The sequence below is a fragment of the Pararge aegeria genome, chromosome 7, assembly GCF_905163445.1.
Source record: "Pararge aegeria chromosome 7, ilParAegt1.1, whole genome shotgun sequence".
Taxonomy (NCBI): domain Eukaryota; kingdom Metazoa; phylum Arthropoda; class Insecta; order Lepidoptera; family Nymphalidae; genus Pararge; species Pararge aegeria.
The window spans coordinates 13,305,397-13,449,575 of record NC_053186.1 but is presented as its reverse complement, the minus strand read 5'-3'; the positions used below and the strand labels follow the sequence as shown (position 1 = coordinate 13,449,575).

General features: G+C 36.5%; 10 protein-coding genes across 12 annotated transcripts in view; 5 read left to right on the top strand and 5 right to left on the bottom strand.

Annotated features, from left to right (window-relative positions):
• Positions 1-21,061, top strand: part of LOC120625036 (nascent polypeptide-associated complex subunit alpha, muscle-specific form) — a 21,285-nt gene extending 224 nt beyond the window's left edge. Inside the window, exons 2-10 of the mRNA XM_039891946.1 lie at positions 622-674; positions 4,824-5,101; positions 5,846-6,005; positions 8,043-8,216; positions 9,862-10,040; positions 10,459-10,594; positions 11,568-13,008; positions 13,069-19,329; positions 20,835-21,061. Of these exons, the coding sequence (XP_039747880.1) occupies positions 622-674; positions 4,824-5,101; positions 5,846-6,005; positions 8,043-8,216; positions 9,862-10,040; positions 10,459-10,594; positions 11,568-13,008; positions 13,069-19,329; positions 20,835-21,061 (8,909 nt within the window). The remainder of the gene's footprint in view (positions 1-621; positions 675-4,823; positions 5,102-5,845; positions 6,006-8,042; positions 8,217-9,861; positions 10,041-10,458; positions 10,595-11,567; positions 13,009-13,068; positions 19,330-20,834) is intronic.
• A 2,504-nt stretch (positions 21,062-23,565) lies between these two features.
• On the bottom strand, positions 23,566-42,636 carry LOC120625443 (probable cytochrome P450 49a1). Of its 2 annotated transcripts, none has more exons than XM_039892512.1 (12): positions 42,512-42,636; positions 39,053-39,223; positions 30,643-30,808; positions 29,769-29,858; positions 29,228-29,344; positions 28,645-28,721; positions 28,267-28,462; positions 26,904-27,048; positions 25,881-26,044; positions 25,189-25,267; positions 24,339-24,539; positions 23,566-23,764 (listed from the first exon to the last, which is right to left on the bottom strand). In XM_039892512.1, the coding sequence occupies exons 1-12, from the start codon at positions 42,615-42,617 to the stop codon at positions 23,657-23,659; spliced, it is 1,620 nt and encodes a 539-aa protein (XP_039748446.1). In that variant the 5' UTR covers positions 42,618-42,636; the 3' UTR covers positions 23,566-23,656. The 2 variants fall into 2 exon arrangements, with proteins under 2 accessions (XP_039748446.1, XP_039748447.1); XM_039892513.1 differs by lacking the exon at positions 42,512-42,636 and adding an exon at positions 39,404-39,467.
• Positions 42,637-60,679: 18,043 nt separating this feature from the next.
• On the bottom strand, positions 60,680-81,535 carry LOC120625445 (probable cytochrome P450 301a1, mitochondrial). The gene is made up of 8 exons (XM_039892514.1): positions 81,050-81,535; positions 71,390-71,583; positions 70,323-70,524; positions 69,415-69,577; positions 67,713-67,882; positions 66,251-66,329; positions 63,785-63,982; positions 60,680-60,996 (listed from the first exon to the last, which is right to left on the bottom strand). Exons 1-8 carry the CDS (start codon positions 81,523-81,525, stop codon positions 60,883-60,885), a joined length of 1,596 nt encoding a protein of 531 aa, XP_039748448.1. The 5' UTR covers positions 81,526-81,535; the 3' UTR covers positions 60,680-60,882.
• Positions 81,536-85,183: 3,648 nt separating this feature from the next.
• Positions 85,184-102,769, top strand: LOC120625035. Its single transcript, XM_039891945.1, has 10 exons — positions 85,184-85,679; positions 85,992-86,081; positions 87,083-87,381; positions 88,044-88,090; positions 95,500-95,732; positions 97,372-97,510; positions 99,163-99,310; positions 100,300-100,402; positions 101,244-101,550; positions 102,587-102,769. The coding sequence occupies exons 1-10, from the start codon at positions 85,410-85,412 to the stop codon at positions 102,694-102,696; spliced, it is 1,746 nt and encodes a 581-aa protein (XP_039747879.1). The 5' UTR covers positions 85,184-85,409; the 3' UTR covers positions 102,697-102,769.
• On the bottom strand, positions 88,342-90,201 carry LOC120625446. Its single transcript, XM_039892515.1, has 5 exons — positions 90,008-90,201; positions 89,751-89,931; positions 89,256-89,426; positions 88,541-88,942; positions 88,342-88,449 (listed from the first exon to the last, which is right to left on the bottom strand). The coding sequence occupies exons 1-5, from the start codon at positions 90,025-90,027 to the stop codon at positions 88,357-88,359; spliced, it is 867 nt and encodes a 288-aa protein (XP_039748449.1). The 5' UTR covers positions 90,028-90,201; the 3' UTR covers positions 88,342-88,356.
• Positions 91,638-95,429, bottom strand: LOC120625447. Its single transcript, XM_039892516.1, has 6 exons — positions 95,240-95,429; positions 94,812-94,986; positions 94,077-94,253; positions 92,461-92,757; positions 92,296-92,369; positions 91,638-91,966 (listed from the first exon to the last, which is right to left on the bottom strand). The coding sequence occupies exons 1-6, from the start codon at positions 95,269-95,271 to the stop codon at positions 91,942-91,944; spliced, it is 780 nt and encodes a 259-aa protein (XP_039748450.1). The 5' UTR covers positions 95,272-95,429; the 3' UTR covers positions 91,638-91,941.
• Positions 102,770-105,126: 2,357 nt separating the features above from the next.
• On the top strand, positions 105,127-106,816 carry LOC120625337 (lipase 3-like). Its single transcript, XM_039892372.1, is given in 1 exon segment — positions 105,127-106,816. A coding segment is annotated over 1 exon segment (1,632 nt). The 3' UTR covers positions 106,759-106,816.
• A 3,336-nt stretch (positions 106,817-110,152) lies between these two features.
• Positions 110,153-112,023, top strand: LOC120624904 (small integral membrane protein 20). The gene is made up of 3 exons (XM_039891689.1): positions 110,153-110,411; positions 111,284-111,340; positions 111,859-112,023. Exons 1-3 carry the CDS (start codon positions 110,297-110,299, stop codon positions 111,909-111,911), a joined length of 225 nt encoding a protein of 74 aa, XP_039747623.1. The 5' UTR covers positions 110,153-110,296; the 3' UTR covers positions 111,912-112,023.
• A 69-nt stretch (positions 112,024-112,092) lies between these two features.
• On the bottom strand, positions 112,093-128,682 carry LOC120624903 (WD repeat domain phosphoinositide-interacting protein 4-like). 2 transcript variants are annotated; one of them, XM_039891688.1, is made up of 8 exons: positions 128,488-128,682; positions 126,303-126,377; positions 125,915-126,092; positions 123,011-123,185; positions 122,046-122,257; positions 120,985-121,145; positions 119,980-120,065; positions 112,093-112,274 (listed from the first exon to the last, which is right to left on the bottom strand). In XM_039891688.1, the coding sequence occupies exons 1-8, from the start codon at positions 128,540-128,542 to the stop codon at positions 112,245-112,247; spliced, it is 972 nt and encodes a 323-aa protein (XP_039747622.1). In that variant the 5' UTR covers positions 128,543-128,682; the 3' UTR covers positions 112,093-112,244. The 2 variants fall into 2 exon arrangements, with proteins under 2 accessions (XP_039747622.1, XP_039747621.1); XM_039891687.1 differs by lacking the exon at positions 112,093-112,274 and adding an exon at positions 117,807-119,541.
• Positions 128,683-129,573: 891 nt separating this feature from the next.
• On the top strand, positions 129,574-135,069 carry LOC120625262. The gene is made up of 5 exons (XM_039892274.1): positions 129,574-129,933; positions 130,257-130,425; positions 130,782-130,875; positions 132,449-132,650; positions 134,862-135,069. Exons 1-5 carry the CDS (start codon positions 129,869-129,871, stop codon positions 134,995-134,997), a joined length of 666 nt encoding a protein of 221 aa, XP_039748208.1. The 5' UTR covers positions 129,574-129,868; the 3' UTR covers positions 134,998-135,069.
• Positions 135,070-144,179: the final 9,110 nt, after the last annotated feature.

Sequence of the window (144,179 nt, the reverse complement as noted above, 5' to 3'; positions counted from 1 at the left end):
ACGAAACAACTTTTGACCTGAGCCAAGAATCAAACCTATTGACCGATATTCAAACACATGGACCCCTAGACACACATAGAAATTAGCTTATCTAATTTATATAAGAAATATATAATCGTTAAACGCATAATGATGATGCAACACTTAAGAGCGCTTGACATTACCAAGCCAAACTTACGGCCGATAAAAATCACCTGAGTGCACGATTTATTCGCAGATGCGATGGCCCTTCCAACTTTGTTACATTGACCTGTCAACCGGTGGAAATAAAACGGCATTTACTTATTTGCCGAGTCGTGACAAATCGCTGGTTGAACAATGTTAAGAAATAACTCCTTTAGCTTCTATTGGAGATGTCACTTGACACTAATATGACGGATGTTTCGGAGCCTTATAAAATGCTACATGACGCTTACACCGTTTTATATTAAGGTGATAGATAGTTCACCGTAAAGTTAAACAGTTGTTTTGTTTTTTTTTTGAGATAGTACTTTATTTTATTTATAAACAAAAACCATTGCCGAGTTGGCCTAGATGTGTGAAGCTGTGTGTGGCTTGATATGTTTTAAAATTTTATGGTATGTATGAAGATAATTGAACTTCAATTTCTTTTCGTTCCAGGGCCCCATGAAGCGACTGTCATGCGCATAGCGGCACTGATTGCACTCGTGCAGGTAACGTATAACCCTATTGATAATACACTGGGAATTTAAAACCTTAGAGGGTTTTGCAGATACCGTTCGTCTAAATCAGTTCAAATGTGGGAATACTGCAAGTAACGAAATCCACAAACTGATAATGGCATTTTTTTTTTGTTGCGAGCGTTGTTCGGGTGCATTGACCATTCATATTCGAGCAATGCAATGAGAAGCAGATGGAAAGTTTTTTGGGCCCCTATACTTACATATTTTTGAAAATAGTTAAAGAGTGGTTTGATATACCTAGTATTCCTAAATATTTGTGATCGAACGAAACCTACATGGCGAAACTACTTTGTCCTTAATAAATAACGGTTTTCTTAAACCGCTTTTAAGCTCCTGTTCAACTAAGTTAAAAGAGTACCGCAAGACTATTCAAAGCGCCTTGCGTACCTACCCCACTTTGTCCTCGGATGGTATTCAACTGCGATCCTAATCGCTATGACATCCTAAAAATTGTGACTTGGAACTGATAAATTTCATTAATATTATGTCTTCAACATAGTTAAAGACATAATATTAATTTAAAATCCAAAGTTGTTTCAACAAGTCCAAGTTGAATATTCGAACTTGCAATATTTCAACTTTAAGGAGGGGTATGGAATAAGTAGCCGTGAATTTTGAGCCTGAGCAGGTCTAGTATATGTAGGAGACATCAATTTTCTCCCCCGATTAAATCCACTGACATGAGGTAAACTTTACTTTATGCACCTGCCAAAGCCGAGAAACAAGAGAGTTTGACATTACACGTATTTTATTTGGCTATTATATCCACACGTGCGCCCATTCTTGAAGAGTGGATAAAACAGTAAAAGGGAATAAACATTTGTCCCTTCCCCGTGGAGGAAATGTCAAAAAAAAATATATTTTTCGTGCTAGCAGTAGACAAGTGTCAGAAGCATCAACGTCACACTACCCCCTCTATATCATCACATCAACCCATTTACGGCTCAGTACAGGGCATGGGTCTCCTCCCACAGTGAACAGGGTTTAGGTCATAGTCCACCACGCTGACCCAGTGCGGACTGGTGGACTCACACACCTTTGAGAACGTTTCGAAGAACTCTAAGGCATGCAGGTTTCCTCACGATATTTTCCTTCACCGTTAAACGCACATAACTAAGAAAACTTAAAGGTGCGTGCTGGGATTCGAACTTGGCTCCCGAAAGTGAAGCCGAAGTCCTAGCTACTGGGCTATCACCACCTCTATATACATTTTACGAATTAACGTTATACCACCGTTGTTGTTGTTTAGTTCACTAGCTAACTTGAATATACATATAAGTACACTAAGTCGGTACTCTGTATACTTTATAGATGTAAAACGGATCAGGTATAGTAAACACTGTCCACCTGTAAGTTGTAACACAGGTGCACACTAATACAAATGTCATCTATCACGTGTTTCGGCACTGTTACATAACGTATCTATTCAGTTTTGAGCGCAAAGTCAAAGTTCAATACATTATTATTCAATCGCATCGTATTGTAGATATATCCCGCGGATGTAACACCATAAAATTGCTTAACACTTTTAGCCTAAGAGATAAGCCTTATGTAATTTTATATGGGAACCCATTGACCAACAAAGAATTACCTACTTACCATTTTCTTGAAGCATCATAATAAACTTTACATAGACAATAGAGATAAGAATTTATTTAAATTAAAATAAAATCGGTCTCTGCCAGTAGATTAATTAGGGACGTTTCGTCAGTAGAACTGTTCTGTAATAAGAACACAAAAAAGTTAGAAAGCCTTAATAGTGGCGGGAAAGGCCTACTTCTTAACCTAGACTTTTATAAACCTCACTGGCTGTCTCTAATAGGAGGGATCAAACAGACATTTTTGTTAACATTGGTGAACGTTGTGGTGTTATAATTGTGAGATCCCGGGTTTGATTCCCGGCAGGGGCGATTCGGGAATTTAAAATTTATGAATTTCTCTGGTCGTGTGTGATGGGGCTTCCAACTAGCAAGCCCCATCAGGAAGACAGTCGACAGTCGCCAGGACGACAGTCCAGGCAACTGGGTCGAAATATCGACAAATCCCAAAATGTTATCGTGGTATGTACCCGTTGAACTATGAAATATTTAAGAAATGTTGATTAACCACGGAAATCTTAGTTTTAAATTAAAAAAAAATGGTATGGCCAAAAATAACCAAACAACTAAAAAGCAAGAAATAAATAATTTCTACAACATTTTTAGGTCTGTGCCAAATAATATGTAATGCTTTCTATACACGTGTAAACGAATTACGAATTAATGTTATGGGATGCATAAGTAAATTTCATAAGGAATCACCCTGAAATAATATTTAGACCACATTTATTTTTCCATACAAACGAATTCAAAACATTCTAATTGTTTAATTATGACAACCCTGTGGGCCAAAACCCGCATAGTACGAGTACCTACGCTACACGACGCGTACCTAATAAAGTGACCGGAGTCACATGATTTTGATTTCGCATGTGATGTTAGGGCTGTATCGGATTTCTTTAATTAAAAACTATGGCAGTGGTTTACTCAAAAACGATTTGGTTTTTCGGTTCCACAGGTAAGTCTCAGAGACAGTACATAATGTACCTCTAAAGCCCGTGAAGTATTATTTCGGTTTTCATTTACACGTTGTATAGTAAAAAGTATCTAGTAATGTTGTACAAAGTGTTCCCGGGTCCAGGATCCCTCCAATAGTAAATATATTTACCAAATTAAAATGGGACCACCTCTGAGGTATGGCCATACCAAACAAAAAAAGAATCATCATAATCGGTGTATAATTAGCGGAGTAATAGCGTAACAAATAAAAAAAAAAACATACAGTCTAATTTAGAACCTCCTCCTTTTTTTAAGTCGGTTGAAAAATAGTATGCATTGATAAAAACGTGGGTTATTCAAAAAATCATATCGCAAAACAATATAGCCCATATATTTCCCAACGCCGAATGGCTTGTAATAAGGCGAAATAATGCGTGAGAGTGAAAAAAAACTCATTGTTCTGCTCTAACAATAATCTTATAGATAAGTTGATAACACCATCGCCGGCATTACAATAATAAATCTCAGAACTGTGGCAGTTTACCAGATACACATGTAACTTAAGAATAATGAAGATCTATTGTTAATGAGTATTTTTTTTTTCATTATCGTAATAACCGCTGTTTGAGGGTTACTAAGTCATGTGAACGAGGTGATCGGTGTTTCTGGGAGTCAAAATAAATCAAGAGTTAGAAGTATATATATAAATTAAAAATTTAAATTCCCCGACTTTCAATAGAGTGTTTCAATAGAGTTTGACGGCCGATTGGCGCAGTTTGCAGCGACCCTGCTTTCTGAGCCCAAGGCCGTGGGTTCGATTCCCACTACTGGAAAATGTTTGTGTGATGAGCATGAATGTTTTTCAGTGTCTGGGTGTTTATACGTATATTCTAAGTATTTATGTATATTATTCATAAAACTATTCATCAGTCATCTTAGTACCCATAACACAAGCTACGCTTACTTTGGGGCTAGAAGGCGATGTGTGTATTGTCGTAGTATATTTATTTATTTATTTATTTAGTGTACATTAGTCTAATAGTCAAGCTTTTTCATTTGACACGCATATTGAAGGACTTATGAAAAAAAAATCGCCATTTTGTGGTGGCAGCCATCTTGGATTCGAAATTTGTCGTGCGTGTGTGTATTGTATTGAAACCCCGTGCGCTGTAGTGGGCCGGTAATGGGTGATGATGATGATGATGATATTTGGTTCAAAGGAAAAAAGATGTAATTACGATTGACAACATAATAATAATCAGGTGAGATCGCAGTGAAATCTTGTTATTGTGTAACATAAAAATATGTATAGGAAATAAGACATCCTTGTAGGCCAGCGTGGTTAACTGCGGCCTTCTATTGTGGTAGGACTTAGGAGACCTGCAGTGAACCGGTAACAGGTTGATACGATGATGAGGACTCATTTTTATAATAATTTGTCCTACGTGTTCCATTATTTCCGAGCTCAAATCTAATAACTAACCGACCCGGTTTTCGCTGACCTCTTGATCCTTATTTGACTACAGATAATACAAACAAGACGGATATAACGAGGTTTATATAATAGCTGTGTTTGCTGTAGCTGTCGCTCGCTACAGCTGTTCCAGATGTTCAAACGTTGACAGCGGCTGAGCTGAACCTACAATTAGGCGGTGAGAATGCCCTGTCACCGTTCTTCGAGGAGACAAGCGAGGAGACTGGGGTGCACTTCGTGAGAGGGTCCAGAGCTGCTGGATCCCCACTCTCCCCTGACATCGACGTACAATGCTCGGCAGAGTTCATCGAGGTCACAGTTGAATTCTCCGATATATTCGATGGAATCATCTACAGCAAGGGTTACTTGAACGACCCTAAGTGCAAGTAAGATTTTAATTATTAAATTCGTTTTTGAAATGAAAACTTCTTTAGGCGCATTAAACTCAAAAATCATCGAGCTTGGGTCGTCTTCACCGAACGTTTTCCATGATACTGTATATACAGTATATTTCGGTACTTTTGGGTGAACAAAAAGCGTGAAACTCGCGCCATCGTCACCGCATGCTTCCTATGAGTCCCCAAAGACTGCCTGATGTTCTTTTTTTTCTGTGGACTGGTAAGTAATTATAAAACTGCTTAAGTGCGAGTTGTTCTTGCAAAAGGGCGAATATGAATGTATTTTAAAGGTATTCTTATAATTGAATATTGCTTACTAAAATACCAAGTGGGCGAATGTACGGCCACTAATGTAATATTGAACGGCCACTATTACCTGATAAAGAATAAATATGTATGTCCTAAACTAAGCAAACTTTAATTAAAAGGGGAAAACATCTTTTGTGCTACTTTTTACTACTTTGGATTTTATAGTCGCCCAATTAGTATAAAATGCGTCCACTCAGTATTCACCCACTTTTAATATTAATTGGCTCAGTATGTATTTAATATAATTAGTCTTGATAAATTATTTCCAACTTTTATTTTTACTTAATTATTTCCACATAATTAAATGCTTGTATGTTAAGTATCACAGCATCTCATTAGCCGGAGACATGTAGTTTATTATTCGATGCTAACTTATACCTTCAGAGACCGGAGAGCTAAGGGTATATTTTGCTTGTTTTCCAGATACGTTTCACTGGGAGGCAGCCAGTCCCGCTACTCTTTCCGAGTACCGCTGAATGGCTGTGGTTCCCGACCGCTCTGCAATGCTTGTGGCACCATCGACAATGTCCTTGTGTTCCAAGCTGACGATTTGGTGCAAGGCTCCTACGATTTTGCTCGGAAGGTAACAATATTTACTTCTTTTTCAATTCTATTCATTTGTTTATTGCTTTCATGTGAGGATATCACACAATACTGTACACATACACACGGTCGATATTTCATCGGACGATATTTATAAACGGTGATTAAACGCTATCTGGCGTAAGAAGACTGCCTCGTTTCTGAGCAGGGTCCGGGGGAGCAGCAGCGGAATCCTGCGCATGATTGGCGGCAAAATGGATAGTCCTCCGATTAATATACTTAATCAGAGGACTCAATCAATGTTAATTATAAAGTACCGACATAATTTTCATTGTTACTAACCCAAATGGGCTTTTGTTGTTTTTTAATAAATAAATTTGAATTGAATTGAATTGCGATGTGTTTGAAATTATATTTAACACTTTTTTTTTCATTGTGTGGTAGAGAAAAAAAAGTCTGTTTAATTTGTATAAATTGTGTTAAAAAAGAGCGTAAAATAATTTCAATTTACAATTTTTAATTTGCCTAAGATTATTACAATACTAGCTGTTGCCCGCGACTTCGTTACTTCTTATTACTTCTAACACTTTCAAAAATATGTGTACAAAGTTTCATGAGGATCGGTTAAGTAGTTTTTGCGTGAAAGCGTAACAAACAAACTAACATTGACATTTATGATATTAGTAGGGATAGGGATTTATAATATTAGTAGGGATAGGGATAAAACATAACTGTCAGCGTGTTGTTGTTATTTGAGATTAACTTTCATAATAAAGTTTGAAAAACACAAAATAGAATTTTTCACAAAAAAACCGACTCTTGTCTTGTACATGCTTATTTAAATAAAACTTGAAAACATTCCTAACTAGCTTCGTGTCGCGAAAAAATTTGCAAATACTTAAGTTACTACTATATGAATTTTAAAGGAACCCATTTTGGAATAAACCCGTTTTCGAACAAAAGAAGAATAATTATCCTCCTCCTTCATAAATTTGCAGGAGTTATGGCATATGACTTTTTGGAGTCGGTTAAAAAATTATGAAGCAATATAGTTTTTTAGAAATGAAGAAATAACAGCTATCAGTAACAGAAATAACAGTATCAAACATGTTAGTTGTAACCATTTCTTTTTTCATTTGTCAACAGCTTAACATTAAGAATTAAAACTATTTAGGCTGACTTATATTATTAAGACCACATTTTCAGCTATAGGAATAACTGCAAATTCTGATGATATATAAAAAATGCCAAAAGATAGGACTAAATAAGCCTCTCACTACAAAAACAAGAAAAAAAGTGAATCCATTGACTACACTTTTTAAAATTTCAGTATTCAAGCGTTCAAAATAATTTAAATGATTTAGTAGTGCTATTTGATTTTGTATTTAAAAGTTATGTATGTATAGTTATGACGAAGGGGCAATGCTGCCAGCATCTTAAAGTCAAAGTCAAAGTCAAAAATATCTTTATTCAAGTAGGCCCACAGGTGGCACTTTTGATGCGTACATAAGAACCACACGGTAGTGAGATGATGGCGATAACCAACGCGTCCTGGTCTAAGAAGAAGCCCACAACAAACTTAGCCGGGTGTTTTTTTTTTTTTTTGTTATCACCATCTCACAATGTCATTTTAAATTATTAGAAGAGCAACCTGGTTAGAGCAATAATTTACACCCAAGCTTTTTTATCGTTTACGTAGTCCTTTATACTATAATAGGACTTTTCTATAAGCTTACGTTTAATACAAACTTTGAACTTTTTAAGAGACATCTCCAAGATGACAATTGGTAGTTTATTGTAGAATTGTATGCAATTTCCTTTAAACGAATTATGAATTTTATGTAACCTAGTATATTGCACTGTAAGTTTATTCTTACTTCTAATGTTTAAATTATTGCAGTCACATTTTTTCTTAAATTTAGAAATGTTTTTATGAACGTACATTAAATTTTCAAATATGTACTGACTATACACTGTCTTAGGAAGTGTGCCTCGCTGCGTAGGTTTCGAGGACGTTTTAGATTTTATTTAGTTTTAAATAGTTTATGTTATGACGATAAGCACTTATATTTTCCAGGTTTCCTGTACAAACACAGCTTTGGAAGTGTCCGTGGGTGGTAAAAAACAAGAACAATCGCATATACTGAAACTGAAGCCTTTCATGGTAGATATGCTTGATGTGGTAGCCGTGCAAGGACCAGCCGGCGGTGTTGAGTGTTGGATGGACATCCAGAAGGGAGTTTTCCCCAATGTAAGCTTGCTATAATTTTAATCAACGTCTGTGGACCCGAGTTCGTACATGACTTTTAAGAGTTATATGTGTTTGTTGTAATTTAAAGGCTATAAAAATATCACGTATCACGGTGAAGGTCTTATAGGAATGTATTTTTCGGAAACCTGCATGCCTGGGATATCTCTATAATTTTATCAAAGGCGTGTGAAGTCGACCAATCCGCACACTGCGAGCGTAGTGAACTACGGCTTAAGTCCCTTCTAATTCTGAGAGGAAACCCGTGCTCTTAAGTGGGCCGGTAATGTTTTGATGATGACGACGCACATTTAACTGCGATAAAGTTTAAAGACTAAGCGTGAGGGGGCAATAAAATGATTAAGTATAAAATTATCACCTCAGTACAATTAAATAATGTATGATATTAATAATAGGACCTTATTTAAGTATACATATTTGTTTGACTAAAATTTTGACTTTTTTCTATTGATTTTTTGTTATCTGGAATACCTACTAACAGTAAAGTGGAAACCATTAAATATAAGTATATATATATTTATTTAAATTCAATTGATCATCCTAAATAAAAATTAAAATATCTTGTTAGCTATCAACATATCGGAGTTGCTTTAAAAAAACATCACGTTCAAAAAAAATTTTGTATTTCAATTCAAGCTACTTCAATTCCCTTTTTTATTTTATAGTTAACCATGCCCAACAAAATAATAAACAAATAGATACTGGTAAATGGAGTTACCAGTATCTATTTGTTTATAAAATAAAAATATTTTGCTGTCAAAAACTTTATTGAATTATTTGAACCGTTTGAATTATTCCTAAGCAAGAACCTATATGTTTAGCCAGGTTGACAATGAATGAAACAATGTTTCATAAGGCTATCGTTAAGTTCATGGATTTAAAAATTTTGTGTTGCTAAAGATAAGCTTCTCGGAACAGCTATAATGAAATCAAAATTTAATTAAAATTACCGTACAATTGTGTTAGTTAGTCATTTAAAATATTGCTCTGTGTTTTACCGGTTTGTGACAGAGCAATTATTCAGGAATTGTAATTTTTAAAGTACTGCCGTGACTTACAAGAAGAAGTCACGAAACGCCCACCGGTTATTCAGTAATAATTGATTACTTAAAAAATAATTCTAAATCCATGGTAAATAACCGAAACCAGTTCGACATTTTTACCGGTTTCCATGTTCTGCTTAGGTATAATTAATTAGCTGTAACATAACTAAAATTACTTAGCGTTCACGCATTTATTGTTTAAGTTTAAGTTTGAAACGTCCACAAAAATCTCAGCCTGGTTTTTAGAACTCTCATGCTTTTGCCTCGCCGTGCCTCGGAGAGCACGCTAAACTTTCAATCCTGCGCCTGATCCAATTGGAGTTTGAGAGCGAGAGAATAGGGAGTGCACCTGTTTACTCTGACCCTTGTGCACAGTGGCGTGAATTTCATACATGCCAAAAGCACTGCATACCCAAATTGTTTTATATAAGTCGTATTGGAGGGGAATTCTTCAATATTATGCCATGTACCGGCTTTATGCATACCCTGGTCAAAAACCCTGTGCACGCCACTGCTTGTGCACTATAAATTGTGGCCGAAATCGGTCAGGGAAACAGTTAAATTTTCTTTTTATTGTTTTGCAGACTACTCCACTGGAAAGTTCTATTAAGATCGGCGAGTACCTCACCATCTTGATATATTTGAAAGACATAAGAAACCAGTTCAATTTGAGAATCCACGATTGTTGGGCATACGACAATGAAGAATATGACAGCCCTAATACGAATAAGATCCAACTAACGGACAAAGAAGGATGCCCCAAGTAGGTCCCTTTAAAAAAAACAAAATGTCTCGCGCTTATATTAATGTAGTTACACAGCGAACCTTAAGCTTCATTTGCATTTCACAAAAACCAGAAGAATATGTACGGAGTAATTCATAATTGCTCAAATGTTTATCAGTCACCCAAACAGATCGTACAATGCAATGCAAATTCTTCGCACGTTTCACTCTGACACCAGAGCATATTTAGGAGAAGTTGACTTTACAATTAAGAATTGCTAAAATTCTTAGAAGATCAGTTAGGAGTGGAGTAAAAAGATTGAAGAAATTATCAATTACACCGTACAGATTCTTTTCTTCTTCTCCACTTTTCGCGCATTATAGCAGATTAATGTTCATTGTTCATCATGGAAATACGCAAATTAACGCTTGCAATAAATTCATAATTTTTTTTCCAGAAAAAAGAAATTCATTGACGAATGGCAGAAGTCCACAAATACAGGAAAAAGTGGTGCTACATTGATAGCTTTCAGCAAAATAAGTGCTTTCCGATTCCCAGAGACAGATCAAGTTTATTTGACATGTAATGTGGAGGTAAGCGTTCACAATTAAGTAAGCCACTAAATACTGTTCAATAATCTTTAAAGTGAACTTGAGTTTTACAAAAAGCTCCTAAACGGGAAAAATCGCTAAAGTTGGCTTGCTTAATGTTGGTATACATACATATATCTATATATACGTGAAGGAAAACTTTGTACCCCTCTTTACGAAAATTGTGCAGAGTACGGAATTTAAAGACACTTAAAGTTTATATCGAGAAGAAGTGCAGAATGCTGATTCTATTTTTATATTATCATAAAACATACAGCAAATCGATAAAACACACTCCCACGTATTTAACACATACACGCTTATGTACTCTTTTTTGGATTATAATTTGTTAGAAAAAAAACGGAAAATTAACAGTTTAGCCTGGGCGAAATCTGTGACTACAGAAATTATGTCTATAAAGTGACCGTGAATCAGTGTTAGACAAATCTTCTAAACTGATTGGTCTAAAAAAAAGTGCTATCCTGTTCTACAAATATACAACAATAAAAACCTACGAGTCTTAGACTTGGCAGTTTGATTTATAAGGAGTTTATACGACAGAATTAGCTAAGAAATATTGTTATTAACACATACAAATTATTGACATCGGGCTTAGATCACACAATTATCTTAAGAATTCGCCCCGTACTGATTTTAGTTTTGCGAAGAAGTGAATACATTTTCTTTTTCTTATGAATACAAAGATGTTGCTCGAAAAAATAATACTGAAAAAGTTTAATATTTCACGATAATTTTATTAAAGTTAAAACCACATTTTCTTATATATTATTCATTTCTTTTATTCTCTATTTGATGAAAAGTTTGGTAACCCAAAACACAAATATGGATCTTTCCGATCCGCTAAACTTAAAGAGTACACACTACACTACACTACATTACACTGTACCTATTATTTTACCTATCCTATTAATAACTAAAATGACTAATACATGTATAATATATCTCTTACTTTTAGCTATGCACAAGCAACTGTGACTCAAGCTGTACTGGTATCACAAAAGAAATCACAACAACCATACGACCACAACAATGCTTTCCAGGCTCAAAGGATCCAAGATGTCAAATACCTACTGAGCCTTCGGTTAAGTGTTATCCAGGATCGACGGATACTCTCTGTCCCGAACCAACTTCTCCATCTCCTAATTGTTTCCCTGGAAGTACGGACCCTCGTTGCCCAACACCTACATCACCCCAACCCCCAAGATGCTTTCCTGGCAGTACGGACCTTCGTTGCCCTAAACCTACCACCCAGGAACCGCCGAGATGCTTCCCAGGCAGCACAGACCCCCGTTGTCCTAAACTAACAACTCCGGAACCAGCAAGGTGTTTCCCTGGGAGTAACGACCCTCGATGCCCACGACCTATCACTCCGGAACCTCCAAGATGTTTCCCAGGTAGCTTAGAACCACGGTGTCCTAAACCAACAACACCTGAACCTCCAAGATGTTTCCCAGGTAGCTCTGATCCTCGGTGTCCCAAGCCAACAACACCTGAAGCTCCACGTTGCTATCCAGGCAGCTCTGATCCACGGTGTCCCAAACCAACAACACCAGAACCTCCAAGATGTTTCCCAGGTAGCTCTGATCCCCGGTGTCCTAAACCAACAACACCTGAACCTCCGAGATGTTTCCCAGGTAGCTCTGATCCCCGGTGTCCCAAGCCAACAACACCTGAAGCTCCACGTTGCTATCCAGGCAGCTCTGATCCACGGTGTCCCAAACCAACCACACCTGAACTACCAAGATGTTTCCCTGGTAGCTCTGATCCACAGTGTCCCAAACCAACAACACCCGAACCACCAAGATGTTTCCCTGGTAGCTCTGATCCACGGTGTCCCAAACCAACAACACCTGAACCTCCAAGATGTTTCCCTGGTAGCAATGATCCACGGTGTCCCGAACCAACAACACCTGAAGCTCCAAGATGTTTCCCAGGCAGTACCGATCCTCGTTGTCCTAAACCAACCACACCTGAACCACCAAGATGTTTCCCTGGTAGCTCTGATCGACGGTGTCCCAAACCAACCACACCTGAACCACCAAGATGTTTCCCTGGTAGCTCTGATCCACGGTGTCCCAAACCAACAACACCTGAACCTCCAAGATGTTACCCAGGTAGCCCTGATACGCGGTGTCCCAAACTAACAACACCTGAACCTCCAAGATGTTACCCTGGTAGCTCTGATCCTCTCTGTCCTAAGCCAACAACAGAACCACCAAGATGTTTCCCTGATAGTACTGACCCTCGCTGTCCTAAGCCAACCACTCCAAAACCAACAAAACCAGTATGTTATCCGGGATCACCAAATCCTGCTTGTCCTCAACCACCAAGACCAACGACCTTAAACCCACCTACTTATTTACCACCCTCAACACCGGAACCAAAATGTTTCCCAGGCTCAAATGACTTAAGGTGCCCTCAACCTACCACACCTGAACCACCAAAATGTTTCCCAGGCAGTACTGACCCACGTTGCCCCAAACCAACAACGCCAGAAGCTCCTAGGTGCTACCCTGGAAGTACGGACCCAAGGTGTCCGAAACCAACAACACCTGAACCTCCTAAATGCTTCCCAGGCAGTAACGATCCTCGTTGTCCTAAACCAACCACCCCAGCTCCTCCGCAATGCTATCCAGGAAGTACTGACCAACGTTGTCCGAAACCAACAACACCTGCCCCACCTAGGTGCTTCCCTGGTAGCACGGATCCTCGTTGTCCTAAACCAACAACACCCGCACCACCAAAATGTTTCCCAGGCAGCACTGACTCACGTTGCCCTAAACCAACAACGCCAGAAGGTCCTCAATGCTACCCTGGAAGTTCAGACTCACGGTGTCCGAAACCAACAACACCTGCCCCGCCGAGATGCTATCCCGGAAGCACGGACCCAAGATGCCCACCACCAACCACACCTGAATCTCCAAGATGCTTCCCAGGCAGTACCGATCCTCGTTGTCCTAAACCAACCACCCCAGCTCCTCCGCGATGCTATCCAGGAAGTACCGATCAACGTTGTCCAAAACCAACAACATCTGCTCCCCCTAGATGCTATCCCGGAAGTTCAGACCCTCGCTGTCCTAAACCAACTACGCCAGCACCTCCAAGGTGCTTCCCTGGTAGTAATGACCCACGGTGCCCTAAGCCAACCACTGCGACACCAACAGAACCAACATGTTATCCAGGATCGCCAAATCCTGCTTGTCCTCAACCACCAAGACCAACGACCTTAAACCCACCAACTTATTTACCACCCTCAACACCGGAACCTCAATGCTTCCCAGGCTCAAATGACTTAAGGTGCCCTCAACCTACAACACCTAAACCACCAAAATGTTTCCCAGGCAGCACTGACCCACGTTGCCCCAAACCAACAACGCCAGAAGCGCCTAGGTGCTACCCTGGAAATACAGACCCACGGTGTCCGAAACCAACTACACCTGAACCTCCAAAATGCTTCCCAGGCAGTTCCGATCCCCGTTGTCCTAAACCAACTACGCCTGAACCTCCAAGATGCTTCCCAGGCAGTAACGATCCTCGTTGTCCTAAACCAACCACCCCAGCTCCTCCGCAATGCTATCCAGGAAGTACTGACCAACGTTGTCCGAAACCAACAACACCTGCCCCACCTAGGTGCTTCCCTGGCAGCACAGATCCTCGTTGTCCTAAACCAACAACACCCGCACCACCAAAATGTTTCCCAGGCAGCACTGACCCACGTTGCCCTAAACCAACAACGCCAGAAGGTCCTAAATGCTACCCTGGAAGTTCAGACTCACGGTGTCCGAAACCAACAACACCTGCCCCCCCGAGATGCTATCCCGGAAGCTCGGATCCAAGATGCCCACCACCAACCACACCTGAATCTCCAAGATGCTTCCCAGGCAGTACCGATCCTCGTTGTCCTAAACCAACCACCCCAGCTCCTCCGCGATGCTATCCAGGAAGTACCGACCAACGTTGTCCAAAACCAACAACACCTGCTCCCCCTAGATGCTATCCCGGAAGTACAGACCCTCGCTGTCCTAAACCAACTACGCCAGCACCACCAAGGTGCTTCCCGGGTAGTAATGACCCACGGTGCCCTAAGCCAACCACTCCGACACCAACGAAACCAACATGTTATCCGGGATCGCCAAATCCTGCTTGTCCTCAACCACCAAAACCAACGACCTTAAACCCACCAACTTATTTACCACCCTCAACACCGGAACCTAAATGCTTCCAAGGCTCAAATGACTTAAGGTGCCCTCAACCTACAACACCTGAACCACCAAAATGTTTTCCAGGCAGCACTGACCCACGTTGTCCCAAACCTACAACCCCAGAAGCCCCTAGGTGCTACCCTGGAAATACAGACCCACGGTGTCCGAAACCAACAACACCTGAACCTCCTAAATGCTTCCCAGGCAGTTCCGATCCCCGTTGTCCTAAACCAACTACGCCTGAACCTCCAAGATGCTTCCCAGGTAGTAACGATCCTCGTTGTCCTAAACCAACCACCCCAGCTCCTCCGCAATGCTATCCAGGAAGTACTGACCAACGTTGTCCGAAACCAACAACACCTGCCCCACCTAGGTGCTTCCCTGGCAGCACGGATCCTCGTTGTCCTAAACCAACAACACCCGAACCACCAAAATGTTTCCCAGGCAGCACTGACCCACGTTGCCCTAAACCAACAACGCCAGAAGGTCCTCAATGCTACCCTGGAAGTTCAGACTCACGGTGTCCGAAACCAACAACACCTGCCCCCCCAAGATGCTATCCCGGAAGCTCGGATCCAAGATGCCCACCACCAACCACACCTGAATCTCCAAGATGCTTCCCAGGCAGTACCGATCCTCGTTGTCCTAAACCAACCACCCCAGCTCCTCCGCGATGCTATCCAGGAAGTACCGACCAACGTTGTCCAAAACCAACAACACCTGCTCCCCCTAGATGCTATCCTGGAAGTACAGACCCTCGCTGTCCTAAACCAACTACGCCAGCACCTCCAAGGTGCTTCCCTGGTAGTAATGACCCACGGTGCCCTAAGCCAACTACTCCGAAACCAACAAAACCAGTATGTTATCCGGGATCACCAAATCCTGCTTGTCCTCAACCACTAAGACCAACGACCTTAAACCCACCTACTTATTTACCACCCTCAACACCTGAACCACCAAAATGTTTCCCAGGCAGCACTGACCCACGTTGCCCCAAACCAACAACGCCAGAAGCTCCTAGGTGCTACCCTGGAAGTACAGACCCACGGTGTCCGAAACCAACAACACCTAACCCTCCTAAATGTTTCCCAGGCAGTACCGATCCCCGTTGTCCTAAACCAACAACACCTGCACCTCCAAGATGTTTCCCAGGCAGTAACGATCCTCGTTGTCCTAAACCAACCACCCCAGCTCCTCCGCAATGCTATCCAGGAAGTACTGACCAACGTTGTCCTAAACCAACAACACCTGCCCCGCCTAGGTGCTTCCCTGGTAGCACGGATTCTCGTTGTCCTAAACCAACAACACCCGCACCACCAAAATGTTTCCCAGGCAGCACTGACCCACGTTGCCCTAAACCAACGGCACCTACACCTCCAAGATGCTTCCCAGGCAGTAACGATCCTCGTTGTCCTAAACCCACAACACCTGCCCCCCCGAGGTGCTATCCCGGAAGCTCGGACCCAAGATGCCCACCACAAACCACACCTGAATCTCCAAGATGCTTCCCAGGCAGTCCCGATCCTCGTTGTCCTAAACCAACCACCCCAGCTCCTCCGCGATGCTATACAGGAAGTACCGACCAACGTTGTCCAAAACCAACAACACCTGCTCCCCCTAGATGCTATCCCGGAAGTACAGACCCTCGCTGTCCTAAACCAACTACGCCAGCACCACCAAGGTGCTTCCCGGGTAGTAATGACCCACGGTGCCCTAAGCCAACCACTCCGACACCAACGAAACCAACATGTTATCCGGGATCGCCAAATCCTGCTTGTCCTCAACCACCAAGACCAACGACCTTAAACCCACCTACTTATTTACCACCCTCAACACCGGGACCTAAATGCTTCCCAGGCTCAAATGACTTAAGATGCCCTCAACCTACAACACCTGAACCACCAAAATGTTTCCCAGGCAGCACTGACCCACGTTGCCCCAAACCAACAACGCCAGAAGCTCCTAGGTGCTACCCTGGAAGTACAGACCCACGGTGTCCGAAACCAACAACACCTGAACCTCCTAAATGTTTCCCAGGCAGTTCCGATCCCCGTTGTCCTAAACCAACTACGCCTGAACCTCCAAGATGCTTCCCAGGCAGTATCGATCCTCGTTGTCCTAAACCAACCACCCCAGCTCCTCCGCAATGCTATCCAGGAAGTACTGACCAACGTTGTCCGAAACCAACAACACCTGCCCCACCTAGGTGCTTCCCTGGCAGCACGGATCCTCGTTGTCCTAAACCAACAACACCCGCACCACCAAAATGTTATCCAGGCAGCACTGACCCACGTTGCCCTAAACCAACAACGCCAGAAGGTCCTCAATGCTACCCTGGAAGTTCAGACTCACGGTGTCCGAAACCAACAACATCTGCCCCCCCGAGATGCTATCCCGGAAGCACGGACCCAAGATGCCCACCACCAATTACATCTGAATCTCCAAGATGCTTCCCAGGCAGTACTGATCCTCGTTGTCCTAAACCAACCACCCCAGCTCCTCCGCGATGCTATCCAGGAAGTACCGACCAACGTTGTCCTAAACCAACAACACCTGCTCCCCCTAGATGCTATCCCGGAAGTACAGACCCTCGCTGTCCTAAACTAACTACACCAGCACCTCCAAGGTGCTTCCCGGGTAGTAATGACCCACGGTGCCCTAAGCCAACCACTCCGACACCAACGAAACCAGCATGTTATCCGGGATCGCCAAATCCTGCTTGTCCTCAACCACCAAGACCAACGACCTTAAACCCACCAACTTATTTACCACCCTCAACACCGGAACCTAAATGTTTCCCAGGCTCAAATGACTTAAGGTGCCCTCAACCTACAACACCTGAACCACCAAAATGTTTCCCAGGCAGCACTGACCCACGTTGCCCCAAACCAACAACGCCAGAAGCTCCTAGGTGCTACCCTGGAAATACAGACCCACGGTGTCCGAAACCAACTACGCCTGAACCTCCAAGATGCTTCCCAGGCAGTAACGATCCTCGTTGTCCTAAACCAACCACCCCAGCTCCACCGCAATGCTATCCAGGAAGTACTGACCAACGTTGTCCGAAACCAACAACACCTGCCCCACCTAGGTGCTTCCCTGGCAGCACGGATCCTCGTTGTCCGAAACCAACAACACCCGCACCAGCAAAATGTTTCCCAGGCAGCACTGACCCACGTTGCCCTAAACCAACAACGCCAGAAGGTCCTCAATGCTACCCTGGAAGTTCAGACTCACGGTGTCCGAAACCAACAACACCTGCCCCCCCGAGATGCTATCCCGGAAGCTCGGATCCAAGATGCCCACCACCAACCACACCTGAATCTCCAAGATGCTTCCCAGGCAGTACCGATCCTCGTTGTCCTAAACCAACCACCCCAGCTCCTCCGCGATGCTATCCAGGAAGTACCGACCAACGTTGTCCAAAACCAACAACACCTGCTCCCCCTAGATGCTATCCCGGTAGTACAGACCCTCGCTGTCCTCAACCAACTACGCCAGCACCTCCAAGGTGCTTCCCTGGTAGTAATGACCCACGGTGCCCAAAACCAACCACTCCGACACCAACGAAACCAGCATGTTATCCGGGATCGCCAAATCCTGCTTGTCCTCAACCACCAAGACCAACGACCTTAAACCCACCTACTTATTTACCACCATCAACACCTGAACCACCAAAATGTTTCCCAGGCAGCACTGACCCACGTTGCCCCAAACCAACAACGCCAGAAGCTCCTAGGTGCTACCCTGGAAATACAGACCCACGGTGTCCGAAACCAACAACACCTGAACCTCCAAGATGCTTCCCAGGCAGTACCGATCCTCGTTGTCCTCAACCAACAACTCCAGCTCCTCCGCGATGCTATCCAGGAAGTACTGACCAACGTTGTCCACAACCTACAACACCTGCCCCACCTAATTGTTTCCCAGGTACAACAGATCCTCGCTGTCCAAAACCAACAACACCAGCTCCTCCAAGATGCTATCCTGGAAGTACTGACCCTCGTTGTCCAAAACCAACAACACCCGCCCCACCACGATGCTATCCTGGAAGCTCGGACCCAAGATGCCCAGCACCAACTACACCTGAACCTCCAAGATGCTTCCCAGGCAGTACCGATCCTCGTTGTCCTCAACCAACCACCCCAGCTCCTCCGCGATGCTATCCAGGAAGTACTGACCAACGTTGTCCACAACCTACAACACCGGCCCCACCTAATTGTTTCCCTGGTACAACAGATCCTCGCTGTCCAAAACCAACAACACCAGCTCCTCCGCGATGCTATCCAGGAAGTACTGACCCACGTTGTCCAAAACCAACATCAACAACATCAACACCTAGCTCATGCTACCCTGGTTCAAAAGATCCTAAATGTCCTCAACCATTCGCACCCAGTAGTACAAATCCTCCAACAACTTACTTACCACCATTCCCTGCAGAAAATGAAATAAAATCCCCTAGAAGATTAGTCAAGAAAAGTTTTGATTACTACGACGATACACAGTCGGAAATTGGTAAGAGCATTTTGTACAACTAGATTGTTTATAAAATAATTATTTTTACTAATCAGGACTCTGATTCTTTATTACGTGTTTATGCCCGTTTTCTTTTTCGTACTTGTTTTCACTACAACAAGTTTAGTGAAAACGAATCGAATGCCTAATGATTTTGGCAATTTCTATAGAAAAGAAACGTCTCACAAACTCTAAGATGAACATTTGATGTATACGTAGGAATCTCCTTGATTAGACGTTACTTATTTAGGCGTTGCTTTGTTTGTGGTTAGTGAAATCGGGCATTAGTAAATTTGCTAATTTTTATTCGAGCACCGATTACACAGCGAAAAACAAAGCTTGAACTGATAATATTAGCATGTAGTTGATTGACGTCATGATAGCATGTCGTTGAGAGCCGCTTGAATAAGCAACACTAGACCTTTCTTGGCTTTAACATCCCTACAAAATACCTATGCCTAGTTGTAGCCGTACTACGGTTGAGATCATGATCACCGGTTTGCCCTAGATAGGACGTTAGCTGAAAGCTCTATTTATACTTCCAATATTTGACACTGTTATTGGGAGAGCAGCATCTAAAGATGTTTATAATATTGTGCATACTCAACCACCAAGACCAACAATACTTAATTGGATTGGAATACCTATCTAATACTAATATTATAAAGATTTTTGTTAGTTTATTATTTGTACCCGATAGGCTCCGAAAGTACTGGACTGATTTTAATCATTTTTTCACAAGAAGAAATTTAAACTATCAGTTAGTAGCATAGGCTATAATTTACTTTAAAAAAATTGCAAAATTTTAACCCAAAGTATTAAAATTTTGCCTATGAAATTCATTAGTCGGCGTGCGCTGAGAAAACTATTAACGATAGATACATAAAAATTGAGTACTACATGATTAAATGTTTGGTTGTAACCTTCAAAAAAGTCCGCGAGGGAGTATATCAACTGCCATTTAATTTCGAAGTTTAGTAATCTCAAGTAAAAAAAATTAAGCACTACTCTTGTACAAAGCAATTATTTTCAGAGATACACTAAACTACACCCGATTTTCTTTTACAAGAATACGCAACCTAAAAATATCTGTAAAATTACATCTAAATTGAATGCCACACATCTCCCAAAAAAACTGTTCCTACGGGATGATTAAAAAACAAAACAAATTAGGACGAAGTCGCGTTCAAATATCTAGTGTTAAATAAATAAGTAAGCTTATTTGTTTTCAATTTGAGTTATTACACCTTTTTTTTGTTTATTTGATGTCGTCTGCTTTGAATAGAATGCTTCATCAGTATTGTTCGTGATTATCATCATGTTAAACCATGTAAATTATATATACAAAAACCTGCCCTAGAATTTCCTATTATACATAATATTATACATAATAGTTATAGAATAGTTTCTTTATTTCGTATAATTCAAAGAGATAGGATAACCTCTTGTCACTTCTATTTTGTCCAGTATTGCTTCAAAAATGAAACTTATGTTTTGTTTTCCAGACAACTTCGATTTCGCCCGCACTAAGCCAAGGACGAGAAATGCAAGAGATTTATCAAAAACTCTAGGCAATATTATTGAATCAAGCACAGGGTTGTCTGAGTACGCATACATGGGAATCGTAGGCTCTATCATTATTGTTATGTCTATAGCTATCGGTATATATGTCGTGAGAACCAAGAAAAATCTTAAACAACTAAATTTAGAAAATAATACCAATCCTTGCTAATTAAAAGTGTTATATACGTATATACCTACGTGTTTAATTATGTTAATATACAAAATTTTAATATTATATTTTATGTAAAATGTAAACATTATACAAAATGTAAATATGTGTACTTATATTTTAATGAAACTTCCACTGCCTATTAATGCTTATAAATAAATATACAGGCATTTATATTGATGCCTATTTTATACTAATAAAATAGTGCCATAGGATTAATATAAGCCCAAGCGCGCATGAGTGATTTAAACATCGATATTTTATATCGTCGACATTTTATATGTACTGTACGTAAAACATGCACGCTTAGGCAACGAACAGCTACATTTCGTAAGCTAAGCTTGCTTAATACTGGTTTTAAATAATAAAGTAATTACCTAAAACCCTAGTCAATATATACAAACACCCAGTATATTTAAAATCGTATAATATTAAATGTTTTTCCAGCACTAAAATAATTATTTTATATGCATTATTATATACTCATTTGTGATATATTTGTAAATATCTACCAGTTTAGTACGATATTGTGGCCATTCAATTTTAAGGTTTAAGTTTTTGCCAATTTATTATATTGTGTCGATTTATGTTAACCTACATTCTGTGTTGTGAGAAAATATAAAAAGAATAAATACTCTCAATTATAAATAATCTAATAAAATAAGTAAGTTTAGACAAGATGGAAACCGAGGTAATGCACACATATATAAATAGAGATTATTTATGGTGTCTGTTCTAAATATAGTGAAACGTAAATAGACAATTTCATACAAAAAAGGCAGGAATACCTCTTTTTTTTATACGGTTTCATTCTAATCAACTTAATATGGTATCCATACTTTTCTAAACAGAACTACGTTCATTCGGATGATAACTTCACTCTGGATGCTAGTTCATTTTCCACAATGCAGAATGACAGGCTAAAGAATTTAAATGAAAAAATGAATGTTAGTAAGATTGCTTGTTGGGTCAATCTAAGTAAAACATTCTATGAATGTGAAAATTGATTTTTATTTCATAACCCTATCCGCACATAAGTAAACTTAGGGTTAATTATTCAAAGCAAGATAATAGCCAAGCGTAGGCCTCGTTGAAGGCGAATTACCTGGCTGAAAAATGCAGCCCTGTGTAAGTCACAGGAATGAATACAATGACACTGTTTAGAACAACTGTTATGAAAGGGCAGTTAATCCTAATGGTAGCTAACCTATGTGAGAGATGGCACTAGAAGAAGAATAATGGTTCCTTACACGAGGGGCCGTAATTGACTCTATGACCGCTGCCCGTACATCTGTCTGACTGTCAGTAAACAAGCTCTAATTTGTGCTGTGCTTCTACTAAGCCAGACATATTCCCGTTATCTGCAGTATTTTGTGATAGAACATTTAAAACTGTTTCAAACTATAGATGATTGAAGCTCCCATACCTGCATACCAAACAAAAACCTGTCTTTTAAAAAGTTTCATAGCTGTCTTTACCATTAGTGGATATTACAAGCTTAACAGTACTTATGTATGGAACTAACAATCCGATTGTTAAATGCGCTAGGTTTCGAATTCCTTTCTCCCATTGAGGAAGGTGTAGATGTAATATTAACAGACATTACAGTCTCTGGAGTCTCTGGAGTCAACATTGCAGTCTGTGGAGCTAAAACTCGCGGCCGCACAAGAAAGCGCTGGCTAGACATAGTGAAGGATAGTCTAAGAGCCAATTGAGTAAATAAAAATGAGCTCACGACCGGGCAAAGCGGGCTAGAATATTCTAGAAAGCGGACCCCACTTAGTGGATTAACTTTAAATCGAAAAAGAAAAAGAACAGCATGGCTGGAATTAATAATCCCATTGAAAATATTTGCGCTATAAATTACTACCAGGTGAGATTGCTGTCAAGGAGTTCCGGTTAGGGAGCATGGTAGTCATAGCCCTAATCGGTTTCCAACAGACATAGCACCGCAACGCTAAATCGCTTAGCGGCACGTATTTGTCGGTAGGGTGGTAACTGTCCACGACCAAAGTCTCCCACCAGACCAGACCAGAGAAAATTCAGAAATTATAAATTCCCAAATTGCACCGCTGGCCCGGTACAACCTACTAAAATTCACAGTTCTCAGCGTTGCGCCAGGGAGGATATCGTAACATTTACCGCCTGTGGGAGATAGGTCCTCGTGCTGGAAGGCGCACTCTGTGTTCTAAGTGCGCCTTTGGCGAATGAGGGGGCAAGAAATGCCCCCGGAGAAGGGTCCGCCTTAACGGAAGCCGCAGGCTGGGTCGCGGTCGTGTGCGAAATCTTTCCCGTAACCCAGTCACCAGGCAACGCGTTCGAACACCGTGGGGTTTAGTCGGTAAGAGTCCGATATAACCATTGCACCTCCCCGGGTGTGTTGGTATCCATGAGGATTCCCCACGTAAAAAAAAAAAAGGTGGGATATCGTAAAAGGAAAGAACATATTTATGTTTATTAAGTTTATTAATTTATCTTTAATTTTACAGCTACGAAATATTTTCTGCTATTTTGACTAATTACATACTAAAACGTATTTTAAGTTTATAATTTTACGGTAAGAAGGTACTAAAGTAATCTTAAGTGTGTGACATTTTAACGCTCAATTAATTTTAAACGTATAGGTCCGTTAGGTGTGTACATCGGATGAACGTGGTAGTCCAGTGGGTCGTGGTGATACTCCATTTTGAAAGCTTGCACCATCTGTGGAAATTAATCAAATATATGTAAAAATAAAAATAAAAAAAAGACTTGAAATATAGTGTCTACTACCCAATCCCTTTCATTTGATACCCATATTGATGGACTTGTGAAAATTTGTAGCGGCGGCCATCTTAGATTTGAAATTGGTCAAAGTTTATAGTATTCTACTAGTTAGACCCTTTCATTCGATACTCATATTGATGGAGTTGTGAAAATATATAACTTTAGGCGCAGCGCACACACACATACACATCTAATTTATAAGACCCCGTTGTTTTTGCGTCGGGGGTTAAAAACTGTATCCGTCAATTATTTCTTACCGGTATACCAAAAATATCCGTTTATCCCTTTAAATCCTTATTCGAATAATATATGCGAAAGTATGTGTTGGTGTACGCATTGATGTACACAGAGAATTTTTCCAGGGTAGACATTAAATAGCAAGCATCCAGATTTACCCAGCTTTTCTTTTTTTTTAATTCAATAGCTTGCATCCAGATTATGGCCTTTCCCTGGGAGAGCCCTTCAGTCCAGAAGTGGACTTTGACAGGATATGGATGAATATGTTATTTACCTTACAAATTATGACATGCATTTCCAATTCGGCGAATCTTCTGCCGAGACACATCCGCTTGCCGAATCCGAACGGCAACGAAGCGAAGGGGTGGTGCTGATAGTTGGACCGTTGGATCCAACGCTCCGGACGAAACTCTGATGCATTTGTGAAGTACTCTTCACTATTTCCCATTACATAATGTTGGAATATCACTTGGGTCTGGAAATGATTTGTCTTTTTTATAAACATATGATATATCCCGTATCATTATCCCGTATTATTTTATTATGATAATTTTAATTAATAGTGAAAACTTTATTGGCTTGTGTAAGATCTATAATTATGTGTATCCATTGTTAAAATTTATTTATAGCTGTTTGTTTTCCAAATGAAAAAAAAAAAAAAAACATTTTGAGATAAATAGGAACAAGGATAAACTCGGCTAGGATGTGTATACATGTGATGCTTTAAAAGTTTTATTTTATCCTACAATACACACATCGCCATGAACATTTTTAAGAATATTATACATTAATATTATATGTTTATCATACAAAAAATCTCCTATTGTGGGAATCGAACCCACGGCGTTGGACTCAGAAAGCAGGGTCACTGCTAACGGCACCAATCGGCTGTTTGTTCAAATAGCTATATAAATAATATAAAAGTTTGAAAAAAACATTCTTGGCTAGTGAGATCAAAATAAATAAATTATTCCCAAAATATTTCAAAACCCATGGGCCAAAGTCCATAATCCAAAACTTTTTTTTTTGTAATTTATTTATGTTCTTTTTATTTAACGGGGCGGCCAAGCCTATCAGCCCAGGGAACCGAATCTTAAAATACGCCAGTGCCAAAACCTACTTACTCCTTTGGGAATGTTGTAATCGCAAATAACTGTGTCTTTTTTCAACTGCCGTCCATTACCAATAACAACTGGATACATTCTGAAAAGTTAAAAGAAGTAAGGTAGTTTCGTAAAGACGGCTTATTATGTTATACTTGTGGCATGAATTGTCAGCGATGCATAATTCGGTAGCATAATAGTTGACTGGATACAGACAAAAGTTTGTATAATGATCCAGTCAAAACGCATTCATAATAACGAGGCCTACTGGTCGAAAATGGACCATAATTAGTTTAAATTATTACTAAAGTTTGAACACTATTAAGGTTCTACTGTCAAAAAGTACTTTTTCGCCAAGGCTACACTGTCAATTTGCCTATTCTATCAAACAAATTATAATCGAAAAAAATATAAAACAAGAGTAATATATCTATAATATATATATATATATATTTTTTTTATTCATTAAGAATATTTTATGCATAATTAAAAAAATATAAGCCCACTCACCCCTTCTTGATATAAATTTTTGTAAAAAGGGGACAATGTTTTTGCTACACGTATTAATATATTGTTTGTATGGATTGGATTAACGGTTTAATTAGATTTTATTCAAGAAGTTTCACTTCTCGCGTACCTATACGTATTTATAATATATATATATGTTCAATAAAAGCTTGTCAAATACAGGTCGATTTAAAACAATAAGTTACCTTAAAACTTCTTTGATGCATGCTTTTAAATATGGCATTTGATTCACATCTCCGGCCTTCAAAGGGCGATCTTTTAAGACATTTGTTATCTCTGTGTGCAACTTCTCTTGCACATCTGGTCGTAAGGACAGCTGGTATAAAGTTGATGCTACAGCATTTGAGGTCTGCAAACATAAAGTAGGGTTATTAAAAAAATTGTTTTGTCAACCAAAACACAGTGGTTAACGCTCTCAAAAGTGGGAGGCCCCGGATTAGTAGGATAGTAGGATTTAGTACTTAGGGAATTTATAGTTTCTGAATTTTACCGGGTTGGCTGGTCGTGACTAGTTACCATCCTATTCAGAAACGTGTCCGCTTAACAACCCATTAGGGATATGGGCTTAATAAAACCGCTATTACACTATCACCAAAGCCCGGTTCCATCGTGTCGACTGCAATAATATTTACAACTATCTGGGCTTGCTGTTAGCTGGGAGTACCAATGGACGACGGCGTCCGAAAGTGCAGGAATGGCGACCTAACACACCACTAAACGCAGCGTTGGTAAAGCTCCGGCGAGATGAACAGATGACATTAACAGAGTCGCAGGAAACCACTGTAGCCAAGCGACACAAGAATGTGGTATTAGGAACTCTACTAAAGAGCAATGTCCAGAGGATGTTCATTGGTTGATGTGATGATGTAAGCTTGCAGACAAGGGCTAATTCGTGGTGGAATATGAACTGATTAAGCACCAGTAAAACTGATTTGGTGTCGCAACTTATAAGGTTAGATTTTTCAACCGCCTCAAAAACCAAAATCGATTTTATCTTGTCTATTTCAGCTTCTGATAATTTAATTCCACGCAATTCCACGCCTCTCGTCGTTGCTTTTTAATGTCGCTAGGCGTCCATTCTGATCTCCTTCTAGTGCCAACTCTTATCAGAAGTTGGCAACCAACAGCTAACGGAACAGCTCTATCATCAAAACAGTGTGACAATCAAATGGCAAAACTGTTTGATGGATTGACTTGAAAACACCCACCGTATCAATTCCTACAAGGAACATGTCGAGAGCCGCAACTGCTGCAACTCTGGGGCCTGCTGCAGTTACCAGATCTTGCAGCAAAGATTTGCTTCCGTTTACTTCGCATTCCTTCAGTGCTCTATCTACATGTGTCAGAGTTACACTGCAAGATCAAAACAGAATTCCTTTTAAATATACTTTAAGTACAAAACTGCTTTTTAGTGCCTGAATAGTGATGTACCTAATGGTAAACGTAAATTATACATTTCCATTTCCCAATTACATAAAACATTGCATTTGCGAATTGCACTGGAGTTTAAAGATTTTAAGATAACCATGAAACGATCCTTATCATCGAGCTTTAACAATATTGTCCTCTTTGAGGTTGGATCAGTCAATCCTCAATCCGTTTTGGTATTGAAAAGATATTGAAAGAAAAACTCGAGCCCAGGACCTATTTTTGAAGAATAATATATTTACCACTATATCAACGGTATGATAAGCTTAAACTATCTTGATTCAATTATTTCGGTGGGGCTAGGATCATCCCACTACCTTGTTTTATCTCTTTATGTCTATCGTAGGTAACATGGTTGCACAAGTGATTCGTCTCATCACGTCAAAAGTAGATATAAAAGTATTTTTTAACTATCTGTAATATTTTTCACGACAAATGGCATGGGAAGCTAATTTTTTTCGATAAACTACTCTCGTCCACAAGATTGAAGGACGACAATTATTACCTACTCTTTAAATTGTCCAAAGTCGGTAAAATTTGGTAAAATTGCACCGAATTTTGACAATTTAAAGAGTAGGTATTAATTGTCGTCCTTCAATCTTGTGGACGAGATAGTTTATCGACGATAATTACAAACCAGTGTCTTTCGGGTACCGCCTTAACCTTTCACCATCAAGAGTGAATATGCATTTTTACATTATTTATTTAAACTCTTAATTTGTTCACCACTACATACACGAATATAAAGGACGAATAGAGAGAAACACAAATGCTGGAGTGGAATACAAAAGGTGCCCTTATCGCTTAGAAGTGGTCTCTGCCAGGCAATTTTAGGATAAGGACAACAACAGCATCGAGAACAAATTGGTGGTATAAAATTATTATTAACTGAAGAAGAAAGAAAAGGGAACAAATTCCAAGCATTCTTTACAAGTCACCCAAGCTTGGGAAAAACTATAGCTGTAACCAGCAAAGTGGCATCTAGTGACAATACTAGAAAGCATTAGTATAATACAATGGCGCTCCTTCAATTCCATATAAATCTTAGCTAACGTTGTCGTGATCGAATAAGTAACCATAGGTAGAAAATATTACACCAGGCACACTGGTTTATTACCTCATACCATCTGTTTTCACCATTACCTGAGGATAGTATCAAGAGCAGCTACATATCTCTTAAACATGGTTGTGGGATAGATTCTCCACCACGGCGCTCTGAGCTCTAACTCTCCGACGCAAAGGAAGAACGTGTTCACAGCGTCGATCAGACGCTGGCTTTCCGACCCTTCTTGGGACTCAAAACAGCCAAGTCGCGTATCCAAAGCTATCAGTCCAAGAGCTAAAATAAGTATAAATATCATCAATATTATGTTTGGCCGAAAATCAGAGCTGTCTCTTTTTTTCATTCGGCTATAAACTTTGGCAAATTGTTCATTCAATAATTTCTCTAAAATTTACGATAGGATTCTATCGTAAATTTTATAGAAATTATAATGGTTTTTAATGGTTTTGAATACTTACACTCTAAAGACCATTTGTGAACTTCGTTTAAAAAGTCGTGTGGTGTTTCTAAATCCTTGTTTCTGGTTTCACGTGTTCTGTAAACAAAAATGAAACTCTTTTGTAAAAAAAGGATAGATACTATAGAACAATTAGAAAGTATGTCATGATATAGAATAGAAATCAATAAATAATAAATAAATGAATATACTTACTACGAAAATACACACATCGACAACAATTTTTTGATTGATTTATGATATTGAAAATAATTTTACCACTAGAAAGCCACATTATTTGTGAGTGTCACCAGGCTATAAGCCCGGAAACGACTGTCGGAACGATAACGGTCGACTCATTCAAAGTAAAGTCGGTACTTATAAAAAAAAAGGGAAAACTGACAGTACCCTCGGGTTTTTGAAAAAAAACGTAATACCGATCGGACCGAAACCGTAACCGTTCCTGCAGGCAACAGCTAGTAATTAATAACTTTTGGTCTGATCTCGTGCCCAGAACGCCGTGATCAGTCATGGCCAATTAGGCAGCTTAAAATGCACATTATGAAGATCGTCGAAGTAAGAATTAGAAGGTCTTTACGCTTTACCTATTCACAAAAGCATCAGCAACTTCACCAACTTGGTTCGTGTACTGCGCAGCGGCACCAGTGCTTAGAGCTACACGGGAAACCTTTGTCCTGAAGGCTGACCACGAGTCACCATGTCTGCAAAATAAACACAAAGGTATATGTACTAGGTATATACATTTATTATATTACTCTCGTATAAAAGAAATACAGAAAAAGAATATCTTTATTTATAAAAGCCACACACTAAAATGTAAATGAAATTTGAAATGGTATGTAAAAGTCATGAATTGTATTACTAGGTATGTTCTGGGTCATTGAACACTACAAATAGCACGGATTTTTTGGTGCTAAAACAATAAAAAGAGCACCAAGCGTCAAGCGTCCGCAGAGGTAACCTTGTACTGTCGAGTTGGATGAATGAATCCTAGGATTCAGCTGTCAGTAGGTATTTTTCACTTTTGGAGCCTAGTTTACTTTCTTGTCCAATAAAATTTACAAGATTTTGAATTATTTGAGTTTGAGTTTATTTGAGTTTTATTTTATTCGAACTTTAACTTACACAGCGATGACTCCACCACAGTCCTTCTCAGCGCCAAAGAAATCTTTCCTCAAAGTGTGCTTGTAATACATTAACGATGGCATCGATGGCCTGAAAAATAACATGCATGCCTTCAGCAGTCTTTTAATTTAAAAAAATGGTCACTATTCATCACTACCAACTCATTGCCAATGCAACAGTTAGCCTGCCTTATTTCGGCCATGGTGGTACATCTGAGATTTTAAATCTACGCGGGAGATATTCTAGAACACAAGGGTGCACTCTCCATTACCTAACGTCCGATAGGAGGTATATTCGACACCACCGCAAAGAAATCAGTACCGTAAATTTTACGTGCTTTCCTCACGGGGGTGAATTTGCCGCCAATTTTCAAACTCAGGGCTGGTACTGATGATATCTTAAAAGAATCATTATTATTAAAGCCTGTTAGCGTCCCACTGATGGGCACAGGCCTCTTCTATCATAGGAAAAACGGTTCTACAGCATAGACCCACCACACCGATCAACACGGGATTGGTGGGCTTACCACAATCGAGTGATAATAAGCATTACCGACAGCTTTACTTGCTCTCTTAGGCACGGGAGCTAAATCCGCTAACTTCCTAACTCCGGACTGGTACCGAAAATTCTTTAATAGAAAATATACAATACCTTATATAATTTGGCCAAACCTAGGGTTCGAACCTAGAACCTCGCGATCTGCAGGCGAACATGCTAACCAACAGAGATTTAAGCAAAATCAAGTCCACCTCTCAGAATGAAAAGGATTTAAATCTTAGCCCACAACGCTGGACTAAATTGGTAGACTTCACATACCATTGAGAACATTGTGTAGAACCCTCAGGCATACAGTAAACACTAAAACATTGTTTACCTGTGTGGAGCAGCATCTTCTCCCCGAAAGACTCTCTCCACCTCACTGGCATCGAAAACGAAAAGCATGTCCGGCCTACCCAGTAGACCGGCCATTTTGACACACTTGCCATACTTTTCACGCAGCGACAAGCAAACTTTGTCCACGTGCTCCACTGAATAGCCTCCTGTAATAGAACGCAAAATCGTTTCAATAAGAATATTTCTATTAGACACGTTGCTTTTTTAATGTACCCAATTTATGTGTTATGTTTAAGTACCTTTGATTCCGTTTTGTTTTTCTTTTATGACAAATAAAGCTTTTCTTTCATTTTTTTATTCACCTTATCGTAATAAATTATAATACGTCTTCTAAAAAAATTATATTAATTATTTTCCACAACTGGGAGTAAAAATCTGCCGTCGATATTTTAAAGAATCACCTTGAAATATTATTGACTTTTACAACTTTTTGTACTAGATGGCGCTAACAGTCGATTAGCCTGATAAAAAATGTCTAATCTGCAATCAATCATATGGTATTGTAGATTATTTATATACATCGAAAATATAAAAGGACCAAATAGTAAGCCTCGTGGAACACCCATTAAGGTGAACTAAAAGGCTTTGTATTTTATGGACACAATTAGGGTTTCATTAGAAATCTAGACCCATAAGTATCAAGAAAGAGAGGCAGTTCCTTATGCAAACCATCATAAAATTTATAGAAAATAAGTAAGTTATACCGTATTTTAGTATCAAAAGTGTTTCAACTCGAAAAAACAACAGTGTTTACAAATTAAGAAAAATATATTTTAAATTTTGTACATTTAAACGAAAATAAATAAATATACAATGACAATACACACATCGCCATCTAGCCCCAAAGTAAGCGTAGCTTGTCTTATGGGTACTAAGATAGCTGATGAATATTATTATGAATATAATACACATAAATACTTATAATATGCAGATAATCACCCAGACACTGAAAAACATTCATGTTCATCACACAAGCATTTTCCAGTTGTGGGAATGGAACCCACGGCCTTGAATTCAGAAAGCAGGGTCGCTGCCCACTGCGCCAATCGGCTGTCATAAAATGCCGCAAAACTTTTTAGAACGATGCTGTGGAGGAAACTGTATCGAAATCAAAGTTTTACAATTCTGATGTAGGTGCGCACCGTGCACAGTAACACCACTAAGCTAAGCTTAACTTAATTGACGAAGAATAAAATTAATAGTGCTATCCTTTTCCACGAGATATTCAGTTTATTTTTAGACCCGTCAATCCAGTTTAGTGTAGGTATACGTAACATCATTGAAACCAGAATTCAAATTACTACTGAAATTAAATAAACTTTATTGTACACCATACGTACAATAAACATATAAATGCAAAAAATAGGGTACAATAGATAATCAAATCGGAAAGATGAAGTCTCTTTTAAAAGGAAAGGATTTTTGAGTTAATACAGTTTCAAGATTTTGGAATTAAATCTGTTTCAATGCAGGCATTTGATTATTATCGTCTAAAATTACTACCTTCTAAACATTTACTTTTCACTTTCACGGTATTCGCAACAAGAAGGTTTTATTCGCAGTTTATCTCAGTTGCGGATCTACTCTCTAGTCACGAGAAGGTGCTGCCAGTAGGTAATATCGGGTGAGAGTTACCACACACAAGTACCTGGCGAGGCGGGACAGGTCTGGGTGAGTTTCACTGTGGTTAACATGGCAATACCTTTTCTAGAAAAGGGCATGCATTTCTAAACCTTGGTACAACTTAAGTTACTTGCGAAAGAGTTGCTACCCTAGGTAGACCGAGACCGAGACAGAGTCTATCTAAACTCCTGTCCCAGATAAGCCCACCACACTTAACAAATTAATATGGGTATGGCGGGCTTTAACGATTATTATAATCACGTTCTAATAGCCGATACCAACGCTAAAGTACTCTCTGAGGCACGTGAGCAAACCGCGCCAATTTCCTTACTTCGTGGTAGTACTCGGAATTCCTTAACAGGAACACCCAATAGCAAATAGCTTCCAATAATTAACTAGGAAAATGTAAACGCAGCGTGTATTTTGGTTGTGAACGCGTTATTTTTCTTAGTTATTCGATATTTTGCAAGCTATTTTCGATATTATTATTACATTTGGAGGTTATCAAATATAAAACTTTAAAATGCATAAATCCTATTTATAGACCAGGGTCGATAATTTAAAATGGTAAAAAATGAAAATTTTTTCTAGTAGAATGGGACCCGTTAAAAAAGGACGAGAATATAACAAAAATTAGGCAGAAGCTAGAATATTATAAAGATTCAAATTTATATTTTTCCTTTTCTCTCCGACGTTTTAGGATGTGATGCAGACCAAAGTAAGTCAGATTACCAAACGAACTGCGAGTGTAGCTCTATTTTAGCTCGTAAAATCAAAAAGCGTAACGGTTTTTGTTACACAATGTAATACTTAGGTACTGCATACAAACGTAATAACTAATAACGTTCTTCCTATCGTTTTACTTTCAAAAGTAAAGTAACTTAGCATCATCATATCAACCCATTACCCAGGCCCACAGGTCTCGGGCCTCCTCCCTTATTTAGAAGACTTTAGGCCGTAGTCTAAGCATTTCCATAATGCATATGAGGCAAAATTAGATGATCCGACTAGAATATTATGACTTTTTCCGACAAACTTTGTTTGAGTTCTTGTTCTGGAAACGCTGGCTTTAGCTAACTAACGAAATTAAAGCGATGATACCTCAGTGGGTAGGAATTTGACTTCACTTTCGGGGGGCCGAGTTTCAATCCCAGCTTTAAGTTATAATAATAATAATAATAATAATAATAATTTTATTTCAAGCATCAAATACAGCTCATATTTTGTTAGTAAATACTTAGCCTATGTTAGTAACTTACGTATAAGAGAGGGATATGCGAATCACCGCCGTTCTAGTCCATTTGAAATAGCACAGCAGTGATTCACATATCTGCAGTCCAACCTGCTGGCGATCATCTTTAGGATGCTGTTGGAGCTACCCCGCAACCTGTGCACCAGGGCGCCACATCTTTTGCGCATTGTGGCGAAGAAGCAGTCAACTTGTGCATCCGCAAACATCCCCGATGCACTACAAAAGCGGGGCAACTTCAACAGCACCCTAAAGGCATTATTATACTGTATACGGAGCGCGTTATACGATTTTTGAGAATACTTAGCCCACAGGCTGCACGTGTAGAACGTCATACAATATGATTTAAACAACGTGATTTTAATGGCGTTGGTACACCGCGCAAACCTGCGAGCCAGCATATTTGCTCTCACTGACAATGCTCTCCGTTCTCTTTCGATGTCAGCATCATCTTTGAGGCCAGGAGTCAAAATATGCCCGAGATACTTGAATTGATAAACTCTCTCCAATACTACCCCATTGATCAAAATAGGAGGTACTTTATTCGGTGTCTTACCCTCAGCCTCAAAGACCATCACCACACTCTTTTTTGTATTGTAGGTAAGTCCATGTCTTTCTACATAAGCCTCACAAATAGCCATCAGTACCCTGAGACCGCAGACCGATGCACTCAACAGCACCATATCGTCGGCGTAACTTATATTATTTAAACAAACCCCATCTATGTAGCAGCCAACCCTGGTGCTGCTGAGCTCACAAAGCAATTCATTCATGTAAAGGTTGAAGAGAGTCGGCGAGCATAAACCACCCTGCCTCACCCCGCACTCCAACCCATACGAATTCGAAAGAACGCCTGCCCATCGGACATTGTTGACTTGGTTTTGATACCAATATTTAAAAATATTGGTAAGTTCTGGAGGTATATTTGCTTCCTCCATCTTTTTCCATAATACATCGTACGAAACCAAGTCAAATGCCTTCGACAGGTCTAGAAAACAGGCGTAAATCGGAGTCTTCCGCCTCGCATAGTACGTAACAGCATGCTTTAGCCCCAACACAGCACTCTCTGTTGACAAACCAGGCCGAAATCCAAATTGGTTGTCATGTGGCATAATTATCCTGTTTAAGAGAGTGTTTAGCAAGCTGTCAAATACCTTTGAGATGACGGTAGCCAATGAGATGGGCCTATAGTTGTTTTTATCGGATAGGTCCCCCGTTTTATTTTTCGCTATAGGCACAACTATCGTACGCATCATCTCTTGAGGCATAAAACTGTGGCTTATACAAACGTTGTACAGCATCGTCAAAACCCGCGGTACATGTGGCCCAGCATATTGTAAATGCTCAATGCTGAGACCGTCATGGCCTGGGGATTTACCTCTGGTCATGCGTTTAATTATACTTGCTACTTCTTTACACTGAAATTGAATACCCACTACCCTGCCGGTCTCAACATTAGGCATCGAATGAGAGGGCCCCAATGGCGATTTTACGAAAAAGTGTTCCTTAAAAACATTAGCAATCTCGCCAGGCTCGCTCACGCCACTGACGCTCACGGGTATAGACGGCCTATAATTTAATTTATTGGTATGTTTCCAAAATCCTCTAAAATCATTTCTAGAATGATGTGAGGCCAGAATATCCATTTTAATCTGATCTTGGTGGTTTTGACACCATTTTAAACGTGCTTTGAAAACTCTTCTGGCCTCCGCCATCTCCAAATAAATCGGTCCAGTAGCTGGCTTACCGTAACATAACCAGAACAAAAATTTTTGCCTCGCCTGCCCGTGTGCTTCAGCTACGTGTTTATTCCAGCCTATCACTGTCTTTTTTATTCTACGCTTGCCGATGGGTTCTCTACTCGCCACCGAGGAATCTCGAAGGGCCTGGACGATATCACCGTACAACTTTGTAATAGCGACTCCATGCTTAGGATCACTACAGGTGCGGTCGCAGCACTCACGAAGCTCATGCGGAAAGTCTATAAGTCTAAGCCTTTCATGACATTCTCTCTGGTATGTATGGATCTGCTCTTGACCTCTCTCACCCCAAGTGATTACATTTAGAGAGGTGTTATTAAGAGGTTTCTTTGGTTGTAACACATTTAAATTACATTCTACCACCAGAGGGAAATGGTCAGACCACATAATATCATACAACACATAAACATTACTCACAGACGCTATAGCTGCCTTAGTAGCTACGCAATGATCAAGCCATCGCTTGGAGCCGTGGGCTTCGCTTATAAAAGTGTAGGTATCCGACATTAAACCTAACATTTCGACATCTACACAAGTCCACTCTTGCTCTATGCAAAACTGAGACAGTTCGATATAAAATCTCTCCGTAGGGTGTGCGTTGTAGTCCCCTAATATAAAAACACAACTCTCACTGTAAGTGTCAATAACCGCATTTACCGAACTCAGTACATCAGTAAATTCTGCTAGGTTAGCCACTGCATCCGTAGGCATGTATACACTCATAACTATACACGATTTCTCCGGTAACACTATTCTGATAGCACAAATACGCGAGTTATGACACTGCACAATAGACACATTTTGAAATGCACTACGTCTCCATAGAAGCGCGACTCCGCCGTACGGTCTTCCACGCAACATGCCTGCCGCGGTGTCCACCGCTGACACACCTGTCGAGCTGAAGTCGTCACTCAGCGTCTCGAGGAAAGACAACTCGTCTGGCAGCAGCCACGTTTCTTGCAGCGCTACTATATCAGCTGTCTTACAAAACTCGCGTGTCTTATAAGCGTTTAAAAAAATTTAAATTTCACTTGCTTCAACGGTGAAGGAAAACATCGTGAGGAATCCTACATGCCCGAGAGTGCTCCTTAATGTACTCAAAGGTGTGTGGAGACAACCAATCTGTGGGCCAACGTGGTGGACTAAGGCCTAACCCCTTCTCATTGTGGGAGGAGACCCGTGCCCTGTAGTGGGCAGTAATTGGTTGATATGATGATGACGATGATTAACTAACTAACTAACTCAATTTTGATTCAAACTGTGGGTTGGTTACTGCTTGTTGGAAAAAAAAGTTGGTAATTAATGTCTCTAGTCGAGAATCCTCCCGAAGTGTATTCCAGACAACAGTGTTGTTCGTAGGTGTGCGTAAAGCATACGTGCTTAGTTGCCAGGCGACAGTCGCAACGTTTAATTGTAATATATTATAGTCTATGGTCTGAATACAAATCGTGCACGAAACTTTCATAATGATAATTATTATGAGTTGTTATGAAATGTGGGAATCGGGGCAAGGTTATCGTTTTAAGGTGGCTGTCATAAAAGTAATATCAAGCACTTTTATAACGTGTGCGTAAAGACGCAAGTGATTTTTTTATTACTTAGGGTGCTTACCTTTTTGCTGTAGCTATAATAATATGTCTGGTGGGAGGTTTCGGCTAAGATTAGTTACCACGTCGCGGATGTGCGCGAAACGTTCCTTTGGCCACCATGCGACTATTTGGCACGTCGTTGGGTTTTATTCGGTACGAGGCTAAAATCTGGCTCCCCGTGCCTCCCCACGGCGCAGTGGTATCCATGATATTTTCCCAACGACAGTAAAAAAGGGCTAGTTACACCGACAGAGACGTGTCGCCAAGCGTTTTATTTATATTTGTATGTGATATATATTATAGGGTTATATATGTATATTATAGGGTTATATTATAGTTACATATTATATTTATATATTTGTGTAATGTCTTTCATTGAAATTGTATTTATTGAACCATCCAGCTCTTTTCTTTTTACGCTTTTAGTTGCCTGGACGAAATCTCTATGTAAGGCCACCAAATTGTACTCTCTTTCTCTATGTTTATTTCTCTGTAACTACTTTTTCTTTGGTGAACAATAAAAGTGTATTCGTTCATTCATTCATTCATTCCGGTACGATGTCGCTTAGAAACCGATAAGAAGTATTTATTTATATAAGTATACTTTTTATATACTACGACAATACTACGGGTTTAATATAACTGCCATAGATTATCCTGAAAGATTAGCCCACTACCATCGTACACTGACAGCATCATCTCTTAGCACGGTGTGAAATTGCGGCAAAGGGCTAGCTTGCAGTAAAATGAAGTTATGTATGAATTTTGATACAATTAAATTATTAGCCACGTATTAAACTGTCTTATAGTTTTTATACCATTAAAAATGTTATTTTTAGATTTCTTTCTGTGTTTACTTTAATAAGTTATGTTCCGAAATCGTTATTCCGAAACGGTTGGGGCCGGTTCATAGCGAAAATGTAATAAAACTGTATAAAATTAATATTTATATTTAAATTTCATACATATCTACTTTTCTATAAACTATGCACATAATCTAATATGTATTTTTTTGTGAGTAATAATTTAAAGCCGGTTTGGGTTAAAACCATGTTGGCCTTGAAATTATTAACATCATTTTAAATTGAACGATATAGGTATAAGGTAGGAACCTATTTATTTATTTAAACATCTTTATTGCGTAGTAAAGGAGAAATTAAAAATGAAAAATAATATTATCACTAACAGTGATCTCTGCCAGGTAACCTTAACGATAATACACAATAATACATGAGAGACGGAGAACGTATGTACCTATGATTAAAAATCTCCACCTAGTGTTAAATTAATTGTTCCATTCGTCCTACATTTTATATCATAAGCATCAGCCGGTCGAGACCGGACCAAGAAATATAGAAAAAGTGTATGCAATATCACTATGTTGCATACACTTTGTGGTGAGACTCCACCATGCTGCGCAAACACGAATTGGCGTGGTTTACTATCCCGTTAATGATCATAATTGAGATCGAAGTCCTGCCTGGTTCTACGAGGCACGACTTGCTAAAATACCCAATACCCAAGAATTTTTGTTCGCAAGTAGTAGGTGCCCAACTCTTCTTTTTCTTGTCCTTGCACGTTACCGACCCTGATCAATATTCCGCAAACTTGAAGATGGAGCGTTGTTTTATTTTGGCATGTAGGTATCGTTGTCACCCTTCGGGCATCCTTGATTGCTTGAAAATCGAACTAAGTAACTCCACCTTTGGGAATTTTCAATTTCACATCACATCATGACACTTTGGTGTCACGTGGTGACGGCAGATAAGAATATAGTTGTCACCACCACTCCGGTTCTCGCAACTTTCGTATGAGGCGACTAATCGAATATAACGGAAAAAGGGAAGCAGCGTCCTCTGTGCTACTACTACTACCATATTTGCAATCACCAACCGGTCTGCCGAGCGTGGTGAGAAGCCTTTAGTCCAGCAGTGGACTTTTATAGACTTTTGTCGTTGGAATTTTGTTGGAAATTATCGTACACATAGCTTTCGATTGGTAATTCATTAGAAGGTCTTTAGAAGTAGGCTAAATGCATAAATTCAATACTAAATTGCACAACCCATCCGGAGTATTATTGATTTCAGTCAATATCATTAAATCTAAAACCTACCAGTTGCATAAATAACTATTATTTATATACTCGTTTATAAATGTTAAAATGCTTACCAATATAAGGTATAAATCGCCATGTGTTTCCGAGCAGAGGTAGAGGTTTCGGACCGGGTACCTCATCCCAGGACTTCACTGAAGGTACCAGGTTTTCCAAAACAGATGTCGATGCAGCATGCGTTGACCTGGTTCTTTGACCTGGGATAGCTTGACGGGTGGAAATACTACCTATAATAAATAATACATTTAAAAGTCTATTTCAGAACAGGTTTACTACATTTAAGAAAATTAACTTTTCGGTGCATAAGAAACACCCTATAGCGACTGCAAACCAAGCGCGGTGCGCGGCGGTATTTTTTAGTGTTTCAGTTATTCACTGTAGCGGAAAAACATTCGAATAAGTATTACAATATTTGTGTTGGTATAACAATATCGTGATCTTAATAGGGCACCCAGGTTTCAGACGCTCACAAAATTCAATTTCCGCTTGTCAGCTGGCGGTGGGATTGCATTATGATACCGCATCATATAGATGCGGTATCTCGACCTGTCGGCGGCGTATTTGTTGACCTACCCGCTTAAATTTTAAAATTTTGTATAACATTAGAGGATTGTGCAATGTCCATACAAACTCAATGGAGTTTCAGGACATCAAGTCACCTATGTATACCTATCTACTTATTAAGAAAATAAAATATAAAATAAAACAAAACGATCGAGAATTATTTTCGTTTTCAATAATTAAAAGTAATATTCCCTTGACCAGATTTGATGGAATCCGACCCTCAAGACGATTTGCGAAATCATTTTAACTTCTTCTAAATCTTAATAAACTACTGTGTACATCCAATTAGCACCTTCCATTTTATTGGCTAAATTACATTCGGAAACAGTGTTAAAACCATAAATTCAAACAATAAGTTTGCTTAATGATTGCTCAGTTAACCTTAACCTAAAATAAGTATAATAATGACCAATTTCAATATACATCGCTGAGCACTCCTAATAGGAGAAAGTTAAGATCTATAGCATCAGAAAAGAAGAAGAAGAAGAAGAAAAAGTCTTTATTGCACATACAAATATAAAACCAGGTTAACAAAAAATAAAATAAAAACGATAATATACATATGCACAAAGGCGGTCTTATCGCTTGAAGCGATCTCCTCCAGACAACCTTTGGTTGAAGAAACATTAGAGAAAACGGGATAGTGCAATACTTAAATTGTGCTAATTATAAACATTACAATAATAAAAAAAAAAATTATTTAATTTACATTATTTATATTTATTTTCATTACAATTAAGAATTTAAATAGACATTCAATATTTAAATAGACATTATTTTTATACTATTGATGAAAATTTAAAATGACATTTGTTAGTAATTGAGCATTTTCCTTTCTCACTATGTAAATTCTATCTGTGAAAACTTGTAATTGGCTATACTTCATTACTTTATTTTCATTTTTTATTTTCTGTTATTAGCTCTAAGTTGTCTGTACAATAAAAAAAAAAAGAAAAAAAATATCTAAGACACAAAAAAGCAAAAATCGTTTGGGAATTACGATACAACATATAGATCCACAGATACACCGACAGATACGTTAAACATAGAACACTCCTCTCTTTTTGCGTCGGGGGTTAAAAATAGACTTTATGTGTAAAGGGAGTTTAATCCTTGTTGAACAAATTATTCATTTAAAACTGCAATATTTATTTTAGCAATTTCAATATTGTAAAATTTTATAACACATTTTAGGTAAACGTCCTATACGGTATACCTACAATGCCTACTCGTACAATGTGTTACATTAATGTCCAGTCTGTATGTCTGTTTGTAGTGACTCTACCACCGGTTCGGAAAGCAGATTATACCGAGAAGAGTCGGCAAGAAACTCAGTAGTTGCTTTTTTCCAACATCAACATTTACAATCATTTTTCTGTCTTGCGGGAAGCAGGTTGCTTCCAATCTACCTTTTCTTTAAGAAATTCATCAAATGTATAGTAACCTCGCTGTATTAGAGGTGTTATTACGATATGCAGATGTCACTAATTTATGTCCGTTGCTGGTAAGTCGATTGTTAATATCAGCTTTTTGTTTATAAAGAGTAATATTTTGTCTCACAAAGACTATATTATTACTAATATATTGCAAAGCTACTATAAGCAACTATTACTATAATACATATTTGTTTAAATTTTTTACAAAGCGATTCGCTTGATCCAAGTTTATATGTTGATCGTACAGCTCTTTTCTGTGGTATTAATATACTTTAAATACTAATAGACTTTAGTTTAAAAGATATCTAGATATAGTATGAAGGTAGGTGGTGCATATATAAATATACCCGTAAATGGAAATGGTACCCGTACAAGTAATGGTACTTTAATTATCGCATAGCTTTAATCTCATTCTTCGTAATACAGTCACTTTAATTTATATTTCGACAGCTCCAAGCCGGTTCTGGATCCTGCAACTTTTTGCACCGATTCCAAATTCGAATTTACGTTGGAATTTTTTTTTTTAAGTGGTATGAGGTTGGCGAAACTTCATGAATGAGAAATGCATTGCTTTCTCGTTATCAATCATAACCTTCAAAATGAAAGGGTCCGTTCAAACAGAGAGACTACTTTTGTAAACTAATTAGGTGGACAATTTGGTCGGTTGTGTTTTTCTGTGTTAGCGTTCCAGTACGATGTCATGTAGATACCGATTAGGGGTATGGTTTTTTTTTAATATAACTACCATACTCCCAAGGGTCCAACAGGTGAGCCAGTTACCATCTGCGACTGCATCATCACTTACCAGCAGGTGAGATTGCAGACAAGGGCTAACTTGTCGTGGAATAAAAAAAAAGCAATTGGGGCCCGATTGGGGCTAATTTTCCCCCTAAAAAGGGAACCGAATTCCTAACCAATAAACTATAGCCGAGTATATAGATATTTTATTTGGACTGTTCTAAGAATTGCAGGTAATAAAATTATAATCTCACAACTAAGTTAATGAGGTTAATCGTAAAGTTATCATAAATAAAAATCTGCACGTATGTGCAACAAAAATAACGAAACCAGAAACACGTATTTCAACATTTTGTGCAACGCAAGTAGAAGTAAAAAGTAAACGTATCAAGTTCGCATCGTAGATCGAAATCGGTTTATGCCATAACAATATCTTTGTATAGGTATAGATAAATGTTTTAACTGTGGCCCATCTTTAGATGGTTACTCACTAATTAAACTATTTAGTTTAAAATAAAATCGATTGAAAAATTTACAAAAATATCCTTATTTATTAAAATATGAGACACAATATTATTTATGTTTTTATTAATAAACATAAAAACGGGGCCTTTATGATTTCCTATCCTCAAAGTTACCTGGCTGAGATCGCTAATTGGCGATAAGGCCGCCTTTTATATATTTCTGTTTCTTCCGTTCTTAACTATTTGTACTGACGTCAAATAAAGAGTAAAAATCTATTCGTCTATAGTATCTTTAATTCGTCAGTACTCCTACCTCTATCTACACCGTCGTTAGCTTGGTGGGTATAGACACTGGTTCTCAAGCCACGTTCACACAGCCGCCTCGCAGACCACTTCACAACGTAACCTCGACTTTTCATTGTACTCTAAGTTGATTGCTTGATTCCTGTGAACATAAAAATGTAGTGTTTACTGTGCAGTTACTAGCAGAATTTCTGTTTTGCCGTTTCCCTCGTTATTAGGTAGCTTATTATAACCTTCTGTCAATCTTATCTTAATATATATAAAACTCCTGTCACGATGTTTGTCCGCGATGGACTCCTAAACTACTAAACCGATTTTAAATTAAATTGGCACACCGTGGGCAGTCTGGTCCAACTTAAGAGATAGGATGGCTTAGATCTTTAATTAAAGTCGCAATTTTATTTTATTGCAAATTATTTGTCTATAATTAATTGACAGCCACATGTTATTTATATATATATACTACTATACTCATCTAAGGCTTAGCGATACTGAATACTTAAAAAACAAAATTAAAAGCAGACGAAGTCCCGGGCAACAACTAGTAATATAATATTACATACACCATGGTGAGCTGCGTAACTCCTAAATCGTCTACTATTGAAAGTTATTCTGGACACAGCAATGTTGTTTGGCAGCAGAAATAAGCGTGGCAGTAGATACCAGATGAGCACTATCACATAAAGTTCTATTACTAATACAGTTTCTGCAAGGCAGTTGTTTTTTCCCTTCTCCGTTAGAGCAAGTAATATTTAATGTAAGTAATAACAATTGCCGTAGTGATATATTTTATAATAGTATATTTTAGGTTACTCATTGTGGGATGGGACTCATGCCCTATAGTGGGCGGGTAATGGTAATTTGATCATCATCATTTTCAATTCATCATCAGCCCACTACAGAGCACGGGTCGAGCACGGGTCACAGAATAAGCAAGGCTTACGCTGTAGTCCAGCACACTGGCCAAGTGCGGATTGGTATATTTAACACACCTTTGAGAGCGTTATGGAGATTTTGACGACCTCCCTGGCGCAACGGAGAGCGCTGTGAATTAAAGTAGGAACTCCCTGGTTCGATTCCTGGCAGGCGCAATTTGGGAATATATATTTTCTCTGGTCTGGTGGGAGGCTTAGGGCGTTGGTAGTACCGACAAAGACGTGCCGCTAAGCGACTCCACACACCTTTGAGAACATTATGTAGAACTCTCAGGCATGCAAGCATGTGAATGTGTTATATTAATTACTTAGAACGCTTATAACTAAGAAAATTTGGACGTGCATGTGCATAGCGGATAGCGGATGTTAAAGTTTCTGAGGCGATTGTTACTACAATGTGCGGACAGCCTTGATTGTGTGCAGATTAAGGTTTTTTAAACAAGTAGGCGAACGTGGAAGGTTACCGCACAAGTATGTGCACTTACGACTTAAGAGTATTTTTACGTAATTACTGGCTGTTTTACAAATCCAGTGGGAACCGGTTTTTTCCTGGGATAAAAAGTATCCTATATTACTCCACGTCCTTTCAACTTACGCCAAGTAGTCATATTGATTGGTTGCTTAGTTAGGGCGCGATAGAAGGACAACCAACAAACACGTCTTCGCATTTATAATATTAGTAAGGATAGCAATTCCCCACGACATACGCTTACAATTTCTGATAAGTATGTTTTTCTCACAAAACTTATTAGTAATAGTAGAGCTTTTTGTGGCAGAGATGTTATTTTTTTCTGCCAAGCACCATTGCCAAGTTTCAGTAAGTATAAGGTATGTCTGCCGGTTAATATAAGTGTTCAATTAAAACAGCAAATTACAGATTTTCTTACAATAATAATAAAATAATACAAAAAAAACGCTTGTCAGGGTATCTGTGTGCGTTGCGTGCTTTAGGGTGTTGCGTGTTTTAAGGTGTGCGAGTGTGTTTTGAGTAATAATTTTATCTTTGAGAAATTACGAGGTGTCGCTTGAAAGAGAATCTGAAAAAAGTTATACGGGCTGTATAGTTATATATATTTACGGGCCTCACCACGGATTATTCTGGTGATAGGAATTTTGGGTATAATTTTTTCCGTTTTTAATGATACTTGAAGATACTTAAAGATGTATGAAGCGTCTCAATCGACAAATTTAATTTTAGATAGTAGGAGCTGGCTGGGAATATGCCTATTAACAATGTCAAATGGCACTCGCAAATCGGCTATTTGCCTCCGTTGTTGAAAGGTTTATTTGTTTATAGTGCTTCCAGCTCTCATATTAACACCGGGGCTCAGAGTAACTGCGAAATTGAACTATATAATATAATATATCTATATAATTTACGTTGTATCCTCTTTATCCTTTCGCGAGGCTTTACATAAAAAGGCGACCAGATGCTACTACAATATTCGAAATTACTACGAACAAATGGTTGGTCTTCACTTCCCTGGCCAAGCATGGGAACAAGCATGGAACCAGCGGCCCAGGACCGAAAGTCCCTACAAAAGACATATGTCCAGCAGTGGACATAGGTTAAACTGATGATGATGATGACGAACAAATGCAAAATAAATTTTCCTTATATTTTTAAAAGGTTCCATCCAAATGGTGCTCTGTTTATAGGCTTTGGTTTTCCACTTAGTATGTGAGCCACCTGATGGGAAGTTGATATTGCCTGCTTGAAGGAGCCTTGCATCAGCCTACTTGGCTTCACTAAACTTTCATTCTTTCTAAAGTCCAATTTATTACCTTGGACCTCGTGTAGCTGATGCTTACCATCCGACCAACGACGACAATGTAAATCAGCCGATATTACTGACTAAGCTCACTCACTCACTCACTTCGACTCACTCTAAACTCCTATGATACTTTACTTTAACTTTGACACTCTAAGACCTTTGATATGACTTTTATCGAAAACCTACCAACAAAAACTACTAGCTACTACAAAGTATAGGTAGTAGGTGTCGTAAAAGTTACTTCATTATAAACTTTAAAATATTTTAATGTTAGAACAGGTTTATTGAAGTGGTATTTGTATTCGTTAAAGATCAAGCTTTTAATTTTTCAAGGTAGCACGACTACATATTTTTTTTTTTAAACTTTTACGCTTAAGTTTTTTTAAGGTAGGAACAATTTCTTATTGTGGCACGCTTTCAGCGATATTGGGTCAATATAGGGTCTTCTTAAGTTACCTTCGTAGAAATAAGTTGCTACCACAACTTTTCTAGCATTGTAAGTGTTATTTAAAGCCTACCCTTAAGTATTTATAACTCGTACTGGAGATTTTCTTCATTTTATATCATCTGCATGCCCTGTGCATACTCTCTATGCACGTCACTGGCACGGATCCAAAAAAAATTTCACACCCACAATAAAAATGTCATGATAACAAACAGAGAAGAAAGCAATTAAAAAATTAAGAAAGCAAAATAGACCTGATTGGTAGGTACTAACCGATCGATCGGCTTATTCACTTTTTACTAATGAATTTAGAATTATTATGTTTTTTTATAAGTAAAAATGTCGCAGAGCTTCAATATAAGGTGTAAATACCTTTCCGACCTCTTGTCCAACCTATATACCTTATTTATAAGAAGGTATAAGTAGGATAAGTAGAAAAACATGATAAAAAGAATTTAAATACTAAAATAATTTTTTTTTGATAAAGTTTGAAAGAAAAACGTGATAAAAAAATTTCAAAAGTTATACATAAGGTATGTAGGTTGGACAAGAGGTTGGAAAGGTATTGGACACCTTATATTGAAGCTCTGAGACATTTTTACTGAGAAAAAACATAACAATTCTAAATTTATTAGTAATAATAGTATAAGTCGATCAATCGGTTAGTACCGATCAGGTCTAAAATTGCTTTCTTCTCTGTATTGATGCATTTTCCTATTTTTAGTATTAACTTAAGCTTAAATGGTAGGCCAATTTAAGCTTTATTTTAATAAAGATAAGATCTATTTGACTCCGATTTTCTAGTATTCAAATACTAGAAAACGACTCCTCTTATTAACTTATTTCTTGTACTAAGGCTACTGAGGTTTGTTTGTGTCACAGATGTTTAAAAGTGGGCGGTTATATCTTACAACCTCTATCATCTAACGAGTAGGTTGTACACATATGTTCTTGATAAATGAGTTTTAAAATTATAAAAAAGCGTAAATACCTACGCAAACTGCCTTTATCATCTAATGATATGATAAATTAGTTGTCTTTAAAAAAGTTGATTTGCCAACTCATGTATGGGCATGAGGGTACAATTCTAATAAATTTATAAAATTTGTAGGTTTCCGTCACAATAATGGAAGAACGAATTCCTCGAATAATCAATAGCGCGTGTGTTTGTCTGTTGATCGGTCACAATCTGTTTTGTCCTAATCTATACGCAAATAAAGTCTGAATGGAATATCTATATTGGACGGCCGAGTGGCGCAGTGGGCTGCGACCCTGCTTTCTGAGTCCAAGGTCGTGGGTTCGATTCCCACAACTGGAAAATGTTTGTGTGATGAACATGAATGTTTTTCAGTGTCTAGGTGTTTATCTGTAAAAGTATAAAAGTAAAGTATTTATGTGTATTATATTATAAAAAAAATCATTATCATCATTATCTTAGTACCACAAGCTACGCTTACTTTGGGGCGAGATGGCGATGTGTGTATTGTCGTAGTATATTTGTTTATTTATTTATTATTATTTATATAGGTCTGTGATGTATGCAAAATTTTATCATTTCATCGGTGCATTGGTTGAGCCAAACGTGGGTAACTAATAAATCCACAGACTTAGTATGGATAGGTACGCGAAGACCAACTCTATATCATTGATAATTTTAACTAATGCAAGAACACAATATATAAATATAAATATAAATACTTGATTTCTCATGTTATCAAATATTCAAAAATATGCATAAATATTAATAAGCTTAAATAAACTTGGACAATGATGTTTAATTTTTTTTTTTTTATTTAATTTGAATTATATTTTAATTCCATTTGACTCTAAAATATAATTTTTATTAATACATAACTATAACCTAAAATAAACTATTTAAAAACTAAATAAAATCTAAAACGTCCTCGAAACCACCGCAGCGAGGCACAGTTCCTAAGATGCTGGCAGCATTGCCCCTTTGGATGGCCAAACTAATTCGTTGGCCAAGGTAACTGCCCGCTCTAGGATCACCGGTAGACTCGATAACCCTTTTCGATAATTCATTGAAAAGGGCTCTTGCCTCCGGACCCCACGGTCCCAAAGTCTCAACTCCAAAAGGCACAAAAATGAAGCTGCTATCCAGGTTTTCATATTTACGCCTCTTGGCCTGCTCGGCACTGGAAGCAGCCGCATTTTATTTTTTAACATTATAACCTTATTAATTAGTAAAATATTTTAGACATTTATTTGTAATGCAGTTATATGTATATAAAATGTAATTAATTTTGAAATTATTTGCAAACGTTGTGAAAACTTGTTATAAGCTGAACTGATTCACTTAGCTCACAACGTAAAAACTTGGACAAGAAAAAATGTATTAGCGGTTGGTTTTCCTAAATAAATAAATAAAAATTGGTTGTCTGTAAAGTTGGCTTACTGACGATAGTTGAACGTGACAATATCGTTAGAAAATACTGATGGAATGGTTGCATTTTTCAAAAGAAAATTTTAATTTTATTTGTTTGATAGACATTATCGTTGCTATAAACAATTGACACCATATTCACTTTTCACTGCACTTCATCCTTGCCGAAAACATGTAAATTTATTATTTTGTATAGAAGCTGTCCACGCGGACGCATCGCTCACTCAAGTAGGAGAGAGACAGATGTCGAACGCGGAGGCCGACTGTGCCTCTTTGTCGCTCGTTCCGCGCTCTCGCTTGCACTTCAAGCCTTGAATGGAACGCCTCAGAGCAAGGTAACGCCGCATGCGTCATGTTTTTTTGTGCGTGCAGCCGGCTACATCGAATTATAAGACGTTGTCACGTCAATAAATAAACACGTGATGCAAAGTGCCACCCTGTGTACATCAACCCGAGGGGTAGGTGTTAAGCCTCATGTGCCCGTTATTACACCGGCAATCACGCCTTGCAGACTGGAACACAGCAATACTTCTTGGCGGCAGAAATAAGCATGCTGATAGTAGGGGAGAGAGGGGCTAGTTGTAACATTTTTTTTCTGTTATTTAACAATGACACATGACAGAGCTCGTACAAGACGATTTTTTTGCTTTTGTAACAGGTTACTACTTGCCCCCCCTAACTTTGTTACAATAAGCCCCGAACCGAATTTATTCAATTTTTTTTTTTTTTTAAGTATTGGCTTGAGTTATATGAAAGTACTATCTAGCGATAGTTTAATAAATGCATAACAAAAATTACTAGATTTTTATTTCAATTACACTCAGTATTACCTTGAAATCAAATTTTACGAACATATATTTTTTAGGTTAACAGGCAAAAAATAGTACTCCTGCTGAAAATCGGTCACGGCGGCCTTCCACCCTGTGCTGGCTGCGCTTACGTCGTAGGCAGTATCTTAAAGAGCACGTTTAGTTAAAAAACAAAACAATTTTTTTTAAACCGGCTGAGTTATTAAGCTGTTACTACTTACCCCCGTTACAACAAGCCCCTGTCTCCCCTACTTTCCCAGACCGTCACAAAAAGCTCTACTACGGATAAACATCGTTTTACAAACCTGTTAGATTTCCTGAACCTATATCAGACAGTAGAGACGCGGGCGTCACGAGATACCAAGTCTGTTTCCAACATTAAAAAACAACAATGACCTTTAGAAATTGGTTCAATGTTAACACCACTAAGTGGTGAGTACAAAATTATTTTCATCTGAATTTTGATACACGCCAGTAAGGTCGTAGTGTTCTGTTTTAAATGTATAGACTATCTCTATACCGTAACCACAGCTAATGTAGCCAAAGATGCCAATATCGCGCAAAAGCGCTTGCCTAGAAGATGCCTATTTGCTCTTGACTTGAAGGAAGCCATATTATAGGTATCTGAGAACAACGGAAGCTGGAAGAGGATTCCAGATCTTTGCGGTGCGAATAAAAAAACGAGAACGTGAAGCGTTTTGCACGTACCCATGGGATATAAACTTTGTAACGGTGCAGATCCTTACGATGCGTCGGAGTTGGATGAAGGTATAGATGGAAAAAAATTAAATAGTTTCCGAGCACACTCAAATCTCTTGTTAAACTATTATAAAAGGGTTTGTGTGTTTGTCAACTTTTACAAAATATTCAATAGCATTATTATAAGAGAAATAAAATAACAATACTTTACATAAACATGACGGCCGAGTGGCGCAGTGGGCAGCGACCCTGCTTTCTGAGTCCAAGGCCGTGGGTTCGATTCCCACAACTGGAGAGTGTTTGTGTGATGAACATGAATCTTTTTCAGTGTCTGGGTATTATAAGTATTTATGTGTATTATATTCATAAAAAAATATTCATCAGCTATCTCAGTACCCATAACACAAGCTACGCTTATTTTTGGGCTAGATGGCGACGTGTATATTGTCGTAGTATATTAAAAAAAACATTTTGCGTGTAAAGTTGCGTTTCTTTTTTATAGTTACAATGACGGACCAAGCAGATGTCCCACCGGATGGTGAGTGGAAAACCATCGCCGATAAACAGCAACACTTCACAGGGCATGCAAGGAGCACGTCCTGCAACATGCCGCGCGGTGTCCATCAATTTGAGATGTAGCTGTTAAGCCTTATGTGCTTGTAACTACACCGGCAACCACGCCCTTTACGCACAGCATCGCTACAGTGCTGCTTAGCGGCAGAAATAAGAATTCCTTGGACGAGCTCTGTCACAAAAAGTTCTACTATTTCTATCACTATAGAGATCACTTTCACTTGGTTTTGTGCAAAGTATAGTTAATAATAATAAGCCAATCTTGCCCTACAATAAGTATAGTTTAGGCAAGAGTTCTTGCTGCTTCTACGCTCTACAACAGATACTATAGGCACAGGCACCCATCAGTGGCGTGCACAAAGTTCTTGACCAGGGTATGCATTAAGAAGGAATTTGGCATGAAATGGAAAAATCCTTCTTCTTTATGAGACATAGGCTAGGCAGTGCTTTTGTGCATATATGAATTGCTCGACACTGGCACCCATCATCAACATCATCATCCCTCAGACGTCTATTATACATTACTTCGTGGCTGGGACCTCGGCTTTACTTTCGGGGTCCGAGTTCAAACCTCGGCACGCAACTCTTAACTTTCCTAAGTTATGTGCTATTAAAAAATAAATATTTTATTTATTTTTATACACTTTATTTGTACACCACAAATAGGAAAAAAAAAACAATGGACACAACAAAAATAAACTTAAAAAGTAGGATACAAAGGGCGGCCTTATCGCTTAGTAGCGATCTCTTCCAGAAAAAATCACTTGCTTTAACGGTGAAGGACAGTTCTCCATAATTTTCTCAAAGAAATACGTAGTTTCACGTGAAGGTAGATAAGACTTTTTGCTTGCCAAAAACCAGAACTAAATTTGGTCAAAATTCAAAATTCAAAATTAATTTATTTCAAGTAGGCCCAATATAAGCACTTTTGAAACGTCAAAAACAACAACATAGTACTATGTATCGATGTGATAGTATAGATATCTTCAGCGATAGTAACCATGTTTTATAAGCTTTTTTTTGTATACCTATGTTAATAAATAATTAATTGTTTAGGTATTTTTAATATTGATTTTTTTTTCTTTTCTATTAGTATATTACATTATTAATTATTTTAATTTTTTTTAGCTGTTTACAACAGCCGTATGTACCCAGCGAATTTGCATGCTATGTTCGCATGGAGGCACAAATGTATACACGTGCCAAATAGTACTATAGTTTATATCAGAATAAGCAGTTGATTGTCAGTTAAGTGAAGTAAATTAAAAAAAAAAGTCTACATTCACATGGCCAGCGTGGCAGATACCCTTCTAACTGAAGATAACCCTGTGCCCAGAAGTGAGATGATCATAATGATATAACATAAGTTACCTCAGAGGATATTTAAGCATTCTTTCCATAGTAAAAACTCTAGTATATAAATATATTTATAGCAAATAAATACGTTGGGCCAACGTATCCTAATGCTGCAAGACTCAATATTGCTGTTGGTCCGATCCGGGAATCGAACCAAGAAACTCGCGATTCGTAATTCGAAACCAACCAAAAGACTACTTCCACCAACCACTCATGATACGTTTAAAATAGTAAAACAGAGTAGATACACCTACTATAATTTACTCGGTTCTACTATTTGAGTAGCTAGGTTTAGTCAATCTCAAAGTATGAATTAATCATAATTTAAAAAAGTCACCCACCTTTTGTTCCTTTTAAACTAGTTATAAATATATGGATCACAAAATAAAACAAAATTGAGTCTTTAAATTTGTGACACAAAAAAAAATTATTACATATGGCATAAAAAAATCACCACCACGCACTTTTCACGCAATTTTTTCCGAACACTCGCGTTTTTTTTTTATTTTTTGATAAAAGTCGTATTGTTGCGCGCGCCACAGACGGACTGGCCGAGTTTGCTTTCCGCAATACAAACGCGCCGCGGATTGCTTTTCCTACCGCGTTTCCATTCTACTGCGTCACGACAATCGGCCGTAGTTTAGCAGGAAGGATTCCACCTATAAATATTGCAAAAATGACCTTACACTAACCTTAAGCTCCTTCATTGAACGTAAAAATTTTGAAATTTTAGAGACTATTCTCTAGGCACTCTAGAGGTGTGCTAAGAAAAAAAATATACAACTTATATCCACGATAATATTGATATTTTGTTACTTAAAATTTCATTACATGCATCATCTATGCTCTTATTTTAATAGCGAAAGTTTTACATATAATATTAGTAAAGCCAACATAATTCACGCATATTTCAGAAGTCAGGGCATAACATAAGTATACACATAAAAAATTCTACCCTACCAAAGTCGCGCGCAACAACTAGTAGGTAGTTTATAAAAAGTTCATCCTCACCGGATTAAATTAGAATTATTTATTGCCCTTGACTGCAATCACACCTGGTGGTATGTGATGATGCAGTCTAAGATGGTAGCGGGCTACCCTGTTAGGGAGTATGGTAGTCATACCATACTCACCTTCTACGCTACATCGCATCGGAACACTAAATCGCTTAGCGGCACGTCTTCGTCGGTATGGTGGTAACTAGCCACGGCCAAAGCCTCCCAGACCAGACAAGGGAAAATTCATAAATTATAAATTCCCAAACTGCTCCGGCCGGGAATCGAAATCAAAATTTCAAGAAATTTTCATTAGTTCTATTAAACATAACTAACTGCATATTGCAATTGATCTTTGTCCAAATACAATGTTACATACGATTTCCACACAATGTTCCTAATCCGAATATTTCAAAAAAATACCGCATCAACGCAAAAAAATTTAGTAATTGCTAAAAATATTATTTTATAAAAAAAACTATTAAAAAACTTCTGTTTTATTTGGTTTGCCGAGATAATTTTAAAATATTAACCGTCGTGGAATGGATACGTGCAGTATATATTATATGAAACAACTTCTGATACTGCTACAGTTTGCTAATTTATACATTGTTTCAATAACTTGGGGAAAGTAGACACTGCCCGGACAGAGTTGACTAAGTCTGGCCATCATCACTACTCGAAACAGGCCTGACAAGTGACACTACACCAAAGATGATACATTCCTGTGCGTTATATGGGACTAGAACTAGTGAGAATGCAAATCAACTGAAGAAAAACTACTGGGAAATGGTACCGGCTGTTCAGCGATGCGTGGGCATTGCGTAGTAATTAGGTACATGCAGATGTAAAATTGCGAGTTTTTACACTCTCGACTTCTCAATCGCTGCCGCGTCAATAGGTACTATATATGACCGACATACTGGCTATGACGCGGTGATAGTGGGCAAGACTTTTCGGACTCCCTTTCTGTAGTCTCGATTTCTATCCCAGATCTAACATCTCTAACTTTTCGAAGTAATGTGTGTTCAAAGTAAATAAATATCACTTGTTTTAACGGTAAAGAAAACGTCGTTAGGAAACCTGGCAAGCTTGAGAGTTCTCCATGATATTCTCAAATGTGGCCGGTCAAAAGTGGATCCACTTTTGTCCGGTTATAACCTTCTAATTCTGAGGCGACCCAGAGCACTGTGAGTATGCAAATGAGCTGGTAATGAGTTGATAGTGACTATTATGACGATGTTTTATAGCTGCCCAAGTATTTATCCAAATAAGTTTAGATATTCTATAAAATCCCACGGAAACAAATCCCACGGATACAAGCTTTCGCAATGCAAAATTTAGTCATGATATATTTTTCTGTAAACTTTTTTTTTATTTCCCGTAGGAATGGTGCACTACCGGGATAAAAGGTATCCTATGAACGTCTCCAAGATATGGCATCTATTCCAATCTTTCACTTTAAATACCTTGATGGCCTAGTGCTACGAACCAGACGCCCGATTTAGTTAATTTTGAACAACAGTTAACGAGGTGGGATTCGATTCCCTCATCAAACCGAAAATTTTTTGTGTGCCTCGTGTCGTGTGTGACTTGGAGCCCAGAATGGGTTCAAAACTAGTCGGGCAATCACCGACGAAAGTTCACTTTCGGGGGAAGGGGGGTCAGCCCTCAATTACGCGATTGAAATTAACTTTTTTTTTTCTTGGAATTACTCACGATACTTTAAATTCTACAAATATTTGGTATTGTATTTTATCCTAATTATAGTCAGTACCAGCCCGGAGTTAATAAATGGACGGCATCAAGGTCCGTATTTCGTAGACACATTAATCGTTAAATCACACAAACCCTTATTGGGATCTTAATGTCAAGGCTCTAATTTCCTGTCCTCCGGGACATTCATAAGATGATGAACTTAATACTAATTATGTGCTCTGTCCGGGCAGAGTGGACTTTGCGCGCTCTGCGAAATGTGTTCGTAACATATTACATACGTTGCAGTGAAAGTAATGTATCTATCCGGTTCAACAATTTAGTGTTTCAAATTACTACTGCCGGTCGACAGCAATACCTACGTTCTTGATTAACAAGAATTACTGGGATTGATGCACTATCGAATAGAATGTGGATCATCATCAACAAAATTCATAAATTCTAAAATTCTAAAATCAAAATTCATTTATTTCAGGTACTTCTTCTTTTGATTTATGGCTTTTCGTAGTGTAGGCCTACTTTATGAGCACTTTTGAAACGTCAAGTAGGTAGGTATGTATGTTTGTTGTGACTCGGACATCATCATATCTCCACGCGAGCTCTGTGATCTTGTAAGAGAGACCTTGGGTTCAATCCCCAGGAGGGGCATTTTGTGAATTTATAATTTCCGCATTTTTTCTCGTGCGGTAGGATGCTTCGGCCGTGGCTAATGACCCTACCGACAGAGCCGTGCTATGATTTAGGTTTCGGATAAGATGCCTTATATATACCTAACGGTATATACAACTTGCGGGTCTAAAGTCTAAAGTCTTTGGTCAATGTCGGAGAAAAAGTTGCATGCACCGAACTTCTTATTTTTTTTAAATATATAATTGACCGACCAAGCAAATGTCCGATTTGATGTTAAGTTGAAAACCATAGACGTGACGTGACATGCCCTGCGAAGCATGTACAGAACACGCCCCAACAAAATGCCTCCGTGTGTCAATCAACCTGTGGCGTAGGTGTTAGCCTCGCCGGCAATCTCGCCCTACAGACCGGAACACAACAAATGCTAAGAAATAGTACGTACCTACTGCTAAAACGAGAATTAACTTTATCTGTTTAAAAAAGGATAATTAATTAAACTAAAATAAAAGAAAGTCGCAGTCTTAGCTTAGATGGAATGTGTTACTTCGCATCAGCCCTTTCCTATGCAGACGAAAAGTATAACAGTACGCAAATCAAGCAATCTAATCTACACATGTTCTCCAATATGCTGTGACATTGCCCTTTCATGTCATCATCGTCATCACATCAACCTATTACGGGCCCACTACAGGGCACGGGTCTACGTCCATAACGAGAAGGGGTTAAGGCTGTAGTCAAAGAAGCTGGCCCAGTGAGACTTGGTGGACTCCACACACCTTTGAGAACGTTATGTAGAACTCTCAGGCTAACGGGTTTCCTCACGATGTCTTCCTTCACTGTTGAATAATAAATAAATATACTACGACAATACATACATCGCCATCTAACCCCAAAGTAAGCGTAGATTGGATACTAAGATTACTGATGAATATTTTTATGAATAATATACATAAACACTTATAATATACAGATAAACATCCAGACACTGAAAAACATTCATGTTCATCACACAAACATTTTCCAGTTGTGGGAATCGAGCCCCCGGCCTTGGACTCAGAAAGCAGGGTCGCTGCCCATTGCGCCAGTCGGGCGTTGAAGCAAGTGATATATAAATTACTTAAAATGCACATAACTTAGAAAAGTTAGAGGTGTGGGCTGGGATTCGAACTTGGTCCCCCGAAAGGGAAGTCGAGCTATTAATGAATGAATGAAAATTTTAGCAGTACTGTTTATTCAAAATTCAAAATTCAAAATTCATTTATTTCAAGTAGGCCTAATATAAGCACTTTTGAAACGTCAAGTCTGTCTGTTTGTAGTGATTCTACCACCGGTTCGGAAGGCAGATTCTACCGAGAAGAAGCCGGCAAGAAACTCAGCAGTTGCTCTTTTCCAACATCAACAATTTACATTTTGCATTTTAACATTCATTTTGCTATCTTGTGAGAGCTGAAAGCGGAGCCGGATGCTTCCAAGCAACCTTGTCATTCCAAGCAACCTTGTCATTTAAGGTGTCCCTCGAGTCGTAATGCCGTACTTAATGTGCTTATAGGTTAATCCGGAACCGCCCATACCTAACACCCAGATTACCGTAATCCACATTGTATCTACTAAGCTGATGAGGCAATAGATACCACTCCAATACAAAAAAACATCCTTTGCAATTCACTCACGGTAAAGGAGAAACTGAAGGAATATTAGGCTAAATATAAGGTTTATTACTATTTACCAAGCTACAAAATTATTTAATTAATATTTTACTGTAAAATGTTATTTGGAGATAAACGACTAAGACACCGGAGGCATCTTTGCATCGTTCGAGTCCATCTAGGACTGGAGTGTACCGATGATACTCAATGTCATGAACATTGACTGTTAATCATGTATAATTTTAATTGTTTCTTGAAAACTATTTACTAAATATATAATAGTTAAGTATTTGTCAAAAACCTATTCAATTTAATAAAATGTCTGGCAAATATAAATTTATAGTTATCAAAAGTTCAATTATTTACCCACTTTATAAAATTACAGTAACATTAGATACCGTGATACTTAACTAAGACTCTCATTCTCTCGCTGACTTTATTATATACATTTATGTCTTTATTTCTTTATTGTGACGTATTTTCGTTCATTTATTTAATTGTGATACCATCGTAACAAGCACAGTTTTCGTTTTATCGAGTTTCAAATCACAACGGTTCTGAGGAAGTTTCACCTCGAAAATCAGGCGTGTGCCAAACTGTGGAACATTAATTTACTAAAAATAACGAAGTAAGTAGGTACGGTACACTGATTTAATATGTTACTAGTTTACTACTGCGTAAGTAGGTATATAATTAAGAATTATATTCTGTAATTCAAATAAGATGTAATTTAAATAACAAGAGTTTCAGGTTTAAGAATTTATTTTAAGACTTAATTGTGTTTGAAAAAAAAACTTCATATAACTCATTCACTATTACTCACCCACTTTTAAAAAGCTTTACTAGTTTTGTAAATGTGGGCTAGAGTGATTTCTTTTACTTCAATTATTTGAATAAGTGTTTACAAGGCAAATGTGATCGCTAGGCACACTTATCGTCTCTTATAAGGGAAATGGGTTTAGAGCATATATCTACCACGCTGTTCCAATGCGGGATGGCGGGCTTTAACTATAACCACAATAAGTGATAATAACCGAGACCGACCGCTTTAAGTGCTCTCCGAGGCACGGGGGTTGACACCGCCAATTTCCTAACTGCGAGCTGATAATAATTTTAGGTCTAACCTGGGATTCGAACCCAGGGCACCGTGATCCGTAGTTGAACATGCTAACCACTAAACCAACGACTTCTACTACTACCTACTTAATAAGGAGGATGCAAGACATTAATTGTCACTGTTAACTGTTACGTATAACATAAGAACCTTCGAGGCAAGAGTGTATTCATTTTCATTGTCAAGCGGTATAGTTAATATAAATAAATCAATAAAAAAAAAAATATATATATAAATATAATAAGAAAAGTGCACGAATAACAAGTCCACACTTCTAAAATTTTATTAGAGGATTGCCAACTTTTTTAATGACCGGACGGGCGTGTTTCAACAGAGCAAATAACTGCTAAGTACCTATTAACATTCGTGAGTATAAATACTTAACTCTAGTTACTTACCTGCAACAAGTTTACACAATTACAAAACACCAGACTTAGTCAAACACTAGACCAGGGATAGCAAACCTTTGGCATGCGAATCTATTTTGGACAGGTCGTCATCATTTTAGCCTATTAATGTCCCACTGGTAGGCACACACCTTTTTCATCACCTCTTATCTGTTCACCATTATGCTCTAATTCCGGTTGACGGGCTTTAGTGATTTACAATTTACGGAATATGTATAAGCATATTTACGTTTTCTTTCATAGACATTTTTAAAAGGTATACCTACTTACTGTAGCTTCACAGTATATCTATAACAATATAGTATTTGTACGACAAATTTGCTCTCTTTTATCGAAAAGTGGCTTTCAACCGACTTACTCTAAATGGACGCAAGTTAGTGATATCTGCATATCGCCTTCGAAGGGTACAAAATTAATTTGTGGGATTGAGTAGCTTTTTTTAATTACCTATTATGATTCCTAAGGTAATTAAGGGCCTACCAATGCATAATGTTAAGCAATGTGTTAAAACACATTTAATAAATCGTGGTACCTGCACTATATTATTGATAAAACTCTTTACGATAAGGATGCTTGGAAGCAGGCCGCTCCGCTCTCATCACTCACAATATAGAAAAATGCTAAAGGTTATAAACAAGGTGCTTTACTGTCCAGGTTAGAACTAAAGATATTAAAGGCCAAAAATTTTATGAAGAACGATGTCGTTATGCTATTCTGGCAGACTTGTACCTGTAGTGTTTTTTTACCTAAATCTTAATTGTGATGAAACAATAAACGAATTAATTCAAAAAAATATTAAGCATAAGAAAGCGGCTAAATTAACTTTTAATTCACGCCAATTAGACCGTGCACGGTAGGTATTCTTAAAAGATTAATTTAAAAAAAAACTTAACATTTTTACTTAGCATTGTGAATTCAACATCCCATGAGGACGCGCTTCGAGGTTAGAAAAAAAGAGCGTGGAGAAGCTATACTTAACCCCCGACGCAATAACGGCGGGGTGCTAAAAGTGGAATGTGTCTGTGTGTGTCTGGCTGTGGTATAGTACCCAGCTTCCGAATGGATGAACCGATTTTGTTTTTTTTCTTCGAATGGTGAATAATTCGTCCAAGTTCTTAGCAATGTTGTTCAAGATGGCCGCCGCTACAAAATACCCTACCTATTTTTCACGATTCCTTTGATAAATAAAAGCTTTCTTAATTTGACTGAAGACCAGATTAACAAACTTGAGCGTCTCCAAAATCTTGCTATTCGGTTCATATTTGGCCTACGCAAATATGACCACGTTTCCGAATTTCGACAAAAACTCAAGTAGCTCCCTATTCGCCGTCGCCGGGATTTGCATGTACTTTCGCTTCTGTACTGTGTTTTATTTCATTTAAAAACTCCTTCTTATCTTAAGGAGAAGTTTACTTTTCTGGGAGTGCAATCTGATTTAAGATCGTGTCGCGCGCTGACTCTGAGTTTTTATAGAACTAAGTTCTATGAGCACTCGTTTACAGTGCAAGCCATAGCGCTATGGAATGCGCTCCCAATAGACATAAGGCAGTCTAAGACACTTTGTATTTTTAAGAAAGCTGTCAAAAACCACTATAGTTTGCATTGAAGACGACTTGTAATAGTATTTACTGTTGTTAATGTATTTATAATATGTTATAGTATATATTAGTTTATTATTATTTTTTATTTTTTAATATTTAATTTATTATGTATTATTTTATTTGTGTAATCTAGTTTAAGTATTAGTATGTAGTTATTAGTATGTATTTTTTTTTAATATGCACAACCTGCAGTATGTTATCCTTTTGTTTTCCTTATCCTAAGGTTGCCTGGAAGAGATCGCTACAAAGCGATAAGGCCGCCTTTTGTATACTTCTTCTGTCTGTGTTTTCTTTTATTCTTTTTTTGTATTTTTATTTGTGTGCAAATAAAGAGTATAAATAAAATAAAATAAATAAATAAATATTACGAGTGTCAGAGGTTTATATAAATTTTAAATTAATTTTTTACTGTGTTGCTAAAAATGATAATAAATTTTAAAATTACCAATTGCCATGGCATACGGCGCTAAATAAACAGTGATATTTTTTATTTTTTTGCTTAGTATAAGTTTTAACAGCACGTATTGACACCACTTGTAGCACGCAAGTGTATATAGCATTAAGCTATTTGTTAATTGTATAAAATAGATAGATTTTGCAAACGCCAATATGAGATTATTTTTTTAATTTAACGATTTGCCACCCCTGAACTAGGCTGATGGAAAGTGGCTTATTTGCTATTGCTTTTAAGTATGATAAGAAATATGAATAAAAACTAAACCGACTTCTTCGTGTTATGGACTCGTTTTCAGAGATGTCCGCGACTTCAATTGCGTAAAAGTCTCCTTGTTCTGATTCCCTGTGAAATGTTTTTTTCTCATGATAAGCTTTCATCGAACGCGTCGCGTTCCATCCGACCACGGGAGAATTCCGCAAAATATTATACTTTATTATTACAATATTATATTATTACTTTAATTATTACCCTATGATATTTTCGATAGTAAGGGTTGAAAAACAACAATTTATTTCATATTATTTCTTTATTTACATAATTGCTATAAAAAGGTATATAATTAATCCATACAATATACATACTGTTTTATAAGTATAATTAAATTAAAATAATGATGCCATACTTTTAATATAGTTTGTAAAAATATACGTAAATTTTTATGTGCCAACTTTCACCAAGAACGATCAAAGTTAGCACATAAAAAAGCTTTCCTCCTATAGTGGATGAACGGAACACTGCACATCTAAGTACCCTTTTTATTGTATATATACAAGATTATTGTGCGAAGTCGGGTTACGACAGCTAGTTTAAATAATTGTATTAAGATTGTCGTTCTAGCATGCGCAAGCGCAGCGGCCCGTCGGGTGCGTACATGAACGTCACGGCGTATTCCAACGGCTCGTGGTGGTATTCCAGACGATATCTCCTCAGCAACTGCATAAAAAAAAAGTAAAAGTTAGCTAATTAATTCACAATATATCTATTTGACAATGTGAAATTGTGATAGAAAGCACCCCGTTGAGTTTTCTTTGGGTATATTCTCATTTTATTAGCAATCCGGAATATTACCAAAGTCTACACTACAATTTTTTTTTAATGCAAACTTCTTATGGGAGGTTAAACCGCTTCGTTACGTAACTCGTTACGGCGCCAATCTCTCACGCATACGGGAGCAGTATATGCAGATTGTTACTTTTATAAGATTAAATAATTATACTTATAATGTGCATACACAACATTCTAATATACATGAACCTACATATTCATGAATTGTAATTAAGAATAAATTATATATTTGATAATTAATAATTATTATAATTAATATATTGTAATATTAAATAACCTTCCTGTACACTATCATATTAATAAACATAAAATTTAAGTAATGACCTAACCTTTTCTTAAGTTAAACAATTTCAATATTAAATAGTTCAACTTAGATTCGTTTAAGTTATCACTTATTTCGAGCGTCCAGAGACACAGTTTTTTTATTATTACTCGGAGACTTTGCTTACGCGATCGAGAAGAAATAAGAGCCTGTGATTTTTGTTTCAGAATTTATCTCTTCTCGCTCTCTCTTTTTGTGCCTCTCCACTACTGGAGGTTGGCCGTCAGCTCAGCGAACTTCTTGCGGTCTTGCGCCAAGCGAAACAATGTTTCCACGCTTACAATATTCGTCCATTCACGGATGTTACGCAACCATGACTTCTTCCTCCTTCCAACACGTCGTTTGCCCTCTACTTTGCCCATCTTTATGAGCTGGAGCAGTTGGTATCGCTCATGTCTCAGAACGTTGCCCAGATATTTGCTTTACGCTTCTTAATGATAAGCAGTAACTCCCGGCTTCTGGCGACGCGTTGGAGTACTCTCACGTTAGAAACTTTCTGTGTCCTAGTAGCTCATTAGCTGGACACAGACATACTTCTACGGAGCATTCTACTGTAGCACCACATCTCAAAAAAGTCAAAAAATTCAAATAGGCCTAATTAATAAGCACTTGAAACGTCAAGTCAGTCAGTTTGTACCACCGGTTCGGAAGGCAGATTCCACTGAGAAGAGCCGGCGAGAAACTCAGCGGATTGCTGATTTCCAACATCATTTTAAAGTATAACAATCTTTAGAATTTTTCTGTTTTGTGAGAGATGAGAGCGGAGTGGCCTGCTTCCAAGCAGCCTTGTCGTCATCAATCGAAGGCTTCGAGACGTTTCTGAGTATCGGCTCAAGAATTATTAATAAGAATTCCATAAAAATATAATTTAATATAGTCGTCATCAACATCATCACATCAACACATTACTGGCCCAATACAGAGCACGGGACTCCACACACTTTCTGAGCATTATGTGGAACTCTCAGGCATGCAGGTTTTCTCACGATGTTTGCACCGTTGAAGCAAGTGATATTTTAATTACTTAAAACGGACACAACTTAGAAATGTTACAAGTCCGTGCTAAGATTCGAACTCGCCCCCGAAAGCGAAGCCGGGCTCGTACCCAATGCGCGATCAATGCTACATCACATTAGAAGTAGGCGTTAAAATGAGGCGTTTTGCTGTGCAGTGTAGAAATCTGATCTCAGCGGGGCCGTGGATATTGTCTGTCCGAAAACTGTGCAACCAATTTTCTTTATACCAATAAACATAATAGATGGCACTTTCGATGAAGGGCATAACTACATTCGTGCACATAAAATTAAGCTGCGAGGGTTGTAGGACAAGGTAAGCCATATAGGCTCGTGTGCTGAGCTTGCTCAATGTTCCAGACAATCTGGGGCTGGAGTGTCTTTCAAAAAACCGCTTCAGCTTAAAAAGCAAATCAAATTAATGTTGCAAAGAATAGTCCCAATTGAATAGATTGGTTATAAAGTAGAAATAGTATGCACATTATTTTTTAAATATTTATAATGAATACTAGCGGACCCCAGCGCCATCTGTCGGGCTGATTTGTGAATCTAAACCATCCAGGGTGCCACCCAAACGCATAACATAAAAATTCATTCAAATAGGTCCAGCCGTTTAGGAGGAGTTCGGTGACATACACACGCACACAAGAAATATATATATAAGATTATGCATAATAAAAATTAAAAAGTAGCCAACTTTCAATATAGTATACGTTCATTCTATTGGTCGAGCCCTTTCATTTGCTATTGAGGGAGTTGTGAAAATTTTAGATCTAAGATTTAAAATTTATTTTAGTGTATAGTATTCTACTAGTCCAGCACTTGCATCTGATTATTATATAGAGGGAGTTGTAAAAAAACAGGCAATCCGCAATTTTCCAGCGGCAGCCATCTTGGACCGCTTTTCATAAAACATAGCTTAGAACTCTCCCGATCTATTCATCTTCCAAACAAAAAAAAATAAAAATCGGTTCATTCATTCGGCAAGTGCGATTCCAAAGACACACACACACAAACTTATAACAGCCTGTCGTTAATAAGTTAAATGAAACCTTTTCCTAAGATTTCTGAACCTATTAGAATCTTATAGGTTGCTTCTTTAATAGTTTTAAGTGACAATGTAAGATGGTGATAACAAAAATACACAACCGGCTAAGTTTGTTGTTGGCTTCTTCTTAGACCAGGGCGCGTTTAAAACCCTCGTAGCTTTAGTTTTGAGTTGACGAATTAAGTTATCGCCATCAACTCACTTCTATGTTATATTTTACATGTAATGTACGCATTAAAGGTAGGACTTTGACTTCACAATATTTTCCCAAACCTTAGCGAGAAGGACTTGTATCTCCAAATCGGCGAATCTTCGCCCCAAGCAGATCCGGGCGCCAAAGCCGTAGGGTAAGGACGCAAAGGAGTGCAATCGGCCATTGCTCTCCAGCCATCGCTCCGGCCTGAACTCGTCAGGGTTGGAGACGAACTGCTCCATGTTACCTGTGACTATTGTTGGGAACACCACTTGTACCTTGAAACAAAAAAACTTAATTATAAGAAGAAAAAGAAGAAACACTTTATTGCACGTAAACACACAGGAAAAGAAACATTAAGGAGTTTACAGTACACAATGTAGACATGCAAAGGCGGCCTTATGGTTGCAAGCAATCTCTTACAGGCAACCTTTGTAGACGGGACTTACAGCAAGAGAACGGGATAGTGACAAGAGTGTTTTAATATAGGTATACATAATTTTTTATAAATTTAAAATGCATATAAAAATTTTCGAAACCGACAGGATTTGAACCTGCGACTCTCTGGCAATCGCGGCCTGAGCGCTTTCTTCCAATTAAGCTACGGCTCTCCTACCGTCGATGCCGAAATTAGTATATGCCTTTCACATCAGTCTTATAGCGACTATAGCGTCAGGTATACATAAATACAAAAAATGTATATTGTATACGAATCCATAGATAATTTAAATAAATAAACGTAATCTTATATCTTTAAACGAGCAACTCTTGTTTATATATATAATTGGAATCTCGGAATCGGCTCCAACGATTTTCATGAAATTTAGTATACAGGGGGTTTCGGGGGCGATAAATCGATCAAGCTAGGATTCATTTTTAGAAAATGTCATTTTATTTGTGTTTTCCGGTAATAACCGATTTGGTGCAATGAAGTTGCACGGGTCAGCTAGTATATAAATATAAAATAAATATAATATATGTAAATATATAACATACATACAATTACAAACAATAATAAAGCAACAAATTCATATGCCAGCACACAAAGAGAGGTAGTAGTCCTTCAGACGAATCTTAAATATAGGAAGGGAATTACACGGCCAAAGAGCCGCGAAACCATTTATTTAATCCTTAGTTATATTATAAATACTAAATCCCATATATTATAATTTATTGGAATAGTCAAAATATAATGAATAAATAAATATACTACGACAATACACACATCGCGATCTAGCCCCAAAGTAAGCGTAGCTTGTGTTATGGGTACTAAGATGCCTGATGAATATTTTTATGAATAATATAAAGAAATACTTAGAATATACATATAAACATCCAGACACTGAAAAACATTCATGCTCATCACACAAACATTTTCAAGTAGTGGGAATCGAACGCACGGCCTTGGGCTCAGAAATCAGGGTCACTTGAAACTGCGCCTATCGGCCGTCATAATAATATAGTCACGTCTGCGAACTTTAATTTTTTTTTTTTTGATGAATGTTGTATTTTAATACTTATTATGCTATTCCGGTTTAAGAGGAATCCAAATAATCAAATATCATTAAAATTGGTCCAGCCGTTCTTGAGTTATAAATGGTGTAACTACAAATAATTTACATAATAAATACAAACTAAAATTAATATTTACAATAAATATAAGCCGTCTAACTGTTCACTTATTGTATGGAGGGTAGAGGTAAGGAGAGTCATCTTATATGGGAGAAAAGTTGAAAAAGTGTCCAGTGTATGCGCTAAATAACAGTTCAAAAATCCTCCACAATGGCGCTGGTGGATGCACAGGGTATGGTATGAATGTAGCAATCGTAGATGAATTGAAGTATGCCGAGTTAAAAAATTTAATGGCATTATCGACTAAAGTAGTTAATTATTGAGAATTTCAACAACTTACGTTGTACAAAATATTGTGGTAAATATAACCTTACTTCCTTGTATCTCCATACTTCCTTGTTTATTTTTCAAGCCTACTCTAACAATATTTATATTTGGCGCTTCTTTTAAGAGTTACCCTCATGCAAATGTGGCGCCATCCTAATTTAATACATTTTGACGACACTTTTTCATATACACAGATGACTCTCCTTACCTCTACCCTCCATAACTTATTGGAATGGTACCCAAAATGCTGGCGCCATTGCCTCTTTGAATTGCTAGACTTAGCCGTTGGCTAAATAAGATAGAATAAGAGAAAAAAAGTAAGGAGTACATTAGAGATAGATAGATAAGCTCTCGGATCACCAAAGGTCAAGAATAATTTTTAGGACACGGTGTTAATAAAATTAAAAAGAAAAAAAAAGTTTTAAATTTTATAATATTTATAATTATAGAAGTTTTATATTTTAAATGTATATAATTTTAAATATTTCTTTCCTTTTCGTCTTAACTAAGCACCCAGTCAACTTGATTTTTGGCATAGAGTTAGTTGCCCGGCCCGGGACTCAAACCCAGGACCTCGCGATGCATAGTTAACCACTAGACCAACGAGGCATAGGAATTGCAGTATTGTTATATTATATTGTACTCACCCCCTTCGGTATATGGTATCCGCAGATGACGTCGTCTTCTTGAAGCGTTCGGCCATTACCGATGACTGTAGAGTACATTCTGTAAAGATGTTTTTTATCTTTATTCCAACAAAGGTTAGCCCTTGACAACAAGCTCACCTGGTGGTAAGTGGTAGTGAAGTCTAAAATAATCGTAAAACGACCCATTCGCGGCCCACTACGGGACACAGGTCTCCACTCAGAATGAGAAAGGCTCAGGTCGCAGTCCACCACGCTGGCCCAGTGCGGATTGGTGGACATCACACGCCTTTGAGAACATTATGGAGTGCTCTCACGCATGCAGGTTTCCTCACGATGTTTACCTTCACCGTCAAAGCAAGTTAATCGCTTAATACGCATATAACTTCGAAAATAAGAGGTGCGGACCAGTGTTCGACCTCGGTCCCCTAAAGTGAAGCCGAAGTCCAAACCGCTAAGCTATCACATTCTAAAATGATCTTGTTCTTAGGTCTTGCTAGTAACTCCCATACCGACAAAGCCTTGGCGCCCAATGATTTAGCGTTCCGGTAAGATAGCTCACGGAAACCGAATAGGCCGTCTTAACAGGTTGTTTTTTTTTTGTTATCAGCATCCCACATTGCCACTTAAAACTATTAAAGATTCTAATAGGTTAAGAAATGTGTTTAAGTTAACTTATTAACAACGAGTTGTTATAAGTTTGTCTGGTTGTGTGTCTGTCTTTGGAACTCCTTAGAATAGTGTAATCGTTACATTACTAATACATAATTATTTTCATTAAACTAAAACATAATACAATCGAACTGTACCTATTAAAAACTTATAACCTTACCTACTCAAGATTTGGGGGTATCAAATGCAAAAAATATTTTCAAATAAGACTGATAACTTTAAACGGTGAACGAAAACATCGAGTACAGACCTACATGCCTAAGAGTTCTTCATATTGTTGTCAAGGCATGTGAAGTCCTTCATTCGCACTTGGCCAACGTTTTGGTCTACGGTTAGGCCGTTCTCATTCTGTCTCATGTCCGTTCTCTTCTCATTCTGAGTGAAGACCTGTCTCCGCTAGTATAACAAGGTCAGAACTAAAACCAAAAGAATGGGAGAATTAGAACAGCTTTCTGTGTCAGAGCTCGTCCGATGAGGTATGTTTATTTTTGCTGCGGTCACAGAATTAAGAACCTATTTTAGATTACCTATTTTAGAACCTAGATTACCTACAATATCCTCATTCCGCCATTATTGTATGCAGTGCATTGTGTCCAAAAACTGTGAAAACACCCCGTCTTACTGTGCTTCCGCGGAATGTTGCTGACTAGAAGAAAAAAATGTTAACAATATCGTTTTCCACGGTAAAAGCGAAATTGTCAACATTTTTTCTTAATTAGAACTTCTGATCGAGAGACGCAACGAATGTAAAATGCAAATGTAAATCCGGTGAGCGATTTTCCAAAGAATATACCTGAAAACTTCCCGCACAAAAGCCTTCGTGTAATGAAGTTTATCCAAATCAGAATAACTCAAGGGTTTGCTCGGATCGGGCAACACCCTTCTGATCTCGTCCGCCATTTTATCTTGTTGCTCCAATCTGGTCGCCGCTTGGTATAAAATTGAGCATACTGCCATGGATATCTGGAAATTAATGTCAAAAGATGAGTTGATGACAATTGTGGTTGGTTTATTTATTTAGAACTAGCTGTTGCCCGCGACTTCGTCTGCGTTTGATTTTGTTTTTTGATGTGGCATTCAATTTAGTTTTAGTTCTAAAAAAATTTAAAGTATTCAGTTTCGCTAAGCCTTAAATGAGGGGTTTGCTGCTGTCCGCTGAGAAGTTATGTCCTCTATCTTCCAATCACATTCATAAGACAAAGTTTGGGGAAAATTAAACACATATTATAACCTCTATAGTACAAAAATAATTATTTAAATCGGTTATAATTTGTCGGAGTTATGGTGTAAAATCGTCAAAAACTTTCATCCCCTCTCTCAAAGGAACCGAGCTTAATGTAAAGATAAAAAGTATTCTATATTACTTCTAACACTTCCAAGAATATGTGTGCAAAGTTTCATGAGGATCGGTTAAGCAGTTTTTGCGTGAAAGCGTAACAAACTAACTGACATTGACATTTATAATATTAAGTAGGGATAGGGATAGGGAAGTAGGGATTCCGGTTTCAGAAAGAACTAGACCCAAGGATGACTTTTTTTTTATTTATTTATTAGCTTTTCAAGAGAAAAAAAACTGTAAGTACTAATAAACATAAGAGTAATGCCGTATTTTTTTTATCACATCCTAGCTGTCCCGGCGAACTTCGTACCGCGGATCTTTTTTTTTTATGAGTTATATTTTAATACTTATTATCCTATTCCGGTTGAAGAGGAATCCAAATAATCAAATATCATAAAAATTGGTCCAGCCGTTCTTGAGTTATAGATGGTGTAACTAACACAACTTTCTTTTATATAGATAGATACCAATGAAGTTTCCAAAACTTAGTTAGGTATACATAAACGATAAAATTAACCACAAATTGCTTAGGGATCAACTACCAAGCGAAAATTACACATAAAAATAAAATTAAACTCAAAAAACCTTATTATACTTAATTTTCCATAATTATTTTCCTAATAGTGCCAATTTTTACAATGTGAATAATATCCGTCTCACTGTAACCGTTATTGAAAGTATTGCACGCACGAGATAAAAAGTTATTTGTCGACTTTGTTTTTATATAGTATAGATGACGGACCCCCCTGATATAAATTGGAAAACTATCTCTCCATAAATAGAGCTACATTTCGCAGGACATGCAAGGAACACTTCCTACAAAATGGCGCGTCAACGAATCAACCTATGGCGAAGGTGTTAAACCCCATCTACCTGTAATTACATCGGCCACCATGCCCATGCCCAATCGGAACCAGAGAATAAAGAACATACAGAAACCGCATACACGACTAATAGTAAGTACAATTGAAGCATCAAAAACAACTCTACTCAAGAGTGGTTTCTCGAAAAAACGGTATGTCTCTTCATTCCATTTAGCAATAATCAGTAATTATTTTCTATATTTCTAAAAAATGAGAAAATGAGAAAAAGCACACACACATCTGCTAGTTCTTAATATTTGCGATATTAAATTATATTATAAAGATCAACCAACCGTATCTATCCCAACAAGTATGAGATCAAGGGCCATAATAGTTGCTATCTTTGGATCGCCCTCACTCTGCAGAACTCGCTCGAGCAGGGATAGATCGTTCTCCGAGGTGACTTTCTTAGTCTTCAATCTCTCCAATGCTTCATTAATGTAGCGTGAGCATAATCTGTAAACATAAACGGCGTAAGTAAATAAAATAAACTCAAAATCTTCGGATAGTAGTGCTAACCCTATCTATAGGGTATTTATACAACGTGTAAATGAAAACCGAAATAATAATTTACAGGCTTTAAACAGGAAACCGAAAACCTAATTATTTTTGGAGTAAGTGGATTTGCCATAGTTTTTACTCAAACAAATCAGATACAACCCTAACATGCAACATTTAAATCTTACTTGTAGGTACTATGCACGTATCGGTCTTTTATCTTCAATAGGGTTGTCATAAGTAAACACTTCAAAATTCAAAATTCATGTATTTATGTTTTGATGGATGGAAAAATGAATAGGCATCTTGATTTAATATTTTTACAAGGTGATTCCTTATAAAATAATCTTATACATCTTTGATGATTATTTCGTAATTCGGTTACACGTTGTATATTAATAAGTGAAGGAAAAACATTGTACCACTTTTTACGAAAATTGCGCGGACGGAGAAGTGCAGAATACAAATATTTTTTTTAAAGCAAATGTATGTTCTAATACATTAAATTAATAAAAAACACATTAAACACACTACCATGTATTTGACACACACGTATATATAATCTTATTTAATAATTTCACACACACCACCATATATTTGACACCAGGTATTTTTTGTTATCACCATCTCACAGTCATACTTATTAATATTTAGCTATGAAGTACTCCTACATTAGCATAGTAGTAAGACGAGGGCAACTTACTCAACAAAGAAGTTCATATTGTTAACGTATTTGGTCCACAGTGGTGTGGGAAAGTATCGCCAGTAAGGCGCCTTCAGTTCTAGCACTGCGACGTTGCGCAGCGCGTACTTGGCAGCGTCGATGATACGCTGGGGTTCCGAGTTGCTGCCCGCTTGGGGGGACAGGCAGCCAAGCCTTACATCCAGGGCCACGCGACCAATACCTGGAGAGATCAAATATGTAATGAATTCTTTAGCATTCTTCAAAGTTGCCGGTTCATTTACAGGCCCATGAGACTCAGGTTGATGGACGTTACAGGACGTGTTCCTTGCATGCCCTATTTAGAGTTGCTCTCTTTTTGTCATCAGGTGGACCAACTGCTTATAAAAAACTACACTACTCTACAAAAAATCTATTAGTAACTTGTAATTTAATTTTCATGTTGCAGGCTTAAAATAAACCTTATTATGCACGTACAACATAACATACTCGCGCGATACTGGCGCGCAAGTGGAAAGGGGACGTCCATAAATTACGTGAGGTGTTTTTTTAATTTTCTGTATCTCCCCAAACCCCATAATAATAATTATAAGTACTCTCATGTCTCTCTTAATCGTTTTTTCTCCTTCTAACTGACAATATAGTTTTATATTCGTAAGTTGTGGCAGTCTTTAAGTGGGTCTACAATATTACATTTATATGTTTTTTCATTTTTTGTTTAGTTTTTAAGAGTTGTTGTTGTAACCTGTTGATTGTCCCTTAAATAAATAAATAAAATAAAATAAATAAACCCCCGATCTCACGTGTGATTTTTTTAAATGTGTGTTTCTTAAATAAACGCGTTGGATTGTTATTGTAAAGAGGAAAAAAACAAATGGTATAAAACAAATATGGTGGTTTGACAGTCAGTAGATGTACTTATAACGTCGAAGTATGAATAAAATTATTTTCTTTCAAACGAATTAGTGAATGATCTAAATCGCATTACGATTGCATTTAAAATTAAATCCTAATCGTGTACTTAATGATGGACATTGCACCATGCTATTTTGAGGATGCCAAGTTTCTTAAGTAGTACTCCCACTTACATTCTAGTGACCACCGATGGATGTGGTTGTCAAACTCGTGTGGCAGGTCACAGTTTTCGTCCCTCGCCTTCTCCATGTACTTGATGAAGTCTTCCGTCACCAGCTCGATGGGTGTGACGTACTTCTTCACTGTTTGCGGTTGCAAAATCGGCCGTTGAACTTTTGAACGAAATTTGCGCCATTGTTCGCCGTGCCTGAAAGATTATATCGAGGGTTTTGACATGCTTGTTCACATCCTGCACCATTTACCTAAGTCTTAACTAATATTACATTAAACTACAAATGTCTACTCATTACTCTTTCACGATTAACGCTGGAGATATTATTTATCCCGGGTAAACAAACAGTTCCCGCGGTTTAAAAAAGCTTGTTGAGTATTGGATAAAATAAATACTCCAAACTAAAACAGTCCGATTGTAGTCATACGAACTCTTTACGGAGGTATCTAAAACTGGGCTACATAAAGGCTGAAAACAAGTAGGTAGGTACCTATAAAGCGTTAAACCCTAATTTAATAACTAAGATCTTATATTATATTTTAACAAAGAAGCGTAGTCAATGGTTGGTGGCCACCGACTACCCTTTTTAGTTTTGTTTATACGGTTACTTTCGACAGAGCTTGAGCGGCGACTTCGCCTTTTTGTTAAATATAAGATCTGCTATTGCTCAGTCAAAGCCAACGAAAACGACACCCGTATAAACTAAAATCAGCCTAATAAGGGCTTTACAAAACTGAAACATCTATGTATGTACATATATACATAAACTGTTAAATACATTACCATCCTGTAGTCGAATAATAAAGTCAGACTTTACATTGTGGAATTTTATGAAATATAAGCCGCACAACCCATAAACAAACCAGGTGCGTTAGTTGATATATTTTTTATCTAATTTTCGTGTCAAAGAATAAACATAAATATATCCTAGCCATGCGCTGGAATTTTATCCTATGTCCGTGAAACAATGCAACTATTGTTTATTTATAACTAAACTATTGCTAAGATGATAAAATGCAGACCGTGTTGCATTATTCTAATGCAATATGGCAATTGCGGATGGCGCGACAATGATAAAGTAACAATGGAATAACGTCAGTTTCCACTTTAAGTAGGGTAGGTATCTACTTGAGTAATTATCCCGACATTAAATAGTTAAAAAGTCATTGTATAAATATAGGTTAGGTTAGGTTCAAAGGTGCCAAACAGGTCCTCGGCAATGTACCCTCTACGCACGTTTCGCTCCGACTTTATAATTTTTTTGTAAAGGCAACATCTCCTGAGGATGCTCCGGTTTCGCAGCGAAACGTGCATAGAGGGTACATTGCCGAGGATCTGTTTGGTGTGGAGTATACGGATTGAGGTAATTATAAATTACACCATACAGATTCTACTGCTGTTCGCGGAATATAGCAAATTAAGCTTAATGTTCATAATATACTAGCTGTCCCAGCGAACTTCGTACCGTCAAACAATTTTTTTATGAATAAGAATAATCCAAAAAATCAAATATCATAAAAATTGATCCAGCCGTTCTTTAGTTATAAATGGTGTAACTAACACAACTTTCTTTTAGATATATAGATTATGGATTTCCGCAAAGTAACGCCTGCTTCTATCCAATGCTTAAATTGTACTTATTTATTGGTATACATATAACTTTATTTGCTACTATATTTATATACTATCACTTTAAGAAGAAAATTACGATTCCATAACACAATAAGTAGGTATCAATCTATAGTACAAATATACAAATACCTATGTAAACAAAGTGTTAAGATGACTAGGCGCGAAATGTGTACTTAAGTAAGTGTAATATTGAATCATCGACAAGGCTAAGTGTGTTTGTTTTACATATACCTAAGGATGATATCCCTAACGGCCTGTCGTTGTATGAAGTACCTAAAAATACATATACTTTTTTTATTGATTTGCTTGATTGTTTGCAATCTCACCAGCAGGGCTAGCACAAGCAGGAGACAAAAATTATATCCCCCGATTATAACCCCTGATTGGGGAAATATTTAACGTGTCCACTGCTAAAGCACGGTAACAGGCAATAGGAGAAATTTCCCCTTATATTATTTCCACTTGTGCGCCAGTGCTCTAAGAGTAAGTCACTGGTGGTAAGTGATGATGCAGTCTTAGATGACCGGGCATCAAACTGTTACTTGTTAGGGGTATGGCAGTTATAACCTATACCCCTAAGGGCTTCCATGCACCATCGTATCAGAACGTACATTGCTTGGCAGCACGTCTTACGTCGGTGGGACGGGAAGTGGTAACCGGCCACGTCCACCCACCTGACCAGACCGAGAAAATGCAGACATTATAAATTCCTAAATTGCCTCTGTTGGGAATCGAACCCGGGACATTGGTTTTAAAACCACAGCGCTCACCGCTGCGCCAGGGAGGTCGTCAAAATTATTGTACGATATTGAAGTAGGTAGGTACATGAAACTACATTGGTTTAAAATAACTCTATTGTATATCTATCTCACAGAATAAAGAACAAATCCGAATTGTATGATCTATGTCCACATAATATAATAAACTGTCAGACCAGCTGTCAAAGTTAAAGATTTAAAAGAAAAATAACTGGGAAATAAGTAAATACCAACGCAATAACCAATTTTAGAATTTTTTGTCTATTTTTCTGTTAGTTATTTGACTTTGCGCATCACACTACTATTGTAGGTGGAAAACAGAACTTCTCAAGGGACAGCAGCCAACCCCTCACTCTAAATTAACTTTAGGTATAATTAAACACACACAAAACATACCTATTATGGAGCTGAGTGACAGGTGTGAGATTTTCTACCTAAGTTTAGATAATCGATCGCTTGATAGTTAACTACGATTTATATGGTTACAATACTAGGAAAACGTATTATCACTAGATTCTCTTCTGACTTTGCTATCATATAGGTATGTCACAATCGTTACTGTTGGTATGTCACAAAATTTTACTAAAATATCATAGAATATTTAATGTGCCGCTACTTTTCATTGTGTACACTACACAGATTACATATAAGCAAGTAAATTTATAATGAATACAAAGTTGATATAACCGGAAGTAATTAGCAATGACATTAGGTACTCAGAATGTATACACACCACGTTCAAATAGAGATGACACACACAAGCCACTAGGTATGTACCTTACTTTCGTTTCGCCCTACTTCTCAAGTGGGCCAGTATCAGCATTCTTCTCATTTACAACAAGTTTAAAAACAAGTTTACGTACAAAGTGTTTGTATCTTCTTTGGTACCTTCTATTAATTATTTGTATCATAACTAACAGGTTGGTTAAGTAGCTATAACGTGGCTACAACATAATAATTTCTCTATTAATGCCCTAAAACTTGGCTCAGGCCTCCTTTCTCAAAGGAAAGACGGATTTAGAGATTACCCTCGTGACTGCACGATACGCGATAATTATCACATGAAGCACGGGACTCTGAAACACGGGGATGGGGAACGATAATTTTATAACTCCGCCGGAGTTCAAATTCAAATTCATTTATTTGTCTAAAACATGACAAAACATTATACATGTTTAGTCGCAGTCTACGACATGCAAATCTTAATTTACTATACATCACCACTCAACTGCAAATATATTAAAAAAAAGAAAGTTACTCCGGGCTAATTTCTTAACTTTTGAACAATTTATGACAAGGCAGGAAAAACCCTAGACAAATAACCAAATTTACCAGTAATATTTTTTTTTTTAAGTTCGCTGCTTATACTCGTACCTTACCGATACGATGCCGCGTAAAAACGAATTTGGGTTATGACTAACATACGCCCTAATAGTTAGCCCGCTACCATCTTAGACTGCATCATCACTTCGCACCAGGTGAGATTGCAGTCAATGGCTATCTTGTAGTGTAACTTACAAGTGTATATATTTATATTTATACTTCTTGTGGGAGCAATCCCTGTTGTAAGTTAATAGTGCTGTACAATTTGGCCGTTTAAACCGGCCATAAAATTTAACCAGGTTAATTAGTTCAGCAGCCAACTAATTAACTTAAAATAACCGGTTAAATTAATTGACTAGTTAACAGGTTAAATAAGTTAACTAGTTAACCGGTTAACTGATTTACCGGTTAAACGGTTAATCGGTTAAAAAAGAAGTTGCTTATCTTCGCAATCAGCAAACTTATTGATATTTCTGTATCAAAATCGCGAAATTTCTTGTAAATATAATTATAACATTTTATAATTTTACAGCACTACCAAAAAAGTACATAAACTTATTTTTTTTAGTACAATTTTTATTATATTACATTGACAGCCGCGGAGCGTAGCTAGTTAAATATAAACAGGTGTTTTAAAGAAATCTTAACTTAAAACGAAGTTGCTGTAAAAGGCTTTAGCCGACGTAAAGACCTACATACTCAGGCACACCGGTTTTATACACAGTCCACACCAACAAATTAATGTTCCTTTTACATTGAAGTTCAAACAAAATACCACCTTAGTCGATAATCATAGAGTTTAAATTACCTAATGATACGAGAGTGCTCGATAAAAAATTCTCTCACGTAAAAGTGTACCTCGAAGAGAAACGCGTGGAGTTTACCAGTCATTCACAACAGATAAACGAGTGCTAGAAAAATCATAGTTCGTATACACGGTTACTTTCAAGATAATTTCTCGTCAAAACGGTGATCCTGCTAGTAAAAAGATGAAATAGTGAGACCATAATTTCAAAAAGCAATATTAATCGTAAGTTTAAATTCGGTGCGTTAAGAACCATCCTGCAGCATTTTCGATGATTTCAGTGACTGTTCCGGCAGTTTACTCAGAAGCGACAAAATATTTTAATAAGTTACGTACTACAATTGCTAAATAAACTAATTACCTATAATATTTTTACTAAATTTAAATTAGACCAATATGACTAAACAATAACCCCTTAAAAAAATTGAGGGTTAAACTGCGAAAATACCTTTTAATTACATTTTGATATTAGCTTATCTGAGGAAAGAAATAAAATGTGACATAGAGCTTTCCTACAGCAGTTTTTAATTTACAAAATTCTCATAATAGACTTCCGACGATTCCAGTCTATTACTCAGTGACCAGAATTCTTTAATTTGTGGTCGAATCGACTTCTTTATACAGAAGCTTTTATCCCTACAATAGACATATCTATTTCTATCTACTTAAGTCAAGTTTCAATAGTACACACTCATCTTTTAAATCATACGTGCTAACAACATTATGAAGTGATAAGTACATAAGCAATATGTGGCAGAATTACAATGTCATACTATTTACGGTGTTTTTAGCACTGTAGCGAGATGTCTTTGAAGGTTTCAATTTAAACTGTAAAGATATGATTTGTTTTTTTTTCTAACATGTCTATTTTATGTAAACAGTGTCTACATTACTTTTAACTTTAAGTGTAACCTCGTAACGGAATAAAAGAGAGCAACAACAATTCAATGAAACAAAATACCACCTTATTCGATAATCATAGAGTTTATCCTTATTTCAGATTTAGACGCAAATGCAATTGGCACGCAATTCGCCATTTTACTTTTAAGTGTCAACATTTCCGGAGTACCTACATAAAGTGTCATAACCGGCTAAAGTGTTTTGTTGAAATTTTCATTTTCAATGAATTAATAATGAAGTTTTAAAAAAAAGATTTTGCAACGATGGGATGCTCTGGCGTAAGTCGCCATTTTAGTATCTAAGTACTTCATAGATAAATAGGCGAACTTTTTTCGTAGTTTCATCAGGACCTATAATAAATGCTTCCTTAGTCATTAAAAAAAATGCAATTGAAACCTTCAAAGACATCTCGTTACAGTGCTAAAAACGCCGTAAATAGTATGACATCGTTATTCTGCCACATATTGCATATGTACTATATTCAGAAAGTTTTGGCATAAAGAAAGATAATATAAACATCGTGTCATCAAATTGTTTTCAATCAATAAAGTGTCTAATGTGAAGTCGTATTACTAATCGTATTAGTTAATCCGCATATGAGCTAAGTGCATTACAAAAGCCATTGCATCACTCCAGTGCCTAGGTCTAAGTTACGCCCTTGGGCCACATCGCACGCATGGTGGAGCACACATTCAAAATGATTAAGTCACTGATGATAAGCCGTGAAGATAAAATGCGTATAGATGCTATCCTACTATTAAAAGATCTCATTTCAACAAAGAAGCTGCAAATCGCGTTTTTGGAACAAAAATAATTCGTAAAAAACTAAAGCTACGAGGGTTCCAAACGCGTCCTGGTCTAAGAAGAAGCGCACAACAAACTGTTACGGTGTTTTTTTTTTATCACCATCTCACATTGACATTTAAAACTATTAGAAGAGCAAGCTGTTTTATCTATTTTATTACGTAGTCCTTTATACTATCTTGTACTTTTCTATAAGCTTACGTTTAATTTATTTGTAGTAGGTATGTAGATCAATATACATTTTGAAACTTTTTATATAGTATCTAATATATAGAACATAGGTAATATCTTTTTAGTTTCTATGGAAGGATTCCAAATAAATTTATGTCATAAGTTTTATGTGACACACGTCTAAAGATTAGCTGATAAAAAATGCTTTACTTATGTTTTAATTTATACCATATATTTCATTAAATTGATAAGGATTTTAAGCAATGAGATAATTATTATTTAATCAATAAAATAATTTAATTTATACTTATTATGACAACCAATGTTAATGTCATTGAGTTGGTGGGTGTTTAAATACAACTGCTTTATCGACACCCATATACATTCCTTGTCGTTATCACTACTCAAATTTTGTTTGTTGACAGCATTTTTTGTTTTCTCTCTTTCTTTCTAAATTTTTTTTTTTTTTTAATATTTTGTTTTTTTACTTGTGTTTTGTGTATTATTATAGTTTCCATCTATATTTAGCCCTGACTCGAATAAAAACGTTGAATCATATGTGTACTTATCTACTATCCACCATCACTTTGCAACACCTTGGGCTTTTATTATTTAACAATGTGTTAAATGTGAGCTTGTTTTTGGTGCTTTGATTAAATAAAAGTGAGTTTACTTCTTCTAGTGTATGTCTGTCTAATTTTGTAACTACCTAAAGTTATCAAACTGATAGTCGGTTAAATATAAAGGTGGTAAATTAAGCTTCATCATATTAAGCCATTACCAGCCCACCACAGGGCACGGTTCTCCACAAACAATGAGAAGGGGTTAGGACCGTAGTCCACTAAGCAGCCTTCTTTGCGAACTGCGCCTTTGTGAACAATCGGCTCGATTGTTAAAGTAAAATTAATGTCAAAGTCAAAGTCAAAGTCAAATATTTCTTTATTCAAATAGGCACATAGATGGCACTTTTGATGCGTTATTATATACAAAATGTGTACATAGCAATGAGTAGTGATGGCGATAACTACAATCGTAAACTTAAAACTAAAGTTACGAGGGTTCCAATCGCGCCCTGGTCTAAGAAGAAGCCCACAACAAACTTAGCCGGGTGTTCTTTTTGTTATCACCATCTCACATTGTCATTAGAAAATATTTAAGAAGAAACCTGGTTAGAGCAATTGTTTACACCCAAGCTTTTTTATCGTTTACGTAATCCTTTATACTATAATAGGACTTTTCTATAAGCTTTCGCTTAATACAAACTTTGAACTTCTTTAGTGACATCCCCAAGATATCAACCGGTAATTTATTGTAAAATTGTATACTGATATAATGATAGTAACTTACTGGATTACGCAAATTTATGCGTTCTGGTCTAATACAGAGGTTCTCAAATAGGGGCCTGAAAATGCGGCGAAATGGTTCCAGTAAAGAATGGTACGGCAGTGTTTGCTTCGCGCTCGACGGCGGCCGATATAAATAAAAGGACCATTTTATAAACGCGCTTTTTAGATCTAATGTTGAATTGGTTTTTGTACAAACTATAAAATTGAAACGAGTGCTACAATTTCTAATGACGTGCAAAAACAATGCGTGCGGGTTGTTTTTGCGAAACCGCACCGACATGAATATAGGAAGAATATCAATATTTGCTATTCATGACATGAATGATTTAGTAAATATTATGCCAATTAGGACAAGGGGATATTCTGTTAATTTGTAATAAATATTAGTTATTACAATTGATTAAGTGCTAAAATTATCATATGTTATCTCATATTAAACAATTAAAATATCACTTACACGCAACGGTAAAGGAAAACTTCGTGAGGAAAACTTGCATGCCTGAGAGTTCTCCGTAATGTTCTCAAAGGTGTGTGGAGTCCACTAATCCGAACTGGGCCAGCGTGGTGAACTACGGCCGAAACCCTTCTCATTGTGGGACGAGACCTCTACCCTGTAGAGGGCCGGTAATGAATGCCGGTCGGATATGATGACTCAAATTTAAGAGTGAGTAGGTACGTATTTCTAAAAACGTTGTTCACTTGACTACTTGTTAGGGTGTCATTGAGGATTCGTCATCATCGTCATTATCAACCTATTACCGGTCCACTACAGGGCACAAGTCTCCTCCCACAATGGGTTTCGGCCGTAGTCCACCACGCTGGCCCAGTTCGGATTGGTGGACTCCACACACCTTTGAGAACTTATGGAGAACTCTCAGGCCTGCAGGTTCTCTCACGACGATTTCCTTCCCTGTTAAAGTAGGTGATATTAAATTGCTTAAATCGCACAGAAATCCGAAAACTTAGTGGTACGTGCTTGGGCTTAAACTCGGTCTCCCCGAAAAGGCTGTGTCTTCTGAAATTCGGTTTCGGTTCGAGAACCACTGCAGCTGCAATGAAATTCTGTCTATAGGAATCACATCATGAAGTTTTACCCGAGCGAAGCATAGAGTAAAAACTAGTGAAGCATACTATAAGCAGGGGCATGTATACTTTGCAGAGAAAAAAACCTGATATTTAATATATTATTACAAAAATATGCAAAACATAATTTGAGGCTGAGTCGAGGTGTCGCGATGAAAGAGTCAGTAGTTAACACAGAAAACCTTGATATTATGTTAACATGTAAATTGTTTAATGTTGACCCTTGATTTGATGGTGACCTACCGGTTTTTAACAGACTACAAAATAAGCAAATATTCTCAATTAGTTGCGTATATTATTGTGTATATTTTAAAGCGCATTTTGACAGTTTGTAGTGTTCTTGTTTCTTTTATTGGATAAGACCATTTTTCAATTCTTGTTAACGTTGGTTTAAGTAGTTTCACCTAACTGACCTTATTCATATATTATTGTGTATTCTAACCAAATTGCAATTAAATTGTGTCAATATATAGACCTAAAATAACAGTTAAAGTACTGTATCACTGTAAACATCCACAGGTAAAAAAACTTTTATTATCAAGTCACAAAAAAAATTCAAATTATTCACTAGAACAAACTTAACTCTTAATTGTTTGAGTTTGGCGATCAAAAGCCATTTCGACACTTGCGGCACAAGCTGTAGGTAAACACAACACCAGTAAAGAAGTTATCCTTGGTACACCTATAACCATCTATTCGCATCAAACTATCACTAGAAAGACACCAGTCAAAAGATTGCAGAATTACCTAATAGTTAAATGAACAATTATGAGAACTGCTTTTTATTCAATAAATAAACAAGCTAGCTCCTTGGTATAACGAAAATAAATTTTACTTACACTCCAACAACACCTGGCAATTCCCCAAAGAAGTCCTTACGGACCTCGGACTTATATTTCACCAGACAAGGCATTGAAGGCCTAAATGGCGTGGGCCCCTCTCGCCTGTACAGCCTTTCAATTTCATCCGCATCGTACACAAACAGCAAATCCGGCCGTCCGATAAGACCACCCAACCGAACGATTCTACCGTATCTCTCCAAAAACAATTTGGTCACTTTCGCGAACTCCGAAATGTCGAATTGCCCAATAATTGGGACCATACGCCATGTGTTCCCTAAAAGTGGTATTGGTTTTGGGCCAGGGACTTCGGAGTAGGGTTTCGCGTTTGCGAAAATCTCCTCGTTAAGTGAAGCGGTTGGAGCAATTTGGGACCTCTGCCGTTTAGAGAAAGGGCAACCCGTTGTCGCTTTGCGGGTGTTTGGCACTGTAAACGGACGCGAGTACGCGGTTAGAGAACGCAATGAGCGACCCATAGCGATTAAGGCCGCATCGACGACTGGGGACGGTTCCGTGCGGCGAACAGATCGTGGAATTACCGTTGTCTCACCGTATTGCTGTCACGGACATCGCTCTTTGCATTCTCTTTTTTTTTTGCCATCGTTTCATTTAGTTTTTTAGTCTTACAATTGAAACATACATTAAGTTTAACTCTGCCCTCACTTTGTTTGCTCGTACCTAAATGATATTTGTTTGGTTAAGTTTGGTAGTTATGCAGTAAAATTCTATTTAGTGATCGAAAGCTTGCGTGCTGTTAATTTCAATTTCTCTCTTTTTGTAACGAATTCTGCATTCATTCCAATGCAAGGTATCGCTTCAGTTCGTTTAGATGGTTCGTTTATTACAGGTAAACGTACTGAGGTACTTAGTAGACCGGTGTGGTTAGTAGTATTAGTACTCTTAAATAGTGTAATTTTATAGGAAGGCAGAGCTCGAATCCCAGCACGCACCTAACGCCGGTAATGATATGACGATGATGATTGATATGGATTGGTAATAAGTACCCATCACCTAAATGTGACTTACTTAAATGGTACCTATTGTAAACTATAAGCATATTTTATGGAAAAAAGTCATATGTATTTATGTTTGTGAAAATATATAGTTTTATTTGCGTTATTTTTTAGAATTTGCGTGAAATAAAATGGATCTATCTATCTAGGTATGATATTATAAAGCAGACTCAATCCGGATTGTAGCAGAATGGTGTGTCTATGCTCTAAATCTCAACCTCTGTCTAAAGCCCACTCTCCTATGAGAGGCCTGTACCCAGCAGTGGGACTTTACTAGGCTATTGATGATGACGATGATGACGAAATTATATATGCGAAAGATTATGTGTTACGTGTTTATTCAACTCCATTTATTGAGCACCATGACAATGTGACTATTGACTACAGGTTTTATAAAACTACTTGAACAGTGAACTCACATTATTTTTAACTGTCTCAAACTTACCTATCCCCTCTATGACGTTCTTCCTCCCAAAGTACCCCGTCCTTTGAGTGTTAAATGTTTGTTAATGTTTGTTTTCAGTAATTATTGTAGATTTTTATGTAAATATATAGTAAGTAATAAAATTAAACTATAATGTATAAAAAAATATCCGTGTTAGATGTACATGTGTTGTCAAAGTATAATCTATAAAATATCCGTGTTAGATATATATGCGAGTGTTGTCTGTGCTAAGTTAGGTTAAAGAACTAACTAGCTAATCACAACTATATCTTGGTACATATTTAAAATAACTTTTCATTAGTTTCACCGATCAATCTCCTTCGTGCCTTCTTCATTGTACAAGACATTGGCGAAGTACCTTGTGCCCAGTTGGCACAGACAAAAGCCATAAACAAGAATTGAATTAAATTGAATTGAATTGAAAACTTCTTGAGACCTATTGGAGTCTACTTACATTAAAGTATGTTTATTTGTTTGTTACCTGAGTTCATCTCAACCAATGACCGGTCTTTATGAAATTTGGCATCTATATAGCTTAATGTACAAGAACAACGCCGGGGTAACGGCCATAGACATATTTAATGTCAAGTATAAACTTGATTAAACTTTACATCAAAAATGCACTTACGATGTTTGGGTTTTTTAATGATAATGAACCCCTATATTAAAACCCTACTCTCATCAAATCAGAGGTGACCTTATTACTTATGTTCAAACATGAAGTACCACTGCCACATTCGTAATTAAATATAGTAGAAACTAGAATCATATCTTACAGAGCGTTGCCCTAGGCAAGTTATCACGTATTTGAACTTGGGAAACCAAACCTGGAAGTACCACAAGGAAGAGACGTAGGGCCTATTCTATACCTTTAATATATTTGAAAATTCAGACTTCAAACACAATACGATAAGTATTGCCACTTTTAACGATGATAACGGGATCATACTCGTAGCTTTAAGATATCATCACAAGGCAGTAGATTAGATACAACAAATGTACTAGTACATTGGTACCTTTTGGTAACTTTTCAATATTAACCATAGACAAGATACTCAACAAACAAATAATACAACGATTTCAAAATAAAGTACTCAGGGGAATAGTTTATTCTTCCTGGTAGTAAAATTAGTACATTCACTGGGATCTGCGAATGGGAATTTGTTAACATATTAGAAGAACAGAAAACAAATTATACTAATCCCTATCCCTACTTTCCCTATCCCGACTAATATTATAAATGTCAATGTAAGTTTGTTTGTTACGCTTTCACGCAAAAAACTACTTAACCGATCCCCATGAAACTTTGTACACATATTCTCGGAAGTGTAAAAAGTATCCTATATTCTATAGGATACTTTTTATCCCGCCATTAAGCTCGGTTCCTATGGGAGAGGGGATGAAAGTGTTTGACGTTTTACACCATAACTCCGACAAATTATAACCGATTTAAATAATTATTTTTGTGCTATAAAGGTTATATTATGTGTCTAATTTTGCCCAAACTTTGTGTGGATCTGTATGTGGTTGGAGATAGAGGACAGAACTCCTCAGCGGACAGGGCAAACCCCTCATTTAAGGCTTAGCGATACTGAATAAAGCATTCAATAATTAAGAAATAAAGTATTTTTTTTAGAACTACAACTAAATTGAAAGCCACATCCAAAAACAAAATCAAACGCAGACGAAGTCGCGGGCAACAACTAGTAATCCATAAAGATGGAATACCTGTCTCTTACAAATGTAACAAATTTATTTAAAAGTGACCCCGCAATGCGCGTTTATAAATCTAACAAGAAGGTACCTATGAGAAAATAATGAAATAAGAAAAGATTTAGATATTAATGATTTCACGCCAACCGGACCTAATCTCGTGAGCCCTGATAAGACAGTCAGTTCATGGGCAACACAACAAGGCAATGTTGACAAACATAGGAATGATAACTAATTTTGAAAAACTGCCCTAAGTATCAACTATATCCAAAAAATATTATTTTTTTTGAAAAATTTTAGGTTTTGTATATTTACGAAATTGCAAATTATTTATTTTTTTAATATTTCCCACGAAAACGCTCGCCGCAGAATAACATGGCCGCACTCATGACGTCATAGGCAACTGACAGCTTTACCTTGTTCCATGGCTAAAGATTATTGATTTTGTTATTGTTAACAAAAAATTAGGCAACTAATAATTTGAAATCACAAAATAATTGATACACGCAGAGGTTTTTCGAAGTTAAAACAGTAAAAAATTATGTTTATGTAGTAGTTACAACATAATTTCAAATTGAGCGTTTCACTTGTCATGGTGGATCGCTAGATTTTTCAATTTTATTTATTGAAAAGAAATACGAATCACTTCGAATATAATTAAAAATTTTCTTAACACATGAATAAATTATACTTATTATTATTTATAAATAATATTTTTTCGATTTTTTCTTACTGCCATTATGCCTATTAGTTTTGTTTTTTCTGACATTATTGTCATTTCTTTCGGCTAAGCGGGTGAATATTTAAAACATCCTACATTTTTATTTATTTATTTTAATTAAAACAAATGCACGAAAACATGAAAAAACAAGACAATTTCTTCGCAAATAGGATAATCTGGGGTCTTATTTCTCAGATCTGTGTCCCACTCCCTGTCAAATATTAATTTCAATGAAGCCCAGAGCCTTAAAATCAGTAGAAAACTTGAAAAAAAAAAAAGGCTTTGAACTTGGTCGTCTTGGTACGTGTTTGTAAACAACAAAAATTTAAATACCTACTAATTTATTAGAGCATAAGAAATACAAATATAGCAGTGAAATAATAAACTAGGCACTTCCGTAAACCCTTTTAATAGGTGCTAAATTGTAACAATCATTTATATAAATGAAGAGCTAATACACATTATAAAATGATATCAGATTTCGCGAAGGAAAAGGTCTTCTGGACGCAAAGAATGAACTTGCGTTTAGTCAAATTTATAGAGAAGAGACCGAACATATGGAATCCGAAACATCCGAAATACACTTCAGTAGCGCATCGCGATCGGGCTTACAACGAGTTTGCTGCTAAATACGGCAACGATTTTACTGGACAGGCGGTTAAAGAACGATGGACGAATATACGGTCCACTTTCGCCAATCATTTACGGAAGATCAAGACCAGTGAAGTGAATGGTGAGGTTTGTATCAAAGCCATTGAAATTATTGTATCCAGTTGGTTGCTGTCCCAACCAGCCATAAAATTTGGAATTTTATTAAATCAAAGCTTACATAGCTTTAATGTAATTTTTGGGACAATCATCAAAATTAAAGGGGATAGAAAGTCAAATTTTTAAAACTTGTTTAAAGCAACCTAAGACAGTAGGGAACCAACCTGTTAAGAGTTTTGCCGTTATATTAAACTCATACACCTAATCAATTTCTATGCAACATCATGCAAAAAGGCTAAATCATGTAGCATCACAGCTTTACCTTGTCACATTATTCCTCAGGAATACCAAGTCAGTTGGCACTTGTGGAATGCTTGCCAATTCCTAAGGAAAGTAAGCAGACGTCAGAAGACTAACTCAGGAGAAGATAATGTATGTATTTCTTGAGTAATTGCCCTAACATTTTGGGCCTTTTTTTAAATCATGCTATGTGAATAATTTGATTGATGGTATTTCTTGTGATTATAAATATAATATAAATATAAATAAACTACGACAATACACACATCGCCATCTAGCCCCAAAGTAAGCGTAGCTTGTGTTATGGGTACTAAGATGACTGATGAATATTTTTATGAATATGATACATATAAATACTTATAATATACAGATAAACACCCAGACACTGGAAAACAATCATGTTCTTTACATAAACATTTTCCAGTTGTGGGAATCGAACCCACGGCCTAGGACTCAGAAAGCAGGGTAGCTGCCCACTGCGCCAGTCGGCCGTCAAATGCCATTTGATTGAATGCCAAGAAGGTCTGAAGGGGACATTTGAAGAAGAAAGCTCAAATGGTTAGTAAGTGTGTGTAAAATAAAGAGTGAATTACAATGACAGAAGCAGCTTGACACTAAGCTTGATAAGCGAACACCCTGACTACCTTAGCACCCTATAGCAGGGTGGCGCACCTGACCGCAGGTTTAGCACTTAAATCTAACAACTCAGCAGTATTGCTCTCAATTGAGAAACAATGCCAAATAGAAGTATTCTCATATTATATTGTTTGTCTTTAACATCAAAGTCCCAAAAAAGATATATTATTTTGATTCAAGTAGTTCATGTAGAAATAATAATAAACTAGACTTAGTGCCCTTTCTGTGCAAACTGTGTATTTCATGCCTTTGTAGGATATTGTATTGTATTGACTTATACTTGACAAAATGCACCAAGAAAGGGTACATTCCATAAAACAAATTCAGACTCTGTCATGATACTGGGCACATTCTACAATTCAAATGTAACCATGTTGTGATCATTTGAATGCCAAATAGGCATGAGCAAATGGTGCTATATGTGCAAACTATGTTGCAACTTCGTAAAACTTTTTGTGTAAATTATTTTTACTATATATTGGTTTATATACTTTTAGGAAGCAACACACCCAGATGATTACAAAGAATGCCCAAGCGAGGAAGAGGCTACAAATAGCACAAACAACAAGTGCAAAAGTATTGCTGAAAATATATTTACAATATTTAATGGTATCAACAATGGTGGGGTTGAACTAGATAATACTAAATATGGAAAAGTTGGGAGACTGGTTACTAAAAAGTTAAACCAAATGAGCTCATTTCAAGCAGCAAAGGTTTCACAGAAAATTCTGGAAATATTATTACTTTATGATAAAGACAATCCCTTGAATCCCAACAATTATAAGGCTGAGTGTATGTGAACAATAAATTGTATTTAATCCTTTTTTCTTTACAATATTAATAAAATTATACATACCTGCTTAGCTACAAGCTCCAGATGCATTTATTCATATAGAAACACTATGGATCATGAGGTGTGTATTCAATTCCAGGTTTGTGACAATATTTTAAAAGTTCTGGATTAGTAGTAGAGATGTCCATTATTAATCTTATACTGTTAAATAGTATGAGATTATCTATCAAACATTGACTTATTTAAAAGTGTGAGAGTTAACTATGATTTGTATAGCATTGGAAGAGCGCCACCTAACAACAAAATTGCGTAACAGTATTGTCACTACATGTCGCTTTTTCGATTCCTTATAAATTGTAGTTAATTTTCACAAAATATCACACTAGGCACTCAGGTTTTGTTTTTAAGGCCACTTACAGCCCACAGATAAAAATGTCCATCCCCCTACCTAATAGAGCAGTTAAAGATGTCAGTCCCAGTGTTTGTCACTAACATTAATAGAGAATGACATCAAAGCACAACAACCCACATTTGCAGTGGCTTGGGCTATACTCTACAACCCATGAGAGAAGAGGCATATCCCTAGCAGGGAGGGGAGTTAATAGAATGATGATAGTGATATGAAAATTATACCATTTATTAACTTGTCTCTGGATTACTTCCAGTCTTCAAATGCTACCACATGAATGGTGGGGTGCCATTTTACTATGTTGTAAGATGAAATACAAATGAAATTACTTTTTTCTTTAATGATATGCATACATTACATCTCGACTCAACGTGATTATGTACCAAGGTCAAATATAATAAATAAAACCAAATACGATTTACATAATAACTTACCTGTTTATTAAAATTAGTAACTAATTACAATCTTTTGCGATATTGGAACCTGCAACCAAAAATTAAATTATAATTACTTAATAGATTATTCAGATACCAAATACCATTAATTAGTATTTGAAGAAAGTTAACAAATCAAAGATGTTTTTGGCACCTTATTTTGCTTCTCTCTATTCTATTCCTCATTCTCAGAATTGAGTTTTGTTCTTCCAATAAATTGCATAGGTTCTGAAAACGTAAGATCTCAATCAATCACAGCTTTTAAAAATAATAAAATAAGTATGTAGAACATATCATGTAGTTTAATAATTATAATTACCTGAAGCAATACATTTTGTTGTGCTTGCAAATTTCCTGTACTTGCTTCTAGTAACGTGTTCTGGTGACAACACTGGGACTGACAGTGGATTGTTTTATTTGCAGATAATTTTCCATTTGCACAAATAGGAGGGGGGTTGGAAAATGTATGTGAGCAAGAGGGTCTTGATGGATTTTGAAAACAATTTGAAGAGTTTGCAGAATTGTCACAAAAAGCAGAAGAATTTGCTATTGGGGCATTATGTACAGAGTATAGGGGGGATGCTAATGAGTGTGATGTAAAGCTTTCTGTGTTTGTCAAAATTAGTTGCATAGGAGAAGAACATGGAATTTCCAAATTAACTTCATTTGAAGAGAATCCATCATGATAAGTTGAAGGCTCTTCCTTTATTACAACACCACCCTGCAATGCAATAAAGAGAAAAATATTGGTGTCAATTCTGCTGTATATGTATAAATCTCTAACCAAATCTTGAATTGACATGTCTAAAAATAATGCTATCCTTTTCCAGAGAATAATTATGTTGGCACTACTTTTAGCCTGTCTATTAAGTTTATAAAATTTCAAAGATTCCAGTTTCTCTCTAACAGACAGATGTTGTAATAGCTCCATGATAACAGACCATTTACATATTGGGAACTTAATAGAAAATGAATCCTCTATAAATAAAAAATAAAATAATATTTCTATAAAATTTAAATCCTTGAATACTTACTGCATTTGATGATTCTTGTGGGTCTACAAATTCTGTAGAAAATTTGTGTTCTGTTCTTGGTTTTAAGTCCTCAATTAAAGTATCACAATCAACCACTTCAGTACTCTCATCAAAAGTTTCAATGCCTTCCAATTTCCACTTTCTCCTATTTCTTTTCAGGTCCCTCCATGTCTGAGGAAAGTTTTTATATTCATATAACTATAACTTAGGTAACAATTTATATGAGTAAATATACATTTGTATAGGGTGTTGCTGCAGTTGTTAAGGCTTTGGGTGGCCTAGTTTGAATTTGATAAAATAAACATATATATCACATGGTAATTGGCAGATTAAAAATTAGATACAATTGTCTTTTACAAACAGTATTGTTGCTCTCAAATAGTTAGGATCCCATTCCTATACTATGTACTTGTCTGTAGTAGAACTTGTTTGTTGAGCTTCAAAACATACAAACAGACAAACTTTCGCATAATATTAGTATGGGTTTATACTTGCCGTCTTCCACTGTTCGACTGATTTGTCAGGCCCGTGTTTACGCAGAAGTGCTCTAAGAACACTCCATTCTTTTGCCTTTTTACTAGCCTCCAGGGGACTTAAGGGCGACTTACTATTAGCGAAGGTTTTGTGAGTTGCCATATAATTCAGTAAATATCTTATTTGAGACTTCGTGCTTCTGCTGCAAAGGAAAACACAAAGTTAAAATTAATAATAAGAACGTGAAATTAACTCATTTTTAATGTCCAAGAACTTACATATGTTTCTTAGGCTCCATTGTAAGGATTAGTGTTTTTAAATTCAATAATTCGGTATACTATACAATATAATATAATATGTTTTACTTCAAAAATCTGAATATAGAGTACAATCAACAGTGTTTCTTGTTAGCTTTGCATGTTTTGACTTTAGTTTTTTTTATAACCTTGTCTCACAGACAAACTCACTGACCTAAGTCACAGACTGAAAATTCTACATAGATAAGATATTTATTTAATAGTATTATGGAGGGTAGAGGTAAGGAGAGTCATCTTATATGAGAGAAAAGTTGAAAAAGTGTCCAGTTGTTGCGCTAAATAACAGTTCAAAAATCCTCCACAATGGCGCTGGTGGATGCACAGGGTATGGTATGAATGTAGCAATCGTAGATGAATTGAAGTATGCCGAGTTAAAAAATTTAATGTCATTATCGACTAAAGTAGTTAATTATTGAGAATTTCAACAACTTACGTTGTACAAAATATTGTGGTAAATATAACCTTACTTCCTTGTATCTCCATACTTCCTTGTTTATTTTTCAAGCCTACTCTAACAATATTTATATTTGGCGCTTCTTTTAAGAGTTACCCTGATGCAAATGTGGCGCCATCCTAATTTAATACATTTTGACGACACTTTTTCATATACACAGATGACTCTCCTTACCTCTACCCTCCATAAATAGTATGTTGATAAGCACAGATATAGGATCTCTGGATATGATAACACACCAAAGAGCATCCACAGAGAAGATAATCACGTTTAACAATACCTCAGATAAATGCTTTTTTAATGTGAAAAGCAATGAAGATATCAACACCACCAGATGTGTCTTAACATCCTTTTTTGTTTGTATATTCATAAGAGGTTTGGTTATCCTCCGTGGCCTGGCAGTCGTTCATGTAGGACGGGGTTTCGGGTTCAATCCGCAGGAAAGACAATAATTTATAATTATTAATTAATTTTGACTGGTCAGAAACGAATTAATTACAATTTTGTTTACTAACGAACATTCTAATTTATTGATGCTTGAGAACCTAAGTAGCGACGAAATAAAACTTTACTTCGGTTCGGTTCATTTATTACTTCGGTATGACACACACAGCTTATTTTAGTATATTAATTCGGTTTCATCCTAGTTAGCACCAGGATGAAATCATACGTGGGGCACACACCGCTGCGCCGTATTATTGCTGGCGTGCGGCAGCGGTGGCAATATACTGTAAGTTTTGCCGACGTTCCAGAGGTCAACGTAATTTCTACTCTTAAAAGAAGATTTACTACTGTCACCGCTGAAAGTTAGAAACGCTTTTTATAAAATAACATTTCAAACCGGACTTAATTTCGAAACCGCATTGAATTTACCGGATGATTAAAAATATGAGTTTTATAATCAATTAATAAATTATTACTTTCCTACAAATGACTAAAATTAATGAACCTTTACCCATATAGGCGAACACTTTAGGTCAGATACTTACCTTTGAATTTGTTTAAACATAGAACTGAAATTGGTCTGTGGATATTTATGAAATAATGGGTTTATAAGTCCACTAACTATAGCCAGTGTTTTTTTTTCTAATGTTCCGTCTTTAGGAAACTCGATTCAGCAACAGAAAAAAACTAAACTATTTTACTCAATTTTTTATATTAACATTAAAGAAACCAATTTCCAGTGGGATATTTTTACAATACGTGTCTACATCCTTCTTAGTTTGTATTCTAATACCCACGTTTAGTTTCATAGACCTAAATCAACAATTAGATAAACAGAATTGTCCAAAACAGAATTGTTCATGCAGATGGAAATGTTATACGTTTCCATCTGTATGAAACTAGGACAAAGTCTGGATTAAACTAATTACTTAGTTCATGCATAATTGACTAACAATCAGCTTCACTAATGTTCTCACTATCATTATTACCTTTTTGATTAAAATCTTCTATGATATTGATACCTGTAAACAAAACAAAATTATTGCTTTTAATATCACTTTCTACTATGATATAATATACTATATTTCTAATATACTACGACAATACACACATCGCCATATATAGTCCAGTCATTATAGTAAGTTCACCTCGGAATTCGAGATACCCAGCTGTAAGACTATAAATACTTGTATATTGACACCCTAAAAGTTGTCTCAAAACCTACATATGGTAGGGTGTAAGCAACTATTAAATTTCAAGGAAATAATTAGCGTAGTATCTATAAATTTAACTAGTGGAAATTCTTAACTTATTATATTATTTCAATTCATTATAATTACTTTTCTTGTACCTTATTTTGTTTCTTTCTATTGAATTTCTCATCCTAAGAATTGAGTTTCTTTCCTCCATTAAATTGGATAGGTTCTGAAATATTTAAGTTTGCTCATTAATGGCAGAATTCATCTTATACTTTATAAATAAGAAGAAATAATAATAATTATTTTTCAATATTTACTTGAAGCAATACATTTTGTGTTTGCAAAGTCTCACTCCTTAGACTTATAATATCTGGTAATATGTTCTGATGGCTACAGTCATCTTCATGAAATTGATTTGAGGAAGTATTTAGACTAGAGGGTTTTGAGTAACTATGTGTATGAAAAGACAGTGGGATTGAGGAATTATTTGAACAAGAAGGATTTGAAATTGAGTTGAAGGCTTCTGGATTAGACTTAATGTCATTAATAGAAGGAAACTCGGATGCGCATGTTGACGGCTCTTGTTTTATAGACACAAAATTCTGCATTGAACTCTGAAAAGCAAATGAAAAACGTTCCATTATTATCATATTAATATAAATCCATTATCCATCTTTAATCAGTATTAGTTCGCAAAATTGCTAATCGGTACATTATCAATAAATAGGAAAATGATAAAATTATATTTCCAAACTCTGGGCTACCAGCCTACAAATTTCTTGATAGAAAAACCCTAATGATATCCATTAAGATATTGTGCACATTGCACATGGTACCAAATACTTGGTTATCCATAAGCTGGTATTTGGCTCTATAATTTATCTGGAGGTTTAGATGATTGGAATGTCTGTTGTCCCAATATGGAAATCCCAAAGAAATGCACTAAAGTTTAGAAATTTTTCTTTGTGTCAGCTGACTTTGGTTTATCATCTTTCGAAAATGATCAACCAAAGCTAGCGTCAAAAGAATTTGATTATTGTTATCATTCCTTTTCAATTCCAATTTTTCGGCACTTTTTTAAATATCGCCTGTTTTCATATGTCTGCCATAAGAAAACCTAAATAAGTTTAGGAACACCACTATACATCAACTGCAGATGACTCCATAGATAAGGCTAAGTTTGTTGTGGGCTTCTTCTTAGACCAGGAAGCGTTTGGAACCCTCTTAGCTTTAGTTTAAAATTTAGGTATATGGTTACTGCTATCATTTCACTACCATATACACATTTCTCATGTAATGTTGAAAGTTAGACTTTGATAGAAGGTAGATAAGTTTGGACTTGATGATTCTCTAAACAACATGATCAATAGGGGTCTTGTTCCTATAGATATTCCTGCCTAACATCACATCAGGTAGACAGCATCAAAACAACCAAAGCAGCAGCTTAGACGGCTCAAACGGGCATGCGGCGCAAGTATTTCTCCTTAATAAAGAGTTACACATTTACTCCATTTTCCCTTTCCATGTTTCCATGGAGCTTCAAGGCCAAAAAATTCATTAGCTGGTGACAGAAAAGCAGGCTCTTATTTTGTGCAATGGATCAGCCTGGCTTTTCATTCTGTCACCATTGCATTAGTGCATATAGTAGTATTAGTGTAGCATGTGTATACTACTTGTATAGTAGTAAGTAAAAGAAACCTTTAGTGTAAAAATTAAATAAACATACAATTAAAAAAATTGTCAAACTGAATGCAATCTGCTGTCTCGTTTGTATCACCCCTGTCTGTGCTTGAAATTAAAGCGGGCTGCAACATTTCTCTCAACACTGTGAGTTCTCATTTCTATCATTTAAATTCAATCTTCAAAAAAAAGTTTATACACATTAATACCAGCCAGATGCATGTTAGAAAAAAGAAAATCAAGCTTAACTTACTCCATTAAAATTTGACTCAAGGGGATCAGAATCTGTAAAAGGCTTGTGTTCAAGTGGTCTATGTAACTCATCAGACAAATCAGGTGCAATATAGTCTTTATTTACGTTTATAGTGTCTGCCATTTTTTTAACATCTGATTTCTGCACTCTCATCTTTCTCTTAAGGTCCCTCCATGTCTGTGGATTATGGAAAAAGGTCATTCATTATCTACTGGTGCCAATTCTTCAAACTAAATTAAATTTACAGGTCAGGAGTAGAAAAAGCACTTTTTGTGACATTTGAGCTTGTCTTGGAAGTACCATATATATTTCTATTATTTTTATTTACAAAAATTATTGTTCAATAAGGGGACATGAGAATTTACATGTATGCAGGTTGATGGATACAGGGCGGCACTTTGAAGGATGTGTTCCTTGCATGCCCTGCAAAGTGTAGCTCTAGCACCAGGCAATGGTTTTTCCAACTTTACAGCCACAACTGGAAAATGTTTGTGTGATGAACATGAATGTTTTTCAGTGTTATATCAATCTATCAGTATAATAGAAGTATTTATGTATATTATCTATAAAAAAATATTGATCATTCATCTTAGTACCCATAACACAAGCTACGCGTACTTTGGGGGTACTTTGGGGTACCACGTTGTGATAGCCTATATCACAACTTTTTTCTAAATTTATAAATAAAAAAAAAGCAAAGAGTGGCACAGCACAGCTATTTCATTAAAAACTTACCGTCTTCCACTGCCTCACTGATTTATCTGGGCCGTATTTACGTAGAAGCACACGAAGAGAATTCCACTGTTTCTCTTTTAAATTCTCTAAAGGACCAAACAACCTGCCATTGGCGAAGGTTTTGTTCGTCGCCATATAATTTAATAACAATTTAATTTGGGCATTTGTACTCCTGCTGTAAAGTTAAAAATAATAAAATAAATACTGTTTCAATGTTACAAGCACTTTTTGAAGTTACATTTATTTTGGCGTGCTTAATGCGTGCAGATGAGTTAAATTATCTGAAAATCCGCTTATGCAAGACAAGATGTAATTAAGTCTCCAATCATGAGAGTTATCTAAGGTGTTAAATGATATCTATTAAGACTAGTTCTTTTTAACTGTCAGCAATTAACGCTTAAGTTTATCTTACAAGACGTAGTACATACATGAATTTCTTTTTTATTATTTTATGCTCCATCTTGATCTTTCACTTATTATATTCCAATGCCTGTTAATAATTATTGTAGGAACTTTTGATCTAAAAACAAACAATCAGGATAAAATTTTTATTCAACAAAATTTGTTGAATAAAAATTTCCAGTCAAAGGAAACATTTAATGTTTCCTTTGACTGGTGTGAACTTGTGAAATGTCAAGTGTCAAATTTAAGTGTGATAAGTGATTAGGATTACTTATACTTTAATGAGTAGACACTAGACAGAGATTAACTTCTCTGTCGACGGATAACTGTGATTTCGATTTTAACGAAGTTCAAACAATATTTGCAATGGACACAAAAATAGATCAAACAATTACAGTCAAAGGAGCTATAGAAAAAATTAAATTAAAATGGGATGTAATACATTCTAATACAAATGTTTTCCGCTATAAAATTAATAGTATTGAAGAGAGGATCGTTGATGACAAATATTTATTGCAGGTGAGAGCTAATTGTCGTAGTCATGTATCGAACGAAGCGGATTTTTGAATAGGAGTGTAATATATTTCGATACAATAATTATACCTACTTCATGATCATTCTTAGAATTTTACAAACATTCACGTCTTTTTTTAAAATTTACCAAACAAAAAACATCTATAGTAACATATTCAATCAATAATTTCAGATACTTCACTTGCAAAAATAGTGAAAATTATTAAATAAATTTATTATTTAATATTATATTAAATTAATAATAATATTCTACATTAGTTCAAAGAAAGTATAAGTATTAAGTCAATACTCAATAGTCATCTGAACTGACTAACTGTTGTATTCACAATTCACAAATCAGTACTCAACATACTGATTTGTGAATATTGATAAACCTCTATCTCTATGCATAATTCTGCAAATATCAGTTAAGCTATAGAGCTATCATCAGCATCATAATAATAATCTTTATTCATATAGACCAATCACAGGCAGTTATGAACTCATACATTTATGTTTACATAATTGTGAGTCAATGTTGATAACATTGTTTACCAACTTAAACTTAAAGCTATGAGGGTTCCAAACAGTCCTGGTTTAAGAAGAACCCACAATAAACTTAGCTAGGTAAAAAGGCAAGGTATTGAATGAATATTCTAAATACTGATGAAATATTTCCTAGATGCTTTTCCAAGATTAAGTATTGTTTGTCTATCTCCAAAATGCAAGCAATGCTAATATATGCTGAAATTTATTTAAAACAGTGCGTTAGTTGAGCCTGAAATATGTAACAAAAAAACTAACTGATACACTTTCCCATTTCATCATCATCTTCATTTCAACCCATTACCGGCCCACTACAGGGCACGGGTCTCCTCCCACAATGAGAAGGGTGCAGATTGGTGGATTCCACACACCTTTGAGAAATTATAGAATTAATTAATAACTCTTGGGCATGCAGGTTTTCCATCACGGTTGATGCAAGTGATATTTACATTGCCTTAAACACACAGAATGTATATAAATTGAGGATGTTATATGTTATATATATATAGGTATTTATGTTATATATTTACATATTTATATATGTTGTATATGAATGTTAGTAGTTTACATTAATTAAGGGTAATTTCATGTATGTTTATATCTTATTTATATTTATATGTAATATATTCACATATATATAAATATTTTATTTATATATTTGTATAATTTTTAAATCTTATTTATTGCACCACCTACCTACCTCTTATCTATTTTTTTTCCTTTTACGCATTGGTTGCTTGGAAGAAATCGCTATGTAGCGATAAGGCCACCAAATTGTACTCTCTTGCTTTGTATTTATGTATCTGAAACTACTTTTTTTTCTTTGGTGTACAATAAAAGTGTATTCATCCATTAATTCAACGTAGAAAAGTTAGAGATGCATGCTGGGATTCCAATTGGCCCTCCGAAAGTGTGGTCCAACTCCTACCAGCTGTGGTATCACTGATTTTCCATTTATAATAAGGATTATAATTTGCTTCATATGAAATTTAACAATGCCAAATGTAACACAATGTTACCTAAAATATGTTTCAAAAGGAGTGTCTTCACTATATCTTAACAAGTCCTGCTTATTTCTAAAAACTGTTGTATGTTTCAGTTAAACCCTGATAGAACTACTAAAAGAAGGACGCCTGAGCAAATTGTCAATATTTGTCAACAATTTGATGAAAATAAATTCAATTTCACAAAAATTTCTAGTGAAGAAGTGATGTTTAAGTTAAAATCAGATAACAAAGGTAATGAAAAATTTAATTTGGAAGGATGTAATTAGTAGAGTACCTATGAACAGAGTACTGAGTTTTACGTTTTTTATTATCGCCAAACCAAGTACTTGGCTGAGTTTGGTTGAGGTCTTCATATCATAGAGAAGCAAAAGCAGGTTTATAATGGCACAGGCTGAGAAAGAGCAGCCACTTTTCTTCCGCTTTCCTTCGACAGTGTTCCTCAACATAACTTATTAAGACGGTATTATGGTAACAGTGCATCATTTTGCTAGATTTCTCATCAAAACAACTATATTTTATTGTCTTTTATGCAAGTTTAGTATGCCTCGTAAACGGTTCGCAATTGTCTTCTATGCAAGTTTAGTACGCCTCGTAAACGGTTTGCAAGTGTCTTTTATGCAAGTTTTGTACGTCTCCAATACAGATTGTAACTAGCAATAGTCTTTCATTTCATGCAAGTTTAGTGCGTCTCGTAAATAGGACGCAAGTATCTTTAATGGAAGTTAAGAACATCTCGCAATCGGTTATCAAGTGCGTTTTATGTAAGTTTAGTACGTATCGTATACAAAACGCAAGTATCTTTAATGCAAGTTTAGTACGTCTCATATAAAGATCGCAAGTTAAGAACGTCTTGTATACAATTGTACAATTCAATTACCAAAATTTCTATATTGAATATTGAAATCCACTACGGATAACGGTACGGTAGCTTTACTTGTGCGACGATACTTTTGATGATATATACAACGTGTAAATGAAAACGGAACTATTGATTCGCCTGTGAATCAATAGTTCCGTTCCATTATATGTACATTATGTACTGACTCGCGAGTTATTTGTGAAACTGAAATGCTAATAGTTTTTAAGTAAACCACTGCCATAGTTTTTACTGGAAGGAATCAGATACAGCCTAAGCATCACATGCAAAAGCAAAATCAAGTGACTCCTGTCGCTTTATTCGGTATGCGTCGCGTAGCGTAGGTACTATGCGCGTGTCGGTTGTTTATCTTCAATAGGGTTGTCATAAGTAAGTACTTTGTATGGAAGAATAAATATGCTTATTTGAGTTAATATTTCTACGGGCTGATTGCTTATGAAATACTAGCTGTTGCCCGCGACTTCGTCTGCGTTTGATTTTGTTTTTTGATGTGGCATCAAATTTAGTTGCAGTTCTAAAAAAAATTAAAGTATTCAGTATCGCTAAGCCTTAAATGAGGGGTTTGCTGCTGTCCGCTGAGGAGTTCTGTTTTCTATCTACAATCATAGTGTATATAGAAAACATATACATTTAGTTTGGGAAAAATTAAATACATATTCTAACCTCTATAGTACAAAAATAATTATTTAAATCGGTTATAATTTGTCGGAGTTATGGTGTAAAATATTAGTTACTTACTTTCCCAAAGGAACCGAGCCTAACGTCTGGATTTTTATGTCGGGATAAAAAGTATCCTAAGTATATTATTGTTAACACTTCCAAGAATATGTGTACAAAGTTTCATGAGGATCGGTTTAGTAGTTTTTGCGTGAAAGCGTAACAAACAAACTTACATTGACCTTTATAATATTAGTAGCGATTCTTATATTTAATAATTCACGTTTTATATGCTCACTACACAGATATACCAAGTATGGCAAAGATACATTGTTGTTTTTATTTCCAGATGATAATCACATATTTGTAGTAAATGTAAGTCCTATATCAAGGTACCACACGCTGCTATGCCCATCTGTAGACAAATGTTTGCCACAAGTGGTCACTAAACATAGCTTAAAGTTGGTAATTGATTTATTGCTAGGAGCTGAAGACCGGTGAGTAGGTACGGAAGTAATTGTTTGTATTTCATTGTTCTGTAGAATAAAACTAGATTTCGCTTTAACTGTGAACTAGTGGCAGCTTATAGCTTTAGTACAGCTTTGAGCTGGAGCATTTTACTAGGTTGTGCCACACATAACTAACGTAATACTAGCGCTTCTGTCATATGTAGTATGTAGAAGCGTCTGGTAGCACCTAAAGTTACTACCTACTAAACACGTGTTGTATATTGTTATGTTTTGTACCTATTACTTATGTTAATAATGATATTTTTTTTCTTTCTTATAACTACTGCAAGGTTAGCACGGGCAGGAGACATTTTCTTCTCGGGAAAAATTTGATCTTCTGCCACAGCTTTATGAAATCTCCGAGCATTTTGCACAAGTGGAAATAATTTCCAAACTATATACGTGTAGTAAACGGGGGTAAACTTCTCCTATTCCCTGTTGCACTCGATAATCAATAAGGTTTATTACTTAAGTAATAATCAGGCTCACGCATGCACGCACGGACGCAAGCACTTTCACAAACATAAGCATACACATACACACAAACATACATACACACACACACACACACAAACATACATACACACACACACACACACAAGCTAACGCACACGCACGTACACATAACATAATCGCATCGCACTCACACTGCATGTTTTACTAGCATGTGTGAAATGAAAAAAATGTATTATATAAATAAATTGAAATAAAAATGATTTTTTGTAATGGAAGAGCGATATCTTCTGGCACAGGTTTTAAACTTAACAGAAGTTCTCCGCCTTATCTGCTATTGTTTCACTGCTTTAACACTTTTAACCCTTGTCAGAGATATAACCGGAGGGGTATTTGTCTCTTGTACTTTCATCTGCTCTTCTACACAATATACCCAAACCTACCGAGCATTGCGCGCCCACGCTATCAGTCGTTTTCTGGTGTACCGGCACTGGTTATTAATTAATATTTGTATTATTTTACAGTGATTTGAGGATAGCATTCAACAGTTTGTGTGCATTAGCATCCGTGAACCATTTGCACTACCACATCTTTATTGAGAAGAACAATCTTCCAGTGGAAACAGTGGTAAGAATACATTAAGGATTACTTAAACGATAAAAAAGCTTGGGTGTGAATTGCTCTAACTTCATAGCGTAATATAAATTTACTGTGAGATAGTGATAAAAAAAAAATTCCCAGCTAAATTTTTTGTGGGCTTTTGTTAGACCAGGGCGCGTTTGGAACCCTTGTAGCTTTAGGTTTAATTTGGCGAACGAAGTTATCACCATCCCCTTACAATTATGTAAACATATTATATGTGCTTCATAAGTGCCTGTGATAGGCCTACATAAATAAAGAAGTTTTGAATTTTGTTTGTTTTATATAAATCGCCAACTATTGGCGACATATACAATGGGCTTAAGCTCCCCGGACACAGTTGGGTCGTATGATCGCGATTCTGATTGGTCGTACACGATCAATGACGCCACGTGGCCAATGGCGATCAATTGCGGTTTGGTGGACTCCACATACCTTTGAGAACATTATACAGAACTCTCAGGCATGCAGGTTTCCTCGTGATGTTTTCCTTTCTCATCGGAGCAAGTGATATTTTTAATAACTTAAAACGCACATAACTTAGAAATGTTAGAGGTGGGATTCGAACTCGGCCCCCCGAAAGTAAAGTCGAGCTCCTAACAACTGCGCTATGACCGCTTCCTTAAATACTCTTCATCATATCAACCCATTACTGGCCCTCTACAGAACACGGGTCTCCTCCCACAATAAGAAGGGGTTGAGGCCGTAGTCCACCACGCTGGCCCAGTGTGGATTGGCGGAAATACTCTTCACGATCCAATAATTTTTCAATCAAATATGGTCGGAGATGCGCCAATCCATCCATTATAAGATGTTTCGTTTTTTATAGAAATGCAAACAAATCAAAGGACCACTTTATCGTTTCGAAGACTATCCGGTGCCAGCGTTCTGCTTCCTAATAACGAAAAGGTCGCCAAAAGTCGATGAAATATACAAATTGATAGAATTCTTCCTACATAACTCGATCGCTCATAACATTTTCGTCACAAGAGGTGACTGTATTCGTGGGGAAAATTTAGATGACGATGCAGTTTATCGGTTTTTGATATGGCCTAGGAAAAGCAGCGCTGGTGTCAAACAACTTGCAGCATTCAATGTTGCCACATGTGAATTGAGCGGCTGGTTTGCTGTACACAGTAAGTTTTTTTTTTCTATAGTATTAAGGACTATGTAATCGATAAAAAATCTTGGGTTTGAATGATTGCTCTAACCAGGTTGCTATTCTAATAATTTTAAATGACAATGTGAGATGGTGATAGAAAAAAAAAACCCCCCTTAGATTTAGTTTTAAGTTTACGAATATGGTTACCGCTATCATCTCACTACCGTGTAATTCTCATGTACGCATCAAAAGTGCTACCTATGGGCCTACTTGAATAAAGATATTTATGACTTTGACTTTGACTTTAATCTTAATTTTTTTTCCTCTACAAGTTAGGTCTTGTCAGCAATCCCACTGCTGCTGGTAAATGCATAGCAGTTATATTAAATTCATAACCCTAATCGGTTTCTACGCAACATCTTACCGGAACGCAAATTGACGGCCGACTGGCGCAGTGGGCAGCGACCCTGCTTTCTGGGTCCAAGGGTGTGGGTTCGATTCCCACAACTAAAAAATGATTGTATGATGAACTTTTTCATCTTTATATTATGTATGTATATTTTTTAAAAATATTCATCGGTCATCTCAGTACCCTTAAAACAAGCTACGCTTACTTTGGGGCTAGATGGCGATGTGTGTATTGTCGTAGTATATTTATTTAATACGCTTAGAGGCAAGTCTTTGTCAGTATAGTGGTAACTAGCCACAGCCGAAGCCTCCCACCAGCTCAGACAGTAAATTAAGAAGTTATAAATTCCCAAATTCTTTCTGCCGGGGATCGAAGCCGGGACGTCCTACTTAAAACCACAGCGCTCACAGCTGTGTCAGGTAAGTCTACTTAATAGTCCTAACTAGTAATATTAATGCGAAAAGTCTGTTTGTTTGTCCTTCCTTCAATGTTTGTATGTTTCCTAAGCAACCGATCAACTTAAATTTTGGCATAGAGTTGAAAACACTACTAACTCTACCAAAAGTAGTAGTAGTAGAACTTTTAGTAGTCACTTAATGGTCTACTACTACTGAAAAGTTAACATCGCGAGTGAAATTAATAAGTGAAATATTCGTTTCAGGCACAGAAGACTTTTATAACCTAAAAGCTGAACAGTTAGAGAACGAATTAAGAAAATGGAAAATCGATAGTTTCGAAGAGCTGTGTGAACAAGTGAAATCATTATACTAAAGAAGACAACAATTTTTGGAAGACCAGTTTAAAGAAAACTTACTGCAACAGAATAAAATTGTTTAATCACCTAGTAGTTTTTTATTTGTTTGTTTGTACCAAATAGGCTATGTAACTACTTGACCAATTTTAACAATTTCGTAATCAATACAAAATCAAATTATCGGTATGTATAACATATACTATAAATTATTTACAAAAAAATTAGAGATTCTTATGAAAGTTGCAATAATGTAAGGCCGTGGGCGCACCCTCGCGAGCAAGGGAGTGCAAATATCGCAGAAAATGTATGTACTCTGAAAAAATGTAGGCGGTCAAGACACAGGCAGACAACGAAAAAATACAGTTGTGGCTTCAGTATCGATTACACCCAAAGTGGTAAAGTCTTGCTTATAAAATTCGTTATGTAGCGTGTGCTTAGAAAACTTGATTATAAATTATGTAACGCATAATTAAAGTATTTATTTATTTATTAGGAAGCCAACGTGTATACTTAACCTATCTTAATATTTTTTTTTTTTTTTGTTTTTTTATATATGGACACATTTAACAATTGTTTTATAATGCTGTACACCCCACTTATATGCTAATTCAGCATGCATAACATAAAGACACTCTTAGTTTACCACCAAATTTTGTGATATTTAGCCGCTAAAAAAAAGAAAATTAAGATGAAAACAATAACCCTAAAATAGGTACTACTAAGTATTCATTATTACCCACAAAATCCTCGAGGAAATATATTTAATTATCATAGTTAAGCCACAATATTAGCTTTAAGAGCACTGGCGGTACTACCATAGAAGCCGAAAAGCCGGGCTTGCGTTACATTAAAATTAAATATCTCTTTTAATTTTTGCTCGACTACTTGTTCATTATTTTGTACAAAATAATTAACACTTGATGATGAGTAATGAGGAAATAAACACAATATTTTAAGTTTTGGTCAATTATTTACGAACAATTACTAAACATTTACGGACAATTACTAAACACTTCGTTAGTCTGGCAGGTAGACTCTGTGGTAGCATCCGGTATTTATTTTGCTCTATGGGTAAGCGCATTTAGCACAACAAGAACGGTAACTTTTGAACATCATGTCGAGCCAAGTTAGTAGCTGGGCTTGTTCAAATTCAAGACCCTAGGAACGCCACTGTGTAAGAGGTGGCCAATATAACATAACGTTACGGACCACTAATTTACGCGATAGAAATCACAGGGAACGGCTAGTCAAAGACAAGGTCATTTAAAATTTCGCATAAGGATCCCCTAATGAAAAAAAGATTTCTTAAGATAAAAGTAGTTAGTAGGTATATCGTAGTTTAAACCAGTTATATTTAATAGATTTGGTTTCGTATTATAATCCTTACTAGCGGTCCCTCGTGAATCCTATTAATCAACTTTAAAAGTTAGTCTCACTGTCGCGGACTTTTTTTTTAGAACTTTTCAAGGTAAATAACTTTGTCATACATGATTTTATCGAAATTTTTACCCAGCGCACGCAGCTGAAGCCCTCAATCGGAAAAACCCCCGATTTGGAACCATTTTCATTGGTGCTATGCTCTTATTGGAAAACCAACCGCTAATGCATTTTTAGACACGTATAGACAGCCGGGCAGACAGGCGTGCTCACTGCTCGCAGGCGGGTAGACAGGCGGGCAGGCTGGCGAGAAGGCTTGCGTGCAGGCATGCGGGCAAACAGGCGGACAGGAAAACATTTTAGGCCTTCTATAAACGTGGCATATCGTCGAATTAGTTGAGCAGTATTTTAGGTTTTGACATACTTCGACCAACTATTCAGTCATTCATCAGATGTTTATTAATTTGATGGAATCTCGGACCTCGATCTGCCCACCGAAATACGTACCTACATGAAAACATTATCAGAGTCCTACTTTGAGAAAGCTGTGGACACCCTAACCCCCCAGTGGTCGAGAGCCGGCGTCCACTTATACCCCCGTCCCCGACGTCGAGCTCAGGCGGCGACGTCCGAAGTATGTCCTTGACAACCCTAACGCACCTTCTACTACTACAGTAAATGTATAAGGCAAAGTATTTATTGTGCTACTACTAAGAAATAATTTTGATGTCCTCAGTGAAAGTGCCTTTGGTAAATCTTATAAGTATAACCTATACTTAACTAAGTATCTTACTTATCGTAGTTTAAGTAAAAATCTACATACTTAGCTATGTAGGTAATTAGGTATTTACTAAAGTATTCTTAAATACAACGTGTAATGCGTAATAAGAATATAAGGAATCACCCTGTAAAAGTGTTAAATCAAAGAAGCATTTTATTCGCGTTTCGGTTTCATAGGTCTCAAAAGACAATAAATAATGTACATACTTCTCAATTGTATCTTACTATCATTGATGACTATTTTGTATACGTAGTTTATTTAATTTTTTCATACTGAGCCTATTTTATTTATGAATCATATCACCCTTGACCCTCTGCAGCGGGATAAATTACGTATCTGACCCAATAATAGCCTCAGTCGCTCGGGCATCGTTCGCCGGACGGTCGACATGAAGCTCTTAATAATTGTGTTTACGTTAATTGTTCTAACACAATGCTGCGAAGGCCGGTATGTCGACTGGCTACCTCGAAACATAGTTGATACGTTTACAAACAAAACATCTCAAATAACTAACTACGTGCGATCTAAAGGACGAAGTTTGAAACAGTTCTACGTTGAAAATGTCAGAAACAAAATCACCTCTTATCTTGGTATGAACAACCTGACCGAAACAATTCCTACTGATAACCAAGCGAGGATAAAAAGGAAGTTTAAGGATTACGTCGACGAGGCTCAAGCGAGCGACCAAAAAGTGTTTGACGTTATCGCTCCTGAGAAGATAGAATATCATTGCAACAACAACGATCCTAGCATACACATGACCACACCACAGATGATAGCGTTACACGGATACGTATCGGAGTCACATACGATCGTAACTGAGGATGGATATATCCTCACTGTTCACAGGATACCGTATAAACGAAATGCCACAAGCAGAGTCAGTCCTAGGAAAACCGTGCTACTACATCACGGTCTTCTCGGCAGTTCAGCGGATTGGGTTATACCAGGACCAGAGAAAGGTCTCGCCTACATTCTGTCAGAAGCAGGCTATGACGTCTGGCTAGCTAACGTTCGCGGAAATACTTACTCCAGAGCCCACATGACCTTAAACATAGATACTTTTGCATTCTGGAATTTTACTTTCCACGAAGTCAGTCAATACGATTTGCCAGCAGTAATCGATTACATCATGGACACAAAAGGATGGGACGTAAAAATTAACTACGTCGGTCATTCGATGGGGACTACCATCTTGTTTGCATTGCTCTCTACGAAAACGCAATACAATAAGGTTTTAAGAGCCGGATTTGCGTTAGCGCCCGTTGCATTTATGACAGATATTAAGAGCCCAATACGCTTACTGGCAAAATATAGTGACAACTTGGAATATCTGCTGAAAATCCTCGGTGCCAATGAATTTTTACCTCAAAACTCAGTACTAAGGTGGTTGTCTAAACACGCGTGTGAAATAAACCATTATGAAGAAGTCATATGTGAGAATTCGTTGTTCGTTTTGTGTGGGCACGACGCACAGCAGTTTAATCGCAGTCTACTGCCGATTATATTGAGCCACGTACCCGCCGGTGCGTCTACCAAAACGTTGGTTCATTACGCGCAGGAGATCAAAAACGCGGGACGTTTCCAACAATTCGATTATGGGGCCGAGGGAAATTTACGAGAGTACGGTAAATTGACACCACCGGAATATCCCTTACACAAAATCACTTTACCAATAGCTTTGTTTGGTGCAGAAAATGACTGGCTAGCTGGTGATAGCGATGTGACAAACTTGTACGTTCAATTAGCTAATCCAATAGACCATTACATTGTGCCGTTAAAGGAGTTTAACCACATCGACTTTTTGTGGGCGATAGATGCACGTAAACTCGTTTATGACAAACTCGTACAACTTTTGGAGGAAGGTGTTAGCAAATCATATTTTGTTAATGATATAAGCCATAATGATTTAAATGTCTAGTTATTAAGCTAATTTAAAAGTTCCTTGTTAAAATAAATTGGTAATTTTAAACATGTTGTTTGCGTTTTTTCGTTGCATTTTGGATACAAAACATCCTCTCATTCGTGTCTGTTCCATACTACCTACATATTTAACTACTCGAAGGTATCTACACATTTTCTTATCAGTATGAACGTGATGGTCTAAACACAGTTTATAATGTGAAACATATTACTTGCTTTTATTACACTAGTTACCCTTGGATTTTTTCCGCAACAGAATGTTTAATGTACATTAATTTAAATTCCTTTTCCTATCTAAATATAAATAATAAAGTTCAATCGATATCGGATCAGTTTATCTAACCTAGCTAGAAATACTTACTGCATGACTGAGAGTCCTCACAGAGGAATATAGAGCATAGGCCCACCACGGGACTCCAATGTGGGTTGGCGGATTTTAACTCTTGTGATAACAAGGTTTAGCGATACTAGCCAAGACGATTTATCACGCTCTTCAAGGCACTGAGTGGATTATACCCTTTGACTAACTTTAGGCTGTTTAAAGAACATTAAGTATCGCTATCTTACTATGTACTTGCAATTTACTACTTCTACACAACTTGCGTGTTTGCAAATTCGTTTAATTATGAAAGTTTTCTGCATAAAACATTAAAACTTAAAATAAATATAAAAAAGGACAGGCGTATTGAAAACCTCCTTTTTTAAGTCTGTAAACTACAAATAGTTTTTCCTTTCTGAAAAACATTATATTATGGCGGCACAGTTTATAAATTTCGTTTATCCTTTGTTTTTTACCAAACAGGTCATTTAATCGTCGAAGTAAGCATATGTTATGTATAAACAATATCGCTCATCAATGACCATTCCGCAACAGTATGTAAACAATGAATCATTAATTGTTTAAATCGATACATCACTACTACGATCTAAATATGAATCATTTGACCGTTGAACTTATTATTAAGCGTAACATAAGCGTATTTTATTAAGTACCTATCTTGTTAAAATCTATATTAGGACAATTTGTAATCTATATATATATATATAAAAGAAAGTTGTGTATGTTTATTATTGTTACACCATTTATAACTCAAAAATGGCTGGACCAATTTTTATGATATTTGATTTTTTTCGATTTCTCTTAGACCGGAATAGGATAATAAATATTAAAATATAACATTCATAAAAAACCATTTATCCGCGGAACGAAGTTCGCCGGAATAGCTAGTTAAATATATTTTTATGTGGCAAGAGTTTTACGAACCTACGAGGAAAAATAACAAATATACTAGGTATGCCCGTGACTTTATCCACGTTTTTTGGGTTGCCTACGGTAACTGTAACCCTTAGTACAAGAATTTCTCGCTCGCGTTTTCGAGTATCGAAATACCTACTTGAACATTAGAGTAGAATGGATAAAATTAATTATTAAAATTAAATTAGAATGGATCTCATTCAAATTCCTATAATTCTTCAGCACAGGCTTTTGACAGAACGTTTGTAAAATAAAATTGACTGCAATCTCACCTGTCACTGGCAAACCTGTTAGGGGTAAGGCAGTTTTATAAGTTATATTATCCATGCCCCTAATATGTTTCTACGCAACCGGAACGCTAAGCGACACGTCTTTGTCAGTACGGCCGAAGCCTTCCATCAAACCTGAACAGAGAAAATTTTGAAGTTAGTCGGATTCCCAAATCCTCTACCGGGGATTGTACACGGGACCTCCCACTTAAAACCACAGCTCTCATCGCTGCGCCAGAGAGGTACCTCTATTGTATATTGCTTTGTTGTAAAATGTTCTCTGTGGTGTACAATTAAATTATATATTCAATCATTCATTCGTTTATTTAATAATTTGTGAGGCCCTAAATGAATTAAAACTAGGTACCTCAATGTGGGTTGGATAATGGTAATTTTCGTTTAACTACGTTCTATTTAAAAAATGCAAATTTAACCACATGGTTGGCGTACTTAGGTACAAGTGAAATTCCTCATTAATCAAATAAAATCGACCTGTTAATGTCCCAAATCTGGGTCTTTCTCGGAAATTAGAGCATGGATCCAACACACTGCTTCAAAGCGGGTAAGCGGACTTTAATAATAATCACAGTACTAACCGTAACCGTAGACGCTGAATAAAAATGATAGCGCATACTAAAATTACAATTTTAAAGATAGCAGAACGTTTAATCCGGATTACCCGGATACTGTAAATCACGTAATTGTCTAAATATAAACATTCTTATTATATAAACAAATTAAATTAAATTAAAATATCTAACTATCCTATCCTATCAAACCTTGTGGCATACGAAATTACGGTTGTGGGCATGCAAACACATCGCAAAATGCATTTCGCGCGCAAATTATATAGGTAACAATTACCATAGAGAATTAGGACAGCTAACATAGTAGTAGTGTTACCATGTCAATCATTTTTAAATCCGATAACTACACTATAAAAAATAGTTTTACTACTTTTCTAGGCCTTGTCAACTGCCTTTCTGTGTAAACAGTAAACGATAAAATTCTAATCTATTCTATTCTATTCTATTCTACAGGAGGAGGCCGAATACCTACACCACAGATTGATGAACACAGGACGGCATTTTGTAGAACGTGTTGCATGCCCTACGAACCATCGTTGCATAGTGGGCCACTATTATTATTATTATACAAGAAACAACAAACCATCCATCCATCCATCTGCATCTGCATAGTCAATTATTACTATACGAAAGAACAAAAGCGCAAAAAGAGAGCTAGTTGTCAGGACTCTCTGTGACCGCCCGAGACCCCGGATAAACTTTGCGCAGGATTATTGCGATACAGTTCAGTTCCGTTGGTTTTCAGTGCAACCTAGGAGTCTTCGACTCCGAGTAGGAACGACTTCCTCACGTTACCGTTCAGCGGCCTCCTAATTGGCCTTAACAGAAGGAGACTGCCTTCCACCACAAAGAAGAAGAAGAAGAAGAAGATTAACTATGAATTGACAATAACGTTATTATTAGCTGTTTAAAACGGGACGGAAGGAAATTAAAAAGCATTTATTTTTAACCTTTTTAGCTTGTATGAGGATTTAAAAAAATTGTCTTGCTTCTTTCAGCCATAGAGAATTATTGTAGTTGTAGTAGTGTTTAGGTTGATATCGCTTTGGTAAAATTTACAGACCCCCGATGTTCGATTCAGGCGACCTCTTGCAAGATTTAACATATTTCAGATCTAGTATAGTAGCTATTTTGTTTATTTCTATTTCATAAAGCTTAAAAAGTTACGTCTCTAATGTCTTGTATATGGATAAGGCACGAAGCAAAGCGCCATTGAAGCGAACTGTGTAGTTTTGTTATAATGTTGTCGCCCTTATTTTCTGTCAGCCGTTGGTTGTCACTTGTCACAAATGTGACATTGGCATTTCAATATTATTGTTCCTAAATTAATAAATTCCTTCTATTTGTTTTAATGTACCCTTAAAATTTCCATTAAACTGCTATTTTATTGAAGGCACAAGTTACTGGCCGCTGCTGCAAAGTATTATGGCACTATCCAAGAATGCACGCTACGCAGTACTCCTAGGCGGTCTTTTTGGATTAATGGGACTGACTTTATATCCCGTCGCTATAAGTCCTATGATGGATTCCTCAGAATACAGTAAGATATTATTAACTCTTCCCGCGGGTTTATCACGAGGTGACTAAGGGAACATAAAGGAGTACGGGCAGCAGGATCGTTTGTGCTACTTCTACCATCTACTGCGATCACCTACCCGCCTATCCAGCGTGGTGATAATGGGCAAACCCTTCACTGGGAGAGGCTTGTAACTTGTAGTTCAGTAGTGTGGACTGTTATAGGCTAATACCTGTAAGGATGGAAAACTAACAAAAATATTCAGTTAAACAGACAAATATATTATTCCACAACAGGTTTATTATTATAATAATATATAAGCTGTATACTTTTCCGCACATAAACCGGATGTAGCACTGCCTACATAAATCAGTTACAGTTTTTTCAATCAAACTAGCAAAGTTTCTATAATTACAGCTTTATGATGAACTTCAGCATATATTTATATATTACTAGCTGTCCCGGCGAACTTCGTACCGCAGATCATTTTTTTCTTTGAATGTTATATTTTAATACTTATTATCCTATTCCGGTCTAAGAGGAATCCAAAAAAATCAAATATCATAAAAATTGGTCCAGCCTTTCTTGAGTTATAAATGGTGTAACTAACACAGCTTTCTTTTATAAGAGAAGATATTTTTATACTTATTTCATTTTATTTCAGCATATTCCAGCAAGCAACTTGCATGTGCTTGAACAATATTATGGTTATTATGGTTGCTCTTGGAGCTTCAATCACCCACTTATTGAATGTTGAAATGTAAACATTCCAAAGACCTATTCCAGTATCGCCTTACCAATTATCACTAATGACTCCAAAAATAATGTATGGTCTATTAGAAGCACCACTTATTTACTTTGGTTATGAATTAAAATGTAAAATACTTTTTTCACAGAGAAATTGCAAAAAATCAACCGAAGAAATATTAGGCAAGAGGATATTCAACCAGGAAGTAAGTAAACCAAGTAGATTCTACAATACTTTGTGTCACTATTATCTTGGTTGCCAAAACCATTTTTGCCATGAATAACACTATTTTCTCTCCCTCTGGTCATTCTTTCATCACTTAAGATTGTGGTCCTGCTGAGATCTTAACTTCGTGCTGGTAAGCTGTCTCCATCACCTTCTGTTGGAGGCCATTTTGGCGATTTGATAGAATTTGCACAACTTTGATTTTTTCAGCTGGTCTGCTCATCTTGTTGGAGACCAGCCTCTAGGTCTTTTACCGATGGCGTTGCCCGTAACTATAATATTTTTTCAGGCTATGATTCCCCTGCCTCATTATGTACCCGAAATACAAAAGCAAACACTATGTTTAGTGAGGATATATTATATATTTGGGACAAGGCCATCTAATGAATATAATATAATGAATATGTAAAATGTTTATTGTTATGTGCACTAAATTATGTAGTGCATGAATAGTTCATGTGATTTAACAAAATTATAATAGCCTTTCTTGTTTTACAGATATGAAAGTTTGGTCAGATCCTTTTGACCGTAAAAAACCAGAAGGAGAATAAACAAAATAGATTTTTACTATAATGTTGTTAGACAAGATAGAATAGACTAGGAATTATTTATGTAAATATAAATATTTTAATGAGAGATTAATTAAATAGTTTTTATTCAGAATTCAAGTTTTTCATTATGTAGAAAATATTTATGAGTGCGAGAAAGTTAAAAACCTGATCCTACAGCACACTGCCAAATCTACTTTTTTAAATACTTACATTGAAATATTTCTAAGATTTTTTGTGTAACAAATTATATTTATCAAATTAAATACTTACAATTACTATTTTTTTTTGGTGATGTTAATGTTGTGTGGTGACAACAGATCAATACATTTATTACTACCACTCCTCTTCCAGTGGTTGTAGTACCTACAAGGCAACAAAGGAATTATAACAAAGGGGGAAAAAGTGGCCCAGGACTGTGTATTTTGGAACTCACTACAAAATACCTATATCTAGCAGTGGACGTCAATCAGTTGATGAGACAATGATTATGATTGGCCAACTAATTGAAAAACATAGTAATATGGTAAAAAAAATATTAAAACGAATAGGTAGATTTCAAAATATTTTTTATTGTAAAATTGCAAATCTTAAATGGGTAGGTACACCTCAATAACTAACGCTTTAACGAATTCATTAGAGCATCGGTCACTGCCACAATTTCCATTTTAAAAAAATAAACTTAAATTTCATATTTACAGAATGTGCTTTGTAGCCAAACTTCCTAAACCTTACGACTCTAATTGGAATCCTACTTACACTAATTGCATAGATAAAAAAATTTATAAGATATATTAATGGAAAGCTTCTAAAGAGTTACTTGCTCTCTTGCTTAAACCCAAAGTTCTAATTCCAGGTAATAAGAAAAAAATATTGCAATCTAATTAATTTTAAAAACCCAAATTACTTTAATTTCAGAGAGGCGAGTGACAGAGTACAGCGTATAAAAAAAATACCTTTCATTGTACATATTTCCATATTTATATAAAAGTACCTATATAAAATAATAAGTACCAAGTTCTATACAGTCTTCCTTTATCCATACAAATAGTGTTGGTAGCATTCTCATAATTGAAAAAGCTGACACATTGATTTATCTCTAACTTTCTAGCATTCAACGTATAAAAACTATGTCACTAATACATATTTACACTGTTATAGACTATTAAAAATTGCTTATATGGGGTTAATATATTAATTAAACTAGAGATATACATAACGTACGCTCTCTATATTCTTTCAGTTCCACAATTTAACTAACAAAATAAAATAAAACATACATTTCAATTTATATAATCGTAATTAACAATGAATAGGTACTTAGATACTTTTAATTAAAAATACTTACACTATATTAAGTTATATACCTCGATATTTTTTAAGGCCAGGGGAGATATATCTAGCTGTTTGCCCAGTGAGAAGTTATTATTTCAAGAGTCCCGCAAAAAAAATTGACATGACTATGCGCAGTATAAATGATAATTGCTAAGCTAAGGGCGTTTAGGACAAGTTTGCGTCCAGCATGCGTTTGAGTACGAGTGTTGTGATTGGCGGCTCGCAGGACGCAAACTTTAACGCCGCAGACGCAGTTTGGCGCGGCGTTGTGACCCTTCCGATTTCTCTCATTGATAATTGTTATTGCTTTCCTTCAAGCGTAATAACATCTCACATTCTTGGCCATAGATTAAAAGAGACTTTTTATTTTTATTTTTTTTATCGCACTACTAGTTACTCTTAAGTAGTCCTTGACTGCAACACCTAACACGGCAGGAGACAAAAATTATATCCCTTGACGGGATTTAGTTAACGTGTGCATCTGCTAAAGCACGGGTGCATGGAATATGAGAACTTTACCCCGTTTATTATTACACATATATTATTTGGATATGTGCTCTGGGAGTTGATAAAGCTGTGGGGGAAGTTAAATTTTATCCTTTCCCCAGGGAGATAATTGTCTTCTGTCCATGCTTCATGCTAGCCGTGCTGGAGATGAGTGATGATGCAGTATAAGATGGTAGCGGGCTAACCCGTTAGGGAGTATGACAGTTATTAAGCCAATACCCCTAATAAGTTTTTACGCGACATCGTACCGGAACGCTTAATCGCTTCGGCCAAAACCTCCTACCAGACAAAAAAATAACGAAAGGAAAAGACGTACGTTACTCTATCGCAGTTGCTATTAACGTCAAACTATGGAATGATACGTATACTCCCAAGAAGGGACTACTTTAAACTGTCGAGCGCGAGATTTTTAACGGAGGTGCGGTGTTTAAATTTCCTTTAATCTATGCGCTAATAACAGCGGGATTATGCTGTAACTTAATGGAATTTAGCAACTGCTGCAATCTTAGCTTATTTCCTTATTTTTTTGCATTGTGTATAAATTCTGACCGGATCGGTTGCACAGCATCACCCTCTATGCCATAGGCTAAGCCTACCCTCGAAAAATCCAGAATGATCGTCACAGTCTTTAGAAATCAAGGATATCTTCGCATAATTAACTGTCATATTAAAAGACAATTCGAACAGGACAGGTCACAACTGTTGTGTTTGGTAGTGAGGTTATGCGAAGAGCTTTCATGACAAACAATTTTACAGCATACGCCCGTCGTTATTTCCACTTATAGGTAATTCATATTTTTATTACAAAGGTATGGTAATTGTACTCTGTTGTACAAAAATTCGAAAGTAAACCAAATATGACAGTTTCAAATGTATTGCCATCCCTTTCACCAGGGAACATTTGGAAAGAAATGGCATGTTAGATCTGTTTGAATAGTTTGAGATCTATGTGCAACAATTAATATACCACGTAAACTAAGCAAATGCAAAAAGGTACATACAGACAAGCTTAAGAAAAAAGTTTCGCACCTTGAATAAAAATAAGACTAGGTACAAAATGATTTTTTATATAACATCATTTATAACTCATATCAGTTTCTTAAAAAAAAAAAAATGCATACCGTGACAAGGACAACTTTGTTTTTCAAAATACCTAAGTTATGATAGAAGACAACGGGAAATAGTTTTTTTTTCTCTTACTCTTTCTATGAATGTTAGGTATTTTTACCTTTTGTTAGCAGATATTTAAATTAAAAAGCAAAGTTATCCACCTTCAAATAATTATTGAATAATATTCATATTATATTAATTTATTCATATAAAACTTTTATTGCTAACACAAGACAACACAAAATATAATATTTATCATTATAATATAATTATTGTTTAGATACATTGCGCGTTAGAAACTATAATTTAGGTAAAATAAACATAACATTTTAACTATGTGATTGTTTTTTCTTATTTTAATTAGAAGTGTTCCCTAAGAAAGCGAAAACGTAACAAATCAGCACACGGATCGCAGTTAAATTACTCCCATATTTTGAAGACACCATGTCAGGTTTTAAGACTCAATATAAGGCTGAGCGTCGTAAAGAATATCGCAAGAGTCACTCGGCCGGCGATGGAGACAGCTAGTAGAGTTTCTCTACGTGATTAAATGAGAGACAGACATGAAAAGATCTGTAGAAAAATCTGAGCAAAACGACGTAGGTCAACGAATGTCGCAGCTATTTATAGTTTTAATGGATAGGGCACTTATACCTCGATCTATCATCTCTAATAAATGGAATCTCTACTTGCCGTTTATTATCTCTACCCGTTACTCGTATTTTCTCTATAAAAATAGAGATAATGGCTAGGCATGATTTTCTCTAGGTGCGGATGCCATTCTGAACAAGCAGTACAAAATTTTGTAGAAATCCCTTCAAGATATCTATTTCTAGTAGTAGAGATCCATCGATTGTCAGGGCTATAATTTTGTTTCAAATGCGTAAAATCTAATACGAGAAACAGCCGGTCTGTTGGCGTAGCAAGCCCATTTTATACCAATTTAAAAAAAGAAAACACTTTTTTAGAAACAAAACTGAATATTTTGATTGATTATGGCGTACCTACTTCTTTTCTTTAATAAACTATCATTTTATGCACGTTTTTTAAACAAAAAGTTGAAAATAACGTGCAATAAATGTTTCACATCTGCCAGGCGTCTTTTTAAGCGGCTCGGTACATTTCATAGAATGTGAAAATAGTATGAAAACTTTTAATTTTGTAATCGTTCATTCGATCCTGTCATACATTAAAACAAACCTCATTCTTTTACATATAAAAAGCTACATGTTTAACATATTATATAAAAAATGCAGTTTAGTGCCCATTGTGTCTTTTATCATTGTTAATTTCAAAAACAGTTTAAATTCAATTTAGCCTTTTAAGAGCAAACATGCTTAGAACCTAATGCTCCTAGATCTGTATGCAAAACTTGGCCGAGATAAGTTTAACTGATATTTCGTAAATAGGTTACTAGATTATTATTTTTAAATCCCCGTCCCCGTAGTAAAAAGGAGCCTTTTCCTGCCTCCAGGATCAAGCCTCCTAAATCTGTGCTAAGTTTTGTAAGAACCAGTGCATTGGTTGACCCTAAAACCAAATATACAACGAAACAGAACCGCTTTCGCACTTATGAAGTATGGATATTCAGTAATATAACATAAAATATTTCTTAAGAATGCATATTCGTTGCTCGTTTAATATAGGTGATTATACAAAAAATCTAAGGCCACACCACATTAACACGACCTTACCTCACTTGACGATTTTCCCGAAAAAGAGGTGTTAAATAATATTAATTAAGTCAATATCAACAAAGCGACCGATAAAGTACCCAAATTATGTTTGTATACCACTCAATTGGGCACAATAGAAAAAAAAATTGATCCATAGATTAATTTATGTTTTTTTTTTTAATTTATCTCAAGAAGGATTGGGTAATGAAGTTTTGGCCCAATCTAAATTGAATGCCTCGTAAAAAAAATCTTTAGGTATTATTTATTATAACAATGTAGGAACTAGTATAGTCCTAAAAATGTAATAGGCCCGTTTTGACACTTGTCATCGCGACGTAACTAGTTATGGAACCATAAGACTCTGTACTCGATACTCACGATAAATCAATTCAAATTTGTATCAGTACTTGATTGATATTATTATGTATTGTAAAGTGTTCGTTCGTTCAAAGTATTCCTTTAACTTCACAACCAATACGCGTGACTGGCTGCTGTGATTATACGTCCACTTTTCAACATGTTGAAACAGAGTTAGTACTATATAACAACAAACACAAAAATCGAGTCAAATCACTATGTTTAAATTAATGTCCAAAATAGAAGAGCCATAGTTAACGTAATAGTAAACAATATATATCAAACTTAAACGAGCGCACAGTCAACTTTACAAGATGGGGAACGAAAAACTGCGCAGTGCGCGCGTGGACGCTTCAGTCATGTGCCGCTTGGTCAGATACATCATCTCAGACTCATTATTTAGAACCCATTTTGAGAACCAAGCTCATTCTTTGCAGTAAAGATAACTACACAATATTTAATTTCGATATTCAGTAAAAAAATGGTTACAACTCTATTATAAAAAAAAAAAAAAGACTGAGAACGTAACTGTTTTTGGAACGTTTCGCAACAATTATAAATTGCATGATACTATGAAGTAAGCGCAAAAAGAATACTCGCGATATATTCTTTCATATTATTTAACGTCCCAAAAAAATTTACGTATTTTTTAAAACACTGTATGTAATTGATTTTTATTTTTTTGTTTCTTTCATTTTTGTTCCAAGTTACATTCTATGGTCTTGCACAAATGTCAAAACGGGCCTATTACATTTTTCCGACTATAGTAGTTCTCATACCTGCCAGTGAGCAATGGCGTGCATAAATGGTATAGGTACACAGGGTATGCGGATGATATAAAATGGAGAAAATATCCAGTAAGAGTTCTAAATACTTGAGAGTAGGCTTTTTATAACTCTTACAATGTCTTTCCTTTTTATAGCTCGTACTGGATTTTTCTTCATTTTATATTATCTGCTTACCCTCTATGCACGCCACTGCCAGTAAGTATAACAGTGACGGCAGATCAGAATACAATAGTTATCACCACCCTTCCTCTACCCGCGGGTGTTCTACGAGGCGACTAGGAGAATATAACGAAGAAGATCCGTCCGTAACGTCCTCTGTGCTACTACTACCATTGTTGTAGCAGTGTGGTGATGGCAAACCATCCCGTTGGGAGAGGCCTCTAGCCCAGAAGTAGAAGAGTTAGCACAATTTTCCCTGCGATCATCACTTTAAAAAATACCTTGCATCTACGCCGAAATCACCCATCTTCCTTTGATGCTATTTTCGGCTATACATAATAGCTAAAATTAATAGGTCGGACAGTAGTGCTATCCTTTTCACAATGCTCTCAGTAGACAAGAATAGCACTATTTGTACCGCTATCAATAATTGCGATCAGTTTAAATATTTTTGTAAAATAAAATAAAATCGATTGTAATAGTTTTTTTTTTTTTTATAAGAATCGGTGAAAAAGTACCACACCTTAATTTAATAGTACCAAAATTTAAATTTTACTTTTAATTTTTAATTTTTAAGGGTAATATAAGTACTCTATTTACAACATTGATTTTTAATATAGATTAATTTTTATTTAACGTTGCAGTCTTTTGAAGTAGATATATTTCACAGTTATATGCCGCTATTAAAAGCCTTCTTCCGATTTATTATAATGCACGTGTCTTTTACTACATGTATACGCAAATATTACTGTTAAGTCTCACAGATCATCCGAACGCACAAAATATGCTGCGTTTCTATGCTAATAAACTCAAAATATGCTAATAAACGCAGTGTTAGAAAGAAAATATACTTGAAAAAAATATGACAAGAACATAAAAGCCGGCCAAGTACGAGTATGACTCGTGCACGAAGGGTTTTGTACAATTCAAAATTCATTTATTTGAAGTAGGCCTAATATAAGCACTTTTGAAACTCTGTCCGTTTGTAGTGACTCTATCAACGGTTTGGAAGGCAGATTGTACCGGGAAGAAGCCGGCAAGGAAGGCAGTTGCTCTAGCATTATCTATAAAGACGGTAAAAAAACATGGGCGCCCCCTTAAGTATTTATTTTAAGCTGTTTTTTTAGTATTAATAACATCATCTGTGAAAATTTCAACTGTTTAAATAAAACGGTTCATGAGATACAGCCGGACGGACGGACATACAGACAGACTGATAGCGCAGTCTTAGTAATAGGGTACCGGTGTACCCTTTGGGTACGGAACCTTAGAAATGACGCTTTGATTTTTAAGTTGTACCATTGGCGGCCTTATCGGCAAAAACCCCTTGCTAGCTACATAACTCTGGCCCGACTCTGCTGTGGGGATGCGCTGTGAGACATCACAGTAATTATCGCGAATACGGAGGTATCTTTTCAAAAATTACATTCAAACGTTGAACTTTTTTTAATACAAGTAAATAGGTTATCACAAATCGCATTCAATACTTATATTATCCTTAAAAAATACATTCGAATAACAACATTCTCACCGAATAAGATAGCAAAAATACACCACTCTTGGATGCCCTTAAAATTTAAATTACAGCGTATTATCACTTTTGAATTCAGTTCTTAACTAGTTAATATTATTCGAGAGATAGCTCTCGATTCCTATTTAAATTTATAACAGTTAATGCAAAAATTCGTCATCGTCGCCTACCTGTAAAAGAAATAAAAATATGTAAGCGTTTCACATACTACACTGCTTTACACAGGGCTCGTAAACCGGAAGAAATTTCCAACCTGTTTCGGTCATTAACCCCGGTATTTGAATCATTTCGGTTAAAATATCGTTTTCGTTTTTTTATCCGGTTTAACGTATACCCCAAATCAGTTTCTACGCGACATCGGACGCTTATTCGTTACGCGGCACGTCTTTGTCGGTGTCGTGGTAACTAGCCACGGCCGAAGCGTCCCACCAGACCTGACCAGGGGAATTTAGAAATTATATATTCCCAAATGGTCCCGGCTGGGGATTGAACTTCTATAGCCCTTAAAACAGTGCTCGCAGCTGCGCCTGGGTCGTCGAAAACTTAGCTTTAACGGTCGATAAGTATAGTAGCACAAGCGACCGAAATAAGATATAGTTTCAACAAACCTGTAAGAAGTATTCAAAATCACTACGATGGCAGTTCCCCTCGGCAGAAAACGTGAATTTGTGAAAAGTCCCATCTTCACATATAACTGCAAAAAAGATTAGATACATTGAGAGCGCGTAGATAGATCGGTTTCGTGGTTAAAGGGCATCATGTTTAACATATTACTAGGCGTTATTACTAATTTGCTATTGCTAAATACAGCGTAAGTCTTTGTTTGTATCCCATACCCATCTGGCAACTTTGTATTGTGTCGAATACAAAGTTCGGGTACACACTTCCGATCGCAGGTCAATCGTAGCCCCGAATGGTAGCCTAGCTCACTAAGATTCGCATTCATCATTTGTTTTACTGAAGTATCACCTAGTTATTATTACACTTCGACCTCGGTGCGGACTGACTGGTCGCTTCGGGCACCCGCAGGGTGATTACGTATCTCGCGACAGCAATGCGACAGGCGTATATCTTACAATCACTGCTGTCAGACGTCACTTTTCCATACAATAAATAAACAAACGTGACGTTTGACAGCAGTGATTGCAAGATTTACGCCTGTCGCATTGCTGTCGCGAGATACGTAATCACCCTGCCGGTCTTATACCATTTGAACTTCAGAGGCCTAGAACCCGTTCTACTCAGAAAATGTACACAGAAGTAACCATCTACATACGTGTCAAATAATGCCTATTCTCGCAATTATTATACCACTTCGCACTTGGGATGCCTAGAAACATTTTTACTCGGAAAATGTACACAGAAGTAAACATCTAGTCTATACTTTGTCACATAAACTCTGTGTTGTTTGAGATGAGGTGAGTTACCTAGTTATCGTTTATTGTTTTAGTTGTAAGTTGACCAATGAGAAAAAGAAAAAAAAATGAACAGTTTCGAATAATGCCTATTCTCGCAATTACGATAAGTACCTACGCGTTAAGTGCACGCGCGATTTTGGGCTCTACGTTGCTAGTGTTAAGGTTCTTTGTAGCACTATTATATGTCAAACTCACCGACAGCGCTGGCCTCGTCGCTGAACGCACACAGCGCTCGCAGAGGCGGCGCGGCGGGCGCGGCGCACACGTGCGCGTAGTTGCCTCGCGCGAGCCAAACGTGCAGGGTCCCCTTGTCCGACACGCAGCACACAAGCGAGCCTGACCAGTTGAAGTTTATACTGGAATACGGTACACAACTGTCTAAAATGAACATCATCCGCAGTTTATTAACGTCACACCCACTGCACAGGCCTCCTTTCTCATGCTAGAAACGGTTTTAGAGCATAGACCCACCACGCTGCTTCAATGCATTATATAAAAATAGTATTTAAAGAGATCCTGTAGACCTCTTTGAATACTACTACTTTATGCACAATCCACTTTCCACCTTTTTATCGACTTCGCACGCTCAGGGTGCCTTTAAAAGATCAGTTTTAGTGATAAGGCCGCCTTTGCACCCTAGCACTAACTAAAGTGTTTTTTCTATTGTGTTGCAATAAAGTTTTTCTATTCTATTCTATTCTTTTATATTATAGACTTACCATGATCATAATTTTATTAATAACTCTAAACTTCCCCCTATTACATCTACATTGTACCCGTGCGAAGCCGTAATTTATATTGATACTAGCGACCTGCGGGTCGCTAGTATCAATATAAATTATTATTAGGTTTAGTAGGTTTTGACAACCTCCGTGGCGCATCGGTGGTGAGCCCTGTGATTAAGGTAGGAGAGCCAGGGTTCGATTCTCAGCAAGGGCAATTTAGGTATTTATAATATCTTAATTTTACCTAGTGTAGTTTGGTGGGAGGCCTTGGCCGTGGCTAGTTACAGCCTTACCGACAAAGACGTGCTGCTAAGAAACCGATTAGGGGTATTACTACCATACTCCCTAACAGCCATCTTAGACTGCATCATCACTTACCACCAGATGACCTTGCAGTCAAGGGCTAACTTGTAGTGGAATAAAAAAGGTGGTAAAAGAAAAAATAACGAAAATACACAGTACCAATTATATAGGGTATCACTATAAATACGAAGTTTATATGTATAGAGTTTATGAGAGGTTAAATCTTACCAATAAACATCCGCATAGTCGGATCCACGCCTGAGTTCATGCAGCATGTGTTTGGTGGTAGTGTCCCACAAGCGTATGATTGTGCCTCGCTCCGAGGCAGTGGCTAGTTTAGCACCGTTTGCGGAGAGGCTTATACAAACAAGGTCTGTTTGGTGGCAGCCCACTACCGCTGGGGAACTGGACGCTGCGCCTTTTACTGCCCGGGAGACGTCCTAGGAGAAACATATCGTAACAAAATCATCAGGGCAGGCATAAAGCAGAAAGCTGTTATCATATTTTTGACGGCCGATTGGCGCAGTTTGCAGCGACCCCGCATTCTGAGTCCAAGGTCGTGGGTTCGATTCCCACAACTGGAAAATGTTTGGGTGATGTGCATGAATGTTTTTCAGTGTCTGGCTGTTTATTCGTAGATAATAAGTATTTATGCATATTATTCATAAAAATATTCATCAGTCATCTCAGTACCCATAACACAAGCTACGCTTACTTTGGGGCTCGATGGCGATGTGTGCGTTGTCTTAGTATATAAATTATATTAAAGTCCTCCTATCGTCATATCAACCCATTACCGGCCAAATAAAGTGCAAAACCCACAATGAGAAGGAGTTAAGGCCGTAGACGTACGCCCGCAGATTGGTGGACTCCACACACCTTTGAGAACGTTATGGAGAACTCCCAGGCTCGCAGGTTTCCTCACAAGTTTGTACTTCACTGTTGAAGCAAGTGATGATTTATTAGCTTCAAAAGCACATAACTTTGAAAAGTAAGAGGTGCGTGCTGGGACGAACATTCGAACAAGGCCCCCCAAAACTGAAGATGAAGTTCAACCCACTCTGCCATTACCGCTTCTTAATATTTCTTAGGTACAGGTTAATGAATCAAAATAAATTTCACGATCTTAATACATCAAACAGGTTGTAATAAAGGACAACAAATATATAAAGAACAGTCTAAAGAACACTCACCAGCAGCTGCAAGGAGCCTTTCCGATGCGCAGGCGCAGCTAACAGCTGCAAGGCATTAGGGTCGGTCGCGATCGCGCACAGAGGCCGCGCGGAAGCCGGCGTGCGCAGCAAGGCTACACGCGCCAACGATGGCAGTGACAGCACTTGTATTGACGACGCTAACACTACTGCTACCCTGGTACAGAAAGCAGGTATTAAATAGAAGCAGACGATTTTTCACAAAGTGTTTGTTTGTTCGTCCCTACTTCACGCCTTTACTTAGTAATAAACTTGATTTAAGGCAAAGAGTTAATAATAATAATAATAAGTTTATTTCAATTAACAGTTACACAGTAAATTAAAAATAGTACAAAATAAGGCAAACATAAGGTAATGTGTATCATGAAACCCAAATTCGATAATACTGCTATAGTGCAAGACTGAGTCGCAGTTATTATCGCCCATCTCTGGAGTGAGAACCATACACTTAAATTAAATCTAGTGAGATTTATAAAAATAGAAACCTAAAAACCTTTTGAATTAAATTCAATTGAAAGCATTGATAAACTCAATTTTTTTTTTCTACATTTACATAAATACATCCATAAGATTTAATTGAAAGAGTTAGTTGAAAGAACAGTGTATACTGTTTTTACGGAATTTGTCACCGTAATAAACTCTGACGAAGAACGCGGGCAACGACTAGAATTAAATAAGAGGTAATAATAAGTCCGCAAACACATTTGGCACCTAATATTCAACAGCCAACTGAGAAGGTCCTTAGACTTGTTCACGATTTAAGGGCACCAGGTGTAGCGCTGCAGTAAAATTAAAAGAAACAGCATATATATAAATGCACAGAGTTAAGAACATACAGAATCCTTTTACACGACTAATTCGCTAGCAACTGTCCGCGGATGTGAAGTAAGACACAGTTTTTGGACACAATACTGGCGGAATGAGGGTTCTTTGTGTGTATATGAGATAATGTTTATAAATGGTACAAAATAATATCTTGGTTTGCGGTTAAACATATATACCTACTATTATGTAATAAACATGAATTTTTGGTAATCAATCAAAAGTGTGTATAAAGCGTTATAAAATTGGATAAACAAATTTATCCCGTTTTGTAACGCTTTAACTTTTTCTAATACCGATCATGAACTGATAAGAAACTCTTTATTTTAACCGATCAAAAAGAGTATTCTATAGAATATAAGTATTGCTTCTATGTTAATCTCAAATCAATAATTTTATTTAGTTTTCTAATGTAACAGATTGACACCGACACTGCACTGCACTTTCTATAGGGTGTTTTTAATGTACCAAAAAACATAAATGATCATATTATATTTATTGAAATTTCCTGTTTAATAACAAATAGAAGAAATTGTGCAGAACAATACAGAAATGTGCGTGTTTATTACAACGTATGTAAGTATTTAACAACTTAAAATACGCTAGAAGACCCCTTATTCGCTTAATCAACACATCAATTCACGCTGCTCTTCAACTTGATAAGATAAAGTCAACCTTAACCTACTAACCCAGTAGGTTTCATTTAATTTATTTTTCCGTATCACACAATACTTAAAATCATGTAGGAAGTAAAATAATGGCACGCAATATTGGATTTATAGCCAACGCATGCCAAGAATAAATTCTTACACATACTGATTATTCTTTAAGCCTCTGTACACGGAATCTATTAACATTTCAATACATTCATGGAGTCACTCGCTGTATAATATTAAAATCACCTGTGACAATATTCTTTTGGCAAATATTAGGAAATTGAAAATACATAAAAAATTACCACATAAATTATGTTGTAATTTTTATTCATTTCAAGTTCAACTAGTACTTTCAAGTAGTAGCTACATTATAAGCCAGGGGTACCCAACCTTTTTAAGCCCGCGGCACACTAACAACTTAAATACTTTATCACAGCGCCCACGCCTTAACTGACTTAACATTAATATGATGTTATGATGTGATGGTTGAACTTGGTGGTCGCCACACAATTTTTCAAAGCATTGAATTATTATTAATGGTTTTTTTTAAGGCGCACTAGGGTGCCGCCTCGGCCGGGTTGGGAAGCCCTGTTATAAGCACTTTTATGTCAAATCTGTCTGTTTGTATTTACTCTACCATCGGTACGGAGAGCCGATTCTATCTAGAAGAAACTCAGCAATAGCTGTATACCAACATTTTACAATGAAACAATGATTTTTAACCCTTAAACTTAAATTAACGATAAAAATTATACATTTAAGTCTGATGAAGAGTACCGATATCTGAAATATCGTTGAAAATTGTCTCTAGGGTGTACTCTAGATATACCCCTAACAGGTTACCCCGCTAAGTGCCATCTAAGAATTCAGATACAAAATATGTCTTATTCATGTTCCATAAGTATGAAGCGTTCATAGATATATAAAAATAAAAATAGTTCATAGATATATGTTACCATTACTGTCAGTAGATGGTGATTACAAAATTCATTAACTTAAAACTATCGTTAGGAGGGTTCCAAACGCTCTCCGGTCCAAGAGGAGCCCACAACAAACTTAGCCGGTTTTTTTTTGTTATCACCATCTCATAGTAATCTTCATGATGTGGGGATTTGGCAAAGTATCCTGGCGGCACCTTATTCAGAGGTAGCCAGAATGCTATTAGATGTTAAGTTAAGATAAGAGAAAGGAAGTATCAATTTTTGTAAAGGGAACGATGGGGCTGACATTGTTATTGTTAAGAAAAGTCCCCAATAAATAAAGAATTTAAAAAAAAATCTCATAGTAAAAAATAATATTGAGCTATAAGGTAAGAGCAATTAATTAGAAATAAGACTGCAAAATCACTTACCACCAGGTGTGATTGCATTCAACTTTTACTAGAATAAAATAAAAAAATCAGCCTTACTTGTCTTTTCTTGCCCGCAGAGCTCGTATGGGCGACTTGAACATCACCTCGGCTCGGAAGGCCCGGTGCTGGTCGTCCAACAGCATAAGGCTGGAGGGCCGCCGCGCTCGCACCACCAGCAGCCAGTTGGAACGAAACACCATTTCACATAGTGTCACTTCGCCCAACTCCTCTTTGCCTACGTGAAAACTTTTATATCTAACTATACTCCGCTCCGTTAAGTTAGACCGAATTTTAACATTTATTTTAATCTTAAATAAAGTATTTAATTGTTTGTTTAAAGCACAACACCATGAAGTTTAAGTGCGTGCCGGGTATCAGATTTGGTCTCCCTGAAGCCCTATACTATACTAGGTTGTATTTTGCATATTTCATAGGTGAAACTTACTGTAATGCGCCTTCTCAACCAGCGGGTCGACATTGTAGACCCGCAGGCCCGATGTTAAACAGCATGTGAAGCAGCCTGGAAACAACAAAATCAATTGGTGAATACAGCTATATAAAAATGGCCTTCATTAAACTTTTACATTCCCTAAGTTCTAAATTTAAACAAATAAATAATTAAAATCCGATTGCAGGCTTTCAATTGTGAAAACACATACAAAAATTTCATCAAAATTGAAATGTGTTTGTATTTTCAAAATGACAGGTTTTCACTAAATGCTTATGAAAGTATATTATATGGTGGTTGCAAAAGAATACTATTCTTCGTCACATTGTATCTTTGCTTTAGCTTATTTCTGAAACGGCTGGAGCTATTTTGATACAACTTTCTCATGTAGCCAGGGGATTACATAGGGAGTAACTATGAAAGTCTCATGTTTTTCAAATGTCATGGACATTCAAATTTAAGAGGGAATTTCTTTCTATGGGGGTGTAAATTTCAGATTGAGATGCATGTCTGTGTAACTGTAATAAGAACAAAGTTAAGAAAAAATAATAAATTAAGTACAAAATGCTTAGTAGATTAAACATAAAAACAAAGATAATGTTGATAAGGACCTATATATCCTTAGTGCTGTGGGGCTAGATATTTTTTGTAAGGATTTTTCATCATCTCTCACTGAAAACCTGCCAGTATTCTTGGTCAAGCAAATTAACATTAAATTCATATAATAAATAGATATACTACGACAGTTCACACTGCCATCCAGTCCCAAAGCTTGTAGCTAGTAGCTTGTATTATAGGTACTAAGATGACTGAAGTATATTTTCATGAATAATATACTTATAATATGGAGATAAAAACCCAGACCCTAAAAAACCATTCATGTTCATCACACAAACATTTTTCCAGTTGGGAATCAAACCTACAGCCATGGACTCCGAAAGCATGGTAACTGCCTGCTGCACCAATCAGCCTTCATAATTCTGACTTAATTAATACATTAATTCAGAATTCCTTAATGTACGAATATTTCTTTAATATTAACATTTAATGTTAGTCTAGTGGTATTAATTTTGCAATCATGAGGCCAACATCGCTTACAGAATTGTTATTATATTGTTGATGTTTGAAGCATATGGCTCCGCTTTAATCTCTCACAAGATAGAAAAATGAATTTTAAAATGTAAAATGTAAATTGTTGATATTGGAAAAGAGCAATTGCAAAGTTTCTTGCCGGCTTCTTCTCGGTAGAATCTGCCTCTCCAACCGGTGGTAGAGTCATTACACACAGACAGACTTGACATTTCAAAAGTGTTTGTATTAGGCCTACTAAAATTCATTTATTTCAATAAATGAATTTTGAATTTTTGAATTTTTTGAATTTTTTTGAATAATTTAAATTTACAATAGTACATAGGATGCCCAGTCACACAGAGCATGGTGGTTGGCCTTATCAGTTATTTCCACACTCCTGGACTATACCCAGCAGTGGCACACTAATAGGCTATGTATGATGGAATTTATTTTAGTGTGCAATAAGAGGTAAATATTTTAATTAACATAGACCCAAAAAGTTATAAGAGTAATACAGTAAAGTAAATAATTTTGCATTACAATATTGGTATATAAATGGTTACAATAATTTTTTTTTTGTTATTATAACCATTTATATCACAATAAGAATAAAAATGACATTGTAAGTTACATTTCTCGGTTCAAATTGTAAAGTTCAAGTGTGAATAAATGTAAGTATCTTAGAGCTTGCTACGATGACTCACTACTAGTCACATTGCTAATTCCAAGACAAAATGAAAACGAAAAACGCATTTCCAATAATATTATATCTTAGTAGTCCACAGTTCTTTGTTGTAATAGGAACTAATGTAGCTTTTTGCAGATTCGGTCTGTGGTTAGAGTTAAAGCCAAACAATAGAGTACACACAAAATATTAACTGCGTGGGCGCCTTACTATAAATATAAACAACACGTGGAGTTCTAACGTTGATCGTGCCTATTCAGTGTTGATAGGAATGGAAACGCAATAGTCACTAGCCGCGTAGCACGATTAAAACGACCCTAAGTTTAACACACCATACATCATGCTTCAAGCACGTTTATATCACCAACATCATGAATAACCAAGCAGAGAGAACAAAGAACTCGTATTGCTCGGAAAAGGAAGTACCTTGATCCTGGTTAAAGCCCAGGTTCGTGATCCCGCTGCTTCTGCGGCGCGCCATGTTCTTTCACCAATAAATTTATCATAAACATTGAGCAGTCTTTTTATCAATTGTCTCAGTGGACATTTTCACACTGTAAATTTAAATACGCACATTTGTTATTTACGTTACATGTTCCCAGTGTGTGATACACAGCTGATTTGATGACATTTGATGTCTCTGACTGATGACAGAATAACATTTGTACTGCCACTTGAAATAATGAATGACAAAGTTACCAGTATTAAAATAGTAGAATAGATGGAAATAAGCTCTTTTTAAAGCACCTTACCGCAGTGTTTGCATACTCTTTGCGCTAAACCCGAATTTTCTAATTTGACAATTAAATCGATAGTAACATATCAAATCACTAAAATAAATAATATAAGCAAGTAGGGCAACTCGCAATCAATCAGCGCAGTGAACTATTACACAATAACGTAGGGTTGTTAACCTACTCTTGTTGTCTACTACACTCACCGTACTCAGTACTCATATATATATATATCTATATATATTATTGGGAACCATGAATCCTAATGAAATAAACTATTGAAGTATACTATACTAACCAAGACTAAGCTCAATGCATAAAACTTTTTCTAAATACACACTAGATTGTTGAAAAAATCATGTTATTTTCTACCATCCACATTAATAAACCCGGTCATTTGTAGAAGGACTGGTTATGCCAGGTACCTAACGAATCCTCTAAATATTCGTATGCTTTTTCTCACCAATCGAAGTAATTACTGAAATATTGATAAAATTACCTATGTAAAAAGTTTACTGACTGCATTATATTAATAGGTACATATAATATTAAAATATAAAACATAAATCTATACATATTCAAAAGTTTAAACAACAAACGACAACGACGACAAAGAAAACACTTAACAATTCGATGGTGGATAAAAAAGTTATCCGATTTTTCGGGACACCCGGTCTCACAGACCAAAACGTCACAAATGACGGGTTAAAAAAAACCTGCAGCAAATTTGACTGCAGCTGTCTGGATTTTTAATGTTTCTTTTTTGTAGAAAAAAAATTTTAAAACATCAAAATGTTTTTATCTTCCCTCATCGAGGAAATTGTAACGCAAATCAAATTTTTGGTTTCAAAAGCTGTTTTAAATTATATAGGGTGTCAGTTAGCAAACGTGATACTTGTAAATTTAAGAAACATTAACGTTATAAACTGAGCTTGGTGCAAAAAAGAAGCATAGGCACCTATGTTGTTGATCGAGCATACTGACGGACATACTGCTTTCCATTAGTACTCACTATTATTGGTATTAAAATTGCTTCAAAATACAATATTGTTGTACGGATAACAGAATAGAAAATGGATTTTAACACTACTACGAATGTTGAATACCAGTGGCCATTTCAAAAGCCCGTTGTCGGGAAGTAAGTTATAGATTTAGATTCGACTACAACTAATTAGGTACTATTTAGTGTCGTATACCCCACAGACTGTATTTGAACTGCCAAAAGCAATTGGGTTGCAGTTGACATAGGTAACTCATGTTATATAGGAATAGGTACTGCACACATGTATAACCTGCAACTTGCTTTCGATGATAACTACATCGTGATATTTCGTGAGTATCGTGGTATTTAGAACTCCCTACAAAAGATCTCTGTCCAGCAGTGGACGTCCATTGGTTGAGATGATGAGGATGACGAGGCCAAAGCACCCGTAATGTTGATGCTTTTGATATTTTGTTTAGACCATGCGAACCGCCAAGTCCGGATGCAGCGCCAACGGTTCGCCCAGCACCAGTGGCACCGTACTGCCACTGTGACGCACACTCCTATGCCCCTCGTATAGAACAGTACAAGCAATTACTCGACAAGGAACAGAAATTATGTCAGGATTATGATCAACTAAGAAGACAGGTGAAAAAATCTTATATTTTTCTATGGCTGGTTTTTAGAGCCTGGCTTTCCACACACTTAAGGCTTTGCATTGCTCTAAAATAGGGAGATGAGCAGTGGGGACAATTGTATACTGAACTACCGTTACCACACAGCACTTAATTGCAATAAATGCAAAAACTTGGTGTTTGTTTACTAGTGATCAATGCATAGCTCAACCTCTCTACGAAGTTAAGCACCTACAAAAGTTTACTTACCGATTATTATTTTTATTTCAAACTATAATATATATTTCATATTATACTATATACAATACAAATGCTACGAGTTTTTCTGTCTGGAATAGTTTACTTACCGACTTGTATTTAAATTTATAGATGGTTGATGTTACGAATGACATTCTGGACCATCCCTGCAATGACCTTGACACCAAAATGGTAACAATGTACCAAGCTACTTATAAAAAACGATGTAAGTGAATTGTTATAAGATCAGAGTCACGATTTTCTACCTACATTTATCTAGTCGATTGCGTGAAAGTTAACGACGATTTGTATGGAATCAAGCTCCGTGTTTTGTTGCGGTCATCTCCAGATGGTCTTCATGGCGGTCGAGGTACGAGGCTCGAGGCTGATTCTCCTTTCCCGGGTGATTAGATAGGGTAAGAACACTTCCGCGATATTGTTCTTTAATCCTATCTAATCTTGGCTAGGGCCTGCCATCTTGGCAAGGTAATCAATAAAATCTGACACCCTCGCGCTGAGGGTGAAAGGTTCGCCATCGTGTGACTGGGGGCTATTATCGATTTCGGTTATGCTTGCATCGTCGTCCTCCTCATCGTCTCCAACCGCTCCTGCGGTTTGTCGCTTTGGTGAAGGTGATTGCAGAAACTTCCGAGGTAGATGACGCCCTTCAGGTGGTCTGCTGATTCAATCGCCATCTAGTACCAACACAGTTGCACTGTATTGTAATATCGTAGTTAACTTTCACCCTAGGAACACTAGGTGCTCCGTTGACACTGTCAAATTTTGCATTATGTACGTAGTATCAAAAACACCTTGGCGAATTATGGCGAAGAAACCTTTCTGAAACGTCTTGTCAAACGTCTGAACCCTAAACTATAGTAATGACTCTACTTCTTCACCTGTAACGGAAGTGGAATGGTTTAGAACATTGTGTAAAGAATCTGTTCCTTATTAGAATTACTTACCAAATGTGTTCTAGGAAAAAACGCTTTAGCGATACGACCGCCTTTCCACACCTGAACTAGTTCTTTTAAATTGTTAAAAATCTATTGTTTCTTTCCGTATTTTGATTTGGTGTGTGCAATAAAAAAAATTAATTATAGCTGTAGGCGTGACGCTTGGCGTCTTTTATGCCTGCTAGAAAGCAATGATCAGGTTTAGGGAGGTTGTGAAATCGTGAGTGCGATTGAATACGTACTTTCTTATTTATGACTGCCTCGTTGGTCTCTAGAAGTAATCATATTCGACTGCAGATCACTAGGTACTGGGGTCGATCCTCGGTTCGGACCTATAAATACTTTTGGGTTTTGTATCAAAAGATTCTTGGTAACAGCCCGGAGTTAGAAAATGACGGTGATTCAGCCCACGAGCACGACAAGACAAGAGAACGTTTAGCTGTCGCTCCACGGGTCAGCCGTTCCATCGGACTATGAGAATGAGAAGTGTAAAGAGACCAGCTGTGGGTGCCCATACACTTGTGCACTATAATTACCCACGTAGTTATATCTGAAGATGGACTATCTCTCTGAAGGTAGACAACCGTGCCCGAAACCAGTCAGGCAAACTGCTGCTACTTATGTTTTAACGTATTTTTTGTTTTTATTGCATCACAAGTTAGCCCTTGACTGGTTCTAAGTGATGATGCAGTCTAAAATGGTTAGGGAATCTGATAGTTATACCCCTAATCTGTTCCTACACGTCATCGTACCGGAACACTAAATTGCTTAGCGGCACGTCTTTGGTAACTAGCCAAACGGCCAAGGCCAATTTAATATTTCCTACCTATTTTTTATTTATAGCGTTTCCGACATCGGACTACCGTGCAATAATAGCGGCGTCTCAGTCAACAGCTCCTATACCTATGGAGAGCCATCGGTTAGGGATGTTACGGTGTTACAAAGACCCAACTCACTTCACGGAAAAACCGCCCACAGTCCGACCCACCATCAACCCCCCTGGGACTGTACATACTGGTGTCGCTCCTAAGGCCATACAAACTTGGTTAGTTGCAGTTAAAAATTGGCCTTACTACAAAATTTGCTCGCTCGCAATTATTGAGGAGTCGCTTTCGAAAAACTGTTAAAGCACAAATTTTCCTACAATTGTTTCATCATATCAATCCATTACCGGCCCACTACACGGCACGGGTCTCCTCCAACCATGAGGAGTGGTTAGGGCCGTAGTCCACCACGCTGGCCATGTGCGGATTAGTGGACTCCACACACCTTTGAGAACAATATGGAAAACTCTCAGGCATGGAGGTTTCCTCACAATATTTTAATTGCTTAAAACGCACATAACTTTGAAAAGTTATAGGTGCGTGCCGAGTAAGAATACTTCTTACTCGGCCCCACGAAAGTGAAGTCGAAGTCCTACCCACTGGGCTATCACTGCTACTATTGTTTAAATCTGTCTTTTGACAGAATGTTCGTAAAAAAATATAATAAATACAGAATTTTTGACTCTAAAACGAGTGACATTAAGTCCATATTACTTTGACGATACGAAGTTTGCACTCGAAAACGACTCCTCAATTGCGAGCGAGCAGATCTTGTAGTAAGACTACTACATTAACTCGACTCGAATAATATATACGAGTATAATAATTAATAAAATTAACTAACTGGTACATTTTATTACCTACTTCAAACAAAACTATGTTTTGCTATCCTGATGATAAGTGGAAAATCAAGGCCTATAGAAACGCTCCTTTTACGTAAGGCATAGGTGTTAAGTCTCATGTGGAAACCATGCCCTTCGGACCGGAACACAATATTGCATGAATGATGCTTTGTGGCAGAAATATGAATGGCGGTAGAGTGACAAAGATCATCCGGGTAAGTGCAATCGTTATGCTTATTTCTGACGCTTAGCAGCATGCTTTGTTGTGATGCTTTGTTCTATGTCTGAAAGGCGTGGTTGCCAGTGTAATTACAGGTACAAGTCACGGCAAGTAAGTCTAGCGCTGAACGAAACGTGGGGGGATAGCTGCGCATGGGTACTGTCGCGCAGGCAATACAATCATTACTTTAGTTAATAAATAGTATTTAGCCATTAATTAATAAAGTGATGATTATTATCCAAGGAAAATGATATTATTTAATTGTAATGTGTGTCCTTGTGTGTAGTGTAAATGCATCTTTGAGTGTGAGTATACGTGTTTGTAATAATTATAGTTCCAAAGATTTCTTGTTATCTGGGCTATAATTTTTAACAAGGAATAGAAAAATAAAAACATTAATGAAAAAAACAACAAAAATTAACAGTCATAACAATACAATTCAGAACGCGACTGTACACTGGAAGTGCGTGGGGTGTCGTATCGGTACGACTGGAGAGACAATAAGCGCGTGCGAACAATACGCACACCCTCCGCACGACCCTCTTACTCCCCCATGATGCCTTATTTTCGACTTCTGCGCAATAACGGTTACCGCTAGACTTTCGTGCCGCTACTTATACATGAGGCTTGACACCTTGGCGTCAAATCGATGGACACGTGGCAGCATGTTGCAGGACGTGTTCCTGACATGCCCTGTGAAGTGTTGCACTGTTTATTGGTGATAGTTTTTCACTTACCATCAGGTGGACCATCCGTTTGGTCTGTCAATTATAAGTATTAAAAAAAAACGCTCGCCGGGTGTCATGGCTCTACCTTCTCGTTAAGTCACAGGAAAATTAGAGCTTTAGTAAGTCCATGTTCCCCAGTTAAATACAATTGATTTTTGTATTGATATTTAACAAAAAAATTAGCAACTGATAGTTTGAAATCCCAAAATCTTGATATACCTACGCAGAGATTTTCAAGCGGCACAAAATTATATTTATATAGGAGTGCCGTCATAATTTTGAATCCGGCGTTGTCATGGCGGATCGCGAGATTTTGCAATTTTATTATTTGCAAATAAATACCTAAATTTGGAATATAAATAAAAATACTTTTATTAAAATACATTAATCATATATCATTCGGTAATTCTGTGTTACTGTCATCATGTCTATTGAGCCAGACCAGGCTATTATCGCGACAAGATATAGGTACGGTTGATTGGTTTTTGTTTGTCACCGAGCAAGGAATGTACTCGTACATATTTTTTGTATAGTGGTAATTAACGGGTCAGCAAGTCATAAATAAAAAAAAAATCACTTTAAAATTAATAATTATGGGCTACATCGACGTTTGGTAATATTGTTCTATATTTCCTGCCCCAGGTTCACGGACTTCCCTGGAAGAACTGAATACATGGATACCTATAGCGCCTCAGCTAAAGCTTGCTGGAGATCGATGCAGAGGTTCAAGGAACCGATGCCTTCTACCAGGCGGAGAGCAGATGATAATTGCGTCTAATCCAGAGGGGAAAAAGAGGAGAATATTCTGTCTTATACTCTTGGTTTATATTGGTCATAAATTTTCAATACATAAGGGAAGATAAATGATTGTGTTTTATTCTTAGGTATATCAGTGCTAGAAGGAATAATTTTATAAAAGTATATACTCAATCCCAGGACGCAAAGTAAACAAGTCTAGCTGTTTCAACGTCAGTAATCCGTCTTATTTTTCTGAATGCAACTGAGCTTAGTTTACCTGCTAGTGTATCCTATATGGGTAACCCACTGAAGCTTACAACCCAAGGTCACAGAAAAAAGGTGGAGTCCTCCGTAATCCTCAAAACATTAAATGCAATTGAAATACCCCTATGATTGTAAGTTATATTTAAAAAAAATATTTCCCGCGAAAAAGCTTGCCTCAAGTGGCGTGCATCTCATAGATGCAAATAAGCAGTGCATACCCTGACCTCAGGGCCTCTCAGACCATAAGGACGACCTAAAATTTAAAGATTAAAAAAAATCAACAATTAATCTAAAACTATAAAAGCGCAATCTAGATAAAACCGGCCGCACTTCTATGTAAATCAATGGACAAGTCCCGTGTCATGGTTTAGAACTAAAATAGACAAACTGCATAATATTTCGATTATATTTTATTTTTGAATTGTAAACAGTATCCCTAAATAAAAAGTAACGCTTGAAATATAATTTTAATCTCATAATATCAGCCCGGGTTTTCACGATTAAGTATCCGGGTAAATCTTTTATTCGTCGCTCGAATTAATGCTCCGCGCCGCCGCAGTCTCCATAGAAGCACGGCGATTGAATGCATCTGTCGTTACTGGTGTGCGCGAGCACACTAGGAAGTTCTTTGTGTGTAATGATATAATCGCGTGCGTGCTTACACAATATTTGGCTCTTTCTATGTGTGCCAGTTTTCCAGGTTTCCAGTATAGGGATTTCGCTTGTGTGCAAATCTTAAAAGCACTGCTTACGGAAATTAGAAATCCAAATGTATGCTTTGTTTTTTTATAAGCACATTTAATTTGCTTTGTTTGTTATTGTTTAAACGGCAAAAATTCTTTTTTGTAATTAAAAAATTATCATTGAATTTCATTACATTCAAGGTCTTTAGGAATTTATGAGTACCTAATTTGTTCAAAAGGTATATTAAAATAACCAAATTAAAAGTTGCCGAATGTTAAATAAATAATTAACTTTTACCAGGTGACATTGGTAACTGGTGAAGTAATATTCTTTTTATTTATTGTTCAAATGACAACTTTTAATAGCATTTGTGTACCAAGAAAATATTACGGACATATTTTGACTATGATATTCTCATTATCGCTGGCGATCGCTAAGCGCCATTATTGTTTACCTTTTACCTTCTGTCATAACAACTTATATTCACTGAATTAGAATTAAATACTGTTTTTTTCGTTTGCTGTACAGTTGTTTGTAAATAGTTACAATTATTATTGTTAACATTAACCTTTGTGACAGTGTACTGTTTGTAAATGATTGTGAGGAATATGTTTAGTGTAAGAAAGTTCTTATATTCGGCGTGTGATCTGATGGTTCAGTGTGCTTGGAAAATGTAGGTAAGTTTAGAGCTAATTTTTAACTAACGTTTTATTGAGATTATTCGTAAAGGAAGGAATGCACCTACAAGGAGCGGCACGTAAAAAGAGCTCTGACTGACTTACATACACAGGCGAATACCAGTGATCAGTTTTTGTTTCATTATTTATTTATAATAATACGTATATTTGTTTATTGTTTACACTAAAAAACCATTATTTAATGTAATTGCCGCAATAGCAGACAATTTTAAAAACTCGCTGGTTGTTCGTCTCAGAGCTTACTATACAGGACATAGGAGATGATGAGAAGATCTACATGGGTATCACAAAAAAATTTTTGGTTAGGTACCTACTCACAAATAAAATTATACAGTAACATCAAAATAGCATGTTCAGTACCTATTTTTTTTAATGCATACCCTGACCGAAAACCCTATGCACGCTACTAGGTCACTTGCCTGGTATTATGGCCTTTCCCGTAACGCCATGGCTACAATTAAAAAAAACCCGATTATTGTCACTCAAAACAAACTCTACTTTACAAAGAGTTCCATTTTCAAACGTCGTAATTACTTTATAAAAACATAATATAATGGTTGTAGAAGTGGCCAATTACACAAACTCTTGGTGCACGCTACTTAAAAATTATATCTAACGTGTCAATAATTCTATTTTAATAAACGAAACGCCTTTGTAATTAAAATACACACAATATTTATTATCCAAATCAAAGGTTAGTTTGGTTAGTCAAATTACAGTAATACAGTAAAGTTTTCTTATAAATATAAAAATAAATAAAACATTATTACTTAGAACCAAATAAACACTGATCCTTGTTTTTTTATGTAATAAAATAAGAACCAAGTGTCTTGTTCAATTAGGGACTTGAAAAAAAAAACATTTAAGCAACACATAAAAATGAGAACATTTAATAACAACAATATGCAGGGCATACAAGGAACACGTCCTGCAACGTGCCGAAGTATCAATTAACCTGAGGCGTAGTTAATTAATCTCATGTGCCTGTAATTCCACCGGCAACCACGCCCTTCAGATCGGAACACAGCATTGCAATAATGCTGCTTCACGATCTCTGTCGAAAAAAGCTATACTAATACAACCCGCTTGAACGAGCGGTTTTTGTGATTTGACGCTAAGGACGCAAGTTTGACGCCGCGGTTTTGCTTTACCTTAAGTGACTGTAACTGCACAGGCAGCGATTTTTTGGCAAAAGACATTGATTGCAATGTTGACTTCTATAATAAACTTCCGAACAGTAAATATTTTCTTAAAGGGTAAAAATAAAGTGCATTTTTTTTTAAATTTTAGTAATTTTAAGTTAGGTGTACCTACAAATTGAAGTTAGTTTCTACGGTAGTAGTAACGAAAACAACATATGACGCTTAGTGCATCCGCCTTTAGTCTTCGATAGTAACTTATAGTAGCTGATGAAGTATTCGGATACTGCTATTACCATCATTAATACCATCTACATAAACTGAAATATAACAAATGGATTACTTCATCGTCAGGTTTAAGTACACTCTATATAAAGTAGTAAAATGTCTGTCTGTGCTTTATTTATCTGTCGCTTAATTATTCCTATTTATTCTAGAATATAATGTGAAAATGTGTTTGTTGGTTTGTCTTTAAATACGCAGGACCAGAGCAACTGACTGACGTAACTTTTGCATTGCATGGATACATACCACAGACGTAGTAAAATATATATTATGTTAGATCTATATATATAAAAGAGGATGTTTGTATATATGTCATCGATAAACTCAGAAACTATTTGACCGATCATTATGAAAATTGGTATGCTTATGTATTTTTTCACGGAGAAGGTTTATATGCTATGCCCATTGATGTAACTCCCCACCAGGCGGCGCTGTCAAGTATCGACTTCCGCCCCGTTCAACCGATTGTCATAAAAATTGGTATGACCATGTATTTTTCCACGGAGAAAACGAACATGCTATGTCCATTGATGTAACTCCCCACCAGGCGGCGCTGTCAAGTATCGACTTCCGCCCCGTTCAACCGATTGTCATAAAAATTGGTATGACCATGTATTTTTCCACGGAGAAAACGAACATGCTATGTCCATTGATGTAACTCCCCACCAGGCGGCGCTGTCAAGTATCGACTTCCGCCCCGTTCAACCGATTGTCATAAAAATTGGTATGACCATGTATTTTTCCTCGGAGAAAACGAACATGCTATGTCCATTGATGTAACTCCCCACCAGGCGGCGCTGTCAAGTATCGACTTCCGCCCCGTTCAACCGATTGTCATAAAAATTGGTATGACCATGTATTTTTCCACGGAGAATGTAAATATGATGTCCATGTTATTAAATATCACCATCATATAGCGCTTCAATGCATTAAGTTCTATAGCGATCAACTGATTCAAAATTTTATATGCGGCAATGAATGCAATAAAATGTTTTCTCATTAAATTCAATGAGTTATTTTAAAACTTATATTAAATAAGAAAATAAAAGAAATAACTAACCTTCATTTGTAAACAAAAAAATATAATTTATTTAAAAAGCAAATCAGCTAACTTCAAATATATCATTTGTTATTGAAAATAAAAATAAACAAAAAAATAAAAAATAACTTATAATTATTATTTTAAAATAACATGATCATGTACTAAAAAAATTGATTTGTAATTTTAATTGTAAGTGTAATTTAATGAAAGTCAATAATACTCTTAATTAGTAAGTATACTCAAGACTTTAATAATAATATTATTTAATTATTTTTTTCTATTTACAATTTATAAATAGTTAATTTAAATTGTAAATAGAAAAGAATTAACTAATTAATTATTTATGTAAATAGATAAAACAGGTGCTACACAAATAATATTATTTACAATGCCACGGAAAAAATCAAATATCGGAAGATCAACGAGAAATACGAAGCAACAGGCAACCAGAAGAACTACAGAAACACCGCAACAACAAACAACACGATTAGAATCAAACAGACTTCGAGCTTCGTCTTTGAGAGCTAATGAAACAGATAGTGAACGTGTTGTTCGAGTTACAGACCTACGATCAAGAGCGTCTTCATCAAGAGCTGCCGAAAAACCTGACGAACGAGCTCAACGTTTGGATGATCAAAGATTAAGACAAAATCAGTTAAGAACTAAAACCGATCTTAATAAAGCAGCCTTTAATTACGATAAGAAATATGATAACAAGATCCATCCCGATGTGGTCATTGGTTCAATGAATGTAGTATGTCCGTATTGTCGCGCTAAGAAGTTTCAAAAATAAACTGCCGGTTTGTGTTGCTCCAACGGCAAAGTTCATTTACCACCACTGGTTGAACCACCAGAACCTCTTCTTACCTACGTATCTGGAACTACTAAGGAGTCTAAACATTTTCTTCAGCATATTAGAAAATACAACTCCTGTTTTCAAATGACATCGTTTGGAGCAACAAATATTGTAAAATATAATCATTTTATGCCCACATTTAAAGTGCAAGGACAAGTATACCATCAAATTGGTTCAGTTCTCCCAGTACCTGAAGAAAATCCCCAATTTTTGCAAATTTATTTCATGGACAACGTAGAAAAAGAGATTGACCGACGATGCATGTTCAGTACGACAACTAACCGGGAAATTATTACTAAATTACGGATTATGCTTCATGAAAATAATTGTTTGATTAGAGATTTTAAATCTGCATTAGAAGGTGCGACAACAGATGATTTCAGGGTCATTATTAGAGCAGATAAAAAACCTTCGAATGAGCATGAAAGACGCTTTAATGCACCCGTGGCTTTTGAAGTCGCAGCTGTAATTGTTGGTACAGAAATTACAAAAAGAGATATATACAGAAATTACAGCTCGAACCACTTGACGGATTGGGCTGAAATTTTGCACACAGATAGTTATTACAACGTAGGCGTCCGCTAGGAAAGGATTTTTTTAAATTCCATCAGGGTTAAATATGGGATGAAAGTTTGTAAAAAATTCTTCATTTATCAATTTATTTTTCAAGCTACATCAATTAAACTTTGATTTTAGGTTTTCGATTTATAATAAAGAAATACGTATTTCATAGGGGAACAAAATTTATATGAAAGTTTCTGATTTTCTAAGTAATTTCCGTTCATATTTTTCTATAAGCAGCAAGACCTTTTTTTAACCCTTTGTAGTAAATTTACCAAATCAAAAATAAAACTTAACGTGAGCGAAGCCGCGGGCAAAAGCTAGTATAATATAATAGAGATAAATAGTAAGGTTAAGTAGTTATTCTTTTTGGTGCTACTTATTTAGAGTTAACCAAGGCTAATAACTTTTATAAGAAATTAAATAACCTTTATAAAAAAAGTTACTGGGATACTGTGGGCGTTGTAGAGTGCATAATATGACAGTTAAGTAGTTAGCTACTAATATTTTACCTCTAAAGTTCTAAAAGTTTAACATAAAATTGAGAAAATGGGAAAAGTTGGTGAGCTAGCATCTTTCCGCGTATGTGCAGTGAGATGTGTGCGAGCGTTTTATCTGTTTTTGGACACAATAATAGCTGAATCTGAGTTCTATATGTTCTTAATTCATTGGTTTTTTCATCTCTTTTCCTCACGATCGATATAGAAAATATTATGGTCAACTCGGGAAAACAACCCATTCTCACCCCATGGACCCCAAACTATGTACGAGAGTGTACATACATAGTTTGGGGTACATACATACATACATACTTAGCTACGCTCGTGCAAATATATCGTGTGAGAATGGGGTTTTTCCGTCTCGTTTATCAATCTATTTAATTGTATAAAAGACTAGCTTTTGCCCGCGGCTTCGCTCACGTTAAGTTTTATTTTTGATTTGGTAAATTTACTACAAAGGGTTAAAAAAAGGTCTTGCTGCTTATAGAAAAATATGAACGGAAATTACTTAGAAAATCAGAAACTTTCATATAAATTTTGTTCCCCTATGAAATACGTATTTCTTTATTATAAATCGAAAACCTAAAATCAAAGTTTAATTGATGTAGCTTGAAAAATAAATTGATAAATGAAGAATTTTTTACAAACTTTCATCCCATATTTAACCCTGATGGAATTTAAAAAAATCCTTTCCTAGCGGACGCCTACGTTGTAATAACTATCTGTGTGCAAAATTTCAGCCCAATCCGTCAAGTGGTTCGAGCTGTAATTTCTGTATATATCTCTTTTTGTAATTTCTGTACCAACAATTACAGCTGCGACTTCAAAAGCCACGGGTGCATTAAAGCGTCTTTCATGCTCATTCGAAGGTTTTTTATCTGCTCTAATAATGACCCTGAAATCATCTGTTGTCGCACCTTCTAATGCAGATTTAAAATCTCTAATCAAACAATTATTTTCATGAAGCATAATCCGTAATTTAGTAATAATTTCCCGGTTAGTTGTCGTACTGAACATGCATCGTCGGTCAATCTCTTTTTCTACGTTGTCCATGAAATAAATTTGCAAAAATTGGGGATTTTCTTCAGGTACTGGGAGAACTGAACCAATTTGATGGTATACTTGTCCTTGCACTTTAAATGTGGGCATAAAATGATTATATTTTACAATATTTGTTGCTCCAAACGATGTCATTTGAAAACAGGAGTTGTATTTTCTAATATGCTGAAGAAAATGTTTAGACTCCTTAGTAGTTCCAGATACGTAGGTAAGAAGAGGTTCTGGTGGTTCAACCAGTGGTGGTAAATGAACTTTGCCGTTGGAGCAACACAAACCGGCAGTTTATTTTTGAAACTTCTTAGCGCGACAATACGGACATACTACATTCATTGAACCAATGACCACATCGGGATGGATCTTGTTATCATATTTCTTATCGTAATTAAAGGCTGCTTTATTAAGATCGGTTTTAGTTCTTAACTGATTTTGTCTTAATCTTTGATCATCCAAACGTTGAGCTCGTTCGTCAGGTTTTTCGGCAGCTCTTGATGAAGACGCTCTTGATCGTAGGTCTGTAACTCGAACAACACGTTCACTATCTGTTTCATTAGCTCTCAAAGACGAAGCTCGAAGTCTGTTTGATTCTAATCGTGTTGTTTGTTGTTGCGGTGTTTCTGTAGTTCTTCTGGTTGCCTGTTGCTTCGTATTTCTCGTTGATCTTCCGATATTTGATTTTTTCCGTGGCATTGTAAATAATATTATTTGTGTAGCACCTGTTTTATCTATTTACATAAATAATTAATTAGTTAATTCTTTTCTATTTACAATTTAAATTAACTATTTATAAATTGTAAATAGAAAAAAATAATTAAATAATATTATTATTAAAGTCTTGAGTATACTTACTAATTAAGAGTATTATTGACTTTCATTAAATTACACTTACAATTAAAATTACAAATCAATTTTTTTAGTACATGATCATGTTATTTTAAAATAATAATTATAAGTTATTTTTTATTTTTTTGTTTATTTTTATTTTCAATAACAAATGATATATTTGAAGTTAGCTGATTTGCTTTTTAAATAAATTATATTTTTTTGTTTACAAATGAAGGTTAGTTATTTCTTTTATTTTCTTATTTAATATAAGTTTTAAAATAACTCATTGAATTTAATGAGAAAACATTTTATTGCATTCATTGCCGCATATAAAATTTTGAATCAGTTGATCGCTATAGAACTTAATGCATTGAAGCGCTATATGATGGTGATATTTAATAACATGGACATCATATTTACATTCTCCGTGGAAAAATACATGGTCATACCAATTTTTATGACAATCGGTTGAACGGGGCGGAAGTCGATACTTGACAGCGCCGCCTGGTGGGGAGTTACATCAATGGACATAGCATGTTCGTTTTCTCCGAGGAAAAATACATGGTCATACCAATTTTTATGACAATCGGTTGAACGGGGCGGAAGTCGATACTTGACAGCGCCGCCTGGTGGGGAGTTACATCAATGGACATAGCATGTTCGTTTTCTCCGTGGAAAAATACATGGTCATACCAATTTTTATGACAATCGGTTGAACGGGGCGGAAGTCGATACTTGACAGCGCCGCCTGGTGGGGAGTTACATCAATGGACATAGCATGTTCGTTTTCTCCGTGGAAAAATACATGGTCATACCAATTTTTATGACAATCGGTTGAACGGGGCGGAAGTCGATACTTGACAGCGCCGCCTGGTGGGGAGTTACATCAATGGGCATAGCATATAAACCTTCTCCGTGAAAAAATACATAAGCATACCAATTTTCATAATGATCGGTCAAATAGTTTCTGAGTTTATCGATGACATATATACAAACATCCTCTTTTATATATATAGATTACCGCTGTAGTTTCAATGTTTCCGTCTTCGGCCGTCATGAATATTGGTAAAATTTTCAAAGCCATGAGATCATGGGCTCCTGTTAGAAATAGCGCAAGAATCAACTGAAATAAATAAACGGATTGCTTCATCAACATGCAGATCTATAAAAATTAAAGAAAGAATGTTTAGAAGGACTAATGACCACAGAATATATTTTATTTAAAAATTATCTATTTTTTTATCAAGCTATCACCTAAAATTGTAAATACGGATATAAAAAGTAATAATTTAGAAAATCGAAATAAAGGAAA

Bases quoted from the DNA above. Each gene is read 5' to 3' on its own strand.
- LOC120624904 (XM_039891689.1), top strand. From the start codon at position 110,297: ATGGCACTATCCAAGAATGCACGCTACGCAGTACTCCTAGGCGGTCTT. The intron at 110,412-111,283 runs GTAAGATATTAT...CTTTTTTCACAG, and splicing joins GATGGATTCCTCAGAATACA to AGAAATTGCAAAAAATCAAC. The intron at 111,341-111,858 runs GTAAGTAAACCA...CTTGTTTTACAG, and splicing joins AGAGGATATTCAACCAGGAA to ATATGAAAGTTTGGTCAGAT.
- LOC120625443 (XM_039892512.1), bottom strand. From the start codon at position 42,617: ATGAAAAGTCGAGGTTACGTTGTGAAGTGGTCTGCGAGGCGGCTGTGT. The intron at 28,463-28,644 runs GTAAGTATTCAA...TACTTATTTTAG, and splicing joins TCACAAATGGTCTTTAGAGT to CTCTTGGACTGATAGCTTTG. The intron at 25,268-25,880 runs GTAACTTATTGT...TTAACTTTTCAG, and splicing joins TGCATCAAAGAAGTTTTAAG to AATGTATCCAGTTGTTATTG.
- LOC120625035 (XM_039891945.1), top strand. From the start codon at position 85,410: ATGATATCAGATTTCGCGAAGGAAAAGGTCTTCTGGACGCAAAGAATG. The intron at 85,680-85,991 runs GTTTGTATCAAA...ATTATTCCTCAG, and splicing joins CCAGTGAAGTGAATGGTGAG to GAATACCAAGTCAGTTGGCA. The intron at 86,082-87,082 runs GTATGTATTTCT...ATATACTTTTAG, and splicing joins CTAACTCAGGAGAAGATAAT to GAAGCAACACACCCAGATGA.
- LOC120625447 (XM_039892516.1), bottom strand. From the start codon at position 95,271: ATGGAGCATAAAATAATAAAAAAGAAATTCAT. The intron at 94,987-95,239 runs GTATGTACTACG...TTAACTTTACAG, and splicing joins ATAATAAAAAAGAAATTCAT to CAGGAGTACAAATGCCCAAA. The intron at 92,758-94,076 runs GTAAGTTAAGCT...TTTGCTTTTCAG, and splicing joins TTGAGTCAAATTTTAATGGA to AGTTCAATGCAGAATTTTGT.
- LOC120625445 (XM_039892514.1), bottom strand. From the start codon at position 81,525: ATGGGTCGCTCATTGCGTTCTCTAACCGCGTACTCGCGTCCGTTTACA. The intron at 67,883-69,414 runs GTTGGTTGATCT...ATTAATTTCCAG, and splicing joins TACTTGTTGGGATAGATACG to ATATCCATGGCAGTATGCTC. The intron at 66,330-67,712 runs GTATATTCTTTG...ACATCTTTACAG, and splicing joins TTTGTGCGGGAAGTTTTCAG to AATGTACTCTACAGTCATCG.
- LOC120625262 (XM_039892274.1), top strand. From the start codon at position 129,869: ATGGATTTTAACACTACTACGAATGTTGAATACCAGTGGCCATTTCAA. The intron at 129,934-130,256 runs GTAAGTTATAGA...TATTTTGTTTAG, and splicing joins CAAAAGCCCGTTGTCGGGAA to ACCATGCGAACCGCCAAGTC. The intron at 130,426-130,781 runs GTGAAAAAATCT...TTAAATTTATAG, and splicing joins ATGATCAACTAAGAAGACAG to ATGGTTGATGTTACGAATGA.
- LOC120624903 (XM_039891688.1), bottom strand. From the start codon at position 128,542: ATGGCGCGCCGCAGAAGCAGCGGGATCACGAACCTGGGCTTTAACCAG. The intron at 123,186-125,914 runs GTAAGGCTGATT...TTTCTGTACCAG, and splicing joins CTGCGGGCAAGAAAAGACAA to GGTAGCAGTAGTGTTAGCGT. The intron at 120,066-120,984 runs GTGAGTTTGACA...TCTTTTTTGCAG, and splicing joins CGACGAGGCCAGCGCTGTCG to TTATATGTGAAGATGGGACT.
- LOC120625446 (XM_039892515.1), bottom strand. From the start codon at position 90,027: ATGGAGCCTAAGAAACATAT. The intron at 89,932-90,007 runs GTAAGTTCTTGG...TTTCCTTTGCAG, and splicing joins ATGGAGCCTAAGAAACATAT to CAGAAGCACGAAGTCTCAAA. The intron at 88,943-89,255 runs GTAAGTATTCAA...ATTGCATTGCAG, and splicing joins CACAAGAATCATCAAATGCA to GGTGGTGTTGTAATAAAGGA.